This window comes from Epinephelus fuscoguttatus, linkage group LG7 (genome assembly GCF_011397635.1).
Source record: "Epinephelus fuscoguttatus linkage group LG7, E.fuscoguttatus.final_Chr_v1".
NCBI classification, from domain to species: Eukaryota; Metazoa; Chordata; class Actinopteri; order Perciformes; family Serranidae; genus Epinephelus; species Epinephelus fuscoguttatus.
In genome coordinates this window covers 9529634-9673812 of record NC_064758.1, presented here as the reverse complement: position 1 = coordinate 9673812, position 144179 = coordinate 9529634, and the positions used below count along the sequence as shown (strand labels likewise).

The window sequence follows — 144179 nt, the reverse complement described above, 5'->3', positions numbered from 1 at the left end:
TCACAGGATCCTAAGCAGTGGCACAGAGGGAGGGGTGAGCTCTGCTCTCATTCATCCCTACCTGAATTCTCCTGCCGGTGTTGTGGATCAAACCAGCGGCAACAGAAAGTGTCACGCTGAAATTAATTAGTGCAAAATAGGTGGTGTTGGAAGCTTGCTGACAAAGTGACTGCTTGTGGGTGGTGCAGTGTACTCCAGTTGCAGCCAGATTAGTTTGTGGAAAATGGGTATGAAGAGGAGAGCAGCTCTATACAGAGCCAAAATCCTGTTGTCACATCTAGACTAGCCTCTGGTCCATTAGCCTCTGTAACTAAATGCAACCTCTCATTGAACATTTCACTTATCAGTTTTTCAAAAAAGATAGGTGTTCCTTGAATTTACTTCAGCCTTAACAAGTGAATCCAATGGCTTGAGGGTGGTGTAACCAACCCCTTACCTTCAGATCAGCACTCTGTTCATCATTAAATCATGTTGCCTCATCTTCTCTAAGGGGAGGCTGGGTATGGTTGTAAGAAAGGAATGGTTGTAACAGCACCATTTACACCAGAAAGGGATGCCCGAGAGTTTACTGAACAATTTAAAAGGTTTAGGTTAAAGATTTAAGACTTTTTTATGCGCCCAACAGATATGTTTCTTTCAAATTTTGTTTCACATTTGTTCAAATCCATGCTAAGGAGCACGATGTCCAAGATAATCCATCCATCAACAGGTGTGACATATCAAGATGCTGTTTAAACAGCATTATTACTATAAAGGTGTGCCTTAGGGTGGTCACTTAAAAGAAACTTTAAAATGTGCAGTTTGATCAAACAGCACAATGCCACAGATGTCACAAGTTTTGAAGGAGCGTACCATTGACATTCTGACTGCAGGAATGTCCACCAGAGCTGTTGCCTGTGGACTGAATGTTCATTTCACCACTATAAGACATCTCAAATGTCGTTTCTGTGAATTTGGCCGTTCATCCAACCATCCTTTCAAATGCAGACCATGTGTAACCACACCAGCTCAGGACCTCCACATCCAGTGTCTTCATTTTGAAAGATCATCTGAGAGCAGCCACCCAAACAGCTGTTGCAACAATTTATTTGCACAACTGTAGAATTTCTGCACAACCTTCAACAACCATTTTCAGGAAGCTCATCTGCATGCTCATCATCCTCATCAGTGTCTGGACCTGACAGCAGTTCGTCACAGTGATGGACTTGCTTGATTGTAAGACTGGTTGGATGTAATGCCAAAGTCAGGGAAATGACATTGAAGATGTCTTATGGTAGTGAAATGAACATTTAGTCCATGGGCAACAGCTCTCCTGGACATTCCTATATTGAGATATCTGAGTCACTGTGTTGTGTGATCAAACCGCACATTACAGAATGGCCTTTTATTGTGATCATCCCAAGGTACGCTTGTGTAGCAGTGACGCTAATCAGCATCTTGATATGGCACAGCTGTCAGATAGATGGATCTTGTCTGTCACTGTCACTGTCGCCAACGGTGCACTGCTGAAATTGAAAGTTCAGCGAGTTATAGGTGCTGAGACAAAAAGTGTTACCACTATACCTGGTCTCCCCTACTTCTTTTGTGCTTGTTGATCCTCTGCTATCTTTTGCCTCCTCCCTGTGGTGAAGGAGTGACTGCTTTATTATTTACAGATATCCCTTTGCGTGCCAGTATTGCTCTGAGCTGTTGTTTGAGTAGGTATGGCCTTCCTGTTGACAAGTCTCGGGTCGTCTTCTGACGTGTCTCACAGAGCTGCCAGCTTTTGCATTGCTCTTTTCGTTCACACCATGTTCTGAGGATGTGTGAAAATCTCAGGAGGGTGACTGTCTCACCAACAAAACCAGCCCACATGCACGCACTTTGATCACGTGTCCTGTCCATGTGTAGTCAAATAGCAACTTGGACGTGTCTGCATGCTTTACTGTATAAAGTGCAGTCACATGATCAGCTGTGTGGAGGCAGCTTGGAGGGCTAAGCTACCTGATAAAACGGCCCCTGAGCGTAGATTAGTAGCCGGCCTCTCTGCAGTATTAAAGTGGTGGACATTGTCGTCACCTTAAGAACTGAAAGCTAGGATTGGATGCCAGTGATCTCAGACACAGCCTTCACGTCTGATTGTTGGATTGCCCTGAGCCCTTCAGAGCCATGTACCTAATCATTCAGCCTAAGTAACTTGTTGACGTGGGACTGTCCTCCAGCTGTCTGGGCGGGCCATCCTCTTGTCTCCCTGCTCAGATTTACTCACCAGAGGGAATAGCTATTACATCTCCTGTTATTATTTGCCATAAAAATGCGCTGAATGGCGACCAACTCGGAGGTGCTATAAAAAGCGGCAGGGTGTGAGATGGCGTCTGCACGTCATCAATCAGACACAGCGGTGAAACATTGGGCCTCTCCACTGGGTAGTGGAAATTGATTTTTCTGTAAGTCTCAACGATTAGGGTGTGAAAGAGGCTGTGAGGGGGGATGGGAGGAGAGGAGCTGGGAGGAATGGGATGAGATGGGATGGGGTCCTGTGAGAAAATGGAGGAAAAGCTAATGTTTTTATGACCACTCATAACTGTTGATCTGCCCTTTGCTTGTTTTTCTGAAATCTTAAATCAGCGTTGCTCCAGGGAGGGGGTTCTGCAGACTGTCTCAATCAGCGTCTCTCAACAGCAGGACTTCAGGGCTCAGCTTGAAACGTGAACTAAAGCATTCAATACTTGAGATCGAAGTCAATGACTGGACCTTTTTCACAGCAGACATTTTAAAGTCCTAGCAGGAAAATCACAGGTGTAATTAATAACCTTAATAAAGGGCTTCATTCCAGTTCCATTTCCAAGGTCCTTTTATTGTGTACGCTGGATCTCTGGCATGACTTACTGCAACAGCTAGTTACACCTGTACTTTTCCTGCTGTGACAAGTCAGAATGTAACAAATAGTCTATTGTGGCTTTCAGAGCTGCAACCTGCAAGAAATGTTATATTCATTTAGTGCTTGTCAGTTCACAGAAAATAAGTACTAACTTTGATATCTGTGAAAGTCATTTAAAGGATCCAGTTGGTGATATTCAGTATTTTTCTTACTGTCAACAAATCCTATAAAAAGAATAAAACCAACAATGAACTGAACCTACCCTCGGGATTATTATCAAAATTAGGGAAGGGAAAACAACAAAGTGGCACACTCCTCAAACCTCCCCTGTGGCCACCTGTAGTCAGGGTGCTTAAAATGGAAATTCCAAGCTGCGGAGATAGTTAGCTAGTCAAGTGATCTAACCAAAGAGATGAACTCTACGCTCAAACAAAAGCCCCAGGGCTAAAAAGTGTTCACACATTTACCTCACCTCATAGACAGTATATCCAGGATGAGCCCCCTTTTGTTATGCTCCACCCTCAGGCAGCCCTACAGGGTGAACAACACTCCACCACTGACCAAATCAGCCACAGAGGACACCTTCAAGACAATTCAATCCATGGGGTTTGAAACATTTCGTACAAGAACCCTCAAAAATCACTGACTCATTCAAATTTCTTGGAACACACACCAGTAACACACTCAACTGAGCCATTAACACTGACCACATTACAAAAAAAAGCCCAGGAAAGACTGTTCCTCCTTAAACAGCTCAGAAAGTTCAGAGTTAATCAAAGCGTCCTTCTTCAGTTTTAAACTGCCATCATTGAGAGGATACTCACCTCATCCATAACAGTTTGGTACAGCAGCACTGAGAGTCACACATATGAAGAAGTACAGTACATAGTCAACCAACCTCCCAAGATTATTATCTTCCCACAAACGCACAATCAGAAAATCTAATAAAGAAAAAAAAATCCCACCACCTCCTCCAGCTGATGCCTTCTAGCTGATGCTATCGGCCCCTGCCCATCAAATCATCCCGTTTCAAACACAGCTTTTTCCCACTGCAATCAAGGAGGTTAAAAAGAGGAGAAGTCACATCACGTCATACCAACACATGCAGTGCAATCTGGTCTGTGCTTGCTTAAAGGCTCAATAGCTGGTGCACTATCACAGAACATGGGGGATGATTGATTTGTTTCACTGAGGCTTCTGCAGTCAACCTTGGGTTGAAATAGTTTTGCTCAAAAAAATAAAGATAAAGGTTAGAAATATGATTCTGCAATTACTAAAAAAGTCTGTAATATATGACCATAAGCAAATTCTTTCTATATGCAAATATATTGAATATTATTGTAATTCAAATGAGGTTACCTAAAAGTTCTGTCAGGCCCAGCGCACCGTGGAGGCTAAAGAGAGCACGCCCAAAGAGCACCTGAGGGGACACCGTCCTGTTATTTCTAGTGCCATCTGCTGTAACTCTCCAACATTATCCATGTGTCATACCACGTAGCTCCCATGAGGTCAAAGAGCGTGTCCCAACCTTCTTTGAATAGCCTTGACCTTGTTATAAGTACTCTGAACACCTGTCACAGTAGTGCAGCACTAGAAATCCTACGTCAGTCTGCATATTGTTTGTGAATTGTTAATTTTATCTTCTTTTGATATAAATGATACCGCTATGTATTGAGCTTACCCACCATGCTGTACTGAAAGCAAATTCCACTGACCTCAGCCATGTGGTCCTTATTAAATGACTGATTAAATGACTGACTGACTGAATAATATAGGACATGCAAACCAGAAAAAAAAATCCCAGGCTATACCAGCAGTCCCCACGGCAGAGACATCTCTCCTCTACTGCTGGCACAGGAGCTCCTAAACATGTCCTTCCCAGGACAGGTGCAATGCAGCACACCTGGGCAGAACTACAAGAGAGGGAAAAGGGACAACAGCACAGAAACACATACAGCCATAACAACAAGTATTGTCTGAGTAGACTGATAGTCAGATGATTGTTTCTCTCTGTCAAAAACTACCTATTGCTACAAATGTGTAGGCTACTCGCTGACAACAATCCCAGACAAATGCACTGTTAACTCCTGTGTGAGTAATGATTGCTAAAGATCACAGTGCCTGGCTATTTTAGAAAATAAGTTAACTTTTATTTTTCATTTTTAGAGTTTTGACCTGCTTTTAAACATATGAGGAGTAGCAGCTAAATGGACCTGGGGTCTTATTTATACTCACACTCAAAACAAGGCCTGAAAGGGGCGTATAACACCTACAATGCAAACATTGGGATCTATTAAAAACAGATGGTGAGGTGGTGAATTGAAGCCATACTCTAGAAACTGAAGTGCACAATTTCACTTCATACCACACATTACTTATAGATTCTCCTTATCATAAACATTCAAACTAGGAGTGTTATTTGTGCTTTTGTCAGTTAACCATAACTACCACCAGGTATGAGTTTGGTTTTCATGTTGTTTTTGTCTGACACACATCATTCAGTGGTTATTCTGGGCATGGGCTTAAGGGTCCACGCGCACTTGACGCCAAAGCAGCGCAAAAAAAGACCAACATTTTTTCTTAAATTTCAGTTCATGACACCATATGGAACCAATCAAAATCACACTCATTTATTTTCCTTGACAGAATGATATATTGGTCAAATACAGTAGAAATAAGCTTTGTTACATTTGACCTCCCCTACATTGCTTTGGCTGGTCGTCTCTCCCAAAATGACCGTCAGCCAGAAAGCCAGGCTATGGTAGTTCGAAAATGAAAAACAAGCAGCAGATTGTGTACAATTGCTGCAGTGAACACGTCTGTCCTGTCAGGCAAACACAGCACACCGGAGACACCGCAGTGGCTGCTGCACACACTCTGCCTTCTCCAGTCACCTCACCCAGCACATCTTCACCACCTGCACATATGGATTGTATAAATTAGCAATGTCTGGAAATAAAGCCAGTGACAGCACTAACACAATCATTATACTCCATATCCTCATTATGACTCCTAATCATAAAGCAAAACTTAAATAAATTGTGTTCATCTATCAAACCTCTATTCTGAAATATCCCAGAGAGGGCGATACCACTGGTTATTGTGATCATTTTGGCAAGGTGTGAAGCAATCACTGTGATTGCTGTAAACATAAAATTACTGCGGTAACACTCAGTTGTTGCCATGATTCACCGTAAAGAGCCACTGATCTGCAGGCTTATGTCTTCGTATCGACATTCATGAGGTGCTTTGCACTGACCATTTATGGTTGATGTGGGCACGTAGAGATATGATGCTGATCCAGGTGTGCACAATTCCAAGATGATTTGATGCACGTTTTAAAAATAAAAAAAAATTATTGGTTCTCTTTTTAAGGTGCAACACAAAATAGTGCAGAGAATGTGATTTGAACACTACTATAGATTAATGTCAGCCATATCCTTTAAAATTACTTGTGCAGCAAAAAATGCCAAACATGCTGGTTAAAACTTCTCAGATGTTAAGATTAGCTGCTTTTCTCTGTTAAATATCTTTGTAGAGCAATTCAGACTTTGGGTTTTGGACTTTGTTGGACATCAGCAATTTTACAATGTCACACTTGGCTTTGGGAACTGCTAATTGGCATTTTTCACTATTTTCTGACATGTTCTAGAGTAAACAATAAACTAAGTTGTAGAATTAGCATATTTTCTGCCTCTGCCAGTTCTATCCACTGACGTTTATCCAGAGAGCTTTGAAAGGAGCTTTCATTTTCCACCATTTTCCTCAAGAAGTCCCGAACAGGAGAAATGAGGAGAGGAAGCAAATAAAGGCAACTTAAACCCTTCTTACATGTAATTCAGCCTTCCAAGGATCCTCGAGCCTTGAAAACTGTGATTCACAAGCTGAATGGCCTGCACGCACGCACGCACGCACGCACGCACGCACACACACACACACACACACACACACACACACACACACCCTGCGTCGAGGAGAAGTGTTGCTGTGTCCAGCCCATCCAGTTTCCTGGCCTTATCTTCAATTCATTCACCATGCATCATCCATACACATAACTGCACTGTAAGCTATGATTCAGTGCACTATTCTTATCATAGCCCAGGCACGATGATGTTCTGAGGCATGCTGGTGCAGTGACCCCCCTCGCCTGTGTCTCCAATAAGCATAACCATATCTGACAAGGCCAGAGCTATTGAAGGAGGGGGGATTCGCGCCTCCTTTAGCTAGCTTTCCACCCTTCTGTTCTCTTGGCTTATTTCCACCGGCGCTCTGTGGCCTAGACCTCCGCCTTCTTCTGCTCCTTCCTGAAATGTAGCTGATTTATTTTTCCATATTGTTTGCTCAACCGTTTGGTTTTACCCCTCTCATTTGCATCCCGGGGCGTTTAGCATCAACAGGCGGATGAGTAAACAATATGGAAAAACACATCAGCTACAGACAGACAAACTCCTGCAGTAGCTTCAGACAACAGACAGATCGCCAGAAAAAATGCTGGCATTGAACGTTTCTGCAAACCAGGGATATGTGACATTTGTACGTTCTTATGTAGCGGACATGTTAAAACTTTATGTTTCAACAACGCTGTGGTTAATGTGTGGTTAATTTAAGGCACAATAACCACTTGGTTATGGTTGGGAGAAGATCATGGTTTGGTCTAAAATAACCAGTTTGGGGGCACACACACTCTCCTGCAGGAGAAGCACTGCCACTGTTCTGGTAGGAAAAGTAGCAATGTCTTGGTAAAAACCAAATACTTTTTGTGCCACTCTTGAGGCAAGAAGGCAGCAATGTCAAAGTCAAAACAATTGCTTTTCCTGACACTATATTAGCAGGAAAAGCAGCAATGTCTCAGTAAAAAAATACCAACTTTTGTGCCACTATCCCATCAGAAAAAGCAGCAATTTCTGGAAAAAACAAAACAAAAAACAAGAACCCTTTTGTGCCACTGTCCTGAGCAAGAAAAGCAGCGATGTCTCGGTGAAAAAAAAAACAAGAAACGTGCATTTCATGCCACTATCATTGCAGAAAAGCCAGTCATGGTACAGATAAAACACCTAGTTTTCATGCCACTATTTTGGCAGGAAAAGCAGTGATGTCTCAGTAAAAACAATTGCTTTTTGTGCCATTGTGCCAGCAGGAAAAGCAGCATTAGCCCCTTGTCCACTGGAGGAACCTATCTCATTCACCTGAGATTTTGAAAAACCTTGGCGCGTTTCCACCAAAATTACCTGCTAAAAAACTTTCCCTCAACCCCAGGTTGTGTGCCAAAGAATGCTGATCAGTGGAACACACATGCAGCGTTCCACACTTCCTGGTATGGGCAGCCACTGCAAACTTTATTGTGCTTCTACAAGCTCCACTTTTATTTGTTTGTGTTTTGATTAAGAATGGGTACCGAAACCCAGTACTGAATTAGCCCTGGGGCTAAATTATCAAAGACCGCAGTATTGATAAGCGCTAGCCTAACGGTATCAGTTCTTTTGTGCCGGCGCTGAACTCCTCCACACACACACCGACGCAACACGGTAACCGCTGAACAGCTGAGCAGCCGCGGTGTAACGAAGTGAAGACAACTTGAAAATGACTCGAGCTGACGGCAGCTACACTCGTTACTGTAAGTGACATTAACCTTTAGCAAGTAAGAAGCCAATACTTTATCAATACATGTGTTCAGCAAGCATGAACATGTAGACATGTAGACAGCGATATTCAATATGCTCCGTCCACAGTCTCTCATCCGCCGACACTAATGTTATGTCTTACACAAGGACAGCATGCTAGTTCGAATTGTTGCTAATAAGCTCAAATGACAGCTGTCTGTACGTAGACTAACTTAGCTTGACACTTATCTTACAATACTTTAAAACTTAGCTGCTGGCTGAGACAAACAGCCCCTACTCTCTACACCAGCATATAGCCAAGCTGGCGGAGCCAAATACAGGACACATGCTGAATCATCTACGTCATCAAGCTAATTTGAATACATTTCCCAGAACTTTGAAGTGCAGTGGAAACGCAAACCACACAGATTACCAGGAATTATTTTACCCACTTAATAAATTCCTGGTAATAAAAGTTCCTGGAAATGTTGCTGGAAAAGGGGCTATTGTCTTAGCAAAAACGTAAACTCTTTCCATGCCACTATCCCGACAGAAAGAGCGATGATATCTTGGAAAAAAAAACAACCACTTTTAAAGCAGTTATCCCGGCAGGAAAACGTAGCAATGTCAAAGTATAGACCATCTTCCTTTATGCCACTGTCCCTGCAGTAAAAGCAGCAGTGTCTTGATAAAAAAAACAACTGCTTTTCATGCGACTATCCCACCAGAAAAGGCAGTAAAAACGACTGCTTTTTCTGTCACCACTGCCTAAAAAGTCAAACAGTGGGCTGCAATGGTCTGCAGCTTGGCAGCCATCTTGCCTAGGTGACATGCCATTCCCTTCACCTCCTGGTGACAAAGTCAGCTCATATACTACATCACTTTAGAAATATTGATATGATACTATGAAATGTACAAATGCATCTCATTCATGGTTTGCAGATACATACAATGCGCACATTGTCTTCTGGTGACTGGGCTGCAGACAAAAAGGGATTGGATCCAGCAGAGAGGAGTCGAGATATGGAGTACTGTGAAGCAATTGGATGCATGTTACAGGATATAAGCCCACCAATCATTCTCTACATTCCTGTGAGAATACTTAGGAATGCTTGGACGGTTGGATACAGGAGCACCACACACACACACACACACACACACACACACACACTTGAATGAATTTCACTTACTACCCACACACTGCGTTTTTTTGAGTCGATCTTGTGTCTACAGAAATAATGTGCATGCGCCCATTATCTCAAGAAGGGGCCGCCAGAGCGTGAGGGGCATCTTTCGCCTGACTGACTTTCATTTACAAAGTGGCGATGTTACTTTTGTGTGGGGAAATGAGATAGCACTGCAGCAGACAGTGGGCTACATTATCCCAAGCTGGGCGCACATCCTGCTCTCTCTTTTTTCCCCCTTTATCAGCGGCTTTTTCTCACATTGTTCATCAGCCCCCGAGACACAAAAAAGCCCGTCTCCCAGGATCAATTAGTCACTTCCAGGGAGTTGTGGAGCGGAGAGGGAGCTGAGGAGACAAAAGCCACGGCCATGTTGGCGTCGCAACGAGGTGATAAAGTGACATGGTCTTCCTTCCAGGCCATTAACGTGACAAGCAGTCCTTGTCCGGGGAAGGTGGACCTGACAGCAGAGTGGTGCCCCGCCAGGACATGAAGAGAGCTCTCAAAAGAGCAGTCGCTTTCTTTGACACACTTTTTTTCCCCCTCTGCGTCTTTACTCCCCTCTCTCTCTCTCCAGCTGTTTCCATTCAGTCTGCCCGCTCTCTCTCTTTGTGTCTTTTTTAAAACTCCATCTCTGTCCTCTCCCTGGAGCTTTTTTCCCTCTCAATCTCTCCCTCCATCCCCCCTCACTTTCTTAAAAGCTGTCTCTTTCTAAAGCTCCAAAGTCCTCCCCTCACCCCTCCAAATGTCTCTTCTTTCATCTTTGACTCTGCTGCTGCCTCCTCTCCCTCTCTATAGTCTTCCTCTTTTTTTTTTATCTTTCTATCTTTGAATATCACCCGTCTCTATTTTGTGTCCACCTTTTCCTCTCCAGCAACAACTCATCTGCTCTCCCTCTTCTTAAGGCAATCGAAGGTGACACTGGCAATGCAAAAACAGTGAGCTGGCACAGAGAGTCACAGCAGGACAGAGGCCCAACAAAACGCACAAGGGTAAACAGGGACTATTTTTAGGATGCTGTAGCCTGTCCTTAAGAAGCCAAAATTAATGTGGTTTCAGTGTACGACTGTAAAATCAAGATATTAGAGGACCAGGTTTGTTATGCTGGGGTTGTTAATAAGACTTGGGGTGAATGGAAGTGCGTGCTGCTGGGAGCCAGTTTTCATCATGTATACATGTCAGGTGTTACGACCTGCAATGTAGCTCCACGTAAAGAGGAGGGTAAAGTCCAGTCACTGACTGAATTAATGCATGTGAGGGACTATACCACAAGTTTTGCATGTTCTCATTTACTACACTTGACAAGTAATTACTCACTTGGCATTTTGTCCAAAGAGTGCATTCAACCTCCATCGTAGTCTGACTCACCGGCTAGACTGTGGTTATAAATCAGGCACTGGTCAACTATTTAGGCCAGCATTCACCCCCTTTGCTGCTATCTGCTTGTACCATTTTCAAAATCCCCTTATCTACGGAAACAACAACCTCAGAGATATAACCCACATGCTAAAATGGCAAGTTGTGACGAAGATTTGGATTGTGCAAGAAGGAAAGCTTGCTGTGTTCTTTCAGTGAATTGTTGTAAAGGTCTACAACAAAAACAACTTGTGAACGCACCTTGGCGAAGCCCAGACTCCATCTCGCAGGACTCTCAGGCCTGATGTTGATCCGTTTTCTGTAGTCTGAGTGGGCGGAAGTTCGCTGCATAGATCAGCCTCTCATTGGGCGGAACAAGCCACCCGCTGAAGTCCTGCCCTACCACCTCCGGTTGTGTAGCAGTTTTCAACCGTTTTCAACACGTCCTTTACTAACTTTTGCGGTGTTTGATCTTGCGGGGATGTAGCCATTTTTCTGCCATGGTTCACGTCCTGTAGGTGATATTTTTGTGGGCATGTTACACCAAAACCTGTTTCCCCCAGCAATATTTTTGCAAGCGCACCGTTGCTGTGGCACCGCTCAGAATGATTGTGATTGGTTGAAAGAAATACAAGCAGCCGGGGCGTTCTTTTCTCCAATCTCAAAGTGTGAGTCGGCCCAGCCAGACCTTTCTTTTCTTGAGAAAGGTCTGGTGAGCGAGACTAGTTTTCTGAGACGGCCAGTTGGAGATGATTTGTCACATCTTTTAACTCTGCCAGTAGCACACGCCAGTGATAGTGACTTCACTAGTTACTGATCTGTTCCACTTCACAAGAGCCTCTGTGTTATCGTAATGATGTTCTCCTAGAGCCACATACAGCCAGCAAATGTGTCCGTTGCTTTAACAGTCCAGTGAGCTCCTCCAGAGCTTAAGTCTAGTCAGGCGTCACCTCTAGGGCTCTGATTATTAAATTATTTTTGTCTTTTTTATCACTAAAAGTTTGATCACACAGTCGACATACATCTGTTGGGCCCACTGTTTTTGTGGAATTTTATTTTGCAGAGTGTTTGCCTCCCCACATGCAAATGTTTTACTTAATCAAATTCCCTGCCCCTGCAAGGGCACAGTTTCTATATCCTGGTCCCAGCGCAGCCCAAGACAGCTGTGATTGGTTTAAAGAACTGCAAACACGCACAGCAGAATCATACTGTGTGCCTGGCTACTTCCATAGCAGTATGAGCTCCATGTCATCAATATTGAGCATGACTTTAAAACAGCAAACATTTTAAAACTTGTGAACACACTAGCATTGCTCTGTAAGCATTGTCTTTTCACTATTTCAGTGATCTATTCTTCATAACTCATTTGACATCATTGCATGTGTTCTGCCCTATAAAAAATGTCATGTGGCAAAAAAAAAGAAAAAAGAACTGAGTAAAAGTGATTTTATATCCTATAAGAATTCAGATTAAACCCGCACTAACATTCTAGGAGCACCATTCAAACAAATTGTGTGTTTTGGACCCACAGTCGTGGGCGGATTATGAGACAATTGGCCGATGTGCGCAGATATGCAAAAGGCCCCACCACCTCTTCTACACAAGAACAAGACAAACAAAATTTGTGGTGCTTTTGCCTCTTTATTGTTGTTGTTGCTGGCATCACTTTGTTTTTGTGTCTCTTTGTGGGAATTTTTTGTCTCTTTGAGGTCATGTTCTTTCCCTCTGAGGTCATTTTGTGTCCTTTTTGGCTGTTTTGTGTCTCTTTGTTGTCATTTTGTGTCAATTTATGGTTGTTTTGTATCCTTTTTGTAGGTATCTTGTGTTACTTTGTGTGTTTCTCTTTGCTATTTCTTTGCATTTCATTGTGGTCTTTTTGTGTCTCTTTGTGTTCATCTTGTGTTTCTTTCTGGTTGTACCGTTACAGTAATTTAAGTGACATTTTGCAGGTGAAGGTCCCCTGACACTTTGTTGCCCTGGGCCTGTGCCCAGCAGGCCTGTCTTATAATCCATCCATGCCCACAATTGTTAGTTTTGTCCACTGAATTGTGTTGAGTTTGAGCAGCTCAAACTGTTTGGATATGAGGGTGTTTATTCATCTCTCACTGTGAGTTTGGCCACTGACTCATTTTATAATCTTTTCTGCTTGGCTGTCATTTGCTCCCCAAAGTTAAAAAAAGGGTTATCCACCCTTTTAGTGTGCTTTATGTGTGTTGCATCAATCAGAGTGAAACGTCTATGGAGATGAAGTATGTGTGTATGCATGGACAGGCTTTATTTGCGATGGCACATCACACACTTATTCCCAATTGGGAAAATTGGTTGAACAGGGGAACAAATCTTGCAACTTGTTAATTCTGCTTGGCGTGTTCACCTCAGTGAATAAAAACTCAGTTATTTCTGCTTTTATGGGATTTATTTGGCGCGTAACTATTCTACGCCTGCGGCATTGGTCTTCACAATGTGTGAAGCGAAGGGAAGGAAGAAGGAGTGACACACAAACGCTGCCCCCACCCTCTCTGTCTCCTCCTATCAACCTCACTTCCTAGAGTCCACTGCTGAGTTTGACCCTGCCACACTTCATCCTCTAAAAGAAACCCATGACATGACCTGCTAAAGGTACTGTACATTACAGCGGCCTCTTTTTGGGAATGTGGAGGTTTTCCTTGGTTTATTTTGACATCACTTGTGCTGTGGTTGAGAGGTAACCTCTGGTGTGAAAACTTAGCCTAAACCAGTGGGTTAGTAATTTGTGGAGCCAAACCATTTTTGAACATTTCAATTCAGAGTGGATCATTTAAAGGGCTTGTACACCAAATTACTAAAGGAAACATTTTATCACTTATCACAAAAGACATTTTGATACTGAGCAAACTACTGTCAATAGTTTTAAGTAGAACTATTAAAAAAAGTACCAACAGTAATTACTTTGAATCATGGACCACAAGGAGGTTCACATTTTTGGTTCAGTGAGAAATATTCTGGATGGACTCCAGTGACATTTCGCACAAACATTCATCTTCCCAAAAATAACTTTGATGATCTCCTGACTTGTGATTCCTGCCAAATTAATTAGACTGCCATTAGCTACAGCTGTGTCTTTTTAGCGCGAATTGGCATGGTAACTCTAGACTGAGGTGACCGTGGTAAACATGTTCAACTGCTACTCACCATGTTAAAGGGCAACTTCTATATTTTTCACCCCATGTTTTTGTGTCTAATTGACTAATGGGAACAGTGAATTTTGAAACTGGTCCAGAGTGAGAGGGCTGCAGCCGACAGCTGGGAAACGGGCTGATTGACTGATTTTTTTTGACAAATAACATTACACAAATGTGCATACAGTCCTAAAATTCATCAGGATATTGCAATGATGTCACATGACTTATTTCCATTGCAGTCCTTTATTCCATGTCCAGGCTAGGAGGCAGGCAGGAACAGTGAATGACATGTGTCACTAATATCCCATTTTTACACTATACACATAATACTAAAAACATACAAACATCAGTGTTATACAGTCATTAAAAAAAACAAAAAACCCCACTCAAATTCAGAAATCAGACCTTAGAACTTTGTCGAGTACTACTCAGCTATTATTACTACTCCAAAAATGGGCAGATTTACTTTCACTTGGGTTTTTTTACACTCCTTTCCGCCTGTTTAGAGGAATGTGCTTCCACCCGCTTTACTTTTTAGATAGTTTCAGGTTAGACACACTTGCCCTTGTATTTAGGCCATAAGAGTCCCAACACACTGAAAATACCTGGTTAAAATAATTTGGACCTTAGCCCCTTTAAAACTTTTATACCAAAATCAGGTTTTTAACTGTTGGAGTCCTTCAACAGGGAGCCAGTTTAACCCTTTAAAATGGTTTTGGCTAATATGTGTTCTTGGACTGAGATTAAGGACACAGCGTAACCACCCAGGTCATTTGTCAGGCTGTTCTAATTCAGTGCTTGTATGTTTTCCTCTGAAAAAATAATGTAAGTGATGAGCCAGCAATATGTGCATCACAGCCATATTTTGGAAGGCTGCGATGACGTGATCAATGCACTGACTACAACAAAGAAGGAAGTGATCCTGAGTGGTCCAGTTAGGAGGTATGTTGGGGCAGTGGATGGGTCACAATACACAAAACTTTCCCCTGAACCTTCCCCCAGGAGACCTGTGTTGGGAACCGCCTGAACATTTTCAGACGTTTCTTTTCCTAACCCTAACTACAGTAACTTTGCTTGCCTCTTTAACTTCCTGTTAATTACATTACATTATACATTAAGGATGTAACATCATTTGTGGAGCACCAGTTCATTGTAAATCCATTGTATGAGGATACATTGCATTTGGACACCATCAGTTTATATGCACTAAAAGGGTCTGATTTTGCCACTGGCAGGCTCAGATTATTATTCTAGGTCACTGACAACATTATGAAAAAGATCTCTACAGAGACACCCCTTTTTGTTAAAGAGTAAGATTCTTATGTAAATAGCAGCTTGTAACACAAAAGCATCTCAAAATAATAAATGATATGCCTTCAGCTTAGCCTTTACCCAATATCAGCCAGCAGAACGTGAGTGGTTAACTCAAAACGTCTTTCCCAGCTGAATATGAGTCAGGGATTCTTAAGTTCTCTATTGCTACAATGGATTGCCATCATTTAGTCCATATAGGGCCTGTATGAACTCCAAATAACGGAAGACTCTAGATAGACCTAACAGCTATATTAGAGAATAGCAGATATTGTTATGTGTGGAATGGTGCCAAAACCTGATAATTTTACATATTGTGTTTTTTTTGTTTAGCAGGCATCAAGTATATGTTTTACAAATTGCAAATGGGATATATGACTTGGCTGTGGCATGAAGGAAAATTTCAGTCCTAAGATTATTTTATGTGTTTTAATCCCTGTACATCTTAAATCTGACCAGACACACGACCCATTTTTGGAACCCATCGGGTTCACGTCAGGTTGTTGAACTCTCGTCATTTTTTCATGCAGAGCTAAAGTAGGTCTGATCATTGCCTTATTAAAATGTAATAATTCAATTCTTGAAGCACTGCAAACAAAGTTTCCTTTCACCTAAAATGTATTAGGATGAAGGCAGAAAGTTCATTGGCAGATGTCTCAAAATCTCAAACATCTGTATAGCTAGATAAGAAGGGGTAAGTGAAAATTTTTATTTATTTATTTATTTATTGCCATTTGAATGAACTGACCCTTTAATGAGCGATTCAGCTCAGCCTTAGCCTTATTAAGCTTTGGGTCTTGAGGCGCTGATGTCAAGCTGTTCAGCTGCAGTAGGGATGAACACATACTGTAGATGCCGACACTTTCTGACACTTTTCCTCCAAACTGCTCCACAGGGCAGCCCAAGCCTGTGTAAGCTGCTTACATTTGTAGCTGTTCATTGGCTGCTGTAAAAAACCCTTTATTGTTGGTATTATGAAACTCCTGAGAACTTCATGCTTTTCACTGACAGCAAATTCACAGCTAAAGGTGGTCGCCACTCCGGCACAATACTGCATACAACAGCACTGATGGCAAATTCCTCTGCTAACTTCTTTTACACCATTACCCAACACAGTGCATACACACACACGCACACACATATATATATACACTCTGTCTCCTCCGCCCCCTTTACGCTGCCGTGACAGCTTTGTCACAAAGATGAATTCATCGTCAGCACTGCAGCCAAAACAAGTAATTTGATTGCCCCGACCACAAATTAAGTTAGTGTGATTCAATTTTCGATTTGGGCTTCTCCTGCAGCCATACATCAAGGGAGACATATTTCATTACACAGCGAAACCACAGGCAAGCAGGCAGTGGTGGCCCACTCCCTCCATAGGAAGACATCATAGGAGCATTATGGCATTTACTCAATACTGCCGCTGGTCCAGTAAGGCCGGCGGTGGCAATGGTGCCATCGGTGGGCTTGTTATCCACAGGGCAACACGGCTGCGTACTGTACAGCCAACATATTTAGCCTGTTAAGATAGCTGCAAGCCAAGCTGTGACAATGTGCTGGCAGGCCTGGCTGCACAAGATTCATATGGTGCAGAGTTCCAGGTTTACATTTCACCTGAAGGTGCCAGCTGATGTCACTGACAAGCTCCTCCCTCACCTTTAGCAGGTATGCTAATAAGCAGAATCACCTGAAGACCTGCACACTCATGCTTTACAGGAAGCGTTCTTCTTCCTTGTTGGGATTCTGATACAATCACACCATCCCCTAGTTTCTCACCCTCCTCTTCCTTTCCTCCTCCTTAAGGTTTCTTCCCGTGTTCTTGTCTACTAAATGGGTTTGAAGACAAAGTGCTCAATCAGTGACTGCTACCACCTCCTCCTCCTTCCCTCTCCTTCCCCGCCTCACAATGGAGCCAAGAGCTTTCTAATTAAACCGCAGGCTGTTCTTCTGGGTAACCAGAGTTTGAAAGCTGTGAAGTGAATATGCACCACTTGGCCATTAATTCAAATGAATATCACTGAGTGCTGCTGAAACGTGCCCCTAGTTTAGCTTTTTTTTTTAAACGTTATCGACAGCAGATTTTGTCCCGGTGCAGATTGTTGTTGTACTTTACAAATTACCTTGCTGTTATATTCATGAAGTACAAGAGAAAAATGTCACTGAAGTAATGGGCCGTGATCAAATGCTCAGCCAGATTAGAACTGAAAGCATTTGATGATTGTGGTATTGTCCAATATAAAAAATTGCTCAGTGAGAAATGGCGTTGATGTAGGGTGTAACGGGAACTTTCTTGGCACAGAACTTTGCCTTGTGTAGCTCAGCCCTTTTTAATTTCATTTGCAACTTGCAGCTGTCAAAAAGAACTGTGACTGACTTTTGTTTTTCTCTTCTGTTACTGCAATGTGACCGGCAAGTCAACCTGATGATTTACAATGACTACATTCACATGCAAAAACATTCAGATTTTTGCCCTTGTTCCAAAAAAACTGGGTAACATGGGTAATTAAAATACATATTCCACTAATATTCATGTTTACATGCAGCTGTGCATATTTCATGATAAACATGTCATTTATCAGGTCAAAATATGGCAAAGTAGGGCGACTTTTCGACTGGTAGTGGACTAGATTTACTGTGGAATCACATCCTCCCTTTCATCCCTTCAACCACCTTCTTGTAAAGGTCATCGTTATGAAAAAAAACAACAACAACCAAACAAACCTGTTGATATCCAAGTCTTTCATAATTTTTTAAAGTAGGTGCATTGCTTCTTCTGACTGAAAATATGGGCTGTTCTTTTGGTCATGCATCATTAGCCCAGCCTTGCAAACTTTTAATTGGTTTATTTGTATACAGCGTCTCCATAACACACAGGGCTAACCATAAGAGGCCGTGTGTTGCAAACTGTGGTAAAAAACACAATTGAGACGAAGATTCTGAATGCGCTGTATACATGCCCAAAGAATGATATTAAAAAATGTTACATTTGGAGTATGACCCTTTCGGAATATACAAATGGAACATACTGTTTACATGAGTAGTGTCCAATTCAGAATATTGTCCTTTTTGGAATAATAGTGGAACGTTAGTGTGCTTTGAAAGATGCTTTTTGTGGTGCATTACAGCTGCAACTGTCTGCAGATACAATATGGTGAAGCCATGTTTACGTGTGCATTTAAAACTGAAGTTTCTCTTGTAATGTACGTATGTTTAGGCTGACAATACATCTGTATGTGAATATTATGTAGCCAAATCCATTGAAGTGTTTGACATATATAGACAGAATCTCATTTCTTTTTGCCAATGATGAGAGTTTTGTGGCCTCTTTACCTTTCACTTGATAAGCACCTCAAACTTTGCTGCCATAGTTCATTGTTTGAAAATTATGGATCCTACCAAGATTTTGTGCAAATTCTTGCCCCAGGTGAAGGATTTTAAGTAACTTAAGGTCTTGCTTGCAGGTACAAGAGACCATGAGAATGGAGTAACAACTTAAGTTAGAGGTATTTTACTAGATCATTAAGTTAAAGTAGGAGCTGAAGCTGAACCTCTCCTAGTCAATCAACATTCCAAACTTCTCCTGTGTTCATGAGCTTCTGCAAGTGACCACAAATTTTATGTGCAGCTCGGGGCATTTAAAATGAATTTTCTTCACTGGGTGGGTTCTGAGCTCTTACAAACTGTCTTGGGTGTGTTTCAGCTGCATTTTTCAGTCGTACTTGTCACCTGCATTTGAAGGATAGATATGCTTCAGTTTATAAGTGCTGTGTTTCTGGACTAGTCTCGTTAAAATTAGTGAGGGAACTGTATTTTTCACAGAAGGCTAAAGTTGGTCGGAACATGGCTTTAGGGACATTATATTAGAGATGAGCTGAGGTGCTCAGATACCAGCAAGATCTTGCTGCTAGCTGAAGCAGTTCAGGTATCTGAAGGTGGCTCCATAGTACATCTCTCTCTGTAAGTATTCTGGAAATGTCCACCCAGGTGTTAAAGTGCAGGTGCAAGCAGAACTCACTGGAGGAATCCATACGTCCCATCTGACCTGGAAACATTTCAGGACGTCTCAGGAGGACCTACTTAGACCCGTGCAAGCTGCTGAAAATGTATGAATAGCTCATTTTGATGGAGTGCAGGTAAATGTCATCGGCTAAGAGAGTTCATTAGCCAATTAAAGTTGTAAATACATATAGAGTTGGTAGACTTTATCTCTTTTGCCCTTCTGGGAAATTAAATGGGGAATAAATTACTACTGTGGTCTCTCCCTACAGGGATGCTGCTAGCAAGTCTGTGCCCAATGGAAACTGCTCTCTTGGGGCCCTGAAATAGTGCATATCTATAATCCTTGGTAACCCCATTCACATATAGGGCCCCTGGAAATGGGTAAAACATGTCCCCTGGAGAACATTTGCATGTTGGGTGGATATAAAGATATCACAAATTGTTACTTGAAAGAAAATCCAAAATGGCACAGCAGTTTGGAAGGAGCTTAACATTGCCCTAAAAGAAAAGCATCCTTCTCTTTGTCTGCTGAGTCTATCAATTCACATTTTCCCTTTTTGCCCTCCACAATTGAAATGATCCCTCACGGCGTTGTGTCTTCAAGGCTGGCTGCTCAGGTATAGTGGAGATATGCTGCCTGTCTTGTGACGCAGGTTTCATTTGTGCTCCGTGCAGGATGGATAAGCACTCCAGAGAGAAAGTGAGAGAAGGAGGAGGGAGAGGGAAGCAGTGACAGAAACGCCCACCAAGCATGGACTGTTTTCTGGCAAATGAGAATCTGTTGTGTCTCCCGCTTCATCCAGATGCCAAGGCTGTGGGATTCCAAATTACGGCTGTAAATTTTGCACAACTGCTTCATGCTTGATTATCCCTGATCTGAGTTTTCGCTCTCCCTTTTTCATTGCTGCTCCTTGTGCCTCCTTTCATTTTGTCTGTTTTTCTTTCTTTCTCTTGCTGCTTTTCTATCTACTTTTGTGTAGTCTTAATGTTTTTCTCTTTAAAAAGTGTAATTATTCAAATGGGACTGTCAGTAGAATTACATTGATTACTCACGCTCAGGATGTAATTATTCTTTAAATGCATGTCCACTCTCAATTTTTAAAATAACAGAGTATGTCTTTTCTTTCTTCCCTCGCCTACATCTCTGCTTGTGTAGTTTCTTGCCTCCATCTTTTTTTGCAAACTCTGAATGGACTGTCCAGTTCATTCATCGCCTCTGACGGGGGGCGAAAGTCAGACATTTTCTCGCTAAGTCACCAACTCGAAATTCTCATCTGTGTCTAGACGGCGGCGAGATCTTGTAGCTTGCTTCCTCATTTGGTCATAATGCTTTAATATTTCATGCAGTTCAAGGCCTTCTTTGTAATGTGCAGGCACAGCACTTTTCTGGACAGTATTTGAATTATGTGCCTGCTGGCCATTCTCTGATTCAAGCAGGAAGCAGTCGTTTCCATGAAAAGAAATAGGGGTCACTTGTCATAATGGTGGAACACTTCTTTGCTAAATGGATGCTAAGATTAGCTCTTCTGTAAGAGGGTGAGTCATTATTATCACCATGCAAAGTAAAGGAAGCAGCCATTCGACATTTAAGTGGACAGCGCTGTGATTCCAGCAACAATAGAGCAGGAGCTCCAGAGGGAGGTGAAATGGACATGCATGGCAAATGTCAGGATGGCGAAATTTTCCACAGCAAAGTCCAATTAATTTTTTTCTCCTTCTTTTTTTTCTGCTAGATGCATTGCCTGCTACTCCATAAAATGTTAATGTGCGCTGCTGAGAGCGAGACAACATGAGGGGAAGCTGCAGAGACAAGACTGCTGTTCCAGGACCATGGAGTTACTTTGCCTCCAACTGCTTGACAAGCAAACACAAACTTCCTCCTGTGGCTGTGTGCCTGGCTGGCTGCCACACTACAGTTTAACTCCATGGCTGAAAATAAACAAAAATAATTACAGTAGGCTAAAAGTACACTTTTGGAGAAAGGTGTTTGTTTTAGTGTCATAACCCTCATATATCTACTCGTGTAAAATTCCCACTTTTAAAAGTACATGTTCGCCCAAACCATAACAACATAGAGTGCTGCAGGGAAGACATTTATTTGTAGGCCAGCCTGGAAGTTAGCATCACCCTGGTTCCCTCTCCACAAAGACTTTTCCAGTGGATTTTGAATTATTGCAGAAAATAAGATCTGTGGCAACCAAAAGTTTTTGATGCTGGCGGGATAATCTTCACCTGTGAACACCACTTTTATGATTTCTGAAGTGTAAATCTAATCACCACAAGTGAAAAACTAACCTTGGGCTATAAACAAACTACATTGTGGTTGCATGACTTCAGTGTCGCCACCATAACAAGGCTGTAAAGTTGTGTTCAGTGTGATGACGTTCTGTAGTCTCATTTAGCCCCTTGTTGACTACGGCCTTTTTTAAAGACATGTAAAAACCTCAAAATTCACGAGTGGGATGTTTACTGACATATTTCATGTTGTGGAATAAAACGTGAAAGTCATTAACCTTGTGTTAACCGACCTTAACAGACCTTATTTCAGGCATCTGACCAAAAACCCATTCAAAAAACTTACTGACTCTAAGACGAGAGAACCAGGAGTGCTAAAATGCAAACTCATTTCTGGGTTTTAGGGTTCATTACTGCACAACTCTATTGCCATCCCTTGAGCCACACTGCCAGCGAGGCTAAATATTCAGCAGCATTTCATCTTTTCTATGGAGCACTGTAGGTGTCAGGAGACTTTTTTTAATTAAAATAATTTATGTGTACAAATTATCAATTTGTGCTGTTGAATTGCTGGTGGAATACACCAACAGCAGTCACTCCATAAGGGAATAAGCTAGCATTACTATTAACAAGCTAATCAGCTGCCATGCCGTTAGTCTAGCTAGTTTACGTCTGGCTAATATTACAATTTTATTTTACAGACCACACTGGCTAGGGATTTTGCAGTGTTGTAATATGAGTTTAAAAAAAAAAGGTTACCATGGATATGTTTCAGTAGGAAATTGATAACTTAAAAAGACATATCGTTACTTGACACTGAGCTGTGCCCCTTTCACTGCTGAACGGAGTTGGTAAAAATCTTTTTTTTTCCTGGGCAACAAAGCCACACATTATAAAAATTGAGGGAAATTCTGTGATAGTAGAAATACAAAAACTGAAAAGTGACCTAAATTATAAGAGCTCTTAAATGTCGTTACCAGGGGCAATGGAAACAACTTTTGGTCTTGATGTCATTACCCTACTCAAAAACTTCTTGAACTATCTGGAAACAATTTCTAAGTTGGTAACTTGTATCTTGTAACTTGTGTTCTTTCATATGAATACCAAGGACAACAATAAAATCCAAATATAAAAACATCAGTTTGTATGTTGGCAGGCAGAGAGGGATCACCACATATGCATATTAAGTTTATGGTTCTGTCTTGTTTCTGTTTGGTGCGATTTGAGATGTTACAAATACCCCTTGCTTAAACTTTGTAAAAATTAAATGTCTCCAATCAAGTTTCAATATCACTGCATTTCAGGTCTAGGCTACGATCATAAACCAAACATAATGGTTGAAAAATATGTTGATTTTCAGCCATGACAGTGGTACAATATTATTATAATATCAGTAGTCAACTTACGATTCAAAGACAGTGAAGACTTTGAAAGAATGAGAAATTAGTTATTAGGTGGCCTTGAGCACTGGTCACCAAAGTTTGAGTCAAAAGACTTAACCGCCACACAATGCCACAAACATAGGTACACGCACTACACAACGAATACAACGACAGCATTATTTCACAAAGCTATCAAATGGAACACAACTGAATGATCAACAAAACTAGACAGATTTATATTCAGAGACAATAAAAGTTAAGACAGTATCAGGAAAATGCTGTAGATGAAAAAAACCCTTTCAAACCTCAAAATAAGTCTTGGCAGAAAAACTTTGACAGGTATGAGGCATCAGTCACCATAGCCCATGCGCAGAATGGATTTCATGGTTCTGTCTTGTTTCTTTCTTGGTTTAGTTTAAAATGCTACAGGTGTATCTTTTTTATAATTGTCCCCAGTCTCTCACAGTTTTCAAAAACTAAAATTCTAGAAGTTGTTTTTATGTATAGGCCTTTTTCAAAAAGTTATAATGTCATATTTTGGAGGATGGTTGGTTATACACGTCCTTAGTTTGTTTCTATTGACAGTTTTCATCCGAACTACTGGAGCTACTTCTCATTCCTATGTAAACTGCTCACAGTAAGGTCTGTGGATTATCCACAGTAACCAACACACTGCCTCTAGAGAGATATGCTGCTGTTGAATTTTTAAAATGCAATTTAACTTCGTTTTTCAATGCTGTGAGCAAAATTAATAAGATTCCATTCATTTCTATTGTACTGGCATGGTGGGAGAAACCTCAGGTATAGATATTTTAAAACCTGGAAGAATGAAACCAGCGAGATATCATTAAAGATTAGGGAGAAAATAGGATTTTTAGAAGTGGGGTGAACCCACTCTTTAAAGGATAACTTCGGTATTTTTCAACCTGGGCCCTATTTCTCCATGTGTATGTGTGCGTATGATTCATAGGTACAACTCATTCTAAAATTGGTTCAATATTGAGGGAAGCGGATGCAGCTGGCAGCCGCGAAATGAGCTAAATCAGTAACAGGGGCAAATGCGTCCCGTATAAGTCTGGGGTCCATGCCACTGGTCCAACAGCCCATTGGTTCGACGTCCCATTAGTCCAACTGTCCGCGGTGCTGAACGGCTCGCAGCGGGCGTATGGTGCGCCGTGACCAGCTCTGGGTCAGCTGGGAAAGGCTTGAGGCGGAGCAGGCTCACGGCTTATGTGTTTGTCACTTTCTTTTTCATTTTAACCCACACCATGATCTTTTCCTGACCCTAACCAAGTGGTTTTTGTGCCTAAACCTAACCAGACCTTAACCACAGGGCATCATGATGATTTCAGAACAGACTTCGGAACAATGAGTTTAATATGGTCAGAACAGTGGGATGCCGAACCAATGGGCAGTTCCCTAAGTTTGCGCATTAAAAGTGCTTTTTTTGCCACTGACCAGTTCAGATCGCCAGTGCTATCTCTGTAAATAGCATACTAAGAGTTTCAAACATTGTTTATATAACATTACCTCCACTGTGTCTGTAGCTCTCTCTACTCGTGGGACAGCCGTTTTCTTGAGGAAGAGGTGTTTCGGGATTTGATGTCTTCTCTTCTTCGGCTGGCAGTAGTCATCTTGGGAGAAATGAGCACTGCAGACCTGATGGTCTGCAAGGCGCAGTGTCTGGACAGGAGTGTTAGCATCCATTTGTAGCACAACTAGCCACACCTTCAGCATCTCGCCATCCAACAAAGGCAGCCTATGAAAGCTGTACGGGGTGTTGTGCGACATCCTGTTCTTGCAATTTGGATAAGCACATACACGAACCATTGTTTTCAATCGATGCAGTAAAACTCTCAATTGTACTCCGGGACAACCAGTGCCACTCTGAGCGGCACTCAGCATGGCTCCTCTGTTTTCTTCCAGCAACAAGCAAAGCTCTCACGAGATGATGTCACAGCCCAGAGGAAGTGAAGGGTAAGGGAAACGCTTAGTATGCTATCTACAGAGATAGCACTGGCGATTTGAACCGGTCAGTGGCGAAAAAAAGCACTTTTAATGCGCAAACTTATATGGGACGCATTTGCCCCTGTTACTGTTTTAGCTCATTTCGCGGCTGCCGGTTGCATCTGCCTCCCTCAATACTGAACCAATTTTAGAACGAGTTGTACCTATGAATCATACGCACACATACACATCGGGGAAATAGGGCCCAGGTTGAAAAATACTGAAGTTATCCTTTAATGTTACAATAACATGTTCAGTTGCAAATGTACTTGGAAGTTTTTCTTTCACCACTGTTTTGAGTACAGGGTTTAGCTTTGCAGATCAGAGGATACTGAGTGCATTGCTGCAGGGTGTTGAGCAGCACAGTGCAGATTCCCTCCTTCCTTATTTTATGATATTAATATTTGACTACAACAAACTAGAGTTGTGGGTTTGGCAGCTTTTATTCAACTCATGTCAACCCAAAAAGATGATCCAAGAGGCTTCTCACTCTGTGCTTCTCCCTCTCCCCCTCTCTGTCTCTCTCAAAGTGCAGTTTCAGGAGCTCAGATTAAATTACTGCCTATCATTTCAACAGCTCTTACATAGACAGATAGCTTTTAAATTGCTGTAGAAAATCAGAAAGATCATCAAAAGTGTTCCCTGTAATTCACACTTTTACTGGAGAGATGATTCAGTGTAGCCAATAAATTTTGCTTGTTACAAGAACTCTGAAGGAGTGAGAGCTTACCTGCTGGCTACTCCCACTGTGGAGGAAATATGGTCTTGTCTTTGGCTGAAGGATATTAAAATTGAATGTCTGTGCGACAGAGGCGACTTTAGCATACTGAGTGACTTGTGGAAAAGTGATGGCACGAGCATTGTTATTTCCACTCAATACAGCCATCTTAAAGGATAATTCTGTCTTATTACACCTTGGCTCTTGAAAGCAGAAGTTCATTCTTGACCTTGGAAATGGTAGACAAAAAAGATGACAAAATAATTTTAACTCGAAGTCTACATACTCAGTGGTGTAGTGGTAGCTGATGAGGTGGATGTACTACGAGGTACATGGGTAGGTTATCAAGGAGATAGTGGGTATACTTTCCTAGATATTCCAATGGATTTTTGGCTGATGGGTGGGTACACTGTAAACCATCATAAAAAGCAACACATTGGTCATGGACTTTCCAGATATGATGTGCAAGGTGCCCTGAATGCATTGGTTGTCTACGTTCAAGTTCTACCTGTTACATGCATTGTGTTTTTTCAAAATACACTTCCGTTTTCACAGGTCTCCTTCAAAATACACATACTACATTGGTACAACATGCGAATAGACTTTTTTTTTTCCTTCAGCAACAAACAAACATGGTTATGTTTTGACAACACACATGTGATTGGGTTTAGGAAAAAAGAACAGGGTTTGGCTTTACAATCTTATGGTAAGCGAATGCTGCGCTCCTGTCGGTGGTTGTTGGACCCATCCACCACCCCTCCTGCCATTATCATATCATATCATTAATATCCCACGGCATTTTCTCCCAGATGCCGATGGGTGCTGTTAAACTATAGCAGCGACCAGCTGTGTATCATGCCAACGTGAAAGGACAGCTTTTTTCTTCAGTGTCTGACGCTGGAAGTCAATGCCCAAGAGCAAGATTTTGATGACTTCAGAGTGAGACTGAGTTGGAAAAAGAAGTGCGTATGACCCGTATACCTGCATATGCCCTCCACTATGCCATTGCAAGTACTGCCTTTTCACCATGTCTCACCATATTCGTCTGAGACATGTTCGTGACAGCTAAACAATCTTCTTTTGCTCATGAAGACCATGGTAACAGCTTAAATGCAGGTAAAATGATTGTTCATTCTTACTGTATGAACCTCTCATTTCATAGCCTAGTTTTCAGGGCAATGTTTCTTTATAAAACAGTCTGTATGATTTCTTACAAAAATGTGCATACAGTGATTTGTATGATATCTAATTAATTAGCACCTCCCAGTTAGGTTAGGTTTAAGAAAAGAATTATGGCTGGGCATTGTCATTTTATGTAGGTCTATTTAATGTTAAGTTACATACTTAATGTAAAGTTACATAGGTTAGGTTTATGAATAGAAAAATGTTTCATACTGAATGTAATGTTACAGCGTACCTTACAATAACTTAAAGTTCACTTGGTTTTACACCAGACAAAAACACTGGTCTCCTGGGGGAAAGTCCTGTGTCTGTTTGACCCATCGACCTCATGATTATGTGGGTTATATATGAATTCTGGTGCACAGTCTGATTAGTGACATATGTTCCCAGATCTCAGCAATTACTTTGGTGATTACAATGTGTGTACAATAACTGATAGGAATGATGGCCAAAGCTATTAAAAAAAAAAAGACCCAGGCTGTAATAAACCGGATTTATCCTTTACCATTCTGACACTTAACAATAAGTCCACAGTCATGCAAATACCATTCGTTTAAAGACGTCACAACTTCTAAATCCTCTGCAGAGAAAGTTCATTGATAGCTTTTGCAGCCGCAACTTCACCATGCAAGCCTCTTTTCTCGCCTGCCCTACATTCTGCAGCCATATTGTTTGCATTCAAAGGCAGTGCCCACACAGCTGGAGGATAAGCCAAGTCTCTCAGCAGATAAAGTACGGCGCCATTGGCTGCTGCACCCTCTTTTCATTTCCCTCTGTCTACTGGGGTGTCAGAGGCTCCTGGCCACAGCTGGAAGATGAATAGTGCTGCACCACTCCACTTTGTCATGGTGTCCAAGAAGGCTCTAAATGGCATTGAGAGACTCTCAGGCTCTCACAAATGGGATCTCTGCAGCTCTGTGTAACCTTGTATGTACGGAACAGCCTGAATCTTTAAAGTTGTCTGATAAAAACATTCCCAAGAGACTTCAAATCTCTTGTGGGTACTGTTGCATGCTTAGAGTACAGGTATTTTCAGGCCACGTTTGTATGTAACATACCGAGCTTAATTCACTTTCATTTCATTTGACTTTTAAGATTGCTCAGTAAAGGATATAGTAATCAAGGGCAAATAAACTGCAACACCACTATCCAGAACTCAGTCTTGCATTAAGTTTTGTGTATGTGTGTGATGATATACTAGGTGTGTGCTGTATTTGTGTATGTACATGTGCACGGCTGCATGTGTGCACAAATAAAGCCTTGCCTTGAATTGCCTTGCAGTACACGGGCTGGAGAGACACAGATAACAAAAATCTACCAGCACTGCTTCCTCTCTGTTTAGTTTGGTTGTTCCTACACCAGGGGCAACAACACCTACCTGCTCTGTCTTACTGTTCTCATGGAAACGCATCAAAGGAGCTGAAAGACAGAAACTGAGAGGGGTGGGGAGGGGGGGACAAGCCTGAGATACTTTGTTACTGTACTGTTGCACTCTTTATTGTCCCTGTTGCTTTTTTCGGTGGTGACAGTGAGCCCTGTCACACATCTCCTTCCCCTTCTGTAAGAGGTGAAGACCAAAGCGGAGCATAGTATGAAGGTGCTGTAGCGCTTGTGTTGAAATTCAAGGCACCCAAGTCACCCATTCAACCAGCACAAACTGCGCACTTTTGTCGGTTTCACTGTACGTCTATACATATTTCAGTGGTTTGAAGGTATTCCTCCATGTTGAGTTTTCCTCATGTGATGAAAGCAGGGCTGACACATAAGAGAGCCCAGGGCCTGGAGAGTCTGGGACCAAGATTAAACCAGAGACGCCCGTAGGCCTACAGGCAGTGATTACAACAGCTCCCATTAAAGGCAGCCTTGATGGAAATCCAAAGCGGCATGTCTCTATGGGGAGGAGGCGGGCAGAGGATGCGTTCACGGGCGCCTTGTAGACATAAGTCATAAGTAAATGTTCTAGCGTTGAGCGTCAGTGATAGTGGGGCATATACAGTAGCAACTACTGCTGTCTGTCACAACAGCTCCTCCACACCAAACAGCATACAAGAACAAGACTGCAGCTGGTAGAACGAAGCGTTAAGTATAAATTATGATCACCTTTTAGGTTGAGGTTGTACAGTACAAACAAAGCCTAATGTTTCCAACGTTTGCAAGAGTAATGTTGATGTCAAGGGATGGGAATAAAGATTTTTATTGATACCAATGCCATTATCAAATCTAATTACTGGTCTAATTCTTCATTGAATACCTTATTGATTCCTGATCAATTTTCTGTGTGGAAAGGAAATAGGTCTACACAGGTTTTACACAGGATGTGTGATTTGGTTATAGGTCTGCATTGTGAAATAGATCTGGCAACTAAAGCTTGCTCTAGGAATCACGTGGATAAGAGAGCGAGCATATGATGTTTGTTTGATCATGAGGACCTGTGTTACTCTACAATTCTCTGGTTTATCAGTGAAGTGTAAGATTTGCTTTCAAAAGCTGATTTATAGCTGTGTGTAGGCTCTATGCAGAGCCCATGCCATAGACTATGTAAGCAGGCTATGCTGTTGTCAGCATTTATACTTGTGCAGAGATGTGTCTGTGTCATTCTGCAATTAAACCTACAAAATGCTAGCTGGCATTTGGGTTTCTATGCCACTGTGTTGAGTTTCTGTCAAGTTCAGTTAAGTTTGACTGATTCAACTAACACACATAAAACATGGCTTAATAGCGGCAACAGACCTATGGACAAAATGTGGCTCCATTATAACTCATAAGATTCACAGACAAAACAAAACTTATTTTTGCTAGACACATTTTCCCCCACAAATACAACACGCTAACATTATTAGCATAACCCTATTAAATTTTATATTGCATAAATTTGCCTGGCAGCTAGTGGACTTTTTCTCTTCTCATATGAAGCCAGGAACAACAGCAACATTTAACAAAGACAATGTTATAAAATTTGTCACCATTATAACTCACAAGGTTCACCGACAAAACAACCTGGCAATCCTGCGGTTTGTCCTCCTCACATTTCTTCCATCCTTCTACATGCTGACATGGGACGTATCCCGCCTCTCATTGGTTGATGCTCTTTGTCAGTCATGTCACACTTCTCCAGTTTTTCAGCATGCCAGATATCCAGTCCCAGTCACAGACGAGGAGGCGACTTGCTCGTAGGCTTGTTCACACATGAGGACTCGTCGTGGCAGACTATCTGCCGACTCGCCTCCGACCCAAGGGGCCTCTCAAGATCCTCTGCGATGTCAAAATCGCGGTGAAAATCGTGTAATGTGAACTAGGCTTTATAAGCACGTTTCACCACATATACAACATGCAAACGTTGTTTGCAGAACCCTGTAGTTCAGTTCAGTTCAATTCAGTTCAATTCATTATTATTGTCCTTTCCTATATAAAGCAGCATACAGTGAATGAAATGTCACTACTCACAAGTCCAGGTGCAGTAAAGAGAATCTAGCAAACAAGACACTCAACACGGATAGGACAACGTTCAAGTGCAGTAAAGTCCATTGAATACATTAGCCTCGCGTCCAGAGCACTTTCCACTATTTGTAAGAGGCAAGGTTATAACACACAAAAATTAAAATGCTACTTTATGGGTCTTCACAATTTATTGTTTCTTATCTGTGAAATAAAAGTAAATTAAAGCTTTGTTCTGGCAGAGGGAAATGGTTTAAAAAAAAAAACAGGAGGTCTGCGTCGTCATGATGTGTAGTTGCATTTCTGAGGAGGTGTACGTCAGACTATGGCGTAGGCACAGGATACACATCTACGCAGAACCTACGCCATAGGTATGGCTTAATTTGATGCAGAATTAGCCTATAAACCCACTTAAGGGCCCATTTTTGCTCAATGTTAGATATGGAGACGGAGACAGATGAAGCCTTCTGTCTGTACTCTGCGTTCATTTCCTTTGTGCACGTTTCCTGAAAGCTTACAGATACCGATGAAACGGAGCAGTCAAATTGGAGATCATGGAGGCAGTGTAGCGCAATGTAGAAATTAATATAGATGAAGAAATTAAAATAATGGCTTAACGGAATACATCGGTAATATAGGAAAATTATTCTCTGTTCACATGTCGGGATGTATATAATGGCTGCACAGACCACCTAGACTACAATGCTGCCTCCATTTTAAGGTACAATAATACAACCTCCTCCAATGTCACCTCGTTTGTTGTTATATGAAACTTTTGTATCTGCCTTCTAGTGCCATCTATTGGCTCTATGCCATCATAAAGGACAAACGGAAGTATAAGGGCAGGTGCCTTTACAACGTTTGAAATGGATGCATCTATTGTATTGTATTGTGTAGGTTTGATGCAGGTTGAATGCAGCAGGTCCACATTACGTATATCTGGTGTATGAAATGACATCCAGTCAATGACTTTCTTCCTCTTCCTGTTCATCTTCATCTTCCTCTTTCTCTTCCCCGTCTTGCTGTTCTTATACTGATAGAACTGGAGTTACATTTGGTAACTACTATTTTCTTTTGTGACTTTTTTTTTTGCTGTGGCTGCAAAGAATCTATTCTGGCCCGCAACAACAGAACCTTACTAGTGGAAACACCATGCTGGTGTGCTGGTGTTTTCATCTTTGAAACTAGCATTTTACAGACATTACAAGCAGTACTGTCATCTTTCTTTGATTCCCATCCCTATTGATGTCTGGATACTTTGCCTCCAGTGATATGATACCAAACCAAGAGTTGTCTGTCATAAGCAGCTGTAGCTGTATATGGCCTGGTGAGTTTAAAGTGAGGCTATGCAACTTCTAAAAGATGAAATAACACAATCTTCCTGGTACAAATGAAAAGCTGAACTTGTATGCAATAGAAAAACACACTTGTTTGATTCAACACACTGTAGCTTTACTTGGTCTGCTATGGTAGGTAGCTCATGGTGGCTTGTTTGCTTTATGGGAGAGAATAAAAAATAAACTCACTTGTTTCCAGTTATATGAGTGCCAGTTCGTGAACCTCAAGTATTTTTCTGAACAGTTCTTTACTATACTGATTAGCATTTACTACTTTATCTTACTGTACCATGCATACAGTATTGCTACGAGTTATGGGTAATGATCTGAGCAAAGTCTGGTGAAGTCTCCACCAAAGGGGACTCTTTATAACTCAGCAGGCAGCTCATTTCTGGCATGTCGACTTGGTCCGAGTCATCCCTTTCTGATTTGATGATCAGTGGATTTTAACAGCCCTCTGTGCTTGAGGATTTCTTGGGAATACACCTATCAAATTTGCAAATCCAGACATGCAGCCCTAATTCCAGTGTCACCGGTTATAAACTCATAGACATTAATGTGTGCTTCCTATAGGTCAGCCCAGTATCCCAAGGAATTACATCCAAATAGGATGATTCTGCACCTCTCCTAACCCTTACCATGCCCCAACTGCACTATAGTGAGCAACAAAACAAGAACTTGAAGAGTGTTGGCAGTGGGAAAAAATGCCATTGAACATAACCTTTTTTCTTTCAGAATCATTGAATATTGATGTTCTTCTCTGATGTCAGGGTTATTTCCATGAGTTTGTTTGTTTTTTTTTCACTTACTTTAATATGAGTAGTTGTTTTCTTACCTCCACCAAGGGTTATGTTTTTAGTTTGGTTTGTTTTTGTTGGTTTGTCAGCAGGATTCCAGAATAACTACAGGTCCAGTTTTCCTGAAACTTGGTAAAAGTGTTTAACATGGACCGAGTAGGAAGCCGTTAAATTTTGGAGCAGATACACAAATTATTTTTAGCTTTTGTTAACGTTGTGAGACAAGGAATTTGGCCCTAGCCAAGTATCCAGTTGAGTTTAGCAAAGGTGTGGACTTAAGTCACATGACTTGGAAAGATGTCAGTCTCGAATCACAAATTTGATGACTAAACTTGACATAACCAAAAAGACTACACAGAGATGCTAAATGAGATGCTGATTTTTTAAATGTAATGTGTTAAATTTAATATATTATTGTTAATGTATTTTTATTAGAGTTGTATGCAATTTGGTGAAGAATGCATTGTGACTTGTTTCGGACTCAAAACTCAAAGTTTAGAACTTGGGTCTTGACTTGAAACTTGACTCGGGACTTGAGTGCAAAGACTTAAGACTAACTTTCTATCTTATTCTATTCTAATTTATTGGATTTAGTTTTACCTTTATTTGTAAGCAGTCTGGTAGAGTTTATGTCTTTAATTTACCTATTAGTATTATCTTTTGCATTAATTGTTGTCCATTTTTGCCTTATAAGAAGTTCTTTGTAATTTGGTTTTTAAAAAATGGTCTACCAATAAATTGAACTTATTATGAACACTGTTAAGACTGCACTGTTAAAACACATTACGGACATATAAAAAATTTTATGCTGAATTAATCTACAGCTACAACTTTGGCAAACGAAGGAGACTTAATGAACGAAAAAAGAGGAGGCGGTCCAAGGGAGAGGAAAAATGACCCAGGGTAAAAATTCCTTTTATTGCCTGCCATAGTTGATGTTACTGGTGTATCATAGCAGCGAGGCAAATTTAGGTTGGGAGCCACAAGGTGCAAAAGCAAAATCCCTGTTCATCACTGACATTTCCAGCAGAATTAACTCTGACAGAAAAACTTTTCGCATGCACCCGTGTGAATCCTCTCCTCCCAGTGCTGGTGGGAGAGGCCCAGTACAAGAACAATAGATCCTTGGCAGCGTGCCTAGTTTAGCCTTTGAAAGTCTTTGACTGAACAGTTCCTCTCAGCACTGACGATATGCTGTATGAGGATGCGAAGGCTTGATCCAGACTATAGAGGAAAGTGCTCCATCAAGAGGAGGTCCTTCAGTTTGTCTGGCAGCTAGTTCATTAATTCCACTTAGTATGAAGAGAAAGAGGAAGGAGCTGCACATCCATGACTGAAAAAGAGAGAAAATATTTTTCTGGAATTCATTACACCATGCTGTGTTCAACAAAAAGAAACACAAACAGAAAAAGGTTTGGACATGACATCGATATCCATCAGAGACTGTTTTGCTCCACAGGGCTACAATTTGAGCCATGTTCCTCGGCAGAGCTTTTTGGCGGCAGTGAGAATATATATATATTTGAGGTAGTTTAGATGTGTACGCCTGAATGATATACAGAAAACCAGGACCATAACATGACTTTTCAGCTCAATCATCTGCAGCAGCACAAAGAACCATTTATACAGCGAGGCTACAGAGAAATCCAGACATGTTTTTTCACCATCAGTTATTTTTAGGCATACTATCACCACAAGTGGTACTTAGCAAAATGCTGGCAAAGTTTCTAGTGGGATTGAAAGTCCCACCTAGGAGGATTTAATTAGCGCTTTGAATGAATAACATTTCACCCATTTCTCTCTCTGTCCTTGGTAATCAGTTCTGGGCCATTAATGAGAGGATGACTATCGACTGGCGGAGCAGGCTGCTGATAATTGAATGTGTAGAGGCCATTAAACATTCCTAATCAAAAACAAACACTCCAAAGCCACAGTTCCTGCAGAACAATAAGATGCAACAACAATGAAAGCATGTTTGTTGGAAACTAAAAAAAAAGAAATGAAAACAAGCTCTGTATCTATCCTCGTCTACAGGGCTGGTCTTTGTTTTTTTATTGGGCTATCAGCGCCAACAGTTTGAGAATTTGACAGGCCAGAAAATAGGCTGAATTTCTTGGGGCATGGCACCATATTGAATTTCCCAAGTTTGTGTTTTGATCCAAACAGCTGAGAGGGGACAGACAAGAAAAACACTTTGTAATTGAAATGTTCTCAGAGGCTCCATTCCACATGCAAACAGGTCAGTAAATCACTAGTAGTGGCTATAGTGTAGTGTTGGAAACCACTGCCCTCCTATTGACTTGGCACTATTGATCTGACTCCAGCATCACTGCAACTCATATGAAGTTGGTAGTTCAATATTACTGGTTAACAGACCCAACCCTGTATGGCCTCTGCTTGAGCCTTGTACAGTGATGTATGTGTAATAATGTAGTTTATGTTGAGTTGAAATGGAACCTGTGAAATTAACTGTAGTGTATGTTCTTGTGATTTTAACGGTCCAGTGTGTAGGATTTAGGGGCATACATTGGCAGAAATGGAATATAATATAATAAGTATGTTTTTTTGTGTATAATCACCTGAAAATAAGAAATGTTGTGTTATTGTTATCTTAGATTGAGCCGTTTATATTTTCTACATAGAGAGCGGATCCTCGGCCACAGACTGCTATATTCCTACAGTAGCCCAGAACAGACAAACTAAACACTGGCTCTAAATAGGGCCATTTGCATTTGTCCCATCAGCCCCTATAGTAAGCAACCCCTCCATGATGAGCCCAACATGTAATGTGGGAGGTGAAGGTAAAGAGCTCCAGGATAGCTGATTAGCTCAGGTCTGCCAGGTGTCCACAGCGTTATATTCTCTCACCATACATGAGAAGCAAGACACAGACAATATAACCTGCACCTAACTCGCTGTCCTCTGTAATACTGTCGAGGGTCTTCTCATGTAGATGTTGGCCAAACTAGTTTAGTGACACCGTGTGTTCAACTCTAAAATCTAGTATATCACAACAAAACAAAACGAAGGCACCACTTTGTGGAGCTATTTGGCTTTTCAGTAATACCACAAATCTGGCTGTTGCAAACTACATCAGAAAAACTCTGTTTTTTTAGTGTGAAACTGCTTTATTGTGTTTTTCCTTTGTCATTCACCAGATCAATTTGTATTGGAGAGGAAGAGACCTATATGGATAATTCACCTCCTGGTATAAACCTCCTGTACGTCTGGATCTTAAGTTATCAGAGAAAAAGGTGAGCAAACATTAGGGCGTGTGTCCACATAGCATTTTGTTCTCAGCATTGTCTTGCAATTGTTACCAATGAGGAGAGAGTGTATGGGGTTGCACGCAGCTGCCTGGAGAAAAACTGTTGCAGCCAGCATTGTTTTTTTTTTTTAGAGTGCTCCGCCTTTTTTGTGGTGTTCCTCCTACTTTTCAGAAAGGTGCTGGTGATGTCACTGCTGCTTCTTTAGCTAGGCAAAAGAAAAGCTCTTTTTCTTGGAACAGATTGGCCAGCAGACACTTGATGTTGCTGGTGAGCGTTTTCCTATCACCGTTAGCTTTGTAAGCATGTTGTTAAGTGTGTATCATCAGCTCTCTATTAATGTAGTTGGTGTCAAGATATTATTGTCATAAAAACATACCCACACACAGCAGGTCGTAAAAAAAAAAAAGCACTGGGAGCGCTTTTTTTTTTATTAGGTGCTGGGATCAAGCGCTCCCCAGTGCCCTGCGACCACTTTTCTGCTTAAGAAAAACGTTAAGTGGACAGAAGCCCTTAGCAGGTGCTGGGTTAGCAGCTCATCTGTGACAAGCTGAACAGCATCGATTTGTGGCATGAAACTGCTTTATTCAGTGTTTTTACCAGTTCTAATCATCTGGGCTCTTTGTTTGGAGAGGAAGAGACTTCTGTGGAAAGCTAAAAACCTCCTGGACAATGAACACTGAAGGAATCCTAACTGGGAGCTTATGCTTGGCACATGTTTCAGCTGGTTGCAATTTGTTATCCTCACTGCTAGATGCCATTGAATCCTACAAACTGCTCCTTTAATGTCTTTAAGTGTTCTTTCCTGTCATGTTTGTGCTAATCCCAGAGATGGCCTATTAGTATATGGGCATATCGATCAAACAGTTTGGATACTGTGACATTGTTTTGTTGATGAGCTGAGAGTCCCCACAGTTGTCAGACAGCTGTTACATAACTTTATATTGTTGTTAACCATCATGTCTAATTGATTCATCACATGTATAATTGATAATCCAGTGTTTATTATTGTTATTCCCACATTACTCATGCTACAATAAATATTTTGGTGCGTGCAAATTTTATACGCTAATCTTTAAAGATCAATTAGGTTTTTATGGTGTGCTGAGAAGGTTATTGGTACGTACAGACACGTCAATGCTGCAGCAGATGGTGCTTTCCTGATGTTAACCAGTGGTTGTCCATAGGAAGAAGCTATGAACACAGGAAAGTCTTCAGTGCGAATCATTATGAGGAGCACGTTGCATCTTCAGTAATTGCGTGAGGGACCTTGCTGTTGCACTCGAATTTGTTTGTGTTGTTCTTTCAAGGTCCGCTGCGCCTCAAAAGGACAGACGCTCCTTTGCCTTTCTGCGGCGGCTTGTCAACATGACTCTCTGTCCAGCGGAGCAGAGAAAGGGGTCCAGTCCATGTCCCGTCTGACTGGCATGTCGCTCACATTCTCCGGATGGAAGGAGTGAGAGGGGAGTTAAGCTTGTAAAAACCAAGCAGACACCCGTGTGGAACATGGAGAGATATTTCAGAGGCTAACGGCTGCAGCGACCATCCGCAGGTCAAGCCTGTATAATACTGGTGGGGTTCTGAGGGCTCACCTGCTTTTGGAATTTTGATCAGTTTTAGATACGGAAACACAGCTGGAAGCCTTTTATGTATATGCAGGTGTTACACAGTGAGCACTGCAAAAGATCATGACACTTATTTTAGTCAATTTCTTGTTCTTTTTTAATTTAAATAACCTGAGCTTAGGTTTACAAATCTGGATATTAAAAAAAACAGTTTATTTTAGAATTTAGCATAATTATGCTGAGTTTTATGTAGAAGTTTTGTTCATACTGTTGCTGAATCTTACTGTGTGTTCACAAAGAATGCAAGGTGAATTTTAGAGACAGCGTGATTGCATACAAAGTCAATGGAGAAATATGATGAGACATTAAATGTTTCAACTTGAATGAAAACCCTGTGCCCGAGGCTTTGTCGATCTGCAACAGAAACGTGCAAATGAGAGGGAAGAGGTGAGAGACTGGAGGGAAATGGCAGGGAGAACCAGTTTCAGTTTAGTTCTGAGTTCAGTTAGAGGATGAGCTGTGCACAAACACACAGTGACATAAACACAGCCAGTGCATCTGTTTTTACCCAGTTTACATTGGCAGTTCGGGGCGAATCAACTCGGACTGCGCAAATGTTCCAATGGTCAAATTGTATTAAGCAAAAATCCACTTTGCTGTTTGTCTGAATACACCCTCAGATATTTAAAGTTGCTTGAGGCAGCACAGTGGTGCAGTGGTTAGCACTGTTGCCTCACAGCAAGAGGTTCCTGATTCGAACCCAGGGAGTTCCTTCCCTTCTGTGTGGAGTTTTCTGGCTGGTTTTCTGTTTTCTGGCTTCCTCTCACAGTCCAAAGACATGCAGGTTAACTGGTGACTCTAAATTGCCCGTAGGTGTGAATGGTTGTCTGTCTCTATATGTGTCAGCCCTGTGATAGCTGGGCAACCTGTCAGAGATGTAGGAGATACTCAAGCAAAAACCGTTGGTTTGAGTATTGAAAACTCATTTCCTGTTGACTTGTAAAGCATCTCTGAAAAGCATGTAGCTTAATGCTAATTCTTTGCAGAGGATGATGACAGCAACAGTGGAGTGTTTTAGTTGCTCTAAATGGCCTTAGTGATGGAGGCAACATTGAAGGGGGGACCAAATCTGCTGGGGGGTCTTTTCCTATTAGCCTATATTCTATAATATTTAGCAGAAGCAAGTACAGCTTTACAGTACTACCTTACAAAGGGAATCCACAGTAACTACAATTTTTGTTTGAAATTGAGCTTTAAATTAAACCTTTGAATGTCTGTTTTATGTTGTGACAACATTTCCTGGTTAAGTCTTGATCTGTTGTAGAGAAAACAGAGAGTAAAAATTGCAAAATACTAAATACAAAACTACAAAATAGTAGTTAGTAAGTGTATCACGTTGAATGGTATTTGTGAGAAATAGGATGATGTCAACAATAGAAAATCAATGATGTGACAATGATTATAGCACGATGAAGAGGATGTCAAGTAATCTTAATTTGTTCTTTACTTATGAAGGGACTGTTCTTTACTTATCAGGGGAGGAGGGTGGCTGGTTGATTTTTTTATTTTATTATTTATTTTATTTCATTCCCCCCTATGTTAATCACTGATTGATGCTGTTTTTGAAGTATGAATAAGTCAATAAGTAATTTATTCCATTGAAATATCATTGATGTATTATAGAAAAGTGATTTATCTTTTTATAAATGACAAAAGGCACATCTGCCTCATTTTCGCTGTGGTATCGTGATACTACTCAGAACTGTGATATTTTCACTGGTATCGTACCGTGGGTCCCAATTTTGGTACCATGACAACACTAATCTGGACGGGGTTCATCTGCAAAAACTAATGAAAAACTAAACAATGGTATTCTGCACTCGGTATTCGGCCAAGCGTTTAATTTTATTCGGCTTCGGCCACACATTTTCATTTCGGTGCATCCCTAACTGGTTCTGTTGCTAATGCTAATGACACTGGTTGCTACGAGTGCCCCCAAGATGGTGACTTCTGGTTCGATGATGTAACATGAAAACCCTCTATAGAGCAACCGCTTCTGCTGGGTTACGGCAACACAACTGTCGTTGTGTTTCTTTGAGCCACTTGAGGTTAGTTTAACTGCCCAAAACTAACCTCAAGTGGCTCAAAGAAACACAACGACAGTGGTTCACTGGTAACCACACATTATGCCTAACGACTGTTGCTCACCAGTGGCCCCACTCACTCCTAACGACTGTCGTTCACTAGTGTGACTCACCTGACCCAAACAATGGTCCAGTGAAACTCCACTAACGAAGTATTGTCTTATGAGGGTGGTGGGTGTACACCTCCACAGAGGTTAAAAACCTGAGTCTTACTCCACTGTTTGTCAGACTAGTGAGGACTAGTCAGACCGATGCGTTGAGAACTGATGAAGCCGCTTGGATAAGAGGCGAAACGTCTTCTAGACAAAATCAAAGTCCAGTTGCCTACGATTTAATTGTTGCCAAAAAAGTTGCCTGTTGTAGCGTAGCAGTTTTTTTTATTCATATTTTCATTTATCAGTACATTAGGTGAGGGGAAGGGGCATTTTAAGCATATTATAATATTGAGCAATATTATAATTATTTGGCTCTGGCAGATGCATCTGGTCCAACTCCACTTTGGACAGATTTCTAGCGTCTGAGAAGTGCCGATCCAATAACAACTGTTTATCTTATATAAGGTGTGTTTGAGAAGAAGAAGGTAAAAGGAGTGCCATTTAGACATTTTTGAAAACAACCAAGATGACTGAAGCTGATGTGGAACTTTCTGTTGAAGCATCGATATATAATGATGGTATGCATGATGTTTTTTGGCTTAACTGAGAACAATCAATTACATAAAAAAGATGAGTTTGCCGTAATTTCGATCAGATTGGCAAAAGTTTAATAGACCAACTCATTTGCTACTCGTTTGTTCATCTTTTTTTTCTGTTTTACACCAGGTCTGGCCCTTATGTGCTGAGACTGACTGGTGCTACTGTGATGTGACTGACAACAACAGGCGGATCAAGTCACTGGTCGCTCATTACTGTGTCATATGTTAATACCATCCCTTGGAAATGACTAATGAATGAATCAAAGATTCCAGACTAATTTGCACTTGCAGTTTGGTCTGGTGATGTCAGGCCTTTAAGCAGGGATAAGACTTTTATCTCTGATTTTTGCAAAAATATGACTGCTTTTGTCACTGGCATGGTTATCTTATTACCCTTTGGTAATTGGTTGAGAATGACAAGAAAAATAGCAAATGAAAGCTGTGTGGATCCTTCTTCACACAGCTTCCACTGAGCCAACTTCAGCAAAACTATCAGTGTTTGAATATTAATTGTGAGCATACAGAGGCACAGTGAAGAAATACATAATGCTGCAGGAGTGGGTTGATATGTTTCTATGGCATTTTGATCTTTTTTTCACTATAAAGTCAACAATGGAAATACAACAGCTGTGAATCTAAGCAGAAAACAGCTGTGGTTCTCCGCAAATGATTTCCACAAACTTATCAGAGTCACCTTTCAAACATACTGGTGGTGAGTGCTTGTTACTCAAAGTAATACTCCATAGAAAATCTTTGAAGTTCCTAAAATCAAACTTTAAAGTGATGACTAAGCAGCAGTTACAGCAGTGGCAGTAACTGCCCACAGTTTCAGTATATTGCAGAAGAAAGGACCATTTGAACAGATGCTTTGAGGCTCCATGCTCAGCTCCAGCATGTAAGAAAAGCCTGTAAACAGCCGGTGACTGGAAAATGTGAATTGGAGTTGTGGGTCCACATTACTGTGGCCTGTCATGGTTTGATATAAGCTAACAAATCACATTCCTGAAATGCCTGCATATCCTAATGCTCATGCTCATATGTTTGGGGTGTCCTAATTTGCTTTTCTTTCCCCCCAATGATTTGACAAATGTTGCAAATTAACTGTAACAAATTCCCCACCTGTTCCAGTAAAACCGTGTTTATGTGAAAACTAGTGAACAGGCATAATTAACAAAAACAACAAATTAGCTGCAATATGCAAAGGTGGCTTGTGGACAGTGGAAATATGAACAAGATTTGTACTTTGAGTTTAAATTCTACGTTTCTAGATTTGGGTCCAAACAACTGTATCCATGCTGATGTGCCCTTGAACAAGACACTGAATCCATCCAGATATATGACTGATATTTTGTAGTTGACCCAGCGTCCCTCTCTGGAGTCCATATATCTAATCTTAAGCTACAACCACACACATACACTTATCAGCTCTGCCTACAACAGCAAATGTTTCTGCTTACCTGTCAGCTGTGGAAACAGTCGGCATTTCATGTTCTATAATACACAGCAGCTGAGCAACGGCTTTGTGGTGGAAAAGAGGAGAAATAAATATTGTATGACCAAAACAACTAATAAAATACAACATTTTGGGTTATGTGGAAACATGTAGCTTCTGGTCTTCATATGTAATACACTCCTCTTCTCTCTCTACCATCCCCTGCTTTGCTATTTATCTCTTTAAATTATGAAGTACCTCCAACCTTGTAAGTGAACAGTCCACCTTTTGATCATTTTTATAATGTTATATGGTACATTAAACTCACTCAGGGACAACAGGTTAAAATTAGCAATGCGCTCTAACTGGTACAGTACATTTATTTTCAACCCATTTGCCAGAATAAATGTTGACATTGAATATTTCTGCAAACCATATGTTACATTATTATGTCATTATAAAGCTAGGAATCTCTGTTTATTTGTGTGTGTGTGTGTGTGTGTGTGTGTGTATGTATGTGTGTCTCCTTTGCATATTATAAATCCCATTCATCTGGTCTAATTCAAACTTGGCAGGTGTGTTGCTGGTGACCCAAGGATGTGCAGTGTCCAGTGTGATGTGGTTTGGGTTTAATATAAACATGACAAACTTTGAATTAACAAGATAACAGCACTTGCATAAGCTTTCACAATCTTGAAACCTAATTTTATGTACTTGGTAATATTTTTAATCATTCAGATTTGGCTGGGTGGTTAATAACATTTTTCCGTGGTGTGATAAACTCAGAATACATATTAATTTTTGCTATTTTTGCTCATTGTTTGTTGGTTTTGCTCAGAGGCCTGCGGCCTGGCAGGTGTCTTGCCTAGGTGTCACCCCATCCATCATTCCCTTCACCCCCAGATAAAAAAGTCAGCTATGCCACTTTAGAAACACTGCAGGAATTCACAGTTAACATTTAAAGAGTATGAAACACCAGATTTTTTTCTGGCAACTGGGTTGTTGTTGTACACTGTCACTGCTGTAAATACACCAATAAAAACAATGAAGGAAAAAAAAGTTCCAAGTGTCACGACACATACTACTCAAGGCTTGTCCGTCATCTGCTCTGCCTTGGATTGCACCTGATTTGTACTTTGGACAAAAGCACCTGAAAAAATAATAAATGAAAATGTAATCAGGTCACAGAAACACTTGGTCCTCTGCTCTGTTGTTCATGTTGGTATTGTTTGTTGTCTTTTAATTTACATGTGAAGGTTTTCAGTCCCTTGTTGTCACATGAGAACTCCCTCTGAACTGATGTCAGCAAACTTCCGTCTTTATTGTTCCATCTGTTCTGAGTGCTGCTGCTTGAAACAACCTCACTTTGTAGTGTTTCCTCATACAAATTAGCTTTGGCTTCAACAGTCTGTTATGACATCTTCATTATGATGTCTGCATATAGCCTAGGTATGTTCTACTCATTTTGCTCACCAAATTTAAAAGTATAGACAGATCATTTCAAATGCCATCCCTAATTGTGACACATGTCAAAATTGCTGGCCCTACAGGCTCACACACATAATACAATTTCACAAACAAGGCTTTTTTCAAAGTAGACATTTTGACTTAGTAGGAAAGGCACAGGTGTCACTAATAACACTAACACACCAATAAATCATGACAGTGTGACAATGACCCAGCATGAACAGTACCAGGACTACAACTGAAGCAGCTAAGTGGAATTCAGTCATTATTTATTTTATTATTTTTACCTTTTGTTAGTGTGGCATGTCAAAATTCAAAAGTGTAACTAAATTGCATTATAACCAAAATGCTTCAACAAACAAGCAGACTGATAAAATAGCACAGCATGAGTTAATAAGCAAGCCGTTCATCGATGGAACAACTGTGTAGGCAGCCAATCACACAAGTGAACAGCACAGTGCACAAAGCTTTATTAAAAGAGCATAGCATGCAAACCAATATCTTTTACTTAAAGCTGGGGTATGCCATTACCTGGAAAGGGGAAAAAAGCATAATTTCTAAATGCACCACCCTCCTGCTGTTTCCCCCTCTTTGTCCTAATCCCCTCCCACCTGACAATCAGGCATCGTTCCATATAGTTACAGAGTGTCTCCCATACATTGTTTTAATTAATATTACTTTTTTGCAAAGCTATTTACCTCTATTCATCAGAATACAAATGAGACTAGAATTAGCTAGCTACCACACCCTGTGGTCCCTCTGCCTCACTTCCTGCCTCTTTAGACCGCTTTGCCAGTGGGAGGGCAGACCATGGTTTCATGGACGTGCCTTTGGTCAACGGCTGTAGTATGTTGAATTCATCAGTTACAGTGATCTGGTGGCCAGTGGCAGCACTGAATCTAACCTGTGTAACTGCAACAACAGAGCTAAGGAGTCTCTCCCAGTCCAGCCCATTCCTATGGCGTGGGCTTGATTTGGGTTGTTGTGGCTGCTGACTGGTAATCTGTCTCTGGGGCTGCTGCCTCCCCCTGTGGCTAGGCTGCCTATTGCATTGGGAAGTGAGGCAGAGGACACACTGTGACTTGAGGTTCTACCTAGATACATAAACATAAAGATGAACCTGAAGTGACTGCAGCCATGGATCTTGGCTCCAGTTAGCAGAAGGCTAAACTACTGTATTAGCAACTGTATCTCTCCATCCGTGAAACATTGCTCATATTGACATATGTTTTATTGGATATAAGACTTTTTTTGATAAGTCAGTCTTCCTTTTTAGGCTGCTTTGTAGTATAGGCAGTTGTTGCCAATGCTGGAATACCAACTTTGTCTACAGAATTTTCCACCATCTTATTAGGATTTTCACTACAGGGATGTGCGTGTGCATCTGAAATTGTAGAACAGCCAATCGGAACACCTCCTCTTTGAAATGACCTGTGATTGGCCAAAGTCTCCTGTCACAGACTAGATCTTCTAAAGCCCGCAAACAGAGCAGACACAGGGTTCTAGTGATAAGAGACGACACTAAATTGCATCATACTCAGAGCTGAATGGCCACCATTTTGGGCTGATTAATAATGTAGATATGTAAAATATGCTGCCTGTACTTATGAGAGGGGATTAATCTGTTTAACACTGCTGGTAAACAACGACCATGGTTGTCATTTAATCTAAAGGTTTTCCCTTCTCTTTCTTTAACTGCTTGTAACCACACTAGTTACATACTGCTCTGTCTTTGCAATCAATGCAACAATACCTTGTAAACCAATCCTGCTTTATTCATAGCCAGGAATATTTTGTAAAAAAAATAAATAAAAATAAAACAAAAATCAGAAATAAATGTATTCATTTCAAACTACAAAAAAGAGAGAGTGAAAGAAATTAAGTCATAAAAAAACTATCACCAGAGAGATTCATGAACATATACAGTGATAATTTACACCTGTTAGAGTCATCACATAGAAATAAAAAGACCATTAAAAGAACTTATGAGATAAGGGTGTTACATGAATTCATACTGAATGCTTGAAACTGAACTACTGGTGGCTGATTTTCAGAATTTTTCTGTTGTTCTTTTGGTTTTGAGATCAGTAAGTGAAGCTGTTCTCCACTCCCTTTCCATGCTAAATTATTATTATTAGATAACAAAGGGGTCCGGTGTATGAAACACAGTAAAGGCCAATTTGGTACAATACTGTATAGGTGAATTTATTGGAGTGTCTCCAGAGACCGAAAATACAAGCTTAACATGCTGACATGAAGAAAAAACACCCACATACAATCAGACAGGCTTCAAGACATCATTTAGACAGGCTGTCTACAGCAGCAGAGCAAAATGCTTTTACAACACATAGATACCATATTTTTTCCAAATAGTAGCCCGGGCGTTTATTTCACAAAATCGATTTTGACCCCAGGCGTTTAAAAGAAAACCAGGGGCTATTTGCTCAAGGCTTTTTTTTTTTTTTTTTTTTGCACCGACCTGCACCAGGCCGTTATTTGGTTACAGTTCCTGTCCAGTATGTTTTTTAGTGCAAAAATACTGTATAATGTAGGGGTGAGTTCACGTACAAAAATCTCTAAGCATTTAGAGTGGGTCAATTTTTTCGTGTACACGGGTTTCACCGCTGGGTGGTGCTATTGCATTATACCAGTAAAGCCCCAGTTATCCGAATACCAACCGAACGGGCCATTTAACCAACAGTTACAGGCCGCCACACCGAAATATCGCCATCCCGATGGTCCGCCATCCCAAATTCTGGTCCCTGAGTCCTGACAGTAAGCTATGGCGAGCCTGTAGAAGCTGTATTCCCCATGCATGTCAGCGATTTTCACCGGGGACGCACGTGAGTAATTCAGGCTGACATTACCTATTTTTCAGCGAACTCTTAATTTTATTAAAAGGCATGGCATATAGGTCTACAGTAACTTATTGTTGTTGTTGTTGTTGTTGTTGTTATCATTATTATTGGGTCTTATAAAAGTGGCTTACAGTGAGTACCGGGCCATCAAATCACAGCATCCGCGGTGAGAGGACACGGAATTGTGTGCGCTTTTACGCACGCGGGTCAAGGCGATCACGGATATTTGATGTGGGAAAGATGTAGCCAGATGTATTACCTGTTTTAGATGGCTGTCTGTTCGTCCGAGTCATGTGCACCACTTCACCACTGACCCGTGCGTAAAAGCGCAAACAGTCCCTGAAGGAGGGACAGCCATGAGGCAATGAATGAGGAAATAATCGCCCGGGCGTTTAATTGGACACAAAATGGGGTAAAACCCCCAGCGGCTATTAGGTGCCCGACTATTTGGAAATATACGGTAACTCACATAACTCATAACTCGCGGAGGAGCGAAGTGGCGAACAATTTGATTCAATAACAGTCGTATTCACTAACACTCATAATAACTGATGAGCATATTATTGACCTATTTAAGTGCAATACAATGAAAACAACCAGCCAATGCGCCTCGAGTAAGATAACTACAGAACCTCTCTCTTTTTTTTTCTCCCTATTCCAAGGTATGGCAGCTGCCGTACCTCGCCATACCTAAATGACGCCTATGATCTTATAGATGGACTTGATTAAATTTTGTTTACTAAAAATCACCAAGCTCTCATGGTATTTTATAGGTGCAAAAGATACATATAATTCATACTGTTCAATCAAAGTTTTGATAGGCTATTTTATTTTGTAATGCAGTCCATTTTATGGTTTGAAGAGATCGGAGCTGGAGATGATTATTTCAGTACCAACTGATGGCGTGTTTGTGTGTATCTTCACCCAGTAAATTTTGCTGATTCTGTTATTGACTGAACCAAGAAGAGGTTACAGGCAATTGACAGCTGTATTTTGGACTGAAAAAAAAAATCTCATACATAGGGTCTCTTTTAGGCAACAACACATTCATATTCTGACTTTTACCTGAACAGAAGTTTACACTAAAGCCTGTAGTTTATTGAAGGACTTCGGTGAAATATATGTAGCCTGTATTCCATCTTTTTGTTAATAATTAGCGTTGGGATTGCTGGGAAACCTATGGAAGGTCAGCTCTGGATTCTTACTCTTATAATTTGAGCCATTAATTGAAGGAAACTGCTTGTGACATCATTGATGCTATATGCTTTTACTTTGATATTGACCACACTGTATGCGTGCCCTCTTGTAGTTGTTGTGCAAAAAGAAAATAGTATCATCTCTCTCGTTATTGTAACCTCTTTGGCCAGAAGGAGATGCAGAAGTCTAGCTTTTTCTCAGTCCAATTGAATTACAATATGCTCAAAGGTTTGTGTGGAATTTTTGCTCAATGAAGCCAAAATAAAACTTCCTACCCCAGCTTTAGGTAGAACAGCCACACATCAGTGTAAAAATATTCCATACAGTTGTTTATTACATATCCAACAGTTCCAGAGCAACATTATTAGTTTTGGGTCGTATTTTCACCTGATCAGTGTAATCCGATATTCACTCTCCTTATGGCTGTTTTGGTCTCCACCAGTACCTCAGAATAATGTCTGTTTTTCTATCAGCTAATTAATGCTAACCAGATCCATTCTGCAAATCTGTGGGTTCATTATGAGATATGATGTTAATATAAAATTGACTGTAGCTACTTTAAGTACAGAAGTTTATGCAGTAAAAATGACTCTTTTAAAAGTAACAAAAGCACAGAGACTCTGATTTCAGGTGATTATAAACTAATGAAAACATAGTTATGAATATTACATACCATTTCTTCCAACAGATGCCCCTAAATCCTATACACTGTACCATTAAAGTCATTTATTATATTGTTGGATTTCTACTTTTAAATATTTAATACTTTTGTGTAGTTGAATCTATAGCCGTGCTATTTTACAAATTGATCTTGGCATTCTGTTAACTAAAACTGTCCGATAAATGTACCAAGAAGAATAAAGTAGAGTAGTATAAAATGGAAATAGGCTACTCAAGTTACGTACCCAACAGCCTAATTATAATTGATTACTTGAGCAAATATAGCCCACTTATTTACTTTCCACCACTTCCATAAACACTAACAGTGGCAAAGTGGCTGACAATTAACAGTATAACATAATAACAAAATTAAATGTTGAGCACAGCCCTTTTAAAGTGCACACACTGCCATTACTATTATTACAATCCACACATGCCCAAATGCAATTACAAACAAGTCTGTATATTATTGGTAAACATGAAAATAAATATGATGGGTAAAAAATAAACTAGCAGAATTTTTACGACCCTGTCACTCACAGTGATGGATTATGATTAATTACACTGCAACCCCCTGCTGGGACGTCGCTGTGACTGACTGAAACATGGTTCTCGACTATAGCCGGCTGAGCCAGGCTGCAGACGAGAGGAGAAAACAAATCTCAGCAGCCGAATTCTCTCTGTAGTTCTGCCACCATCGCCCAGGTAGAGGAAGCTGCTGCAGCTGGTTACAGTAATGCAGTAGAGATCAGCAGGTCTTAGGCCATAAGGTGGAAAATTGGCAAAGTATCTCTTTAATACTCAACAAATGCACAGTCTGTGCAGTGTGAGGCCCAGTCATTTTTCATATATTACAGTGATGATGTGACAGGCCTCGGCCCGGGCCTATACGTCATCATAAAAGCCATTCAGTGAAAGGCTGATAGCACAGCAGCGCACAGGGGGAACTTCTCCATCTGCTAATAAAGTGCACATTCACTGGTCATGGAATTTAGTGTATGTGTGTGTGAGGGGGGGTTGAGTTATAGTAATGGTCCTCAAGTGGCAAGGGAGACTTAAATGGTGCTCTTTCAGAAGATAGACTAGCATCTGTAAGCCTTTGCCTCACACACACACACACACACACACACACACACACACACTGGAGGAAGCATGCGCCCCTGTGTGTGCACACTTGAGACTCCATATGATATTAGGCAGTATATAAAAATGTAACTTCTCCTCTAAAGAGCTCCAAGGCACAGCACATGTTTTACCACCAGTTCTGTGAAGGAACAGACCTCACATTTTCCCAGAATGCCAGTGTGCTAAATGTTAACCGTAGTCCTCAGACCATGCAGCCCTCAAGGGCGTTTTCTACCTATGAAAGAGGGCATCAAAAAAATGGAGAAAAGTAACATGTCAGAATGTGGGGGAGGCTGGGGCTGCTTTGTGTCTCCCTGTGGGCTGAGATGGGACATGTTACTGTGTATAAATAAGCATCATCATCTACAGTTTGGGATTTATGGCCTGGGAGCTCAAAGTTTTTTACTCACTTTGCAGGAGGAATTGGGGCACTGTGTGTATGTGTATGTGAGAGAGTGTGTGTGGGAGAAAGAGAGGGAGAGAGAAAGAGAGAGAGCAGATGGAAACATTGTAACTCAAGGCAACTCAGGGTGCAGCAGCAGCAGCGGCGGGAGCAGCAGCAGCGTTTCTTTCCATGGATTGAAGGGAGGAAATCCTCTTCTCCGGCGTCGCCTGCATGCAAATGGAGCCGAGCGGGACAGGATAAGGCTGGGTTAACACACTCATCTGTAACCAACACTTGACTTTGCGAGGAGGGGGAGCTTTTTCCTCGAGGCACCACCACTGTCGAATTTCCCAGAGCCTTCACAAAGGCTCATACAGGTGACAAGTGTGTCCAACTTCGCCGCACCGCCCGCACTGACGCGCTCGGAGTGCGTTTTGTCCAACGGCGGTGCGCTGCGTGAGACCCGCCGCTCTTGTTTTGACGTGACATTTCGCTTGAGCTGCAGCGCATATGTGTCCACATATGACGCATTTGCGCCTTCAGCTGTTTTTTCCAAAGCCGGGGTCTGGACGCTGGAGTGTTGCGTTTTTTCGGACAAGTTTTCCCGTTCTGATTGGTATGTTCGTCATGTCCGCCTGGGTTAACTTGCGCGTTTCTCTGTAGAGTCACACAGAGCCGCGCTCGGTGCAGAAGTTGGTTGGGAATAATAATAACAACAGTGCGGAGCGCAGAGGAGGAAAAAAGAAGAGGTGACAGCGGTGTTCAGGGGGATGGTGAGCGGCTGAATTTACTACCAGCATCATCATCAGCATCTCCGTGTGATGGGACTAGCTGCTGCTCACTCCTCTTCATCTACATACTAACAGTTTTTGCAGAAGCCTTTCAGCTCCTGAAACCACAGCTGCGTAAACTTGGCCAGATCTGGTGACATTGTACCCTCTGTCTGCGTGTGTGTGCGTGTGTGTGTGTGTGTGTGTGTGTGTGCGCTGAGCAGCCTGGATGGATATGCGGCTCACCGAGGGAATTTGAAAGGCAAGGGGGGATTACTATCAGTCCCTCTCCTATTATAACCTCAAAATGGATGCCGACGACAGGCTGTGGAGACGCCACTGGATTAGCCACTCTCCCGCTGATCTGCTTGACATCTGAGCGGCACGAACGTTCAAAGTTTGGATAATCTAAAAGGCTGAAGGTGCAGGATGCAGTCTGGAGTGAAGACGCTCTCCGCAGGTGGAGGTGCGTCACTCTGCTGCCTGCTGCTCCTCTGGCTCATCTACTCCCATCTGCTCAGAGAGGGTAAGGACACTTCGAGCTTGTTTATCACTTTGTCAGCAGCACCATTGTCTCTGAGGGCTTCTTATTGGGATGCAGCTGCACATGGTGTGGTCAGATCCTGTGATCCGGAGGAAAAATGCCTATAATGTCCAATAAAACCTCCCTGCAGGGACTTGTAATGTGTCTGTGCTCACCACCAGTCAATTTATGGTGACCTTGTTGCACCTCGTGGCATATTTGTAATAAGATTTTGTATCTCTATAATAATATTCCTGTAGTGAGTGTATGATATTGAACCGCTAGTGTACAGTGACAATACTGGACATGACACAATATTTATTTTGTATTGTCGCACTATAATATTAGAGCCTGTAATATTACATAGTCACTATATTCTCACAATAATATATAACCTTTTTGTTAAACTAACCGCATGGTTTCCTTTATTCTGATGCAGGCTCTTTGCAGCCTTGTGGAATAAGAATTTTGTGAAGCCAGAACTGAGCTTCAGGTGAAAAAGCAGTTTGCTTGTTTCAGTTCCCGGGGCAGACAGGAGAAGGCCTGACTCCTGCCTTCAAAGCTTTTATAATTTCACTCAGGTTAAGGCTATATCCACCCATGCCATGCTTTCCTCTTGAATAATACATCCACTGGTGCAATTACACCTTCACCCCGACACAGAATAGAAAGCAAAAGGATGTTCCCCTGCACTTCATTGGCTGCTGTCCATGACAAAACATTTTGGATTCCGGTGCCGTCACAGGCACAGAGAGCAGGCTTAAAGCATTGGAACTTGTTGGGAGATGTTGAACACTAAGTTTGCAGATTAGATCTTTTAATCAAGCATTGGCCAGCAGCATAATTACCGCTGTGGAGGAGGGATAGTGCCTACATCAATGTCTTTGGCAGCTTGCCGGGAACAAAAGTAGACACTGATGTGAAAAATGAACTGCCTGTGCACTGAAATGTGCTCCCTTTGCTTCTAATGTGCTGTGTTTTCTCCCAAAATGCTGCTTTCACCAGCCTCTTATTGCCGCCCCTTAACTGTCTCTCAAGCCTCTGCATATTATCTGAGGAGCTACAGCAGCCCTCCTCTTCCCCTCAGCCATTTATTATTGACTCAATTTCATCTGAAAATGATCTCATTAGAGTGTTATTGTACAAAATTGTTCAATCAATCTCTTGTGAACTTTACTACCCTTGATATTCCTAGAGTAAATAGAATCTGCTGGATTTGGCCTAGTTAAAACCTCTGGATTTGAATTGAGCTTTGACACTCTCTGTATGTCGCTCACTCCTCTTTTCAGCTCTGAGCTGAATTTAAAGAATGAGGCGTGTAGTATTTTTTTAATCCATACTTGTAATCTTCAAATCCCACTAAAATCCTCCTTTGAAACTGGCAGCTTTGACCATAGTGCTGTTGTAAAAGTTCTATCACTCCCACCTCCATGGCCCTTGAGGGCCCCGGAAGCGGCGACAAGTGTGGGTTGAACTGGTGGGCAGAGAGGTGAAGCCTTGTGGTGGTGAGAGGCTGCGTAGCCTCCACCCTCTCCATAGCTCATCTGTCATGGCGGCCAGGACAGGAAATCAAAGTGCAGCAGCCCTGTCCGTGCACGCCATTGGGCCAGCGCCCGCCACGATGAATGGCCTGTCAGCCGCTCTCAACGTTGCCAGTTTATTCAACGATAAATTTGGAAATGTCTGGATTTCCTCACTGGACCACATTCCGGTTCAGTGGTGCAGTCAGAGAGAGGTGGCAACTCCTTCTTGCTTTGTCAACCACATTGCTTTGGGTTGTGATGTGTGATGTGTGTGTGTGTGTGTGTGTGTGTGTGTGTGTGTGTGTGTGTGTGAAGAGGAGGAGGGGGTGGAGCATTTTTATCCACATTTGTAAGTTGGAGGTTAACGGACAGTTGGCCTTTGCTGTAAGTCAGCTCAAGGAATTTAAATGCCAAGAATAAATTTAACTTGAAGTGGGAACATAAAAATTCCTCCTTCCTGAATAATGTAATCAAATGAGGACATTTTGCATCTTAGACGTGGCAGTCCTCAAGATCTTTGAGCATCTTTGATACGGTCGGCGCTCATTGCTGTGGTGTACAGAAGGATAAACCCCCCACCCCCCACCCCCCACCCCCCTTTTTTTTTTTTTAAAAATTTCCTGTTTATGAAGTTCCACTAAAGCTACATACCACTGGACAAAAACCCCCACTAACAACCACTAACATCTTGCTTTTGTCTTTGGTGCAAAAGGTTACCATTGGCATCGATTCCTAAGACAAATGACTCTACAGAAGTCACGGGTATTTATTGGCTTAAACTCCGATCAGCTTCGATTGGCAGTGATGGAAACACGGAAACATCTACTGGCGTTGGAAAGGAATCTATGGCCTATTTTTAGTGAGGTTTCCCACTTTTAAAAACCCACATATATAATGGCTTGGGTGGTATGAAGGTATTATTGTATACTGAGGTATTTGTAAATGGTACCGTCATATACCATATACCCTGGTAAAATGTTGGGAAGGTAAGACATATTAAAAAAGAGACATCCTAAGCCTATTATACATTTGTTTAGTTTAGTTTAGTAATCTTTATTTCGAACATGCAAACAAATGAATAAATAAATAGCAGAAGAAAACAAAACAAAAACAGTATTTGTAACAAGAACAAGTGTAAAGCCACTGAATTAGAAAAATAATCTATAAATAAATAAATAATAATAATACAAAAGCGAACAATTTACAATACAAACAAAAAACAAAAAAAGAAACAGAGATGCACTAATGCTAATGTATATTAACATTGGATCACATGATCAATCAATCAATCAATCAATCAATCAATTTTGTTTATAAAGCCCAATATCACAAATCACAATTTGCCTCACGGGGCTTTACAGCATACGACATCCCTCTGTCCTTTGGACCCTCACAGCGGATAAGGAAAAACTCCCCCCAAAAAACCCTTTAACGGGGGAAAAAACGGTAGAAACCTCAGGAAGAGCAACTGAGGAGGGATCCCTCTTCCAAGATGGACAGACGTGCAATAGATGTCGTACAGAACAGATCAGCATAACAAATTAACAGTAATCCGTATGACACAATGAGACAGATAAAGAGAGAGAGAGAGAGAGAGAGAGATGCAGGACAGACGGTAATGACAGTAGCTTACAGCAACATTAATGAAAGTAATAATATTATAGTTATAGTTCTGGCTACTGTGGTACAATATGTTGAAAGTATATATTAATATCTGACAGTATACATATGTGACAATAATCATATGTGTATAATAACAGTAGAAGTATGATTAATGACTAATGATGGCAGCAGCAGCAGGAGGCATCTGGCAGGACCACGGCAGCAGCACAACCACACACGTCACACTATCCAGGCACCGCTGCAATATGAGTTAACCTGAGAGACAGTGGAGCACAAAGGCTCCGGAGAAGAAGCCGAGTTAGTGACATCCAGAATGGCCGAGTAAGCAAGATGCAGTAATAGGATACGAGAGAGAGAGAGAGAGAGAGAGAGAGAGAGACAAGGAGAGAAGGTGCCCGGTGTATTATAGGGGCAGACTAGGCCTAACTGTGCGTTCCCACCAAAAGATTCATGAGCGTCATAAGTAGCCAGCAGCCATTCATTTTCAATGAACACTCGCGGCGAAGAGCGTCACTCACGTCGGCTGCAGCGAGCGACCGCGAGCAGCACGATGCCAGCGACCTGAGCGTCAAGCTGAAGTTGAGAGAAGCTGAACTTTATGCAAATGAGCAGCACCGCCGCCGAAGCAGCAGCGAGCAGCAGCCAGTTGCAGATCGTGAATATTCTCAAGGCGGGACAGTGAAAGAAAGAAAGAAAGAATGAGATCTTCTGCAGCGCAGCTTGAAAGCCCCGGCCCTTGGCAGCCTTCTGCAAGCCCTGCCAGAGCTGCCAGGCAGCGCGATGCCAGCGACCTGAGCGACCGCTGGCGATTTTGAATCTTTTGGTGTGAATGCACAGAAAGTCAGCCTAACTAGAGGCTGGTACAAAGCAAGCCTGAGCCAGCCCTAACTATAAGCTTTATCAAAGAGGAAAGTCTTAAGTCTAGTCTTAGACGGTGTCTGCCTCCTGAACTGTAACAGGAAGATGATTGTACAGGAGAGGAGCCTGATAGCTGAAGGCTCTGGCTCCTGATCTACTTTTGGAGACTTTAGGGACCACGAGTAACCCTGCGTTCTCAGAGCGCAGAGTTCTGGTGGGATAATAAGGCACTATGAGCTCTCGAAGATATGACGGAGCTTGACCATTTAGAGCTTTATAAGTTAACAGTAGAATTTTAAATTCAATTCTGGATTTTACAGGGAGCCAGTGCAGAGAAGCTAAAACAGGAGAAATATGATCTCATTTCTTAGTTCCTGTTAGTACACGTGCTGCTGCATTCTGAATTAGCTGGAGAGTTTTTAAGGACTTACTAGAGCTACCTGATAACAGAGAGTTACAGTAATCCAGCCTTGAGGTAACAAAAGCATGGACCAATTTTTCTACATCTTTTCGGGTCAGGATAGGCCTAATTTTCGCAATATTACGCAGATAAAAAAATGCAGTATGCGAGGTTTGTTTTAAATGAGAATTAAAAGACAAATCTTGATCAAATATTACTCCGAGGTTTCTTACGGTAGTGCTAGAGGCCAGAGCAATGCCATCTAGAGAAACTATGTCATCAGATAAAGAGTTTCTGAGTTGTTTGGGGCCAAGAACAATAACTTCAGTTTTGTCTGAATTTAACATCAGGAAATTGGTGCTCATCCAGGTTTTTATGTCTTTAAGGCAATTATGAAGTTTAGTTAATTGATTACTTTCTTCTGGCTTTATAGATAAATACAACTGAGTATCATCCACATAACAATGGAAATTTGCAGAGTGATTTCTAATGATGTTACCTAAAGGAAGCATATATAGAGTGAATAGGATTGGTCCGAGCACAGAACCTTGCGGAACTCCAAAACAAACTTTAGTACGTAAGAATGATTCATTATGAACATGAACAAACTGAATACAATCAGATAAATAAGATTTAAACCAGTTTAGTGCAGAACCTTTTAGGCCAATTAAGTGTTCCAGTCTCTGCAGTAGAATTTGATGGTCAATTGTGTCAAACACCGCACTAAGATCTAATAAAACAAGTACAGAGTCGAGTCCTTTGTCAGAAGCAATCAGGAGGTCATTTGTAATTTTAACTAGTGCTGTCTCAGTGCTATGATGCACTCTAAATCCTGACTGAAATTCATTCATTCATTCATTCATTCATTCATTCATTCATCTTCTAACCGCTTCATCCTCTTGAGGGTCGCGGGGGGGCTGGAGCCTATCCCAGCTGACATCGGGCGAGAGGCAGGGTACACCCTGGACAGGTCGCCAGACTATCACAGGACTGACACATAGAGACAGACAACCATTCACGCTCACACTCACACCTACGGACAATTTAGAGTTTTCAGTTAACCTAGTCCCCAGTCTGCATGTCTTTGGACTGTGGGAGGAAGCCGGAGTGCCCGGAGAGAACCCACGCTGACACGGGGAGAACATGCAAACTCCGCACAGAAGGGCTCCCACGCCCGGGATCGAACCGGCAACCCTCTTGCTGAGAGGCGAGAGTGCTAACCACCACACCTCCGTGCTGCCCCTGACTGAAATTCCTCAAATAAATTATTATCATGGAGAAAATCACACAGCTGGTCTGCGACTACTTTCTCAAGGATCTTTGACATAAAGGGAAGATTAGATATTGGTCTAGAGTTGGCTAACACCTCTGGATCCAGGGTGGGCTTTTTTAGTAGAGGTTTAATTACAGCTACCTTAAAAGACTGTGGTACATAGCCTGTTAATAAGGATATATTGATCATATCTAATATATGAGTGTTAACTAAAGGTAAGACCTCCTTAAGTAGCCTAGTTGGGATGGGGTCTAAGAGACACGTTGATGATTGAAGATGAGGAAATCACTGCGGCCAGTTCTTGTAGAGAAATTGGGGAGACGCAATCTAAATATTTATTAGGTCTTACAGCTGTGTTTGAGGTTAGATAGGTACTATCTGAGGGCAGGAGGTCATGAATTTTGCCTCTAATAGTTAGAATTTTGTCATTAAAAAACTCATAAAATCATTACTGCTAAGGGCTAAAGGAATACAAGGCTCAATAGAGCTTTGACTCTCAGTCAGCCTGGCTACAGTGCTGAAAAGAAACCTGGGGTTGTTCTTGTTTTCTTCTATTAATGCTGAGTAATAGTTTGCTCTGGCATTGTGGAGGCCCTCTTATAAGTTTTGAGACTGTCTGTCCAGATTAAACGAGATTCTTCCAGTTTGGTTAATCGCCAATTCCTTTCAAATTTTCGCGATATTTGTTTTAACTTAGGGGTTTGAGAGTTATACCAAGGAGCGAATTTTCTTTGCTTTGTTAACTTCTTTTTAAGAGGAGCTACAGAGTCAAGTGTTGTTCGAGTGATCAATTAGGGAGAGGTTAAAGTCGGTTGCGGGAAACCTCTGTTACTGAAGGACATGGTATTGAATTTAACGACGGAGTAATCATTTCCTTAAATTTTGCGACAGCACTGATCTGATAAACATCTAGTATAGTAACTGTTGCTGAGTGGCGTGTAATCGAGTAAAAAGAAATCAGAAGTAATCAAATAATGATCCAATAGCGAGGGATTCTGTGGAAAGACTGTTAGGTTATCAATTTCAATTCCATACGTCAGAACTAGATCGAGGGTATGGTTAAAACAGTGAGTGGGTACATGTACACCCTGACTGAAGCCAATGGAGTCTAATAATGAGATGAACGCGGTAGTCAGGGAGTCATTATCAACGTCGACATGAACGTTAAAATCGCCTACAATAATAACTTTATCTGATTTAAGAACTGGAACTGGAACTAAACTGGATAAAAACTCTAAAAGTGGCTGCGAGATTTTCCAGGTCGGATGTAAAAGACTAAGAAGGAGGCTTTCAAATGAATTATAATCTAGTTTAGGTTTAGGGCTGATTAACAGACTAAAGTTAAAAATGGCTGCAACTCCCCCTCCTCGGCCGCTGCCTCGACATATTCATCTTGACACAGCCAGGATTCAGTGAGACTGAGTAAATCAATATGATTATCTGATATTAATTCGTTTACTAACACTGCTTTAGACTGTGAATTAGCAACAGGTAATTATCACCCTCTGCAGTTCCCCCCAGCTCAACACAGCTTTTTAGCCTCTTTTAGCTCTTTGTTTTGGTTTTCAAGCCCATAAACTTTTCTCCCACCAATCTCATTTCAAGCAGCCACAGGCAGCTCTTTTTTTAATAGCATAAAATCACTCTGCTTAACCACTACATTATACCTGCCTAACACCAAAAGGCAGACAGACAAAGTTAGCAACTAGCATGTGAGGACAGTTGAGCATCTGCAGGCTAAAAAGCCAGATACCGTAAAACTTCAATTAACAGCCTAGTCCCAGTTAAATGCACTTTAACTAGCCTGGTGTACTTAAACATTTTGACAAATAAACACCTGTCTCAATTAGATGCCTGGTCTGGTTGCCAAGTAGTTATTTTTTATAGAAGTTCATTGGATGTATAAAACGGGATTGTTGACTACCCACTCGAGTGAACATAAATAGATAGATCGTGCATACAAATATAGATGCTTTGTCAGTATGGAGATACTATACATCATTAACTCGCTTCAGTTCATTTTACTGAAATCATGAGCACCAGAGAAGACCCTGTGTCATTCAGATTTACCGGCACAGTGAAAAAACAAGCGTTGACTCCCCTCTTCTTAAGCTGTCATTAAGTCAGAATATGTGTCCATTCCTTGATTATCTGGTAAATTATTTATACACCTTTAGCCCATAAAGGTCCATCAAAAAAGAATCAAAAGTGTTTTTCATAAAAATGTATCCAAGTTATGAATAATGTTTTAACAGAAAAAAAAGTGGTATTGTATTGGTAAACCAGATGCAGTTATCCTCAGGTGCCATGAAACAAGTATTACACATAACTGATATGTTATTCAAAGTCTAATTTTTTATACAAGTAATGTTCATACTAGTTCAAATAAACAGTTTGATCGTATTTCCCCATCTTTGCTGAGCAACACTTTTGTGTTAAAGGAATTGAAGGCCTGTCCCAAATGTAAGCCTGTTGGGTTCAGTGATTTAAGAGAATAATAGCCTGGGTTTCTAATTGAAGTTTTACGGTATTTTCTCGAGGGTTGGTAGAGACCAAAAAGAAGCTTAAAGGAGAGTGAATGCTGGACTTACATTAATCAAATTGCCCGGAGAATGACTCCAAATAAATGCTAATGTTGCTGTATGTCTGCTGAATGTGTACTGTAAATAGATGATTATTTATTGACATGTGTGTTACAATGAATGTCTAAATGAAAATTTAAGTTGTTGTGTATTCAGTGAGCTCTGCTGCCCCCGAGTGGCCAAAAATATATCTCTGCAGCTTTAATTTTCTGGTGGTTGGCACTCTTTTGTTTCCCTGCTCAGCTCCGATGCTAACTACCTAGCCTTTTCTCAGTTTTTTTTCAAATAACCTAGAAATCCTAAACTTCACTTCCTCTTTGGTAAATCAGACTTTTATTTATAATGTTGGAAATGACAAATATCATAAATATAACAAGATAAGTTAGACGAACCAAACGACTTGATTAATTCACAGAGCTGGATTCTAAATATGATGTCACATTTATGCAACAGACAGCAATGCTGTTTTTTTACAGCACATGTCACATGTCATAATTAACATGTCACTTTGATTTGTTTGAATAATTCAATCAGTGCTCCTGAACACAAATATCAGTGTCCTGAAGCTGAGAAGCAGGGACAACAATATATCCAGTCTTCCTGCTCTGCAATAGGAGCTGTCAATGGCAATGACAGCACACATTTTATGTGCTACGTCTTCAGGCTCTGTCACTAAATTTTCAAGTGAGTCACCAGGGCTTTACAATCAGTACAGAGCTCCACTGATGACGGACTCACACAGTCAGTCAGCTCTTTGCGTTGTGGACCCTGTCATGTGTCTCAGATGTCTCTTGTCCAAATCTCATTCACAAATCAGACTGATTTTATCCTGGTAAATGATTCCAGATATTATCTAGTTTTTTTTTCCTCTCCAATTTTCATCAAATCAGCTCCTGTGTGGGAGACAGCCAGTCTTCATGGGGCACCAGAATGATGAATTTAAAAAATCTTTGGTTGGTATTCTCTTTTAACTCAGGGAGCAGGGCCTATCCATCCAAGCATTAAACTAATCAGAGTAGTAGAGAATTACTGACTTTTTGAAGTGAAAAGGATGATTTCCATTCCAGTCTTCTTCAAGGCGGCATTAAGCATGCAAAAGGAGACCCGCTTTGATTATGACCTTGGCTGTAAATTCTAAGCAAATCATCGAGGCCTGCTTCTATAGGCGGCGGAGCTGTAAAAGTATGAGCATCTTTATGGAACAAAATGAAAAGAATTTTTACAGCTAAATCAATTTGGCAGCACACAAAGCTCATATTTCATAGCTCCCTGAATATGAATTCTTTCTAGCCTTCAGCTTTGACCTCCCTTGTGGTTGAGTGTAGTGCACCGCTCAGTGTATTTCTGCATTGTTATTTTCTCTGCAGAAAGCTCTGGGCTTGAAACTGCTCCATCATTGGCAGAGTGGTGTAAATGATTTGAGTTATGTTCCTTCAGTCTTGTGTCCTGCTCTATTTTCTGCCTGATGCCATGAACGTATTTTCTGAAAAGACAGTGCTTGAATATTAAAGCCACATCTCATGCAATCACGCATTACTGTACAGTAAGTTCAGGGTCATAATAGTCTTCTGATGCTCACCATTTTCTCTGGGATTGCATTAAAGAATGAGGGCGTCCTAGAGGGCTATGAAATCTGAAGTGAGTCACCGTGGCTTTACTGTCCTCTCTGCATTGTATTCAGCAGAGCTACTGTTTGTATTTGCAAGGCATATTGTACATTCACTCTTTATGCCTCAAGCCTGTATTCATCCACAACCAATTGTCTGAGTGTACTCTACGTTGTAATATCTCTGCAGCACAGGCTGTGCTGCATAGCTGCAACAGAAATCTATCAGAAGCCACCTCCATCATGTGTACTGTACAAGACATGTCGCGGACCAGACCTAAATTACAGTGTCAGTCCTAGCTCTGGCTGTATGTAAGGGGAATATTTTCTATTTTAAAGCAGCCCTTGGCAATGTCACACAATGGCAGCGCTGAATGTTAGAGAGTGGTAACTGTTTTAAAAAAAATTGAACTGGAAGTCCAGTAAATTGACATTAGCAAACTAAACAGCATGCTCCTGCTTTCCAGTGAGAAAGGAAACAATCTAACACTGTTGAGTCCAGCTCCCTCCCGAGGGAGCGCTATCCTACTGCTGCTTTCAGAAGTTTCAATTTGTCATTCCCCGTGGGTGTAGTAGTGTACACACCTGACACGAGAATTAAATTTGGGCAAATAGAGCACATCTCTGGCGTCTCGGTTGGTGGGGGTGCAGTGCTTTTCTCTCTTTTTTTCTGCAGCCCCACTGGGCGCTCGTGACTGCATAAAAACCATGCTCGGTGCAGCTTTAAAAATCCCCATATGTTAACACAATGCAGGTACAGGTATTTGTCGATATGAAGAGCTTTTTAGAGCAGAAAACTCCAACCTGTATTGTCGCCAAGATGTGAGCGACTCCTTAGAACAATAAATGGCGGACTGACTGTGGGCCAACACAGTGCTTATTTTACTGCTTGCAGATAAATGAGCTTCATCCTCTAATAGCATAACACACCCCTCATCTCCAGGAGTCACTCCGGCTGCTCCCACACTTCCCTTTGCCATCGTTCCTGATTCATTTCTGTCAGCTTCAGATTAAATTGCATACTTACGTACCATTACAGGTCCTCCGACTTCAGCAGAGAGTTGTTCACTTGCATAAATATTGATCGGACTGCTGTAGAGTATTCAAATGGCATTTGAAATCAAGCCGTGGTATTCCCTTTAAACCAAGCACATTAATATAAAGCACATGTTTCGCTCCACTGCTCTGCTGCCCTACTTGTTTAGCAGCAGAGGATCACGGCGGTGTCAGGAAGTGTATAGCATGGAGTCAGTCAAACATCTGCCTCTCTCACCTGGTGTCCTATTACATGCTACCTACTGCGCCGCTGCCGTCAAACGGTGTTAAGTTAATGAGATGCACTTGGCTTGTGGCTGCCTTGACTAGCATATGCTCAGTCAAATGAGATTGCTGTTTGATGTCGTCCTGAGTTGTTAATAACGGTCAGAGCTGTGAGATCAGAACGGGCATGAAGGGAAGATTAAGTGTTAGTGCTGTGGTTGAAATCAGAGCAGCTTTGGAGGGTAAATCCAGATAAACTCACTTAGATCATCTTTTTATGCTGATTAGCCTCCTCTTAAGCTAATAAAACACTGTGAATAACAGTATCATGTCCAAGTTAGTGAGGATTAACCTTGCTGAACTAATGTATGTCATGACTGAGACTAAAATGCTTACTCACTTAATCCATCAGTTAATGGTCAGAAAATTAATTGTGAATAATTTAGTCATTCAGCAAAAAATCCAAACAACGGGCCCCATGCAAAAACCCTTTTGTATTCTTATTAGGGCTGAAACAATTGATTAGTCGGTCAACAGAAGAATAATGAGGAATTATTTTGATAATTAATTGTTCATTTTTAAAGCAAATATACCAAACAGTGCCTACTGGCAACTTCTAAATTGTAAGGATTTGCTGCTTTTCGTTGTCATGTATGCCAGTAAACTGATATATCTGGGGGCTTTAAGTGTTAGTGGGACCAAAGCAATTTGATATTATCACCTTAGGCTTTAGGTAACTGCGAAGGGCAATTTTCACAATTTTCTGATATTTTCAAGGTCAAGCAAATTAACTATGAATTCAGAAAATAACAAATTGATAATAAAAAATATCCTCCAGCTGCTGCTCTAATTCTCACTTTAAATCTTTTACTCTTTTCTGTGATGGTTTATAAGAGAGTTCCAGTCAGCTTCAGAAAATTCTTTTAACTGTCCTCAATTGCTCATTTTAACTTGATGAATATCACCTGTTCGTAAGTCAATGCACATGTAATATTTAATTTCACATCAACATTTTTTTTGTGTGACGCAGTATATGAGCTGCCTTTGTCATCTGGAGTTGGAGGTTATGGTGGATCGCAGCACACCTAGACGAGACCTCTGCCAAGCTGCAGACCACTGTTTGAGGCCAACTAACAACAAAACCTTTATCAAGTCATCGCTTTGTTTCATGTGGCTTTTTAGCCTCCCGAAATGGTTGGTTTTTTTAAGGCCCAGCCTTTTTTTTCCTATTTGGCTCATGCCACAAAAAGTGAATGTCTTTTATCGCGACCTTGCTGCGTTTCCTGCCCTGTTAATGCCACAAAAAACAGCTGTGTTTTTATCCAGACAGTGCATTTCCCGCCTTAATATTGCTATGAAAAGGGGTTGGTTTTTATGAGACAATGCTGCATTTCCAAGTGGTTTTTGTACCTGAACCTAACCACACATTAACCACAGTGTTTTAGATATGTAAAGTTTGTACTTATCTGCTCTGTAATTATGTACAAATGTGATGTATCCGTGGTTTGCATAAAACGTACAATGCCACCATTTTTTCCTGGTGATTGTGTATCATATTTGACACCTCTTTTTAACAAATTGGCAGGCATGAACATCACATCGTGGTGAACAGATTTTTTATTTTTACATTTAGTTTATCTTTAAATTTTTTCTGTAGCAAGTTTAAACTCCAAATTCCTTCTGATTAAAGCATTGTAACATTTAAATCATACAAGTGTTTTCCCCCTGCAGAGCAAGGAAGACTATCAGTACACAACTCATACAAGATGGTCTGAACTACACACACATCTTGTTCTTTCCTAAGAGAAAATGTTCTAAATCAGGGCAAATTGGTAAAGGCAGCACATTCTCTATAATTGCTCGTGCCACTTAGGAACAAATCTGTGTGTACAAGTGCATCTTACACGAGGCCCACTCTCTGGTTTCAGCTTGTCAGATGTGACCATATGCTGTTTTTTGCAGCAAATTTGATATTTTGGAGTTTTGGACTGTTGCTCAGACAAAACAAACAACTTTTCACCATTTGACATTTGCTGCTCTCCTACCTGAGCTACAGGCAGATGGAGGGTCATTGATTAATCTTAGCGTTTGTGGTCCGATTTTGGCTTCTCCTATCCACATTTGAAAGTGTCTTCAAGCAAAAACGCTGAACTCCAGATTGAGCCTTGTATGTCTCCATCAACATGGTTATACAAGTATGTATGTGTTTGAATGGAAGGCTTTGTGAAGAACTATAAGAAAGTCTATTTTAGATCGATTCATCCATAATCACTAATGATAATGATATTTGCAGATGTGAACATGAGACTTTCAGAAGAGAAAGTAATAAATCTGAGCAGTATGAGATGTCTGTATGGATTTAAGATTTGTGGTGGCATAGGGATTTTGTCAGTGCTCATTACATTTCAAAATTTGGTAACTGCAGCCACCACAAAATTAATTTTGACTGATTACCTGTGCCATGAATATTCATTACATCTCACACAATGTTTTAAATCTTTCATAAAAGATCAGTCGAATTCATATCTGATTTGATGCACATTAATATGATTGTCATGCTCTCTAAATTGGCGCTTTGTTGGCAGCCCCATTTTCATCCTTGAGAACGGCACTTCTATCAAGAAAAGAACATACAATGCAATGAAGATAATCACTCAGACTTATTATTGTACGCCAGTGTAGTGATTAGAGTCTGATTGACTCTCTCAGGGAAAACTGGTAAGATTCGATGCCAGGGTGTTTGAGCCAAGCCAGCACAGAATGGCTCTGTGCTATAGCTGTGTCTTTACGGGGAAATAATACCAAATACAATACATATTGTCATGAATAATTAACTGAAGTAGCTTTACAAGCAGTGGAATTTTTAATAAATATGGTTGGAAACTGTAGTTTGCAGAAGCGCACTTTGCAATAAAACCTCACTTCTATCTTTAGCAGCCTGCAAGTAATTACAATCTATAAAGGAAGATTGTTTTAATATGGAAATGGAATTCTTGTCATAGTTCATTCAGTGCAGGCTGTCATATAATTTTACGGCAGATTCCCTGAGGAGAAGCAGAGCCTTTCTCACAGTTCCCAATCTGGTTTCAGTTGGATGGGAGCAGTACGGGGCTGTGTCTCATGTGTTTGTCTGTTAAATCTGATACAGGTATTTTATCAGTAAGGACTAACTAATGATGTATCTGCACGGTCTTAATGTAAGACACAAGAAAAAAGATGAGATAGAAAAAATTAAGGTTTTATTGATAAGTACATCTAAGCAACAGATTGCAATGTTAACAGAAAAGATGATGATGAGCAGTTGTCTGTATTCGTTGTACGTTTCCAGTGTTCAGCCACTCTAATGTTTTTAGAGTTTAATACCCTCATCATGCTCACCAGTTCTCAGTCCTACAATGACGCACATTGAATCAGGGCAACACTGAAAGTGAGTGTGGACTCCTGGCAGCCTATTTCAGGCAGAGATACTAAGATATTTGTGCTCCTGTACTTTGGTGATCTGCAGTGTGTCTGATCAAAGAGCTGATATGTAGAGCACAGCCTCACGTCTTTGCTCTAAGCTGTGTGTGTTTGAACCCTTGTGCGTCTGCGCTGCCACTTTGCACTTGTGTAGTGTTGTGATTCAGTGATAAGGTCATCAGGCTGCCAGTCAGCGCTGAGAGCCAGTCGCTGCGCTCTGTATCGGCTTCCTGTAGCCTGCTAGATGTCTGACAGGATCCAGAGCCTGGACAGCAACGTGGCGCCATCCTTCACTCGGCAAGCTCCTCGCCGCCGCCGCAGCCGTATGCGCAGTTCATCATGTGAAATAGAGACGAGGGCAAGTGTCTTCACGTCGCTGAGTGACAGAAACCCCCTGTCACATGAATTAACTCCTGTATGTATGATGGAGCACTGGCCGTGGCTGAGGGCACTTTACAAAGCTCCCCCTCCCCCTCTGCCTTACTGTTCTCCTCCTTCAGGCTTTTTGCATGAAGCCCATTCAACTGTTCAGTGTAGAAACATGGCAGAGAGCAGTGATATCTGATGGCACCTCTGTCCTCCAAGCACCCACTGAGTATACAGGGACTCGCCTCAGCAAAAAGAGAGTGGAGGGTGTGCTGAGTGGTGTGTAGTGGGTGGGTGATGGTGGGCAGCATGGCTGATGCTATGAAATAAAATGTGTATAGCAGTTCTTTGTAAAGGTGATTGTATTTTATGGCTCCCAAGACTGATATAGGTAATAATTTTATATAAAAATACACTAGTCTTATCAGCCTAAATCAGCAGCAGCTGCCACTGAGTATTCATCCACTAATCTGTTGATGTAGATGGAGATTTGTCCTGTTAGCCTGGCAAAGGTTAACAGTATGGGTACTGACAGGAGAGAATATTTAAACAAAAGTCTTAAGCCTGGCTGGCAGGTCCTAGAGATTGCAATGTTGAGGCGGTGAGGCTGAAGAAAAGCTCATGGAGCGTTGAAATGAATTCTCTGGAGAATGTAAAGGTGTCATTTCATGCCAATCTAATCTTCTGATTTGATTGAGTTCTTGTGTGCAAATGGAATATTTGCCCCGATTGTGGTGCTTGAAGAAAGGTCAAGGATTTGCTAGTCTGATTCACCAGATGTAGACTGTGGCTGTAAGTCTGCCGTTAGCCGATTATTTAGTTCGGCATTCTCCTCCGTTTTCAAAAATCTCCTTTGCAACAGTCAGCAACCTCCGCGCTAACAACTTACACACTGAAAATGGCAAGTTTTGACATAGATTCTGATCATGCAATAAGGCATGTCTGCTTTGCTCTTTCAGTGAATTGTTGTAAAATGAATGAATAAAACAACGCGTGAGTGCACCTCCGAAAAACCCAGGCTCTGTCTTACAGGATGCTGATGCTCGATGTTGACCAGTTTTCTGACACAGCCAGTCAGAGTTGATATGCCACATCTTTTTACCCAGGCAGCGGCATGACAGTGACTTTACAAATGTACCGATCCATTCCACTTCACATGAGATTCTGTGATATCGTTATGATAATGTTCTGCAAGAACCACATACAACTAACAAGTTGGCTGTGTTTTTAACGGGTCAAGTGAGCTCCTCCTTAGCTAAAATATAGTCAGTCTTAGGACACAGATTATTAAATTATGTTTGTCTTATTTATTACTAAAAAACAATCACACAGTCAACATATGTCTGGTACTGTAGGCCTACTTTTTTGTGGCATTTTCTTTTGTGGAGAACTAGCCATTATAATGACAGGGCTCGCCTCCCCACATGCAATTGTTACACAGAAACAAGCCCCCTGCAGCACTATGGCTGCTGCATCCTGGGCAAAGCGCCGCCCAAGCAGATTGTGATTGGTTTAAAGAAATATGATGGAAAGAATACAAAGTCAGGGCATTTCTTCCCCTGTAGCAGAATAATAATGTGTACTTCTGGACCTTTCTCTAGCATGGACACAGCTGTGGCTGTGTGATGGCTCTGACTACACAAGATTAAGGATTTGCCAGCAACATTAGGATCCATCCTCTGAAATTTGACCAAACAGTGACAAGGCCACCGAATTATCAAAATGAGCGGAATCCATTACCAGTAGACTATGAATTTAGACATCAAAGTTGAATTTGTAGTTTGACATAGGTTAGGAACAGGGCTGAATTTCTGAACAAACAAAGCAGGCAGCAGGGCCAGAAAAGGTGACGCTTGATACATAGTCAATGGTTTTGTTGGATTGTTGCGTAATAACCACAGTTGTAGTACAGTATAGTTATATCATTAGTGTACAAAGAGTTGGAGTAATCGGTTGGGTTGTCATTGGAACCCAAAAGTTCATTTTTGTCCCCTAGTGGGTTGATTCAGCCATGGCCAGGAGACATTTTGACCTAATGATGTTGCCAAAAGAAAGGTCACGTGATCATCATAGCCAAACCAAACCACAATCATCATCTGGAATTTTTTTTTTTTTACAAAATGTCTTGTTCTGAGACTTAGTAGCCTCTGAAACATTTCAGCACCTACTGAGGCAATTTTATGAGTCATTTGTGTTGATCAACAACCCTTTCAACCTTTGCCATTATTACGGTCATTTCATGCTATAGAGCAGTTAGCGTCTCACTTAATGAACCTTTGAGGATGTTGGGGAGCGACTAGGAATGGCAGTGCAAAGGAGTGATGGTTGGTGAATGTGAGGGAATGACCTTACAGGAACTGCAGCACAGACTCTTCTCTAATCTACCTTCAGTGAGCTGATTTTATTTCAGTGTCAGCCTGAATGGCTTTCACTGGCAGCTTTCCATTCAATAAAGAAAAGAGGGAAGAAACTATGTTACCTTTTACAGATCATTTCAAAGGTGAAGTAACTTTCTCCAACTTTTTCTCAGCTTTATTGTTCAACCTAGAGCAGATAAGTTGATAATGTTCTTTAACTTCACATTCATTTATATTGCGATTATTAAGAAATATGCTGAGTTCAAGCAGAGTCACATTTGGTGTACTCACTCATTAATATTGTTCAGCAGGTTATTGATTCACTTTTTTAATTCTCATTTGAGACTGCAACAAGCCTCTCTTTGATTTTAAATGACAAAGGTGCTATAGAAAATGTGTCATATTGAATTTGTTCTTCCAAATGTGTTTTTGAAAGCAGCAGAAGCCCTCAAGCAATTTACTGTGATTAAAGCTTGTTTATCTATAAAACACAAGACTATTAACAGTTAATAATTCCCTCAAACGCACCAGGAAGGCCTCAATAAAAGACAATTAAAAATGTTCCCTCGGGTTTCCAAATAATTTACCCAAACAAAACTGCTACCTCAACATTAAGTGTTCAATCAGACTGTCAGTGACAAAAGGCCACACAGAGGGTTCATTTAATAAGTCCCAACATTGAAAACACAATTGTTACACCTCCTCTTCTGTTTGCTTGGGCTGCTGGAGCGTTTCCAGTGTGACTCCTCAGACATGATCATCGAAGCCATGCTCAAGCTACAGCACAGCAGCTGCATCGCAGTCTCAGAAGATAACCCAGGCGCCAGAAAAAATGTTGGCATATGTTAAACCTTGATGGTTTCATCAACACTGTGGTTAATGTGTGGTTAGGTCTTGACATGAAAACCATTAGTTTGGAGAACATCATGTTTGGGCCTAAAAAAAAAAACAATTTTGGTGGCACAATGGCGGCTGGAGACCCTGTTGTGGTCTCCAAAAAAAAAATCACCTGTGTATCATGGCAGCTGGAGATGCTGCAATTTCTATGCAAGAAGCAGTCACTTTTTATGGCAATATTGCCGGTGTAGAAACAGCAACAGGTCACTAAAAAACAACTGGTTTTGTTGTTAGTTAGTCTCAAACAGTGGCCTGCAGCGTCCAATGACAAAGTCAGCTCATATACTACTTTAGAAATGTTGATATGATACATATGAAATGTACAAATGTAACAGAGTAGTCGTTTACAAAAATAAACAATGCCAACATTTTCTCCTGGCGACTGGCTGCAGAGGACCATACATTTCTTGTGCCTGGACATTAGGTTTTAGTGCAGCATCTGCTGTGGTTGTGAAGTCCAATCTGTGAGAGGAAGACTCAGCCGCAGACGTGCTGATGACGTGGTGGTGTCTTGTTGCTGTTGCTTCTATTTCATTTTTGCTGTTCTCCTATGTCAGCAGCCCACTGCTGAGTACCTGCTGCCATTGAAGATGGCCCTAAGAGGCAATTTCCCAGCTGACAGGGTTGATGGTGAAGGACTTGAGGTGTTGTCTGCACAGATCCTGTGGGCGGGTTGGTGAGGTGTAGGCCCTGTGTTGCTCAGGCAGCAGGGCTCCCTTCTTAGCTTCCCTGGTGTAATCCAAAGGACGACCCAGTACATTTGTTGACAGTTTCCAAAACAATGTTTTAAAACAGTAAATTGCCTTTTGGAGAGGAGGCACGTTTTCTATCAGGGTTTGTTCCCTTAACCTTTTGTGTTACAAACTACAGCTTGGGGAATGAGGCTCATCTCTTTACCTTGGTGATAGCTCGACACAGGTGTACTGTATGTTGAAATGCTAAACAACTCTAGCTGCTAGACACTCATTGCTTGGTGTTACAAAATCTTAATCATCCAAACTCACTCCATATTTAAAATGAGTGTTATTCCATTTGGAATCTTGTTCATTTCATCACGCCAAATAAAAAGTTGAGTGAAAAGTTTAAAAAGTGTTATATCAACTCTTTTAACTCCCCTGACATGAAAAAGTCAAGATGATGAAGAACATTAATTCATGAATTATTTTTTTTCTCCTCCCAAGTAGTCCATTTGCAGCTAGACACCCTTGTGAATTGTAAGTTTCTCCGGTTTGTGTAATTAGTTTAGAGATCACATTCTGACAAACTTGAAACTCTAAAAAACCTGCTTAGCCACAGGTCCCTGGCCAGGGAGTCATCCATCAATTTGTAATGCCTGGAGAACTCTGAAGTAATTCTCCGAGCTTGGATAGAAGTGTAAGAATAGCACATGGACACACACACACACACACCAAGAAGATTTCTGAGCAAGGTAATCATCATTTTAAGACATTCTGTCCATTTGCCGTTTCAGCAGAGCTTAACTTGGCTTGAAAATTGGTCTGTTGTCAGACCACAGCGCCCAGCAGCCCCTGCCATATCAACCTAGTCACACATTATTTCAGCCAGTTGTCCATGTTTTATCAACTAGTTCAATAGTCATTTTTTTTTTTAAAAAAAAGAAAAAAGTAACAGTATCTTAAAATATAATGTTGTTGCCCCTGAAACAAATGTAAAATTGACTTTTTGAATATGGGACACACTGATCTCAAACACCATGTTAGGGTATTAACTAGTAACGTGAAGTTTTGGCTTTGACCAATTAGAAATGAAATATAAGCCATATACATTTATAAAATTGAAATATTATAAGATGAAATGTAAAATTGTCCATTGTCACCATTAAAAGGTCTAGTATTTAGCAGAATCTAGTGGTGACATTGCTGACTATAACCAAATGAAACTTCTCCTGTGTGCCAAGCATGTGAAAACTATGGAGGCTGACGCAAAAATGTGAAAACGTAGATGGCCCCATCAAGAGCCAGTGCTTGTTTTGTCCATTCTTGGCTACTGCAGAAAACCATAACAGACTTGGTGGAAGATGGCTGGCTCTTTAGATACAAACACAACAATTAATAGTTTCAGGCGATTATAAACTAATGAAAACATAGGTATGAACAGTACATTCCATTTCTGCCCACATATCCACTTAAATCCTACACACTGGACCTTTAATGATCATAGCAGTGCTTTGAGCAAAATGCTAACAGCATGCTAACATGCTCATAATGACATAGCTAGCATGCTGATGCTAAGTGAGCATACTGTTTACCATGTTCACCATCTTTTACCATACCATACCAACTTTATTTATAAAGCACTTTAAAAACCCAGTGGACCAAAGTGCTGTACACAATTAAACATAAAGTGTACAATAGGCATAGGACATTAAATATACATAAAACAAAGCATAATAAAAACAATAAAGATAAAAACATAAAGTGCAATAAAATAACACAATATAAAACCAGTAAAACACTTTAAGGCACAGCACATAAGTAAAATTAGTCAATAAAATGAGTAATAGCAAATTAAAAGACATCAATTTATGCGGGATCAAAGGCCATGGAGAACAGGTGGGTTTTAAGGCGCTTTTTAAAAACATGCAGTGATGGAACTTGTCTGATGTCGAGAGGCAGGTCATTCCGTAGTTTTGGTGCTACAACTGAGAAAGCAAGGTCCCCTCTGAGCCTGCTTGTCATTTTGGGAACTTTCAGGAGCAGCTGGTCAGCTGACCTGAGAGGGCGTGTAGGAGTGTATGGCTCTAGCAACTCAGAGAGGTATAGTGGGGCGAGGCCATTAAGAGACTTAAAAACAAATTAAAGAATTTTAAAGTGGATCCTAAAACGTATGGGCAGCCAGTGTAATGCGGTTAAAATAGGGGAATTGTGCTCACGTTTGTTTGTGCCACTTAAAAGGCATGCGGCGGCATTTTGCACCATCTGGAGGCGGGTGACGGCGGATGCACTAACCCCTATATATAAAGCGTTGGAATAGTCTAGCCGACTAGTTACAAAGGCGTGGATTATCATTTCTAAGTGTTGCCTTGAGAGAAAAGGTTTTATTTTTGCTAGCTGCCTCAGTTGAAAGAAACTCGACTTCACAACTGCCCTAATCTGACTGTCGAGATTAAGCCCAGGATCCATTATTACCCCAAGGTTTTTGATGGTTGGTTTAGTATATTGAGCCAATGAACCCAAATCAACGGGTGGGGTCCTAACAGTACCATTAAAGACCATCACCTCTTTGTTTTCATTAAAGTTTAAAAAGTTTAGTGCCATCCAGGCCTTTAAGTCATTAAGACACTTAAAAAGTGGTCCCAAGGAAGGTGCATTTTTCTTTTTAAGGGGCAAGTAAATCTGGCAGTCATCTGCATAGCAGTGGAAAGATATACCGTGTTTGCGTAAAATGGACCCCAGTGGGAGCAAATATAGTGAGAACAGAAGAGGGCCTAAGTCCGAACCTTGTGGTACCCCACATGGGAGGGATGCACAAGAGGACGTGAAGTCACCAATGCTGACACTGAAGGTTCGGTCTGCTAAGTAGGATCGAAACCACTCCAGTGCTGAACCCCACCCAGTGTTCTAGACGAGATATTAAAATTTTGTGGTCCACTCTATCAAACGCAGCCGTTAAATCTAAAAGCACAAGAATGACATTGTCACCAGAGTCAGTAGCTAAAAATATGTCGTTAAAAACTCTCAGTAGGGCTGATTCTGTGCTGTGGAGATTTTTAAAACCAGATTGGAAGGTTTCAAGAATATTGTGCTTTTCCAGAAATGCCATTAATTGACTATAAACTGTTTTCTCAAGGATTTTTGAAAGAAATGGCAGTTTAGAGATAGGCCTGAAGTTTGCAGGGATTGTGGGATTTTAGCACGTTGGCATGCCAACATTTGCTCATCTGCACTAAACCCAGAATGCAGCTGAAGCTGATGGGAATGTCATTAGTTTTGCAGATATTGATCATGAACCAAAGTATTTCACAAAATTAAATTTAGATCAGATGATGGGGCTAGACAAAAGGACAGGTCATCAGCAAAACATTAATGATTCATCCTGAGGGGGCCATGAATGTCTGTACCAAAATTTAGGGCAAATTCAATAGCTGTTGAGACATTTCAATCAAGGTCGTCAGGATTACATTCAGATATGATGTATTCAGATGATTATATCAAGAGACCCCCTGACCTTTCTTCTAGCCCCATAAGGTCAAAATTTCTACTTGGACACAACACATCTGAAAAGCCATAAAGTTTTCCATGCACACTGAGTACATTTACATGCACGCTAATATTCCAATATTTTTCAGAATATGACAATGACATGAGGTACTTAACGTAGTTAACGAAGCAACAAAGTTACGGGGGTTAGGTTTAGGTATGTAAATTTACTGGTGTAGGAAAAGGAACATGGTGACAACGTACCTCAAAATGAGTCAAAGTTCAGTCAGAGTTCACTCAGTTCCGAACACCAGTCCCCTTCGGGAAAGTTCTGCATTTTGTGATCCATCTACCACCCCAACATGATTCCTTACAGGGACTGCTTCTTTTTTTACTTTCATCAGAGCATTGGTCATGTGGTAGCAGCCCTGCCAAATATATGGGCTATACACGAATCACTGGCTCATGATTACGTAGGGTATGCAATTTTGTTATTTTTTTGTAGGAAAACATATGTGCATAAGAACAGTGGTGGTTATAGGAAAGAAAGAGGGAGGCTGTGTTTGCCTGGTCCTACCAGTCCACCACTGGTGGAAACCTTTTAAAAATTCCTGTTTTGATGCATTACAAGCAAAATGGCACAAGTAGCTCTCGGGCACCTTAATTGGCGTATGCACGGCTGCACTTAAACAGAAATATTAGCAGAATATTCATTTTCATTATCCCTGTAAACATCTCAGTAGGAATATTGTCTTTGTCAGCATAAGGTCAAAAACAGGATATTTTTTGCATGTAAGCATAGTTGCCTCTTAGATAATGACATCTTTTCCCTTTGGACTCCCTGTGAGCTTTCTTCTCACAACACACTGAGATTCACTGAGTGTCATCTGTGCACACAGGATATCTTAAACAAGTTCTCCAAACAACATGTTAAGTATGTCTCGTGTCTCATTCAGTGCCCCTATTCGTAGGATAACATGGTCTGTCAGTGCCTTCCAAAATGCATATGACATTGGAAAGTGCTGTATGAATCATTTTTCTAATCTGCCATCATTCACATCACAACATAGGTTGTTTCTGATATTTGTATAAATGCCCAATGTTGTTTTTCTGTTGAAGACAGTCTCATTATCTTATTATGTAATTGTCTAAAAATTGCTGAGTGTTTTCATGCTCTCAGTTAGAAAAACTCTATTGATTGTATTCCTTACACAATCAGTATGTTTTTCTTTTCAGCACTTTCATATCCTGGAGCTTTTGACTTGCAGGCTTGTTAACTTTTAGTTATGACTAGCAAAATAGAAAATGTCCTTCTAACAGATTCTTGGAAGGAACTTTGTTTTCCACATGATCACTATAAGACACTTTTATCAACAGAGCAGCCAGCCATACTGTATTAAATCTGACGAAGCACTGTAGCCTTCTGCTTTTAAAGCTTTGAAATCAGTTTCTCATTTTCCTATTTGAGTCTTTAAATGAGAGTATCAAACTGTTGAGTGCTACATAACCAAAAAAAGGGCCCTGTGTCAAGGCCGCCTGGTGTTTGTACCTTTGAAGACCAGTTGCTCCTCAGTAATATGTTCATTATAGTCTCATTATGCTAATGTCATGTACTTTGTTCCTTGCTGCTGTGTTCGGCAGGCCAGTTGGCGGTGGGAACCTGCGAGATAGTGATGCTCAACAGAGACAGCAGTGTTCCCAGACGGACCATTGCTAGGCAGACAGCCCGCTGCGCCTGCCGGAGAGGCCAGATTGCCGGGACCACCAGGGCGAGGCCGGCATGTGTAGACGGTGAGTTGAATGACCTTTCTAGCCAAGGGGAGGACAATTGTTCCATTGAGGGCAGAATTTACTGATTTTAGTTGGAGTGTGTCAAAACAAGAGGCCCAATTGTTAGAGGAATGTAGTGAAAGCTGTGCCTAATAACTGTTTACCCCTCCCGTCACTACCGCTGTAGTTCCCTTGAGCAAGGCGCTGAAACAGCATGCCCAAGTGTATGAATGTGTAGCAGGGTACGCTGGAAAGGAGGGACAGTCTGTGAATAGATAAATGTTGAATTAATTGAAAATGGTTTCTCAGCTGGTCCTGAGGAACATTAGAAACAGTTAATTTTGACTGTAATTTAATTCACTGGAGGTTATCCCATTTATTGAAGTACAGTCATTAATATTCCCATCATAGTCTCTCCGCTGTCTCACCTGTAGTAACCTTATGATTTATTACTGAATTAACAACAATATTCTGGCAGTGGGTCAAAACCCTCTGTTTGTCTACATGAGGTCCACTGAATGAATCCCTGCCGTCCACCACTTTATTACTTGCACAGCATTGTTGTGTATAAACTGGAATTACTCTCTGAGCATTTGTTTATGTGAAGTAAGATTTGACTTTAATGTGCACTAAGTGAACACTGGGTGAATGCAGTACATACACTGCTACATGTAGCTTCACACTACTGTCAGGGAAACATATAATCTTGGTCCCCACTGCTGTTATTTTCTCCCTGATTTCACATCATATTTCTGCTGAAACATGTCCGGTTGTGAAGATTTTGGTCTAGAAGTGTATGTTCACATGCAGATAGAACCCTCAGTGTTTTTTTGTATTCAGACAAGAGAGAGAAGGGAGAGACAGGAAAAAGAAGTTCATCAGGTGTGCTTAGATACTTTTTCTGTGAAAATATGGTGTGTTCGAGGTGTGGTCGTTATTGCAGAATCAAGTTAGAAAACTTAATTTTAAACATTAAAGCATGTAAAAATGTTTTAGTAAAAACCCAAAATACATGCATGAACCTGAAAATGAGAACAATAGGCACCCTGTAAGTCTGTAACAGAATCTCTAAACATTTTTCACAGCAGACATTTTGACATAAAAGGAACATCATGAAAAATCATAATAGGAAATGAACAGGTGTAACTATTAACATTATTGATGGATCCATCCCATAATGTATCCCATTCCAGTGAACCAGCATGCACAATACCAGGGCCCTACACCTGGCACACCTGAATGAAGTGTAGTCATTATTAATGTTCAGTCAGAGACACTTAGATTTGGAATTGACCATTTATAGTCTGCTAATCCCACTAAATAAACACTACATGGAGAATAAATCATAATTAAATTGATTTCATGAAACACAACATAGGGAGGAGGTTGGGGTGCTGGATGGAGCTGCAGCAGGATGTATTTTTGGCATGGTTGTCACAGTAGTGATAAGTGTCTTGTTATAATGTCTGTGCTGTACACCTGCATGAATATGATTGGATGTTACTAGCTACACAGCTGTAAATGAGCCAGTCGTTGTAAAGCATACTGAAAACACCTGGTGCCAATTAGCCAACATAGGCGCAACTTCAGCGCTCTGCCTGAACTAATGCTATGCTTCATTAATTACACCCATGCACTTCCTCCTGTGATATATTAAAATGTCAGATGTCACAATATCATAAACATGTCTATTGTGACAGGACCTTGTTTTCTGTTCTAACTGGGGTTACAGTTCAGCTGGGACACCATCATGATATCAGTGATATCGTGACATGCGTTCATGTCATGACTATGCACAGTGGCAACAAACATGACTGACAGTGAAAGTAGCATTGCCAAAGGCTCCACTGTGGAAGAATTAGTTTCATAGAGGGGAGCAACTTTGGTAGTGCGGTAGTGGTTTGGCTACAAAAGGTTAGATCTACAACAGATCATGTAAAATGTACAGTAAGCAGGTAGAACACCAAAAGGAGGACAACATGACAAATTTATTTCACACTGATGCATCAGGTGTGGTACAGTAAGAGCCAGAAATCATTGGACCCTAAACCTACAACGAAACACTGGGACAACCTGGCATAACTGAACCATTGACAAGTTGCTTTAAATGTATACTATACAGGAATTGTCAGTGACTGTTTATTAACGCAATACTCACACTTGGCCCCTCCGCCCTCCGCTGCTGCAAGCTACTGTACTATTGTAGGAACATTACATTTGTTGTCGTGGAAAAGCTGATACTTTAGCCAAGCTAACCACTGGCGCCTACCTGTCAGAAAAGAAGAAAAGAACCCAACTCCATGTCACTCTTCATCCCCATCCTCTCTTTCAGTGATCTTCAGCATAAGTGAAAGTCAACCCCAAATTCACTATCATTTTGGAACCAGGTTTTGCATTTCACCTTGGTATATGTGCATTTTTTTTCAGTGCCTTGTCCCTGATTTTCTTAGCCTCTTCTTGGATGCATGCTGCTTACAGTCTGACACCAAGTAGCTACGTTTTTATAAGTCCTGATGTCACCTGCATGCTGTTATTCGCTAGGGGCTACATGGCTGAGGAATGTCCCAAACTCAGCAAAAGAAGAGGAAAATAAAGCTAAAGACCATCTTGTGATGGGATCATTTCAGCCATGATAAAGGGATCCGGGACAAATGTCAGTCCGGGGGTGTAAAGTGGAGGCGCAATGGCCCCTTACTTACCTTCTACCCTTTTTGCTTGGACTGCACCCATCTTTGAACACTGCCTTTATTTTGATCTCAACTGCACACCTGTAAAGTTACATGACAGCACCTTGCACAGTTGTGACACTTGATAAAATCTGACCACATACAGATGGACAGACAGACATATAAACACCTGGCAAATTATTATTCTGTGGTAGTTCCTGCCACAAAAGGTGCCATCAAGACTACACACACACACACACACACACACACAAATGAAAACTTTACCAGCCACAGGACCTTTGTCGCCACCACCGCCACTGTGTACATGCACATCACGTCCTGTGCATGGGGCATCAAATGCTGGAGGGGGCACCAAAACAACTAATGATCATCAATCATAATGATGAACTATTTAAGATGAAGCACAACTACAATAGGCACCATTAGACCATTATAGTCAGTATGATATACATAATTGCTCGAAATAATAAAATGAATTATGCGTCAGGGTCATTAAGTAAACAACCAAGCAAGCAAGGCTGAACCGAAGTGATGCGTTATGTTTATCTGTCCTCTGCTTCATTCAGTACTGGGGACAGCAGTTCAGGCAGACAGGTCAAAAAGTGACAAATCAGCATTCCGAGTAAGTTATTATTTCTTTAAAAATTGCATGCAAAACAATTACGCTTAGGGCACCCAAATCTCAAGCATTGTCCCTGGTTGTTGCACATGGTAATAAAAATACAGGCACAGGGCAGAGTCTAGAGATAAATACATTGCCACACACTTCTAGTGGGTCAGTGATGACTGAGACGGATACGTTTTGTGTGAGCCTATGGATATATTTTTTTTTTTCATAAAATCCTGCATAGTCTTTAATGAGATCGTAAATATACAATAAAGCTAGTAATGAAATATTTGTCAGACTTAATCATATTGTCATAAACATTATTATCAATGAAATACCTTGATTTAAGGACTGGTAGTCCTTAATAATTAATCCCCATCCTAGACACTCAATTAAAGTCAGCAACCGAAAATAAAGGTCCAATTGAAGAGAATGTATGGGCTTCCTTCTTTCTCCATTAAAAGCAACTGCCGATGTAATTTGGTTGTTTAACCAGCCAATCGATAATCACTTTGCGTGTCTCCCTTTTTGATGCCTTTTAGACTGTTTGACTCCCAACTATGTGATTGTCTGTCTGCACTAGAGCTCCTCCAGTCAGCCAGTGTGACATCAACAAATCAGTAATAGCTTTGTGCCTGTTTGGTTGTCTTCATGTTAAATTTTCCGCCTCCTGTGGTGTTTTTAATATGCTGCAACTGAATAAAGATCTCTTGTAATGGAGAAAGTGTGGTGTTCATCCACTTTGTAAGATAAGATTTTATACTTTTATAGCCCTCTCTGTGTTATTGGACAGTATCTAGATGAGGGTGATAAGATTGATAAGACACAGTCCATCTGTGATGCTGATTGGATCTCAGTATATCACAATCACATGCATCAGATGCATCATTACTTCCATCACACAATGACTCATGTCAGCCTTAATCTAATAGCCCTGACATGAGTCCCACAGCCTGTGTCACGCTCCCCACACTGTTTTTAACCACCACTCCCTCTCTGCAGACGCCTCTCCGTAACACTCAACAGATGCTAATTAACTTACAGAGAGCTATGATTACAGCAGCAGGAAATTGATTATTACGGGCTTCCCGCCGCACCACACCCTACACTCCATTAATAGCCAGTGCATTAAAGATGCAACCTGTTGCTCGCAGGCTCGTTTAAAGGCTTTCTGCTGACAGCTGGAAATGGTGTCCATCATCACGAGGCTTTAAAGTAGAATTTCTGCATATTGCTTGAGAATGCAGTGGGTGTAATGCCGCCACTGTTTGGACATCCTCACTGGCCTTTAGTTCAGGGTATATTCAGTTACACTCACTTTTGATGTGAATGCCCATAAATGCCACTTTGCCCTTCCAAGCACATAAACCAATTTACTGACTTATAGACATGTTTATTCATTTGTGTCTCTTGCTGAAGCTTTGGCTTACTCCAGTTTTTTCCACTGAGCTGTTATTAACACAGCAAGGGCTCACTGTCCTCTGGGTCAGTTTAATATGACTTATTCACAGCAGCAGCAGCAGTGGATCACTGCCTTTTTGAGATGTGTGGTAATAGAATAGTGACCGTTAATGAAAGTTGAGAAATCAAAGGCCAGGAACTCAGTCCTGATATCAGGAGTTTACATGAACTTTTTTAATAATCTGATAGCCAGTGTTGTCAAGTAAGATTGGACTGGTGTCAGAACTTTCAAAGCGGTTTGAAATTAAGCCAAACACTGGACCAGACTGGTATACCAAATTTTCTGTGGTGTCACACTTGGCTCAGCAACCGCTCCTGAGTGAAAGTTCCAACAGAAAACAAGTGTCTGACTATAGCGCATAACATTGGAGCTCTCATTCCACACTGAATCTGTTAAATATGCACTTCTGTTACTTCATGCAAAAAAAACACATAAATATTATCAGACTGGAGACATAACCACTTCGATGGCTGAGCAGCCTGCTTCTCCCTATGTTTGTAATGTTACTTTTTAAAACAGAAAAGGCAACAGGAAATGACATGCAATATTGCCAACAGCAAGGAGCCTTGCTTTTTATTAAAGATCGTCATTTACTAGAAACTTCCAGCTTCCTGGTGATCTCCTTCCAGCCAGCTGATGCCTTATTTTGTTTTTTGTAGTGAAAAATGAAGGCGTCTTATAGATAATTCCTCAATTCAACTTTGCTTTCAAAGCCAGCAACAGTAATTAAGTTTTAATAAAGCGCAGTTTTAGTTTTGAGACTAACTGTCTCATGGTGTCACCTCAAAAAACCCATGAACATTCTAGTAAAGAAACAATGTGTGGCCCATGCACGCAGATGGCACTGGGGACGGATTTATAGTAATTCTCGGTTAATAACACTGCACAGCTGATGCATTGATAACCCCATGTTCATGCTACGACTAATGGTGCGTTCAGTTGTACTTGTAAAATGGAGTTTTGGAGTCGGAAAAGCTTTGAAATCTAGCATCTACAAGCATAAACGCCAGGGTTTTCGTTTCATTTCATTAACTGTCCATTTTTTTTATGAATTCCATGTTCCATGTCCCAGTTTTAAACCGGGAGGCGCTCAGTTCGGAGGTTACTTTTTTTGGAGCTCCGAGTTCCAACTTCCAATGTAAATGGAACGCACCATAAGGCACGATTCTCGACCTTGGGGTCCTAAGAGGAGCTGGTAGCTGTGCCTGTGCCTGTAGTGGTAACCATAGTGATCATATATAACTTTCTAATGACTGAGCTGGTGATTTCATTTCACATTTCATGCTATGTAGGCTATACTTACTTATTTGTATTTATGTGAATCTGTTATCTGTTATCAGTGTTTATACTTCCGTTTTCATACACATTGTTACGTTTATAATCATTTACATGAAGGCACGAGTGTGAATCATTTCAATTTTATTTTATTATTAATTTTTGCTCATAGGTTCTTTGCTTTTTTTGTCAGAATACAGTTAAAGTTTCTGTGCTGAGATTCTTCATCCTGCTGAGATCAACAAATGTTTAAATAAAACATATGCAGAAGGCATGAAGTTTTGGTGTGTGATTGACATACCAGACAAATAACAGTTGGATCATGTATGGCTAGTGTTGATCAGGTAGGTGTTTGTTTATCAATGTTCATTCAGTCAGAAAACTCACGATTCTAATGTTTATTGCAGCTTCAGTATATATATATATATATGTATACATATGTATACATATATATATCTGTATTTACACAAAATAACTAATGGAGTTGGAATCATTTGCCGACAGCTTGGTCCCCCCCAGTTCAAAAATCCCATCTGCGCCCCTGGTGTGGCCGCTCTCCCCCCTCCCACCTCTACTGAAATCTGACCTCCCTCATGTAGTTGACACAGTCCTCAGCTCGGCAGGAAACTGCACGTGGCCTGTCAGACACTAGTGACTCCATTAGTCCATTGATAAACATATTATGTTAATCACGTTGTCATATCGCTTATTACTAATGCTGTACAGTATGAGTTGGATTTAGCACCGTAACACTGTCTGCACAAATTGCTGATGTAGGTTACTTTTGAATTTGTCAGAATATTTCATCATGACAAACGCCAGTCCAGCAGGTTTGCATAAAATCAAACCAATTTAAGCTCGTCTACCAGGCTGGAGCAGCAAAACTGAACATCTACCCAACTCTATAGTCAAGACCATCTAAAACGAGACCAAGTCATGTCCAAGATCAAGCCAGTGCAAATCCCACACTGCTTAAAACACTTATGATAAAATGTGGAACATACAGAACCTAGGCACTCCTCAAAATGATCTAAAAGATCCACATTCCCATTAGATTCCTCTTAATGCTCCTCTTTTATTGTCCGCTGTATGTATGTGTGTATGTATAGGTGCACCATGAGAAATATGTTGATAAAATATTCAAACAGCAAAGTAGAGGTGGAAGTAATGCATGGTAATGTTCTTTTGTTTTCTATGAGCAAACAAATATGAACAAGTAAAGAAATAAAATCTGCTTAACCATTTTTATTTAATGCTCTTTTTGCACAGGCGATTTAAAGGAAAATCCTGCTGTTGGGGTCTTGACCAGTCTTGAAATAATATCCAGAGTCCTCTCTGTCTAAGGCCGAGACAAGACTAAGTGAAAATACAGTTGAGTCCAAGACGAGATGAGACCTTCAAAAATTGGTCTTGAGACCGATCTCATGTACAACAACTCTGCTGACACCATCAGATGTTTACAACATACATAAAACCTGGTTTGCTTTTCAGCAACTTGATATTAATTCCTCTTTTCTGTGAGTCATATTATTATACTATCACCTTATTCTGGTCCGAGTTTCAAGCGTTATTTGTCATTTCAGTGCTTTGCTTCTCCTAGAGAAAATGAAGTATTTCTGTCCTCGAAAGCAAAACAAAAAAAAACAAATCTGTGGAATATTGTTGGTGTTGCCTTGATCTCCACAGAACTACAAAGTAATGTACAGTCACTCTGATGTGGGCAAGACACATAAAAGAGAAATCTCTTCTCAGCAGTGTCTGACTGACAGAGTCAGTGGCAATCGAGGTGTTACGCACCATTTCTGTAATGCAGAATTTATAGAATTTTAGTTATGTAACTCTTGTTTTAGGTGATTTGAAAAAAGGAAGAAAGATTGATGCGTATGATGGCAGTGTTGCGGCTTTGTTCTGGGTGTTTCTGGTGTGTGCTGGCTGTATTTACATTGTCACTATTTACTAAAAGCCAAATAATCTAAAAAAGCAGACCAGATAGAGAGTTGCTTGAGCATGGATTTGTCAGCTCTCACAGGTGAGTGTCAGTGTTTGACCTGATTTTTTTGGCCCCTCCCTCACCTTCTTAAGGCTGGTAGGAGTCTGTATTTGCATGGAAAAGACCCAGAGGCAATGAACTAATCTTGGAAAGTAATGCTGTTGGAGGAACACTTGTGTCTTTTTGGCAATAATGACGTGCTTTTCTAAAGTTGTGATTCACAGGTGAAACAATGCCAGCGACAATAAAAACTTCACAATCTGTTCTGCACAGTCCATCTTTGTTTGCAGCAGTGCGATGAAGGCTGATAATGACGTCAGACCTTTTTTTGGATGTGAAAGCAGTTTGAGATACTGTAACTGTAACATTGCTAAATAGGAGCCAAGTGCAGAGAGGGAGAAGCAAACACACAAACAAGGGGCTTCTGTTGGAGTGGGCGTGTAAAAATAAACTAAACTTGCTGCAGAAATTTGGCAACTAAACTTAAATGCAAAAGAACTGACAGGAACAACCAGGATGCTGATCAATATATACTATATATGTATATAGTGAGTTTAAGCTTAACAGTCTAGGCAATATGCTGATGCTGATCAGATAAGACAGCTTATTGGCCATCACTCCCCACGAGTGAGATTGTGGCCTGCCAGCACAAATGTTGAAGAACACCCAAGACAGCTGCAGAATCAGCACCATGGACAGCGGTCAAGTCAGATTTATTTAAAGTCATTTTCTCTGAGACTTTAGATGTGTCCCAGTTCTATACTACATACTCCTGCAAATAAATCTAACTGGGCTGTTCACACTGGGAAAAGTGACACAATTAAGTATACTCAAACATGTCACTACCATACACACTATAAGATAATGGATGTAGCCACCCATTGGATTGTGGACTCCTGTTTGACAAGTGGATGGAGATAATCCTAATGCTAGCTGCTAGCTTGGTTAGCATGGTTTATTTACAGTTATGATTAACTGTGATACTGCTAATGCTTTTTGCTAATTTGTGCTTGCCAAAAACAGACTTGTAACTATTAAAACAGAATGTACCTACCAGAAAAACTAAACATCCCACTCCTTAGAGCAGCAATACCCAAATTGATTTGCCCAGGGGCCACTTCTGCAAAATGGCAGGAGGCCAGGGACCAGTTAATAAGCGAACCAACCCTGGCATGGATAAACAAGCTTATTTTGATACTTTTTAAATGCACTCTGACACCTTGTTTTAATCCAAAGTACAAAAAAAATACAAGTCTGATTCAGTTCATCAGCATTCTCGGAACCCATCAGCTGTATTCGTTGTCTGACTTCCGGCAGACGGCGATACAGCCTCTGGGGGCAGACCCCCGATTTTTTGGCATTCTGGTTTGATTTGGGCAGAGGAGGCGACTAGTTCATCAGCAACTACCTGGCACCCTACTGCGGGCCAGATTTGGCCCATGTGTATGCCTGAAAAGGTTTTTTAGTACAACTAAGATGTTTTTTAGATGACCAAAACATTACAATTAAGATTCATTAATTGAAAACACACTGAAATAGCTACGCCTGTACTCTGTGAATCTGGGGTTACACTATGTGTTACCTGACCAACATTGTTATCATGGTAGGGACTTGTAGACTCGTGGCATCCACCTGTCACTCAAAGCGGCCCCGCCCTTAACTACGCATAACTTTAAGCCTTGATAACATTTAAACAGGTGAGTTATTTAAAAATTCACCCCTGTAGAGTTGACATGAACTGAGACCAAAACAGTTTTTTGCACCAGGCCGCAAACATGTTTATTTCTGCTGTAAAGTTGGGCATTTTAACATGGGGTCTATGAGGACTGATTTGCTCTTGAAGCAAGCCTCAGGTGGCCATTTAAGGAACTAGTTTTTCAGCACTTCCATGTGGGCTTCATTTTTCTATCCCGGAGGTTGCTCCATGAACATCTTGAAAAACACAGAAAGTATGAAACGAGCCCTTTGCACTCTATGTAACAGTGGCCACTGCGGCCACAGGTGGCAATTACAGGTTAATGACAAATTCTAAAATGTAGTGTAACTGTAGCACAAGTATGGAAGAGTCATATAGTCAGCAGACTAGCTCAGTTATACCAGTTGAACAGTCATAACATGCTTGTTTGGTTGTTTAGTTTGTTTAGCTACTGCTCATACCAAACCAAGGCTGTAGCAGTAATGTGCTGGACTAAGAAGCATGTTGTTGCTTATGAATTGACCTTCTTTATCTGTAAGAGGACTAATGTTCTACATCTTTGAAAAGTTGCAGTCTTGCTTTATGGGGTTGCACAAAACACTTTCTTTGTATTTGTTAGGTTTCCAAACTTTACATTGACACTAATGTGTCAGTAACAGCTTATAGTAACCATTGTTAGTAAATGGTAAATTAATAGTCAATCTTATTTTACCATTAACAAACAATGAAATGATAATAAAAATTGCTTACTAATTATTATTTATGCTATAATTTATGTTTAACAGTTTATTGTTGCACATATAACATATTATATACTATATTAGTGTTTATTAATAGTTATTAATTGGTTTGTAAACATCATTTGGACACTATTAGAAAGTACAGTAGCAAATGATGATTATACCTTGTTAAATGCTTAATAACTACTGTGTAGTGCATTTATAAACATTATTTGGGTGGTCGTCAAAAGGTTGCAATGTTTATAGCTAAACTACGTAGGATTTATCAACCGTTTAACAAAGTATTATAATCATCAGTTGCTACTTTATTATAGCATCCAAACAATGTTAATAGATATTTTATGCACCAATTATTAACCATTCACAAACATCTAATAAAGTGTTTAAAATGTTAGAATGTGTGCACCACTGAACTTTTGAAACAACATAAATTATAGCATTACTAATAATTAGTGATAGTGAGTTATGCCCTTGTTTGTTAACAGTTAAACTACTATTGATTAAAGTTGAGTTAACTTAATTATTAATGATGGTCATTAATGTCTTATATACTGGCTGCAAACTGCTATGAAGGTTAGTAGCTCAACTAAACTTTGGAGTTTTAGTTATGTGATTTGGGAGTGAGAGTTTATTTTGCCGTCAGCTGCTGCTCCTAGTTGACCTTTCTGAATTCTAAATTAAACAAGTGGGCAATAATGGATCTGCATGTTCATGCATCTGTTTATTCATTCGTCACATGCAGTATCTCAGGTGCCACAGCCTGGATTTTTAATGAAATTCAGAGAAATTACACGTCTAAATGCAGGTTTCAAGCATTTCCACTGCCAGTTACTGTGATTGGCATGTTGGTGGTGGTAGGGATTACAAGTCAGAACTGAAAGTTTAATAAACATCCTCTCTTACCCTGACTGATGTGGATTTTAGTGCATAACGGTCCTTGCATTACAAACTTACTTCAAAGACCATCAGTTTACTGTATGTCAAATTGGATTTTGCACCATTTTGAATTCTACCCCAGCAGCAAGGAGCAGAGGCCAGTGAACATGATCGTGAGTTTTGTTTTCTGTTAACAGAATGGTGCTTTTCCTCACACAGTACACTGATCAAACCAGACACTGATGTTTGACCATGTTTGCAGTCGACCTTTCAGTGTATCAGCCAACTTTATGCAGCGATTAAAGAATTCATCTGCAGAGTTATAATCAACAGTAAAAGCTCATGGATTTGAATCTCTTTGCTGTTTCCTGTAATGAATAGAAACCAAAATCCAAGGCTTACGTATGATGTAGCCGTTGGGACAACAGTGTGCAGCTGGTGGCTTAAAGTAGACAATCGGACAAATATTTTTTATCTCCCCTGCCATTCTGATAGTATTCACACTTCCATAATGACATACCAACAAGCTTACCTAAGCCCCGCGGCAAAGAGTTTTTTATATGTGACTCACCTAAGAATTGATCTGCTGATTGGCCCAGATGGCGGCTGCATCCTTCTTGCAGCATGACAAGTTTACTCTGTTATTCCTTATTTGTTTTAATTCACTGAGCAATTTCTCTCTGTGCGACAAGTGCAGTGTATTTTTCTACAAAATAACTTCTTTTGTTAGTCTTTTTCAGGACACATTTCAAGCTTTTATGCCCTCTTTTTGTGCTGCTGTGTGTCACTGTTGTGCAGGTTTAGTCTGCACACTGTACACAGGAGGATTATGTGCTTTTCCTTGCTTGTCTCCCTGCTCTCACTCTAATCTCCTCCCGACTCTCTCTCCCTGCTCCCTCTCCTCTTCTCTGCCTGGCCCGTTGTTGCCATGCCACCACATCACACTGTAATGGTATGAAGCTTGATGGCCACCATGATAAGAGTCTGCAGGCTGCAAGTAGACAGGTTTATATGCTGGCTGCAAGCTTCTGCTTTCACACTTAGTGAAATGATTATTGACACTAAATGAGCCAAAAAAGTGATGCTGAAAGGAGATTAAGCACAAGGAAAGCTTTCTTCAGGTTTATAATGCAGGCTCACAATTGAGAAGATTTGTTGTATTCTTTATTTACCTCAGCTGCAGAGAGAAGCATGCCTTCATGTGAAAGAGGGAAAAATGCATTCAATTGTATTTCCTTTTTTTCTTTTTCTCATTTTTGTTGTTGATGCTCATGTTATTGATTAAGTCAGTATAATATGCATTTCACAGCACTAATTTTGTACCGGAGTGTTGCAATATCAGCCTTTGGTGCAGACAATTCCTGTTGCTTCTCTGTCAGCTCTACTAAATTTGTGCTAAATGTAGGCTTTTGCATCTATTTTGCAAGTCTTGGTGATGCTTTTTGTGGTTTTGCTTTGAATGGTGGTAGCGGGAGGCTGTGAGTCACTCATCTAGATGTGAAAATCAACTCATCAGTCTTCCTGCCAGCTTCTGCTACCTAGCTGCTAGCTAGCCAGGTCAGCATCAGTAAAGACTGAGGAAAGATGGCAAAGATGTGAACCAGCTGAAAAAGCACCTTGTACATCATTGTACGGATGTTGGATAGTAAGGCAGCAAACTCTAGCAGTTATTACAGGAGCAGAGGGGGAAGTGGCGAGACGTAGCATAACACACGTTTAAGTCTGCGTAATGTTGTACACATGTTGAAGAAGCCCATTTAGGGTTGGCAGGAGGGTTTTGGTAGATGGGTCAAACAAACACAGGACTTTCACCCAGGAGGCCAGTATTTGCATCACGGAGTCAACGTTGACTACTTTTATTAACAACATAGCCTGTGCTTGTGATGTGTGTGAAGTGTCCTATATTAAGTAACAAATATGATGTTATGTTAGTGACAAGAGTGCCAAACCGTAATGTGTTTTCCCCAAATATAATGATGTAGTTTCTGTTGCCTCAACCTAACCAGGTAGTTTTGGAGGGAAATTGTAACAGGACATGTTTAAAACTGCAACTGTTAGAATGGTGATATATGTCACTTTGCAGCCACTCTTTCCATTATCACTTTGTCTCCCCAACACCATCTTATTGCCTTTCACTATCCATTAAGTGACTCATTTTGTACAATTTTGTACAGTTGTGGTGACAGATTCTCTCTCCACCTCTCTACACTTGTATCTTAAGTGTAATTCATTAGCCTAAAGAGAGACACAATTCACAATAAACAAAGTTAAAGGTGAATTTGACTGATATCATTATTGCTTCTTTTATTAATTTCAGATTTTCGATGGCTATCACAATAATATTGCTATCATGAACTGTTCTTGTCCACAATAATTGTGAAGTGAAAATCTGATATCGTGCCAGAGATACAGAGTTGGCTTACATTGTCAGCGGCTTAACAGCAATTACAAAAAAACTGTGAAGGAAAAGCTTTTGGAAATGTTTAGTGATCATTCATTATTTGAACACCAGCTTTTACTTAAGAATGTGCAGCACAGCAAAACCACAAAATGGCTTCTCAGTTCCCCAACAGTGGAGCCAGAATTTTTCCCATCAAAGCTGACAACAGCAAAACAAAGCAATTCTATATTTCTGATGAAAGTGCAAGTGTTTTCAAACCCTCAAAATGCTGCAAACAGACAAATTAATCGGAAGAATCAATATCTCTGGTGAGGAATGTGTTTTCCTCAGAGCAACATTTGTAAATCAGCAGGAAAATGAACATGAAATATCCTGTTAGAATTCTCTCATTACTAACAAACCTTACTGCTTTATAACTGAATCGCACCCACTGATCTAATGTTAGAACATCAGTTCTGGATTGAGGTTGTTCATATGAATATACTGCCAGATGGGTTTTACTACTGCATATCTGGCTAACTTCCTGGTTTGATGACATCTTGCTGAACCAGCCAGAAATACAAAAAAGAAAAAAGACAGCCATTTTGAAAAGAAGCCCCCAAAAATACAACAGAAAAATCTCAGTAATTCAACAGCTTGCTCAACAAAACACACAGTTAGTCATGAAGCATGGAGCCATTTGTGGCCTGGCTGCTGGCTGCGTTTAAAATGTGTTTAATGTTGGATTTTTCTGTTGTCATAATTACAAGTGGAAAACCATCAGGCCTCTGGTAGCAGGTTGCGCTGCGTACTGTAGAGGACAGAGGGCTGAAAATCTGGCCGCTACAAATTGATTCATTATTGAGGCTTAATTAACATCAGCCAGAAAGCCTGTAAAAACCTGTTACAGTAATTCTGGTGTCCGGCTAAGCTAGTTAGCTCTAATCTTGTTGGATACTCAGCAAAAGAAGCATTAGTATTAGTGCGATTATTAAATTACCAGAAGAACCACACTGTTTATTGTTATGGTGATTATCGTCTTTTGAACATACTCTTGATGTCTTTCCTGTGTCTCTGAAACTGTCTCTTTTTGTTTGTTGTACCTCATCTAAATGCATTTTACATGAGCTGCCTGTGGCTTTAGTAAAAATTTGATGTTATTTTTTACTTCTGCAGAGGCAGAATTTCATCAGACGAACATTGCGTCTGGTTTAGGACTCACTGTTGTGCCTCCTGCCCTGCTCTGAGTCTCGTCTGGCAGTGCTGTGTTTTGCTGGGCAGGGCAGGGCTTGGCACTGTGCACGGGGGGACAGATGGTCTTACGTGTGATCTTGTTGGAGGTCCAGAACCATACCCCAGCAGGGACCCTGCCAGCTGACAAGCCTGGCCCGACGTCCACCCTATGGTCCCTGGGTGGGACTCTGACTGTGCCGGCAACAGGACGGGCCACCCAGGTGTCAGCCAGACAGACAGACTCTCTCTCTCTTCTCTAACCACCACAGCCAGCTGTTTCTCCTCTGCTGCTGCTGCTGCTGCTGCTGCTGCTGCACACCGCCACCATCACAAACAGGAACACATTACACAACAGGCCTGAAATCATGTTCAAACATAGGACAGAAACCTGTCATAGTAAACCACAATAATTCTCAGCCATTCTCATAATAGCAGCATGTAATAGATAGTGTAAGATGAAACATAACAGCAGACACATATTTCAGACAGCTTGAGCTCAGAGGCTTAAAGTCTGCTCAGGATACTGTTGATGTGTGTGTGGGTGGTTGTACCATATAAGCTTTTTAATGCGTCCACAATTGCCCGTGCCAGCATATTGTACAGATAGGTTTGATGGATTGAGACAGACTGAAGCCCAACTGCAGCAGTGCCGTTTCTGTAGCTGCTTGTGTTATTCATGATGTCGTTGTTGATGAAGTTATCACGGCGACGCTCTAATCCCAAGCAACCCCGTGCGACCGCTCCACAGCTTACGGCACCAGGAAATTCATCAAGTCATCATAGATCAAGTCACACTGTCGTGGATGGCATTGAAAAAGTAACAAGGGCAAGCTATCGAGTGCCTGGATACTGTGGCAGCAGCTGAAAAATGCATTTATTTTAGCCAACCTCCGCGACTCTGGGCTGGCTGGGCTGATGCACTCCACGGTTAGTCAGCACTCCCGCCGCTTTGCCAGCTCAGCTTTTATTCCGTGCCCTGGAAATTGAGTTTTGCTGGCCCTGTAATGTACTCAAAACTACATCTGCAACCGACTGATAAATCTACGCTTTGTTGTGCCTGACGGATGGCTGTGAAAATGAAAATTCACCACGGCATGTTGCTGTGTCAAGAGGAAGGTCACTGTAGATTTTCTCCTGCTCACTGAGGAACCTCTGCTCAGGGTGAAGCCCAGATGACCATTTTGTCTCAGTATTAATATTTTCATAGGCCTGTTCGGTTCAGTGAGATGACAGGTTTCTGGATTGTTTTGTTTCACTGCTGTGTCTCCCAGCAGACTGAAAAAAACCCAGCTCCTCTTCCAGTGTGTCAACAATATCTATTATTTGCAGAGAGAATGGCTTTACATCTACAGAGTGGTAATTGTGTAATGTGTGTGTGTGGTTACATACATGAGGGTGCTGTTCAGGCAGCTTGATAAATACCACAAGATGACAGATCTTTATTGCAGAGCAGTAGTCTGGGTATGACACTCCAAAGACCAATTTTAGACTGTTAACAAGGCCTGGACCTGGAATACCTCACAGCAAAATGTCACAAGGCCTCCCCCTTCCACACCTCCTTACTCTCCCGCTCCGTCTCTGTTCCGCCCTCAGCTCTCCAGTGGACATTCAATGAATTGTAGTTCCTCTCTTTCAATTTGCCGACCATGTTACCTCGTTCCACAATGTGCCGCCCCGAGGGGATCACAGGGAGGCAGGAGCAGCGGCCTTGGCCAGGTCCACAGAGAGCTGATAACCTTTCAGTGTTGCTTTAGCGCGCTGTGTAAAGAACAATCAGAGCTTATCAGCATCGACTACAGGCGAATGCTAATTCAATGTCATGCAGACAGACTGCAGAGGGAGAATGAGAACATCACTTGGCTTTGACTCTGACGTCTCCAGGAGACAATTAACTTTAAGGAGACTGAAACTTGTTGGCTTTTTATTGTCTTTCTAATCTGTAATCCACCTCGCTAATCAAGGTATTGAAATGTTACTGACTCCTGCTATGTATTAATTTTCCATACTTTATTCTTGTCCTCAAAAAGAAATTGTACCTCTGACAGTAGGCTACATGTAAAAGAAAATACATTTAAAAATACAGTCACAGTATAAAGTCCCAACAAAATGAAAATACACTGATGTCATCTTGCAATGGGATCACTCCAGCTGTGACACAGCAATCTGTGATTTAAAGGGGATGTTAGTCAGGGGCATGAAGTAGGGCCCTTCCCTACTGGCCCCCTCACTCAGACCACAACAATTTTGAAAGTCAGCCTTAATTTTGAGCTAAACTACACAACTATGGAGTTTTGTGACTGCATCTTGCGCAGTTGTTAAACTTATGATGTTGTCAAAATCTTTCCACAGACAAACAGACAGACATATGAACACCTAGCAAAATAATCGTTTGATAGAGAACATACTGACCTTTTAGCATTATCTGAAAAATACTGAATTATTTTTTTTGATTGTTTATATGAATAATTATTTATATGAATTATTTCAACCTGCGGCCCCTTGCTGCGAGTGATAACCTCTCATTTGTCATTACCAAAAGCTAAGGGAGAAAAAGGTTTTGATAGACTGATGAAAATGTCTGACCCTTCTACATTTCCTGGTTTTGAAATCTGGCCGAGTTGAATTTGTAATTGAATAGCCCTGCAGTACAATTTGCCTGGCCATGATGGTAAAAGTAAACTACTTGCTGTATTGCCCGTTGAGTGCAAGATTGAGAACAAATTGTACACTGTAGCTTCAGGAAAAGAAATCCAACAGTATTAAGTTGCAAAATTGTACAAATTACTTTTAACCTAGAACCTTTTACCTAGAATTACATAAAAAAAATCCTTTCAGGAGGAATATTAAGTGTAACAAAATGTCAAAAGGAAAAAGCAATCTTTCTGTGCAGCTGCAGTGAAAGCTAGCATTAGCAGGAGAGTAATTTATGGACCGCCAGCTGGTCCGTAAAGGTTACTACCACAGGCAATTCAGACATGGTAGTTCAACAAGAACCTAATTAAAACACTACAGGCCTGTAGACACATCAAGATATGGAGATGCTTTCCTGTCTGGTGAGCATAAAACAGACAGTTTTGTTGTTTGTTCCAAAAAATGTTGACATTTTGAAGTCTCTCTCTGACTCTGTGAATCTGTCTGTCTAATTTGCCTCTTTGCCCTCTTGTCTTTCGCCCTCTCAGCGCGAATTGTGCGGAGCCGTCAGTGGTGTGAGATGGCTCCCTGTCTGGAGGGGGAGGTCTGCAGCCTCCTGTTTAACCGATCCGGCTGGACCTGCACCAGGGGCAGTGGTCGCATCAAGACCGTCACGGTAATTTACAAGACATGACATTAATATACGCCATATGCACTTAACAGCATAACACCGACATTTTCAGCCTGGGTAAACCCTGTGAGCTGATAAGTGTTATGTGAAGCCAGAGCTCAGGGCTAGAGGCTACACACAGCTCCAAGGGTTCAAAGACTGCATTAATGCTGGATCTCAAATTGTAGGAAACTTATTCTGAACACAACTATCCACTATTTAACTTTTGGACTGCCTGCTGTAACAAATCAAAGAAACCAGACTTCTGGGTACATTTCTTCATTTCACTTCATCTCTCTTGGACTCACCACATCAATAATATTGTAACGAAAGTTGGCAGAGGCACAAACAGTACGAGAAAGTGTTTTGAAGATGTTATGAACATGGTCATCATTGGTTCCAATATTGCTCTGTTGTTTGCTCTGCAGCCAATAAGAAGGTTATATAAAAGCTGCTAGATCAGCTCTGCACTGCCAATATCTCACTGGCATTGAACAAACTCTAACTAAACTATTCTGGCAACAAAACTTTAACTAAACGCCAACTAACTGCTTTTTATCAGGAAAAATACTTCATTAGGTGATCCTGTGTTCTTCTGGGACCAGCTTAAACACTTGATAATATACTTGCATCTTACTTGTAATACTAGAAAGACTCAATAACAGTATCTCCTTCCAAACCGAAAATAAATGATTTTTAACTATTCTGTAGAAAACTTCTCCAATTTGGTGCTGTTACCAACTTGCCTTGGTTACATTGCTAATACAATACAAAAAGCTTAAAATTAGGCAATATGTGCAGATGTGATGAAACTTTGTAACCTGATTGCCAGAATAAATGTTGGCATTGTATGTTTCTACAAATCATGAATATGTTACATTTGCATGTTATTATGTAGGGGATACACTGAAACTTTACACTTCAACATCACTGTGATTAGCATATTTAGGTTCATTCATTCATTCATTCATTCATCTTCTAACCGCTTCATCCTCTTGAGGGTCGCGGGGGGGCTGGAGGCAGGGTACACCCTGTTTGCCGGACTATCACGCTCACGCTCACATTCACACCTATGGACAATTTAGAGTTACCAATTAACCTAGTCCCCAATCTGCATGTCTTTGGACTGTGGGAGGAAGCCGGAGTGCCTGGAGAGAACCCACGCTGACACGGGGAGAACATGCAAACTCCGCACAGAAGGGCTCCCACGCCCGGGATCGAACCGGGAACCCTCTTGCTGTGAGGCGACAGTGCTAACCACCATACCACTGTGCCACCCCCCATATTTAGGTTAAGGTACAAAAAAACATTTGATCATGATTAGGAAAAAAATGTGTTTTGACGTAAAATACCCGGTTTTATAGGTACTGTACAATCCCCACTGGAAAATCAGCGATGTCTTGATAAAATAACAACTGCTTCGCAGGATACAATCCAGGCAGGAAGTGCACCAATGTCTTTGTAAAAAAACAACTTATTTTTGTGGCACTATTCCTACCAGAAAAACAGCAACAGGTTTCTACAAAACACCCCCGTTTGGTGCCCGAAAAGCCATTCGAAAAACAGTGACAGGTCGCTACAAAAGACCCCCGTTTGGTGCCCAAAAAGCTGCTGGAAAAACAGTGACAGATTGCTACAAAACATCCCCATGTGGTGCTTGAAAAGCTGCTGGCAAAACAATGACGGGTCGCTACAAAACACCCATGTTTGGTGCTTAAAAATCAACTGAAACATAGCGATGGGGCACCACAAAGAAAATCTTGTTTGATGCTTAAAATGCCACTGGTAATACAGTGACAGGTCGCTACAAAACACCCATGTTTGGTGCCTTAAAAGCAGCTAAAAAACAGTGACTAGATGCTAAAAAACACCCCCATTTGGTGCCTGAAAAACTGCTGGAAAAACAGCGACATGTTGATGCTAAACACCTGTTTGGTGCATTAAAAGCTGCTGAAAAACAGCAACGGGTTTGGTGCCTATGTAATGGAGTTAATATACAGTATGTATGATCCCACTTGCCATGGCTCACACTGCTTTATTTTAATTTCTCTGAAACTGATTTATTTTATGGTCAGTGAACACAACACCCGTGCAGACTAGGGTTGTGTACCCCTGAAGATAGCAACACTTTGGCTGCTCTATCTCCCTGGTGTTATCAGCTCCGTAATTATTTTGTATTAATTATCTTAACTTTATATCTAAGGGGATGTGTATGTTACCTTTTGTAAGACTGGAGCTCCCAATTGGTTGAGCACGTCCTACCGTAAAAGTTGACAGTGTTTTTAATTATTTGTGTGTAACGTGGTTAGCATAACTCAGGGTTTAGCTAACTTGCACTCCTTTTTTATTTGATATTCCCAGTGTGAGAGCACGTGTATGAATGGGGCCAAGACTGACTGTAACAATATTTCCTCTGCCAGGTACGCTTTTTGTGTATTTTATGTTCATTGTAAAAACTAAGAACACTTTGGCTGCGCTGTCTCCCTGTGTGAGAGCACGTGTATGAATGAGGCCAAGACTGACTGTGAAAATATTTCCTCTGCCAGATGTGGGAATAAACGGCGGGTGCCAACAGTGCTTCATGACTGATTTTTCTCGTGATTGTACACAACACAAGAGAGAGTACACAACCGCTACACCTACAAAAGCCACTGGTAAAAAAAAAGATCACTACAAAACACCCCCATTTGATGCCTAAAAGTCAGCTGGAAAAAAAGCAGCGACTTTGGTTTTGTTGTGTCTGTTTATGAGCCCAGAGAACACTAGCAACCATATATAATGCTGATGGGGATCATATATACATATAACAACAATAAAAGGCTGAAAGAAAACATCTGCTGGGACATGACTCGAGGCCACGAGTGCATCATGCTTAAATATTTTAACCGAGCGGTTCAGCAGCAGTTATCTGTCCCCTTTGATTCAATGTTGATTCACCCAACAATCAAACAAACCCGTGTGGGCAATTATCAGAGGTTTTACCTCGAACACGTACTGTGAAAACTAATACTGGGAAAATGTGGATTCAAATATGAATATGAACAGTTGATTAAATCATTTGCTCAAACAAGACATCAGACATTTCAGGTGTCAGCATCCTGCTGAGAAAAATAATGGCTGACAACAGTCTATGACCTCCCCCTGACTTTGTGAGAGATTTAAATGAATACAAAACATGATAAATTTTTAAAGCCTTCAATATGGTGTCATCTGGTCCTCTGTAGGCTCCTCTCACAGTGCGACGTGCATCCAATGCCTCAGAGCTGCCAATGCTGCAGTGCTCGCTGAGGCTTTGCTCTGTGATTAACTCTTATGCGATTCAGCAGTGAAACAATAAACAGGAAAGACAAAGCCAGCACACCTCACAAGTCTGGCTGAGGGTTAACTTGATCTTTTAGGGGAGTTGTTGTGTTGTGTCATTATAAAGGAATTATCATTATGAATGTTTTAAAGCCGTGAGGGAAAAAAAAACTGCGAGGGCGCCTACAGAGTGGCCAACAATAATTACTCTCCGAGCGCTGCTGCTTGTCTGGTCAACGGCTGAGTCGCTATGGATACAGGTCTCAATTTCACACCATGCAACTTTATGCTCAGTTGAAATTGAGGAGTACTCTGTTTATTCTGTGCAGACTAGTTTTCTCACCAGGTGACCATCTCCCACCAATTAAACCGTGTTTGAACTGCCTGTTAAATTCCCTTCACAGTTTCACCTGCCAGGTCTCCTATCCCTGACTCTGAGGCTGTAGCCATGGAGTTAACATGTGGGGGGACCAGATCTCCTTCAACCCCACCCTTGGAGAAAAATTTGAAACTAATTTTGTATTATATTATTTATAATAAGCAAGTACAGCTAAACAGTATACTATGCGAATATGCAAGAAATAAAAGCTACTATTGTCTGCATAAATTACACAAAAAATGAGACAGACATCACATGAGTGATCTGATAAATATAACATAATAAAGACATTAATGCTAGTTCATTACACCTGTGAGCACCATTGATGGTTGCTGGGTGACCGTGTGTCTAATTAACTGCAGGCATTTTTACTTTTACGTCCACTGTACAAAAATGAAGCCAAAATATCCCTAATACAGCCGCTGCCATCTTGCACTGGTGACATCATTTGGAGCCAGTTTATACAGTAGCAGTCTGCAGTTTTAAGGTCTTGCCCATACACCCTTCTGACCAATCATGAGCAGCGCTATTGGCACGCACAGCTGTCAATCATGACATCAGTCCTCCTTTTTATAGCATCAAATAACTAATTAAAACCAAACTTATAAGAAAAACAAGCATTTGAACATGCATCAGTACGATAAGAAGTACCAAACGACGAAACTTTCTTCTTTCTTCTTTGGGGAAATGTATTTGCCAATGTCCCATCTGCTAACATAAAGGTGGGCCGGGTTTATGACCTTTACTGCAGCCAGGCACCAGGGGGTGCTCGAAATGTTTTGGCTTCACTTTTGGGGAGCTGTCATGTCATCCAACTTTATATACAGTCAATGGTTGCAGTGCAGAATCATATATTGACATATACGTTACCTTTTCATGCTTTACCTGACTATTAGTACGGTGTTACAATAATAACTTTCCCACCAACAACTTAACATTAAGAGATCCTAAATTTTTGTAAAGCTGGTGAGTGAAATATGTTTAAAAGGTATGAGCTGTTTCCTAGCTAAGGCACAGATTGTATGCTATCTTGCGTTCCAACAAAGGATGTCCCGATCTGGTCTCAAAGATTGGTATTGGGGGCGATCAAGGCCCTTTTTAACAATCGGGATCAGCTATACTGAGTTAAATAGAGGATCCAATATTTGTTTGAGGACAGCTGTCACACAAGTGTTTATACTTACCAAGCTGTCATGCAAAGACTTTCTCTCCACCACTCCACTGAGCTCCCATGTGTGTGTAAGAGCAGGGGCCTAGCGACCCACAACAAAACACCACATGCCATAACCGACAGCAAAAGTGCAGTATGAGACTGTTTATTTATGTTTTGGTTTTTTTGTTGTTTTTTTCCCCAAAATTATAGCACTCATTTCATTTCAGCTCATTGTGAGAGAATCTTGTGTTTATGGCGCGTGGTGTTTCACTGCGGGCGGAGGAGAGAGAGACAGCTGTGCAGAACTTCAGCCGCACTCACTACGCCACTGCAAAATGCACCAAAAGCTGTACAGATGACGAAACAATCAGTGGAACACAGTTAATTCAGGTAACTCATGCAAAGTCTGCACCAAGGCAACAAACACTGGAAAACAGTCTCTTAAAGGGACTAAAAAATTCCCTCGAGAGGCCAAGAAGATTTAAGAGAGGGTTTGTTATTTTATACCTGTTTACTTTTTTGTGAAAAATAAATAAACAGTGATTAAGTGTGCACTGCGCAGCTGTATTATCTAGGAAATAGAAGTATCGAATGGGACTCGATATATCGGCAGATACCCTATATTAAATGGCTTGGACCGGGATCGAGGGCAAAAAAGAACTTGATAGGGACATCCCTGGTTCCAACAGGAATTTAGCGAATCACTGTGAGAATAAGGTCAAATGAATGAAACAGAGAGACAGAACTGTAGTACTCGTAAAAGTATAATCGTAATATTTATACTTTTTATCAATACATTAGCATATCCGCCCCCCCCCAAGAGTATACAGAGTATAATTGCTGCCCTGCCTGGCTTTACTAGTATTTGTATGTATGTTTGTGTTCAGTAGTTGGCACTGCACAAGTCCAGCTTTTTTTGACTTCAGCTTGGATTTTCTCGGTTGAGGGATGTAACTTACAGAGACAGAGCGAGTGGGACAGCACAATACAGCATGTTGATGTCAGCGAGGGATGACAGCACGGACAGAGCAGGAGAGACTGCTGTCCTCATCGTCAGGTACACAAGGCCGAAGGTCAACCTGCGACTGGATCTCTTGATTCTCTCTTTCCTTTATCTCCCTCACTTGCTGTCTCTTTATATCTCTGCGCTCCTCCGCCTCCTCCGTCCAGCAGCCCTGGGCAGCTGCGGCAGATTTCACGCACGCATTCCCATCGTGCTGTAATCTACCCTGACAGCACACTCAGGTTGGTGTTTTGCTTTTGTACATACATTTACAAAGAAATGCAGATTACGCGTTCCACTGCATATTCTCAATTAGCTGAGTTTTATTGCAGAAGTTAATCACAAGTGATGCTGGTGGTTTTTTGAGGGGGCAGGGATAGGGAGGATTTGGCAGCAGAAGAGAAGAGGTATCCAGAGGTATTTGTTGTAAGACCTGAAATGGGAGGAAAGCACATTCTGGAAGATAAATGAAAATGAGAAATCTATAAAGAGGATTGATCAGACTGGAGTGTGGAGAGAAGGATGAAGAGGGAGAGAGAGAGAGAGAGAGGGAACAGGGTGGAGGGCCAGGCTGCCACTCGGCCACTGGCCAAGCTCTGTCTGTCCACATCTGTGTGCAAGAATCTGAGTGCAGAGAGGGAGTTTCAGTTGTGAGAGAATCTGTCTTCACATGTTCATAATCACATTACATAGGAGCACTCAGTGTGACAACGTGGGTTTCTGAAAGCTGATAATGGCTGCACTCATTATTCATGCTGGGGTGCGTGGGCCAGACGTAGGTGGAGTTAGCCACTGAAATAAAGTGACAAATGTACCTGATGGTGGCAGATCATGCATCTCATAAAACATGCTAATATCAGTCAAACATAGGGTCGGGGATCGTTAGTATTTTATCACGTCTAAATCCAGTATCGAATCTGCTTATCTAGCCTGTTAAAGCTTCTACAATTGACAGGTAACTAAAGTTAAAAATGACTTAAAGATTCAATTCAGATGTGTATTTTTTGGGGTGAGAGAAACACTTCAGTTTTGAGTGGCAGCCTAATTAATGCTCACAACCTTTAGCTACAACCTGTCAATGAGATAAGCAGGAGAGGATATGAAACGTTGACTAAATGAATATGACACATTCAAAAAAATAAAAAATAAATGATGTCGCCTGCTGATGTTTACGGCTTATTTTCATAAGCTAATTCAGATCTATAAAGTTCATTTGTTTGAAATTAAATGATATATATTTGAAAGTTTACCTGGGAACTTGATGTTTGTGTAATCAGTTATTTAAGACGTGGAAGGAGATGAAAAGATTTGCTTGCACATTTTATAACAGCATCACTTAATTGAGCAGCTGTGTAAAAAACATTCTGTATCTTCCACTATAAGGCTTCTCTGTTGCCATCTGTTATTTTCCAGATGTAGCATGCTTTTATTTCGTTCATGTTTATGCACCAGTTTTTGCAGTATCTTGACTGCTACTGTATGTTGGAGTTGGTTAACTAGCATACAACATTTCTATATCGAGTGCTACTGGAATTAATACAAGTGGATAATTTTGCCCTGATAGTGGGGAGCCCTGGGAATAGAGGTGTTGATCTATGTGCCCATCACTTTGGTCCAGAGAGTCAAATGTCTCTTTGACTAACACTTTAACACTGGTCCATACATCTTGAAAACTAACGGCTGAGTTTCCATGAAATGTGCTGGGAATATTCATGTTCCTTTTATGATACAATAATAAAGTTTATTTGAATAGCACTTATCAAACCCAGCGTTACAAAGTGCTTTACACATAAAAGCACAACAATAAAACACACAGTTACTGTTTGACTAAGCAGGCAGTAACATCTATTACTTCACACAGAAATTTAGAGGGCATTATATCGACAGGGCTTGAGGAGCATTTTAGGTGTGCCATGCTGATCATGAGCTCATGTAAGGAGACTGGCATGAAACTCGATAAAACAGCACAGTGAAGGCAGGGGGCATCAATAAAAGGAGGCAGTAGTTTTTAATTCTTAACCTGCCGATTTTATCATTAAAAAAATGTTAAAAATTTAACTGTCATAATATTTTCTGTATGTTAATTTAACTGTTCTCTGTAACATGGGGAAATTTTAACATTTTTTGGTTGGACGGTTCAAATACACCCACTTGTTTTTCATACCTCTCCCTGCACTACATACTATTTGTTATTTTTGTTATGTTGTCTATTTTAATTTGTGCAAATTTAAAAACAAAAACTCTCCTCACTAGAGGACTTACATTGGTTAAAATGTACAGGATTTACAAGACAGTCCATGGTGTTAAAAAGAGCTCTGAGACTGTGCTTACTGGTATGAATGAAACAGAGAAATAGTTGGCCCTTGTATTCCTAAACTGTTTTGCAAAAGAAATCATCAGCTATTTCATTTGCTGGGAATTTACCTGAAGTCTTGTCTACCTCCACTTCTGTTCCTCCTTTAAGATGAATTCTGTCTCGATGTTGACCCCCTGACCTTTCCTCTAGTGCCACTATCAGTCCAAAATGTGGATGAGAAATACTAAAATCTAAAAGGCAGTCTGCTGCCATTAGATATACTGAGCACATGTATTCTCCACAGAGAAAGAACCCTTTGCATTTCAGACACTTCATGAGCCACTCTCAGGTTGGCTGATACTGAACAGATAAGACAACTGTAAAGCTGGTTTCCATCTTCAGTCTGACATTGTGTCAGATAACTAATTTCCATGGGGGAGGGATTTGATTTTCCACAAACAATCACTGGAGACCAATGTACCCACCTGAATCTAACACCAGCTGAAGTCGACACTGATGCGTAGCCATGCCAGCATATTGGTTTTAGGAGCGGAGTAGAGCTAAGCAAAAATAAAGTATAATGGCAAGAAGACATGTCGATTTAGGACAGCCTCAATAGCAGTGTCTATCTTGTCTTCATACAACGGTTAGTTCTGCTTAATTGATTAGATTGGACAAGTGGCATTCCATGAGTGCTGATAAAAAGTACAACACCACTGGGACTTTAACTATGCATGTATCATTCCAGTTTACAGGCACTATAAACCATTAATTACATAAACCGTCAAATAGCCAACAGTTGTTGAAGCAAACTTTGTGCCTCAAATAAAAACATATTTTAACAAATAAAATCTAGATTGGCAGGAGCCTCACAGCAGCGGTTAATGACACTGAGATGTTAATCTCACAATAAACCAAAACGGCTTGATTTCGTCATTAAACCTGGTAATAACTTTTGGGTGATGTTACCCTTGTAACAGTTAGCCCTATCACTGTGGGTGTATGCCTCTGTGCCAGGCCAGACACTGTTGCCACAGCAATGGTGTCATGACCAGGGAAGGTCGATACTCTGCACACAGCTCTTTTACCTGTTTTAAATTGTCAAATCTGCAGTTAAGTTACTGTGATTGGCTGAATTGATTTTAATTATTGCAACTGCAACATCCTGGAGGGACTGGGATGAGGGCTTTGCATATTATAGAGTATACAGTAAAAATGCAGTAAATATTAATAAAACTGCAATATATTACAATAATGTATTGATATGAGCCTAATGAGCCTTGCTGGCTCATGGGGGAATGTTGGGTCTCTATAAATTAAAGAGCGCAGTTCTGACCTGCTCTATATGAAAAGTGTCATGAGATAACTTTAGTTGTGAATTGGTGCTATATAAATAAACTTGACTGAATAAAAACACCAACCTGATATATTAATGAAGTAGTATGCCAGGTTAACTGCACCACACACACACAGACTGTAGACACATACCCTGCACCTGCAACTCCTTCTAAACACAGCCCCCTCAGCCCTGTCTCCACAGCCCGCCCTCCTGTGTGCGCAGCTCACGGTGGCACTGCCAGGTCACACACTCCAGCCTAACCTGCTAATGGAGTTTGCATATGCAGCTCGCTCTCCACTGCCAGCTAGCCATTAATATGAATCACTCTCTGGAGGCCTCCCCAAACAAGCTGGCAATTTGTCTTCACTAGTGAGCCACTGAAAGGTCTACATATGATATTCTCCGAGGTGGAAAGCACAATCGGGGGGGGTATGAGGTTGGTTTCATACACTTGACGGAGGGCACGGTGGTGTGTGTGTGTGTGTGTGTGTATATGCATGGAGGGCGGAAATGGCTGTAAGGTGGAAAATTGGTAAGACAGACATACTGAATTCAGGACAGTAAAATGATTTTTCTCCTTTCAGGCGAGCAAGAGGGTTGTGAGATTGCATCACTTGCTCCCTGCTTGGTAAGAGCTCTGTGGAGAGCACTACTGAGCTCTATTATCAGCCTTTGCTAATCGAGTGATGGGCTCAAATTGAAACTATGCATAGAAATTCTTCCTCAGTTGCAGGATAATTCCAGACTATTCCCCCAAATGTTACGTTCTGGGCTTCAAATGTTACCTCACATGCTAGAGGGAGCTTAAATAATGAAATGTAAGCACTTGAAACCCTGATTTGATCATATTCAGACTGCGGTTTCATGTGTACTCTGTCCCTCAGACAATACTCAACAGTAGCTGGGAAAAAAATCTCCCTACACCCACACAACAAATGCCTCTGCCGAGCTTGTGTGTGGCCTGGAGAGGAACAGAGCAGTTGCAGTTGGGCGTTTTTGCCAAACGAAGAAGAGTTGCAAAATGAACAGCACACACACAGACATACACACACAGCACGACCCAGTAGGTCAGAGAAGCTTGCATCATGTTTTTTAGCATTTTCTTTTTTTCTCTCTCTCTGCTCTGGTGGCCTTCCTCCAGCTATGTGCTCTTTGTTCCAGCGTCAGCCAGGGCAAAAAGCTCGTGGAGTGTGTGTAGTCCTGCCAGTGCTGCTGTAAACATGAAGACATCATAACCAGTTATCTCTGCAGGCCTTTTGAAAGGATGCCATATGACACATAATCTTGATTTGTACAGGAAAAAAGAAGTAAAAGGTGAAACTGTGTGAGAAATAGAGAAAAGAAAAACAGGTGATTGAACTGAGAATGATACGAATCTGATGCAGATGGGCAGAACAAACAGAAAAAGTGGATTCATGGCACCACATCAATACAAATGTTCCTGTCCAGTTATGAAGGAGTTATGAAATTATCACCTCTTATGAAAGAGGTGAGAAAATTACATGGACAGATGAAGCAGCTCCACAGTGCCGTTATGTAACACTCGCTAGCATCTCACTTATAAAGGCTTCAATGTCTACGACAACCAACCAGGCAGCCAAGTCATGTGTCGCCATGGTCACTGCTGTGCTGGCAACCCATCTGACCAGAGACAGACTTCTAATGAGCTTGCTTCTCAAAGGCAACGCAACACACTCAGGCTCTGTCAGCAACACAACTGTTTGTGTGCGGCTCCTTGAGATGGATTGTTGATTAGCTGGTGAGGTCAGAGAGTGTAGATGACAGATTTCTGGTGGGCTTGGTATCATTAGTGTAAAAGGATGGAAAAGGATGTGGTGTCCAAGTAAGAATAACAGAAAGCAATAAGGTTTCAAATTGAGTCTCAGGTGCACTGCCAAAAATGTCCTAGTATGTCATCTGTCTCTATCTGTCCAACGTTGCGGTGACATCATTTCACATTTTCTCCAACTGAAATTAATTTTTTTTCCTACAATTTCCTTGAACTGATAAAAAAAAAGAAATTCTTCTGCACTTGGTGTCATGTTCCTTCATTACCGTGAACAAACACACTGTAGTATATTTTGAGTTCATCACATGTACACCACCCCTACATCTGTAAATGCTCACGCCAGCACTAAACATGTATTAACATTATAACATCCATGTTGTTTCCACATTACAACTCAAAGCTCATGAACACACCTAAATCTGAAGAACAACCTCCCAACTCAATAAATGGGACTGTCAGTGGAGCATGTAACTGCAACATATGTATTTGTGGGCTGTTAATAAAGATCTGCATGTTCAGTAGGAACCAATAGGCTTGGGGCCAAATTCCACAGACAGGAAGTCAGAAAGTATTGAGAGACGGATTAACCCATTGACGGTTTTGGTCTTAAGCCTATTTCATAAAAATGTCATCACCTTCTCAGAGAACCCGAAGAGTAAGAAGAACAACAGAAGAACACACTGTTTCTGTTAAACAAAAGAAGAATGTTTTAGGCTTTTTACTGAGGCTTGAATTCCTGCTTTTTCAAAATGCTACCAAAATAAAACAGATGCGTACACTCACCCAATTCTCATACATATTGCTTACTTGCTGCTGATGCAACACAACCAGTTAGACCAAATACAACATTAGTCAAACAGAAACATAGAGGTGCCTTTGCTCTACTGATTTATTATCTTAAGAGCTGCTCTGTCTCTGAAAAAATGTTCGTATGTTATATTTAAACCACTAATCCACATGTAGTGATTCATATATGCTTCATGTTGTGCCACAAGATCTCATTTTGCATTTTGTGCAGACTGATGTTCAAGAACAGCACTGGCAACAACCTTTGACCATCGTTGGCTCTGTGCTAATGGAAAATGATCATCCTGCAGTCCGCACTGAAGAAAATGTTTTCAAAAGACAAACAGGTTCAGCTGAAAAGCTTGAATGCTGCTGATGGTTACAGGTCACACCAACATCCAATCTTTTGTCTATGGATGTGATTTCATTTTTACAGACTTTTGATTCTACTAATTCTGCCTCTATCTAAACAGCTCATCCCACTGATAACATGTAATGACATTATCATACGAGGGCCTTAAGCTGTCTTTCAGCTGGATGTGGAGTTGCATTAGTGTGTATGTGACTTTGCTCCTATCTTTTATATGATATAGTGTATTTTTGTTCTTGTACAACTCTTGTATTTGTCACCAAGCTGCCTTCTGATCCTCTTGCAAACACATTTGTATTCTCAATGGGATGCCATCTTTAGATAAAGGTGGTCTATAATAGTGAAATCCCTTTCATTAGTTGCTGCAGTGCTGTGACCAGCAGCATTCATTAGGACTAAATAAAATGCCTAACCAGAGACGTAAATAGGTTGTTTCTTGAATAGTAACGTCTTGTACAGAAGGCTCTGAAAGAGACGTACAGTAAAAATGGGCCCCAAGTAAAAGGATGTGTTATCAATGGTATTGTTTCTAAAGCAGCGGGAAGATATTAGCAAGGAAATCAGAACTGGATGTCATTAGAGAAATGTTTGCATCTTCAAAATGCATTGAAAAACCAGGCCAGAGCATTTTCAGATATTAGATATGCATGCTGTGCACCGTGTCCTTCAATGCTCTGCTGGCTTTCAGTCTCATTTATAGTTGAAATTATTAAATTCTGTGCACCAGCAAGTAAATTCTAACAATCGTGCAGAGCTAATAGAATCTTTTTCAGCAGTGCTGGGTGGAAAGAAGCAGAGTTTTACCTTTACTGGAGGTTTATTTTTTGTAGCAGTATGAGCCAAGAGAGATGCAAATCTGCAATTAACTGAGACAACTGTTTTTAATTCATTCTTAATTTATTGACTTGAATGCACCACCATGCTTTCTTTGGTGCATATATCAGACAAAAGAGCATAGGTCCAGCTTTTATGTTTTACTGGCTCACCTCCAGGCTTTCACTCACATTCCTGTTTGTGAACTGATGGCACTCCTGTCATATTGTATCTGACAGCCACTCTCTGGATCCTTGGGGATAACATATTGTGGCCTGGCCACTTTGCCTTTGGATGTACATTTATAAAATGACTGACATTCAAACAACACACGTGCCCCGCAGTACACAGAGGTTACACGCGATAAGCAAATATACTCTTTATTTCTGTTTCATTTACAGATCTTCTATTTATCAAGCCGAAAAGAAAAATGTGCTCCTTTGGTTTCAGCTCATCTGTTTGTCGGATGCTGTGGCATGATCATCAGTCTTGTGGAGATAGCTTGTGGACTGATGCAGTAAATATATTGAAATAGGTTGGATTGATAGAGATGTTCAGAAAAGAGAGAAACCCACCTTTCCATTTCCCTTTTTCATTTGTGTTATCGTAGGTGTTTTGTTATGGAACATACGTACATACTGCAGGAAGCTTCATGATCACATTTACAGTATCTCATGTTTCCTCTGATGTTCACTTACAAGGCATAAAAAAACCAACACATTGTTTTCCCCTTGGACTGCCATCATCTATTAAAACAGCTCTTTTTTCAGCCTGCCTTTGCCTGGCGCATGTTGCCCCCCTCTCCTCTTTCTCTGAGACCCAGTGAACGTGGTCCCTTCTGCTGTCACTTTCAGCGCACTTTACCCCGCTCCCCTATTTGAAGTTCTGTCATTGCCAGGCTTTGAACTGCCATGTGAGTTTTACCCTGCACAATGCTTGTCTCCAGAGCTTCGTCTGGTGTGAAATTGTCAGAGCAATAGGCCACATTTCAACACGGGGGTTTTTGTACCCTTTGTAATGCAGAAAGCCTGTCAATGGACTGGACACATTCAAGCATGCTCGACAACATCCTGTTTTATTGTTTAGTGCTGCTACCTATGATGCAGCCATCCACAATTTATCATTTTTGTCCCATTTAAGATGACAATGTCACCCTAAAAACAAAACCTGTTTCCAGTGATTTAAAGGTGTACTATGCAGGATTGTTAGTTGTTGTTTGTGAACACAATTACCAACAAAAGTGAAAGTAAAAATCAACCCTAAATTAACCCCCAGACTTCTCATTTGGTGTTTTGCTCTGCTGTATTTGCATTTTTTCAGCCCTGTGTCCCTTGGATGTCTGCTGCTTATGGTCTGGCACCTCGTTACTTTTTTTATAAAACCATGACCTCAAGAAACAATTAGTATATACAGGCAGAGAGCAGAGTTTCTGCAGAAAAATACACCACCAACACTTATAGTTGGTCATAGGTGATGAGTAAGAGGGATTACTTCTGTTTAAGTCTATAAATATCACTGTTTTTTTGGGGGGGGGGGGTGTTTCAGGAAAACACTGCAAAGTGTAATTTAAAGTAAAAAAATAAATAAATATAATAATGTAAAAATATTTTTAATTTTATGCTACATACACTACGTCAAATGTAATATGACATTATGTTCTTTTAACTCTACATTAAGTATTCGATAAACAAAACATATGATTTATTCATAAAATATGATGTATTTTTATTGACTTAATCTCAAAGCAGGGTATAAACATTTGAAAATAACCTTCACTTTGTCCAGCTACAATATTAAAATGCAGTTCACATCTTAATTTACCAGTAGTAATAATTTCACAATATCATATACTTGTTATTATATTCGCAGATGCTTTTGACACCCAGCTGTCTGTAGCTAAAAATGCTATTTACAACCAGGTGTAAATTCCTGGCATCCTAGCAATGTCAAAATATGATGTTAACAAGAACAGGTCTACTCAGCTTTTCTGCTATAGTTTACATACAAAGCAGCACAGTGCATTCAGCAGCTTTATACATCCTAAAAAATTCAAATAGTCTACTCAGTCTAAAAATATTAAGTCAATGTTGACTTGCGCAAGACCCGAAGCCCAGTCTCTTGCAACAAAGTCCTGTGCTTGAGCCATCCACCCACCACATCTCACTCCTTTCATGGACTGTGTAGCTCTTAATACTACGTCACATGACTTTCTGGCAGTACTTTTGTGAGTTATTTTCTGCTAAATTGTTCACTTTAACTTTATCTGAGATTGGCTAGAACTAATCCTTACCATGGCCTCTTTGCCTTAATTCTAACCACTTCTGACAAGTACTAGCAAATTACAGCATGCAGTGGGATCCATAATAATGCGTCATGGGTGTAAATAGCTGAAGGACGCTGTTTAATTATTCTCACCCAGGTGCAAGTAGACAATAATATCACAATATGCACAATGAGTATTTGTATTTTGTACTTGTATTTGTGTTTGAATGTGTTTTTTCCCCTTTCCTTTCCAGGCGTCCTTTGCTTTCCATTCATTTCTTTCAGAATGAAAATCAATACACAGGCTCTCGACAGGCTCTTGATTTGTGTTCTCTATCACAGTGTCTGTGATCAAGTCCTCATTCATTTTTGTCAAAGTTACACTATTGTTTTAAGGTAATTCACCACTTTTCAAATGAATATTAATGCACCTAAACTGCATTATCATACAGCAGTATTGTAGCTTTTACAAGAAGAATGTAGACTTGATGTTCAATGTAATGACCATAAGCCTCAAGCCAGTTTCAACAGCCTGCTTATTGATTTTCATACTGTACAGAAATGAGTATAAACTATTGATTGCCTGGAACAACAGCATCCAAACATGGACAGCAAAAATGTGAAGTATACATGATTCATAGTTAAAGCTGCACTACATACATATTTTTCTACCACCAATGGATCAAATAGCTATGTGTAATTTGAAAGGGTTCACCCAAAAATGCAGTTTCCCTCAGCTATTGGCACTTTAGCCACCTTCAGCTACCTGTTTTGGTTTTCAGGCCTCCAAATTCTGCTCTCAATCTCATTTTAAACGGCGGGCAGCTGTTTTCCGCAAAACATCTGTGATAAAATCACTGTACCTGCCCAGCTACAAATTACATACAGACAAAATTAACAGGTAGCTGGTCAAGGTAGTGGAGCATTTAGCAGCTTAACAGCAGGATATTGACCTCACACATTGGTGGAGACCAAAACAGAGCTAAAAGAGAGAGAGCATTGGACTTACATTTACATAACACAACTAAATGAGCAGTAGTTTGCTCAAAAAAATTGGCCTTAATGCAGCATGTCTTTTTGTCTGCATGTATTGTACATTATCTGTGTGCATTCAACTTTTGCTTTTAATGTGTGGACAGTAGTTTTTTCTCAGTATATGATGTATTTTATTGTATGTATGGAATCAATGTATACATAGCCTACCTTTGTTTTGTTCTTGGGCAGGTCGACACTGAAAAAGAGATTTTTATTTCAGTTGGTTTTTATCTGGTTAAATAAAAGGGTAAATAAAGGAAACTGAATAAAAATATCCTTAACAGCTTTGACAGCTCGGCGTTTACAGCTTGTTTCAAAGCCCCGTAGTGTAAAAAAAAAAAAAAATCAGTGAATGCAATGAAATTGTTGAAACTTTCAAAAACACTGCATATTTTTTTAATGCAGGATTTGATCTTGTGATGGACTAATATTACATTATTATATTTCTACTTTTACTACAGTTATCTGAATTTTGGTCAATAGATGTTTGCTTTATCTGTAGCTGCCCAGCCAACAAACATAAGCCAATATTTTACTAATGTTGGTTTTGTTCCTCTGAGATAGCTCTTGGTCCGATGCTCTGATGCTTTTGTACATCAGGCTCATACTCTGGCCATGAAGCATCCACTCAAGGTCTTCAGTTGGCTATAGCTGTGCTTGTTAGCCTACTAACAACAGCAGTTGTAGTGTCTGGTAATGACTGGGACCTCTATGAGTCTCCAGTTGATGAAACCAACTAAGCCCTGTGCAGGAGTCCACTTGTTAGGAGAGACCCCGGGGAAAGATTTTTAGTTACTGCAGTGATGGCACAGCGCCTGTCTCCATAATAGCTGGGTGGACTGCTGGTGAGAATTTTGCGGCTTGAAGTGCCACCAAATACACACTCTCTGCTTTGTTTCCCCCTGAGCACTGAGCAAACATGCTGTCTGCTGTATACCTGCAGTGGCTTTCCCTCCTGGCTACAAAGGTTTCTGGGAGTTGTAATGCTACCTTGGCTGAGGATTTTATTTGTTTAGTAATGCGAGGAATACTGTATCTTCAAAATACTTTGATCCTAAAATATGCTGCGTTGATGATAAGGAAGGAAGTTAATTGAATCCCTTAATATTTTTGCCAATCTCTGCTGGCACTCTCTCAAAGATCCAGGCTGTGCACCTCATTTGAACTGTGAAACTTTATCATTTATGCACAGTGCTCAATGTTTACAAGTGGCGATGAAACGAGGGCACCCCGAGCTCAGAGACTAGGTCCAAATGTTTCAATTTCACCACAACATAAGCAATTAGAGAGGCGCTTAATAGTGTGCTCCCCGGTTTCTCTCTCTCTCTCTCTTTATCTGTGGATCTCCTTTATCCCTCGTGCCAGCGGGAGATGAATATGTCTTCGATGTCCTTGGATTCCTGTCTTGTAAACACCATAGGCGGTGAGCACTGTTTACCAGTGTGCATGGCAGGCAAACAGCCGGCTCCGTCTCCTGCACAGTTCGTCCCGTGGGGGCAAACTCACCTTGTTACCCTTTTAATTAGTAGGAGCAGTTAATAGTGCCGGCCACTTCTGCCGCCTCAGCACTCTGCTCTGACTTCAAGAATCCCTCCAATCGATAGGAGGAGTCCGACTGAGACAGGGTAGCCGAGGGAGAGGTGGGGGTCCTATTGAGAGAGCAGCTCAGGTACATTCATGATGTTTTTGGGAGAGAAATCAAACAACATACTATTTTCTTTGAAGGAACCCTTGGGGCGAGTGTATCAGTATCTATTCTTTCTTTTTTTTCTCCTTGTACATTTGAAGGGATAACAAGGTCTCTGGGTTCCTCATGCACATTCCCTCTCCCGGTTTCTCCTCTCCCACATTTCCTCCCCTTAAAAATGAATGTAATCAAAAAGCTAAGGGTTTGCTCACCAGTTTCTGTTGTGCCCTTATAAGCTTTTATCCCTTCCAACCGCTTGCCCCCCATGCTCATTTCTTTTCTTGTTTTGATTTAAAGATGCAGTGGAAGTACTTAGCATTTAGATGACATGCTGCCGGAGAGGTGTGATGGATCAGCGCCTCTTCAGAGGACTGAATTTCATCGACAGTGCCTGGGCTGTTCGGCCGTTCGGGCAGACAGAGCGACAGATCGCAGGACGACAGGCCGGGCGGGCAGCAGAATACCAAGTCCACTTCGCTGCTGCAGATAGCCTGGCACAGCCGAGAGGAGAGCAGCGGCTGCTGGGAATGCCAATGCACTGCCCAGACAGCCGTCTCGCCTTGGCTCCTCTGATTGGCTAAACAGACCATTAGCTTCCTGATTATGATTAGCCGAGTCATTATCTACACAAAAGTGGCTCATTCACCAATATTAAGAAGGCAAGGGAGCTGTTTTCTTCCTCCGGTCAAGGGGAAAACAGCGTGTTTTCATGTGTTCTCCTAAAGATGGATGTAGGAGGCAAGAAGTTGTTGTTCACAGAGAAACAAAGTGGAACACTGTTTATCACCCTGCCCTACAGCTAATGTGATAAAAATTTTCTATCTGTGTGATGCCATAGATGGAAGAAAGGAAAGGTCTCTCAATCGTTAACGCGGATGATGAGGTGGCCATTACTCGCTCGTATTTTCTGGTCGAGGAGAGAAGTGGCGTCCTCAGAGGTCATAAAAACTGGGAGAGAACAAAATAACCTTCAGCTTCCATCGTCTTGCCTTAGATATAATTGGAAGACATGCCATCTGTGCTTTTAAATGGACATATGCTGCTCTGCGTCTAAGGCCAATGTGCTGAGGGAAAGTTGAATAAAACGTTAGTGAAGGCTGGCCCTCTGTTCCTCCGATTCTGACCTTCTACTTTTCTTTTCCAGCCTTTGCCCAAGGAGCCATCGTAGGATGCAGAGAAAACAGCAAGTATGTGAGTTTTTTAATGATGTATTCTATTCTAATTTGCATATGGAGTGTACAACCCAGCTTCCGTTCACCGTGACATACAAGCAACCAAAGACATTTGGGTTTTTGCATCTTTTTGAAAGCAGAAATAATAACTCTTAAGGGAAACTTGATGAACAGCAGAGTCCATGCCTTGATTCAAAGTTATACAAAGGTTCAGTGTAGCTCAGACCCTGAATGAATCAGCCATTGGTGAGTATTCATTATGTATTTTTTTAGTGCTGCTCTCACCACTGAGCTTAGATAAAGATCATCCAGGACTTGGTGAAGATACAATGGAATCTCCCATTTCTCAGGATGCAGTCACTTTGATGCTGCAAAAAAGGGAAATCAAAGGGTTTTATTGGAAGTTTTGAAATTCATAATGAGGGAAACTAAAAAGCCCCACTGTGGTTACATCAAAGGAAAAGGCTACTTCAAGTGTCCAGGCTTCCTTTTAGGACAAAGGTAGAAAACTGATAATGAATGGAAGGATGTTCTTGACAAAAGCAATAACCAAAAGAAAAAGCTACATTTTATAAATCCTTTTCTAAACGCCCTGGTAAGAGACTCCTAAGACTTGGCTGCATGCCTTACATTCCTCCAAGCGGATATTAAAAGTCGGCAGGTAAACTAGAGTTGGGAGCAGGCTAGCCTGACTCCTCTGGCAGGTTAACTTTACTTCTGCAAACATTTTTATTTTCTCTAAAAGACTAGGAAATCTAAAGATTAAACTAAATTCCTCTCCCAAGAACATTGACCAAGCATCTGCAGAGCTTTTATATTCTGCAAAACCACAGGCATTTGGAATCTGCATGGTTTATGTCTCCTAGCCAATATTCTAAGATTGATTTTCCCTCTTCCACTGAGAAAACAAAATGAATCACGCACAATTACCAAGGACAGGGAGAAAAGGGGAATTGGGGGCGTCATAAATATTTATTTGCCAGCCCTGGGAATTTGTGCAATTCTGTGTGGATTTGCCAACTCATATTTAAGTGTCTGAATGATTTATATGGGCAGTCCTGGGTGTCACATTTGTCCACTGTCACCGTGAATCATTTATGTATTAACATTTATGGATTTATCCATATAACATATTCATGGCAGAGTTCTATTATCATTCAAATGGGTTTCTTGATCAAATGATTGGCTAAATTAAGTCATTAGCTACAGAGTTTCACTGGAGGTGAAATGTATTCCATGTGGAGAGGAATATATTAGTACATACAAGTATAGACCAATCCCTTTACAGAATCAATCATGAAATTTGCTTTGTTAAGGCTCAAATAAAGCCTCTTTCAGACACCTGATACATAAAATTTCTGCATTTATGTATCTGTTTGAGTAATGGCTTTTTGTCAATCAAACATGTCCGTTATGAAAATGTTCAGCATTATTCAGATCCTTATGGAAAGGCCATCATGCACGCCCCATGTTTGGCACCTCAGCTGCAACGGGCACAACAACAAACAGCAATGAGTTCAAAAGTAATATCAAGGAGGAAAAGTGTTTTTTTTGTTTTCATTACAGACCATCATGAGTGTTAGGGATGCTCAGCATCTTCTCACAGTGAGGACCCTTATAGTATTTGTCATCGGTTCCTTCATTTATTAAAGTTCACATTACAAGAGGTGAAATGTGCCAAAAGTAGAACTCTGCTTCCTTTTTTAAAATATCCAACGGTGCATGAGCAGTGTATGATAAGACATTAATTTGGGGCTCTCATTTAATTCTTAATTTGCTCACATGCTGTATGTGAAGAGTTTTGTTTGAGCCGGCTCAAATGAAAATTGAAAATACAGGGAGGGGGTGCTGGACTTATTAATACTGTGTTATTGTTTTTTTCTGGTCCTGCATCATGAGGGTAAAAAAAAACAATAATATCCTCAACAGCTTTAAATTGGCTCATTCAGTGTTTTGTGGTTTATTGAACTGAATTTATTTTTGATATTAAAAATCAGATGAGGAAGCACTTATTGAATCTGACAGTAGTCTGACACAAAACAGGTGGTTCTGTTGTACAAGTATGCAATCAGTGGTTACCAAAAGGGAAATAAACTCCCCCAGAAAGTTGACGCACTCTGCTTCACTGTGGTACAACAAATAAAAAAGCATTTATTAAAGTGGATTTTGTTTTCTTTGCGTTCAGGAAATACTAATAAAGTGATTTAATACATTTATTACCTCTCTCTCTCGCATGAAAACTGAATGTTTCGGAAAACTTCAACCCCCAAAATGACAATTTGCATATCAGTAAGTCACCCCGTGTTACACTGAATTTGTGAAGAAAGCTTTGTTTTTCTCATATGCCTCCACAGTGAACAGAGAATCTAAAGTTGAAGTCATACAGTAGGGGTCCACTAACTATAACAGAACTGTATCAGAACATTTACAAACTATGAGTTCTCATGCAGTGTAATCCAAGTCTCATTTGTCCACTCATATACTCAGTCCTTTTTTCAAACAGACAGCCCTTTCTGACAGGGAACTGAAATAAAAGCAAAACTTATTGATGCTCTCTTCAAAGTCAGACTTTATTCACAAATATAGTAATTTTACCTTGCTAAACACGAGACCTGCTGGTCTACCACTGCCGCAATCTGTAGTTTATTTATGTTATTTTCTGACTTTGGTGAATCTGAGCTAACCTTTAAAAACACCAAAGTAACACAATAACACAAACTAAGTAACCGACAGAGGTAGTAGACCAGCAGCTCCTGCATTCAGTTGGGTAAAATTGCTGTTTTTCTCACTGGAGTCTGGCTTTGAAGAGGGTATAGATAACTTTCACTGTCATTTTAGCTATCCATCAGAGAGACATGTCTGACAGTAAGGTAATGTAATGTGTATGGGAAGTACATACGTACATATGACTGAACAAATGAGACTTGGATTATATTGCATGAGGTGTGTGATAGTTTTTAAACATATATTTTTTTACAGTTTTGCTTACTTCAGTTCATCAAGAATTTTCACATTTCAATAGATATACAAATGGTCATCTGGGGATGGTAAGAATTCCATTAATCACTGTGAACATATAACCGTATTTTGTGTCGCAGTTGCCTTTGTGTTCATGTGGTGGTATTGAATTCAGAGTTGTCTTACATAAAATGTTACGGAAATGTTAACTACGTCTGACCTGCTTTCCAGCGGGACTTTTACATAAAAGTGACTCTGGGCCTTATTCAGATATTAGACATGGAAAATTGTTGGCACAATTATGTAACAGGTTTGTTTCAGCTTGAAGCTCATGAAACAACTGTGTGTTGTAATTCTTTTCTTATCCGTTCTTCCATAGGTTCATAGACATCCACACTACAAACGGAACTGAGGCCAGTCACTTCACCAAAACATTGTGTCCATTCACCAACGAGACTTAACAACAGGTTTGAAAAAAAATAAAAAATAATAATCCAGAGCTTCTCCAAGCACCACAGTGAAAGACTCTCAGCACACTTCTGAGAACTCTGAGAAGTCTCAAGTGAGCAGCATGGTACACCGTCGGCATTGAATCTTCATAGAACAAAATCCCTGTGAGGAACATTTATCAACAGGGCAGTGGAATATTCATTGAAGTACATTACCGTTTTTCCTTTTGTCCTTGTTATCCAACATCGGGTCTGCAGGGGAAGGCTCCTTGAAGGTTTTTTTGTACCTTTGTGGCTTGATTTAGACTTGTCAGAAGGTCTTTCAGAAGTCGGCCCCTTCATCTTCTTTACTATCCCCGTTATGAAGCTGTCCAAGGGTTATACTCCAGCCAAGTTTCTTTAATGACAGCTCACTGCTAAGGACTCGTGACTTTACGGAGTGTCCACTGGATTCTTCTCTCATTTGGTTGGGTGAAACTTTACGTCTCCAAAATCTCTGCATACACAGGACAGACGTTGTAAAAAAAAAAAAAAACAACCAGACAAAAAAAAACAAAAAAAAACGCATGAAAGTCTTTTGGAATGTCACAGGAGACGTCAGAGATGAGTTGACTGTCTTTACTCAATGACTGAAGGTCATGATGATGAAATGCGGACAATTTGGACAACTTAGCTTATAACTTATGTTTTTTATGTGGTGCCAACATAGACTAGAAGAGTAGTTTTTGTCAATGAACCTCACACATCTTGTACACACCACTGGGAGCATTTAGCAGATGTGGACCCCTGGCTCATTTTAATGGTCTATACTGTGTGTGTGTGTGTGTGTGTGTGTGTGTGTGTGTGCGTGTGTGTGTGTGTGTGCGCATGTTTGCATCTCTCCATGTGTGCATACAGTATGTGTGTGTATGCTTGTGTGCTTGTGTGTGAGTGTGTGCACATCCAGAGATACACTGTGAAATAAGTCATATCCGATGCATTATTCATACTCTTGTATATTTTTGGGACACGCCCAGACCAGAGCTCACCATCTGGCAAGAGAAGCATTTGTGATTTTACAGATGTTGGATCTCATTTGAATCTTCTCGGATGAATCCTGGGTTTGCCTTTTCTTTTCTTTCGTGTCTTTTCTTTAGTGCATAGAGATATTTATATTGGGGGAAATATTATTGAAACTGGGGACAGATCTGCAGTGTGTCACATAAGTTAAATTCTGTAATTAAAATCAATTCATGCGTGATTAAATGTATTCAAAATCCTTGTCTAAATCAACTATATTTTGATATGAAATGTTTTGGCCAGCTGGACGTGCTATTTGCTGATTTCAGATGCTTGATATATTTGAAACTATGTATATATATATATATATATATTCAATCAATGTATTTTATGTTCTGTGGGTCTCATTCCAAGAGGAGGTAAAGAAAAGGAGGAGCACAAGAGGCATTCTTTCAAGAGAAGTACAAAAGGTGGACACAATAATACGAACACCAGTAAGATATTTCAAAACCACAGAATAAAATGAAACACAACCCAAATACCACAACGTAACAATAATAACCTAATTGCTGCAGGGTGATTGCAATAGATCGCATAATATTGTACAGGTGTTCCTGTTATTGCGTCTACCCCCTGTTTTTTCATTTCTTTGTACTAAAGAATCCTGTACATCTCCATCTTAATGTATGCATTTGAGGATATAAAGAGAGCATCCGCTCCTGGGAGCTGCGGAGTGTGTATTTGGTGTGTGTGTGTGTGTGTGTGTGAGTGTTTGACGGGTCAACAGTGGTCTCTGTAGTGAGAAAATACCAATTTCCACCTGATCCCATACTTTTGATTTCATGCTGCCTTTATTCATCGCTTCTTTGGTTCGCACTCACCGTAAATAAATTGTCCCTTTGATTTGAGTCACTGTCAATGCAGGAACTGACACCGCAGTTGCACTCAGTGGGGCAGTGGCAGAGTAGATTTTGATTTTAGCAAAAATCTAAATAAGAACAAAAACAACAAATATCTAGACCTCTACTTGTAAATTGGTCTAAAAATGTCAGCATCTGACAGTGGTTGTGCATTTTCACCAGCACATATCGTCAGACTATGTTCTCCAAGTCCTAGCACTGAGCCGCTGACTCTCAAGCTCTGCTGCATGGTGATGGAGGGGTTATCTAGGGCCCCGAGCTGAGGGAGAGTCCTGATATTGTCAGGGCCTTAAATGCCTTTTGTGGTCCTCAAATGTCTATATATAAATATTTCATACTTTTATTTCACACTGTCCCTGTTTTGAAAGAAAACTACAATACTACAGTCCAATTATTTCCCAAACAGGGACACGGCAACAGTATCTGAGACAAATGGGAACAATAAAAAGGACAAAGTTTTTCTGTGAAGACTAAATGAAACTGCGTAACACTTTCTATGAAGCCTTTGTGTATGATGTATTATAATGCAGTCTACTGCATAATGCATTATAACAGCAGAATATTACATTGCAGAAGTTGACGCATGCCCTCATGTGAGGGAGAGTGCACCATACACGCAAAGTAATGATATGAGGTCTATTTTGTCAGGTTTTCGTACTTAAATTACATACAAAATTTCCATCAAACATAAACTATATTAGAGTAAATTAGATAACATCTATGTGCTATAGTTACATAAATTTTTATAGTCTATTAATTTGATTTGACAGACTATGAAAATCTATGTCACTATGGTGCATAGATGTTATCTAATTTAATCCAATGAAGTTTATGTAGATACTGTTAAATTCAGTCTATTTCATATATGTCTAATTATTTGAATTAAGTTTATGGAAATTACCATTAAATTACCATTTGTGAATTTCAAATATGTTGAATTAATTAAATTAGGTTTAACTTATTATTGTTAATAAAGTCTGTGTATTTCAAATATGTTGATGAGCATCAGTATATTTGAAATACACAGAATTTATTAACAGTAATTACAGTAAGCAAACATTAAACATTATTTTAACTATGTTGGGAGCCTTTTGTAGTTATCACAAACCAGCAGTTTTAAGTGTAGAAATTGTAAATTAATCTACATGGGAGCATACAATTCAGTATATATGGAAAGTTATGTTTATGATAATAAATTAATGATGAATACATTTTTATTTTGGTTTACAACTATGCCGCTTTCAAAGAAATCCCTCCTGAAATCAATAACTGATGATAAAATCAACACAACCAAGTAAACCCTAATGACTCTCAGAACTATCTATTTTCTTCCTGCATTTAATACCAAGTTACAGACCTCTTCCCAGGAAACCTTGAAGAAATCATTAATAATAGGCCCGTAAAATAAAGCGCCACCATGCTTTCTGTTGCCATTATTCTGTGTTCTTCTCCTTGACAGTGTCTGTACATAATAGAATATAATAGAAATGAGTAATATTTGCTGTAAGAAAGGTGAAAATGGTGAAAATAGCCCAACATGCAGCATCATCAAGAATATTATGTGCTCCAGTTGGCTGCAGAGACTCTGAGACGTGTGGTTTCTGCGGTTGCTGCCGAGCCAGTGTTCCCACTCAACTCCCACTCACTCAGAGATGTTCTTTCAACGAGGCCCTGCTGCTGCTCCCTTCCTTTTTCAATGTCTGTCTTGCTGTCTCAGGGTTTTGAATGTGGGTTACTGTCAGGATCAACAAATGGTACGAAGGTGGTATCCGGCCCCCTGCCATCTTTGGTGCTGCACTGTAGCTATGTTTGCAGAAACCCTTACTTTACCAGAAGTAGACAATGAGCTGTCCTGAAGATGTTATGGTAAACTATAGCTGCACTCTATGTACTCTGATTGTAGGAAGAACCATAATGTTCGTCAGACCTTATTATCTCTAATGCAAATATGGCACTTTAGTCTAAGCTGTTGTGATACTTGACCTTATTATTATGATCATTCTTATGATGCCTTATGACCTTTGTTAGTTATAGGTTGTAAAGGCATATAGAAAGTCTTATGATGCACTCTAAATGTTATAACATATTAGTGTAGGCTGTACACTGTAGGTATCAGACACTGCCCAGCAAACATCATGACATCGAATGACCATTGTTTCAACATCCAATCAAGACGTCCCACAATGGTTCAAAAATAGTCCCAAAGTGAAAGTTGTACAGACGTCTGTGACATTACCTGGCGATCAGCCGGCCCCCTTTCCTGAGCGCCCTGGCAATATCGAAATATGACGCTGTCGCAGCAGAACAATAAAGCAATGTTGACCAACACAGGACTCATAGCCCAGTCAGATGAGTGGAAGCTCTGTACTGTATCCATTCATCCACCACAACTCTCTGCTGAGGTGGACTTTGTTGCTCTTTATACTGTGTCACCTGAGTATTTGGCAGTAATCCCTAAAGTTTACTTCCCCCATGTGCAATCAAAGACAGCTTAGATAAAGACTTCTGGCTCTTACAAACACCACAGGCCTAAAATGATGAGACAGGAACATTATTTACATGTGTATAGATATACATGTTTGGATATGGAGTGGACATCACGGTGTGGCCATCGGTTCACAACCATTTCACAGTCAAACAAATCAATTGTTAATAAATGGTGTTAAAAAACATATATGCATTTGTTTTTTCATAGCACTATTATGATCAGTAGGTCCTTGTTTGTAAGAGAGAATCTGACTGGACCATTATTGCACGTGAAAATAGCGTCACCATCTTGCTGCCTGCCTCATAACCGCCTTTGGCATCCTACCGGGACCATTTTTGGCCAGGGACACAATGTCTGACCAGTGTTTGCTGGTTACGGGCTTCATGTAAATTTTTACCAGAGAAAAACCTCCCCACACAGATTATTCCCAGAGTACTAGAAGAGAAAATATGATTACAATTGCCAATTAGCATTTGCAATTGGAAATGTGTCCAGTAACTGATGAATAAAAGAGTGTATGGAAATGTATTTGAGTTGTGGATGGACACAAACAGAGTAAATGGTTGTGTGGGAGAATAAGAGGGTCTACAAGTCAACACTTATGTATGAGAACTATCTTTCTGAGCTACACATCTCAGGTTTATCAAGAAGCTTCAGTTTGTGTCAGTGTCAATCCCAGATAGCAACAACCATCATGCAACATAATAACACCTGACGCTCGATCAGTTCCAGTCTTACAGGCCGCTTTTCTGTTTTCAAAAAGTAATTGTGTCTGAAGTGTTGCAGCACTGTAGGCCTTTGTCATTGTACTTCTGTTTTGCCACTGAGTCCTCCACATCCACAATAGATCCCTGACCGAGCCTAATGAGACACAAACACACCCCCGAGGCTCAGACTGACTTGCTAAACACAGCGTTGTCGAACAGCGCCGCAGTGTAGCGAATTAGCATTTATGCCCACATAAAAATCCATTTACTGATCCATTAGCTTAGCATAGTGCTAATGAGTTGCTGTTGATGACTCGCGAGGGACTTCAGTTAGCAAGCAAATCGTCATTAAAGGGAGACATGAACAGGGCAACAGCTTCATACATGTAAAGAGTACATGGCCTAGGCTGTAGAATACTAGAAAACTAAAACTTACCCCTCTTAACTCTTTTCGACATTTTCTTTCATCTCTTCTAAAATGCTGCCCAGACACCTGCACGTTCTGTCTTGTGGGAAATGGAAGTGCTGCTGTCACATGAAATCTGTTGTACCATCCCTCAAACTAACAATGGAGGTGGCTGCACTCAACAATTACAACCTGTCCCAGATAAGCAGAGCAGCACTGGCTGCAGAAAACACTTCATCCTTGGTAAGTGAAAAGTAGAATATATAATCAAAGGTATCAGTGAACTGAGCCCTAAGCTGCTGCTCGTATCGACCGAAGAGATTTCAGGAGTGATTTCTTACTTTTATTTTCTTGGTCCTTGCTCTCTATTATTACAACAGACACTTCAGTGTCAAATTCAGATCTGCTTAGGTGAAGGTATGTGCAGTGCAGCACCACGCCATACCCGCTTGACACCAATGAATGTAAAGAGCAGACATGCAGCTGAATTAAATGTCATTCACACCACTGAGTGATTTCCTACGAGGAGGGAAGCAGGCGGAATAATATCAGCGTCATCTGAAAATGTCTCCTTGCTGCCAAAGCCTCTTAGTCCAGGGCCCTTTGTGGTGCTTCCACACTGAAGGGGAGTCAGCTCCGGGGGGAAGATGAAGGTATAAAATGGTCGTTTTGCTAGAGCAACACAAGCTAATTTATCATTCTCCAGGGGTCAGGCGACGCTCCCTTGGTTGTGAATTTTAATGTTGTTTTTTATGGGTCTTAATAAACTCTATTTTGCTGCGAGCGTTTATGCAGAAGAGCACAACATCCTTCACTCGGCTCATTTAGTGAGTCAAGGAGAGAGGGGCCGGAGCCAAATTTAACCAATGAAGTCATCATTTTCTAACACTAATAGGACACGGTGAGGTGAAATATTGAAGGTATTGGAAAAGTTACGGGAGTCATTCACATGTTTCCTGAAGATCCACGCTGCACAGCCATGTTCAAATTGTCTAACCCAGAAAATTGTAGGCTACTAATTATTGCTCAGAAGTAATATTTAAACAGTGATGTCATGCCATTATACTGTAGAAGCATTAGGCAAAAAGACATTTCTCACAAATGCAATGTGAAAATGCCTTGTGGTGATTGTTGCTGATTGGTGCTGCACAGTATAAATGTGCGTGCATATGCATGTGCACGTGTTTACAGGAGCTACAGGAAAACTGTTCAGATGTACCTATATCACATGTCAGACACAATTTCTAGTATTTTACTCTGAATGGTGTTGAACGTCCAGTTGTCTCTTTGCTGAAGCCACTGACGTTCTCTGAGGAAATCATAACATTACATCCACTTGTTGTCCGCTCCATCATTACCTGCCATAAAACTCTACCGCAAATGTCTCCCATGTTTGGTTGACCTTTGAGCTAACCCTGACCTTAACACTTTGATCTGATGTGATGATGCTATCACATCAGATTGGAGGAAACAATTAAAATTTGCACATTTTAATTTCAAATAGTCATCCTATTAAATGTTGTTCAAAATTTAAATGTTCAGAGCGCCCATTATTTATGGTAAAATTGCAGACTCTTTTTTGTCCTACCTCTAAATACGGGGTGCTGCAGCACCCTCAGCACCCACCTTTCTATACCCATGAATCTACATACAACCTTTCATCAAAAAAAAAAAAAAAGTGAATAAGGCCCAATGACTTTCCCTCTACATAGTGCCAGTTTCCACTCCACACAACAAAAACCTATTCAGACAAAGAATATCTAAAGGGTTAATGTTAACTACATAATGCATCAACTAATCAGACCCCAAAGTTGATGTTAATGCTAGCTGTTGTGGCTAGCCCCGTTCTGTTACTAACATATGGCATATCAGTTACATTACCATCTTCACTGTATCCCAGCTGCTGAGCAATCTCAAGCCATATATTGTCCTTTATGTGGTTGTTGTTGTGATAGTTGTCGTGGTGTTATTCGTATAGTATGAGGTGTTCCGAAACCAAATTAACAACCCCATTTTGACAGCAAGCAAGCTATGACCTGGAGGTGTGACATCAGCTGGAACACAGGATTTCATTGGCCAAACATATTTCTGCAGGCATAAATCTGCTGAAATCGAGGTAGGATTTAGTTTTTAGATTACATTGCTATCTTAGCAATCACATACCAGAAGAAGAACTGGTGTTAGTGCATCTACACAGAATTAATGGTAAATTGTCTTTAAGTGCCAGGCCGCCTCTTGGACCGTCCTGAAAAAGCAAAGTCAGGGGTCACGTATTGCCATTGACCTATTTACACAGCAGGAAATTCACTATGATGAAGGTATGGATCTCCACACAGGCCTACTGACTTGTTTATCGAATTTTAAAAGGTTGAGTGGCACCATTTAACACTGGGGTCAATTCATCACATGATTGCTTCCTGCCACATCTGTCTCACTGAACCCCAGCCCTGCATGCGGACAATTAACAGACCTACTGCTGAGGACTCCGTTGTTTACTTGAACGCTTTTTGCCTTTGGACTCAACAGCAGCTAGTGGTTTCTGGTACCCACACAAAGAGAACATCCAGATCACAGAGGACACTGTGTACTCGGGTGAGGAAATGAACAAATGTACGTTTTATTGCAACAACACAGAGAGGCTTAAAGTCAAGTGCAAAGCCTCATTGGATATTTGATGTCAGCAAAAACATAGGAAACTGTTTTCAAGGACAGCTTTCAGTCAAATGTATTTCTGAAGATGAAATGAAACACAATGAGTGAGGATATCAACAGCACTGGAGCTGCAGCATGTTAATTATGTAACTGTGTTATCCATTTACAGTAAGAAGAGGAGAGTAAAACAATCTTGGACTATAAGGCTTGTTGACCAGTGGACAAACATAAATGTCAATGTGTGTATGTTGCATTAGTTGACAGTCTGCAGCGATTAATGATTGCATTGAATAAAGGAATATCAAATATAAAATGTGATTTATCAAACTAATTTACATTTTTAATGAGCTTATTATAATATAATTATTTTAGAATTAATGTACAACAAATATTTTTTAAATTAACATATAAAAAAATTCTTATGTACCCCCTGCAGTACTCCAAAGTACCTCTAGGGGTACTTTGATGTACCCCTGTACCCCCACTTGAAAAACACTGGATCAAATGAGCTCTATGCGAAAGTCAGGGCGTATGAGTTGTCTAGACACGGTTTACAGCATGGAGATGGCTCAGTCAGGGGCTAACAGCTAACAGTGCTAACTCCAATAACAGTTCTAAAACAGCAACAGTGCTAACAGAGCAAACTGTGTTGACCAGGGGGCAACCACAGGTTGGGTGCTACATTTCACAGGCATCATGTCCAGTGGCGGCTCCTGCCAAATTTCTTAGGGGGGCAATTGTTGTGATGATGGCTGAGGTGACCCGCTCAGTAGGTAAATTTGAATTAATTTGGCTCTGCAATGACTGAACAATCCACTGTGGTCATCAACAGACTAATTTTCATCAGTTTGCCCACACAAATACCTTTGAATATGAACAGAGACCTGTTCTACCATTAATCAAATAAAATTGAGTAAGGTATTCACTGAGTCATTGTCAGTCTTTATCAGAAAACATTATAGCTAAGTGGAAATTCATTTTGTGTTCTGATTAAAGAAATAAATGTGTACCCTACAACTTAATACAATGCACATCACGTAGTATCACTGCTCTTTGACCTGACCTGAACAGTTTTTGTTGTTGTTTTTCAGTTTCAGTTATATATTGGGGGGACATTTTGAGCACTGGGGGGGACGTGTCCCCCTCAATATATATGGTGATTACTGCCCTGTCATGCATGCATAATTAGGCCTCAGTTGTCTGGGTGAAGTGCGCTGGTCTTGACATACAAAGTTTGATGGAGTGTCAGCTGGACAATATGGAGATATTTGCATCTTGAAAGCCGGACTACAAATGTGGATAGACAGGGAGAAACACATACAAGCCTAAGATGTGGTAAGATATGATATTCCTCACTATATGAAGTGGCTGACAACAAGACCTGTATAATGGATTGTAAAGAAATTCATTAGGTTTTTATTTTGTAGACAATTGAAATATATTTATAGCGTGATGGGATGACAGCACATAGAGAAGAACAGGTGTGAATTTGGACGCACTATGTGTTGTTCCTTTTTAACCTATATGGTTAAAAAGCCTCTTGGATCAGCTGGAAATGTTAGCCATGTTGATCTTGAATGTGACCACTGCGCAGTGGTGCTGCCCCATGTGATGTCGGAATAATCGGAAAAATGAGTTTCTGACCGTAAAGCAATGTTTCAGTGGAAACGGTTGATGATGTGTTTTTTAAACATTTTGAGTTATAAAATACAACACATCTTCTTTGTAATGTCCATGTTGTCTCCACATTAGGACTTAAACGCTCATGAACGCACAATGAAGTAATACGACTTTCGTATGACGAAAACACGTTGGGGCAAGCCCTCCCGGAACCCACAGAGATTGCATTGGAATGCTTGTATTTAGAAAAAAAGCCTTTTACATGAAAGTCTATGAGAGTGAATCGGGGTGGTTTCCAGCCAGGCTGATATCACCCCAAAGGGTCGGAACGCAACTTCACACTGCGTCTGATTGGATATTCAGAGGCAGGACGAGCTGTTTCAAGTGAAAATGATCAGAATAATCAATATATTGTGTGTATATATGACAATAATGATGATGATAATCATACATTTATTATCATCATCGTTCTTTTCTTTTGTAGCTCAAGGAGGGGTGGCGCCCTATCGCCCTCTATTGGCCAGCCACCCCTCATGTCCCAATATCAGCGATAACCACCATGTGAGCACAGTGCAAAGCAGCAGCAATGAGCTAGCCAGTATACACACATGCACGCATGACCAGACCAGCTTACCACAATAAATCACAGAGAAGCTCAGATTACAGCACACAGAGGTAGCGTTACTTTACTCTCTGCTCAGGACACCATTACTCCACAATATCTTGTATAGAGCTCGTAAGTTGCGTGTTGCGTGTTTCCATTTCCGGTACATGATATGACATAATGTATTTCAATGGCTAGATGACAATTATTTTCTGGTCCCATTTGAATTGTGCCATGAATTTCACATATGTTCTTTGTGAATTTTTAATACATTTTTTTGTGCAAAGAAAGCTACAATTTAGCAGGAAGAAGTCTGATACTGTTAGGTTTTATGTGAGAGCGCTTTGTGGACTACAGCACTTCGCTGCTCTCAATGTGTATGATATATGTCACCACTCGCACTCGGAACATGGCTGTGTCTCTGGTACACTTCACCGCCTCGAAAGAAAATCGAAAGAAAGAACAGCCGTTCTCGTTGTAGTGGTGACATTTGGGTAGGAAACACACCGGCATCTTGATCTGATGGCTCCATAGATCGTGGCAGAAGATGCAGCAGCAGCACTGTGAGTTGAGAAGTGGAGGGAAAGTGTGATGATGTGACGTCACATAGGCAATATGTAGTCTTTCTCATTACATTGTTTCCACAGCCTTTAACTGAAGAATCATACAACAAGCTGTCAAACTCTTAACATGAAAACATATTATTTAGACCCACACAAAACATTTGTGTAATCCAAGGCATTTAATGACTGGGACCAGAAAATAATAATTTTCTAGATTTTCTATAATTTTCTAGAGGTCCGATGGGGGTCTACCGGAAGGGGTGTGACTTACGAGCTCTATAGCAAATAATAGTTTGCTGCTATATAAATGCGCTGAATGTTCCATACAGAATCTTTACAACCTTTAATCAACCTTTTTTTTTTTACCATTAAATAACTACTTATAGCTTACAGTGTTGACCTGCTGTGATTTAAAAAAAAAAAGTCCTGTTTGTTGTGTGAACCAGTAGAAAGCAATTAATAATAAAAATCTTTATTGTTCATGTAATTATGTCAGTAAATATGGCTGAATAACCTGAAGCTGTCTATCCATTCAGAATTGTGCCTCAGTCCCATGACGGGTGATTAAGCAGGATCCATATTTGATCACCAGGACAAACTCCCTTTTCCATGCCTCCAACCAAAGAAATGAGATATCCTCAACTGTGAAATATGTAAAAGTAGAAAAAAAAAGTCTGTCATTGCAGGCAGTCTGTCATTGCCAGTCTTGATTAGCTCAAACTCTGCTGAGCTCAGTGTACTGTCTCGGCCCTCCTGACTCGAAGACGAGGTCCTCTGGGTTTTAGCTGTGACAGATTGAGGGTGTCAGGAGGGACTCCCAAGGGTGTGTGTTTGTGTGGGAGTGTGCTCACTCGTGCATGTGTGTGGTACCCGTTTAAGTGTGTGTACATGCATTTGCTTTTGTGCATCAGTGCATAATCTAATGTGTGTTCATTTGTGTGTATATGCTTGCTGCCCACATACTGTAAGGGTGTGTGCATGCTTGTGCTGTATTCCATGTACGTGAGTGTAAGCGTGCGTGTACATGTGGTTGGAGGCTGAGTGTACCCGGGCCAAGATCTCGTCTGTGAATCACATGTCTCCCATCAGTCTGACAGCATTAAGCCGAGCCCAATCAATACCCTGAGGGCCTCCAATCCCTGCAACTGAACGACACAGAGAGACACAGACACACCAAAGGGTGACTGAGAAAGGGTGAGAGGGGGAGACAAAGAGAGTGTGATGGAGAAATGACTTGTAAAGTGATGGATGAGAGCACTGAGTCCAAGGCTATGTTCACATTGCAGCTTAAGTGTCCCTTGTCTCATTTATGTCCTCACATTTGACTCACTCAGTCTGATGTTTTCTGAATGGCAAACAATATGCCACCAAATTGTTCATTTCCATCCTGACTGTATGAATGTGTCTCTTGCCTAACAATCAGATCCTGAAGAATGCAACCCATGTACAACTTGTATTAAAATGCTCATCAGCCATTTGAGCTGAACACAACACTTTGATTGTTGGCGGCACCGGAGATTTTTTAATTTGAAAGTCAATTTTGCCTTTGACGGAATTATGATTTATGGTGTAAGTATTACACAAAAATAATAACAATCACAGTTTTTCTTTTGTTTTTTTTTTGGTGACTGTGGGTGGGTGAGGTGGTGGGGGGGCACTCTGATAGGACTCTGCCTAATCCAAGTGCAGACAGAAGGCAGACAAATGCAGAAATAGACAACGGAAAAGCTGATGATGATAAAGAGTCGGCAGAGAAAGCTCAAAAACGGACTGCACACTACCTGCTCAGCACCCAACAGCAAGCAGACATAGTTTGCAACTTGCTGGTGAAGATGCACTCTAAATAAAAATGGTGCTAAACAGAACCCAAAAGTTTTTCTTTGACTTGTAATCATAGGGGAACCTGTTTTGGTTCTATGTGGCACCCATTTCTTAAAGATGTGTTATCCTCTGGACATAAACTATAGGCTGTTTTAATGTAGTGTTTTTATTCTTTCCCCACTAAACTAAACTAAGAGGTTCTCTATGAAGAACCAGTAGAGAACCTCTAAAGAATATATATTATAAAATGTTGAAGAACTATACAGGGGCAGTAAAGTTCTTTGTTTGGCAGAGGTACTGTATAGCACCTCAACCTAAGCCAAAGAACAACTGAGGAACCAGCATTTTTCTATGTGTACTGGAGCATTTAGCAGCTGAATAGCCTTATTTGCCTTCGAGTTGGTAGAGACCAAAAACAGAGCAAAAAGAGAGGCTCTAAATACATACTAATAAATATGTAAATATTTAAGTTTCAAGTTTGCCATGTTATCTTCAAAGCTGATAATACGTCAGTGTTGCAAGTGGCCAAAAAATCAATTTAAGTTTTAAAAATGTTGCGCTCACAGCACCTTGGCTAACTCTTTAGCATTAATAACTGGCCATAGACACAGTTCATATAGATGTATCGATCTTTGAGAATCAAAGATCAAACAAACAACAAGCTGATTTGAATGGTATGTAGGAGAATAATTAGACAATATGTGCTTAAAACTATGATGTTAAATGTAAACTTGAGTCTCCCACAAAGTACAGCTACTAAAAATTAAAAGGAACAGATACAATGACACGTTTATCAGTTCATGTTGGTTTGTGAAAAAGTTACAATTAATTGACATAAACAGTCAAAAAGTAGAGCCATCAGTGTGAAATGAATCTTTGCCAGATAGATAGATAGATAGATAGATAGATAGATAGATAGATAGATAGATAGATAGATAGATAGAAGGACAGACAGACAGAGACAGACAGATAGACAGATAGACAGATAGATAGATAGATAGATAGATAGATAGATAGATAGATAGATAGATAGATAGATAGATAGATAGATAGATAGATAGATAGATAGAGAGGAAGGAAAGGAAGAGAGGCAGACAGATCAAGCATGGTTTGCTTTGTGTCCCCTGGGGGCCCATGTCCAGATGGCTCATTGGAAAGTATCCTCCCCCCTCATCCACAAGAGTCCTGTCTCTCATGCAACACAGAGAGCTTGTTATTCCTCACTGTTCCTCCGTACCATGGTCTGTGGTCTACAGTCTGCAGGACCCATCATGTATTTCATGCATTCGTGGCAGTTGCTGTGTTTCTTATTAAGTCCCTGATCCCAACCAGAAGAGCAACTAAGGAACTTTGGTGTGTTGATAAGTGAAATCTCGTGTTTGAGCACAAATGTCAGCCCTAATAAAAACTTAATGAAACATATTACTCTCTGCAAGTGTTTGCAAGTCTCTGCAAATGATAAGGGGGAATATTCATCGTTGGTTCACAAATGGCTGAATAATTTTTTCATATCAGGAGGTGCACGCTTGGGATGAAAATTTAAATACTCTCCGTTCTTCGATTCTAAAAAAAAAAAAAAGTCCCAGTCAGCAGTGTTGCTTTTCATTCGGGTTTTTAATGTGTACCTCTTTGGCATGCAAATCAATGAGTTAGCAAAGCGGTGATTGGAATTCCACACATGTGGGCATTTGATCGGAATTTGCACCAAGATCCATGGGGCAAGTCGATCAAGGGTAATTCACTATGAAATATCCAGAGTTACGCTCCGGCGGGCGCATCTGGCCCCCGCCATTCATTTTGTTTAGCCATTCCAATGTGGCAATCAAAATGAATTAGCATGACAATTTTATTTCTGAAAAGGCTTAGGGTGGCCCATTTTTATTGATGAATTTCAATAAGGACTTGACAAAAGGTCCTTTGAAATTGACTGCCCACCCTACCCCCACCCCCCCTCCCGCTTCCACTTGACCTTCAGGTATCTGTGTCTCTTCTGTGTATGAATGTGGACACCATAAGTGTCCATATCAGCCGTAATCATTTTATATCACCGTCCAGAGCTGTATTAGTCAGGACTTCAGAAGGTAAGCACCCGAGATGATGAAAAGGATCTGAAAAGATGGTGATAACAGTCATAAATCTCCCAGTGTGTTGTGTTACAAAGCCACACTGCTGGTTCAAATGTGTTCCTCAATTTAGTGTGGCTTTAATATATCGTAATTTGGATGATTAATGGTAAGTTTTTAACTGTATTGAAGGTGATATAAAAATATAAAATATCACTTCTAGTTATAGTGTAGCATTTAATATTGTAGTGGTACTGTATGGATAAGCTACAATGTGTGACAAAATTTGAGCCAAAAGAGATTATACGTATGATACTCGAAGTCCAGATTTTCAAAAAGTTTATACTGGATCCACAAATAGACCGCAAAAACATATATACTTCCTGTTCTTTTGTTTTTTGTTTTGTTTTTTTGGGTCAGAAATTTGCTGCTCTTGTGTTTACCTGTAAGGCCCACTGAGATGTTGTAATAAATGTGATTTGATTTGACACCTATTAGAATTTGGGGGTCTCAAAGAATCAATTAAAGGAGATCATTTTTAAGAGTAATTTCATTTTCAGCTGCAAAACTTTCTGTGTTTTGTGTGGGAGAACAAGGGATTAAGTGAATGAATTTCAAATGAATTTCCATGCTGTAACTAGTGCTGAAATGATTATCACAATTATTATACTCAGTAGGTGATCTGGTAATTTTGAACATGGGGTACAGACCCCCCACCCCATCCAATGTCTAACTTGCATTATGATTCAGTGCCATTTCATTGGAGATGTACCTTGTATGACTTCATGTGACCAGTGAATTAATTGATTGCAATCAAGTATTTTACTTTTCTTTTGTCCCCTCAGTTTGGATTTGAGTGGGTATGTTTGCTCAAAATATGCTCTGTGCTTTGTCTCTTTTTAGAGCCAGTCTGTGTTTACAACATGCCATGTAACATGCCACCTATGCATCTGACTGTTGTCTCTGGTCTTTCTCCCGTGTGTTTATCTCACTCACTTGAAGCAGAGTCCTGCACTGGGTCGGGTACCCGCAAAAACAGCTGATTTGCGGGTGGTTTTTAAAAAAACATTTTTTCCTGGGTTCGGATCTGGGTGGAAAAAATAACATGCGGGTCGGATCGCGGGTTTTAGATAAACACATCAGTCATTAGTTCGGTAAACTACCAATAACTATCTTGGTCATTATTTGGTTCAGCTGTTTACACGCATTTCACCATCTAATAACACAATTTGTGATTGGACGACAGAATCAACATGGCTGCCACTGTCTAACAAGCGCCGCTTCCAAAACAGTAAATAATTATTTAGGTATTTGAGAAATAAGTGGATAAAACGTACAACTATCACTTTATAATGTTTCTGAAGTGTTTCCCTGATGGATTACTTCTCTCCTCGATGGATTCTAAAAACACGTGACGGCTCGTAACTGCTGAACGTCGCTCTGGACAGAAAGTAAGTCTATTATTGGGCTACACATTTAAAGTTCCTTTACATAGATTAAAAGTTTAAAAGCATTAAACGTAACAAACGAGTGCTTTTACACTCGTATGGGAGAAGAACACAGAGGGTTGATGATGGAGCTGAAGTCAGGTTTTTATTGTGAGAGCTGCTTCATTCAGGTCGTTGTTTACTTACTGGCACCTTAATGTGGCGATATGCTGTTCAATATTCAGCCAATATGACCCAAAATGATTCTTTTAAATCCAGCTTATGGGTCGGGCTGCGGGTCGTGTTTCAACGGGTCGGACCGGGTTGGGGTACTAATTGGCCTGATGCGCGGGTTTGCGGTTCGGGTGCGGGTTTGTACGTCGCCGGGTCGGGTCGGGACGGATTTTGAAAACTGGACCCGTGCAGGACTCTGACTTGAGGTGCAAAGCTTATCAGAATGCACTGATTTGATTGGCTGAGTAACACCACGTGAGATGATTTAACCCATGCAACTGTTGGCTAAACCAGTGCTACAAATGCTGTTTCGTTAAAAATATAAATGCTTTGTCAAAATGTAATGATTCTCTAATCTCTAACATATCAGTTATAGGTCTGGGTCCGGTCCTGGGAGAGAGAGATGTCAGGTTAACAAGGGGGATGTATTGTGGTCATTTTGTTTACAATGGGGATGGCTTCCCCGCTCAAATCACCTCCTGATTATATCAGTACAATTCATCATGTGAAGGACATGAGTGCATGTTCCAAATTTCATGGCAATCTATCTAATAGTTGTTGAGGCATTTTTCTCAAGACCCTTTACTGTATCCAAAATTGCTGGTGGTACTAGGGAAACATCAGGGGATCACTTATGTTATTAGGGTATAGCATCTGGAAACCATCACTGTCTAGCTTTAAGTAGATGTTGAGACATTTCACTGGATAAGTGAAAATTTTGACCTGCTGTTGGTGCTAGATGAACCAAGGTCATACAAATTCACCGTCTGAGTATGATGATGATTGTTGTAGCAAATTTCATGTCGATCCTTTCAGTAATTGTTGAGATATTTCATTCTGGATATTCTCAGAATCCCTCTACTCAACTGTAATCCATCAGACTAAAACACAAATCACAGTTGAGTGCATACGCGTGGAAGTCATTGTTCCCCAGAATTACAAGCAGGACTTTTCAGAAGTACTGCATTAGCCTGATCTCCACTGTGAGAGTTTTTGTGGGTTGGCCAAATCCTCTGTCACTTATTATGAATCATAAACTGCTTGACTCCACCACCTCCATCACAGTGTTCCCCAGCGGAGCAGCTCCTCAAACACCCCTGGAAGCATTACAGTCGGCAAAATGTACACCCACATCTTGCATCACCACAGCTTGATGGCCATTATTTATGTTGTCTCCTGCTAGGAGCTGTCAACAGCATAACTGCAGGCCTGCTGCTACAGGTTGTTAGGGTTTTCCAGAGATAAAGTGAAGGGGTTCTGAAGCCCTGGGATCCTTAGCACGACCACCATCTCTGCTATCATCAAAGAGCAGCTGGTGTTTGATCTGGCCTGGATCAAAAGGTGAAGGACAGAACTGTCCTGCGGTGCTACAAGAGACCTAGGAAAGTCATGCAGGGAAAAAGAGAGAGACTGTAGAGAGGGAATGCTGTAGCGCTGAGCAGAGGCTGGTATAATTGAGACCAAGGGGAGTCCATCTTGGGTCCTGGGGGGATTTCCCAACGGCGTCATCTGTGTTTCTTCAAAGGCAAAAGCTACATGTCACTCTGCTCACAGATCTTTATCATCCTCAACCCTTGAATCCAATAGAGATACAAGTAGGATCACATCATTATCATAGGGAAGTAAAGAAGACTTGAGGGGCAGAAACTCTAACAAGTTGGCAACGGCCTCTCATTGGTTTTCCACACGAGGGTTCATAACCGACTTCTGAGTAGAATGTATTTTACCCTTTTTTTCAATCTCAACCCTGTTTGTGTCCAACTGGCTTTGTTCTATTGATGTTCGATGGCCAAGGAAGTAGCTTTTGGCCCTAATCATTTGAAAGCACATCATCTCCCCCCCCAAAGGCGCATTCTCATTAGCTTCAAAAGTGCATCAAAGAAAACAAAGTCAAGAGCATGTGAAAGAAAGGAAGGAAGAGAGAAAGAAAAAGACAGAGGGAGAGAGATCTGGTTTGCCTCACCATTCATCATCATCCATCTGTCTTAAAGGCTTGGCTCAGATCCCTCATAGTGGAATATGTTGATGAGGAAGAAAGAAAGAATGGTAGCAAGGGAGATGGAAGGAAGGAAGGAGTGATTAGCAGAGTGAAAGGAGGAAAGGAGGAGGGGCACTGGATGAAAGAGAGAGAAAGGAAATTAAGCGAGAGGAATAGAGGACAGATGGATGAAGAAAGAGGGTAAGTAAGAGACAGACAATGTTCTCCATCAGATCAATGCTGCGTGTTGGAGGCCGCAGTGGCAGCCCTGAATGCAGAGACGCTGTCTACAGTCAATTAGACGAGCTGCTTCACCTCCTCCTGTCAGACGCTGGTTAAAGCCGCCAGCAGTCGTGGCAGGTCTTCCTCTTCCTCCAGACTCAGACAAGCTTCCCATTGCTTTGTGTTTGTGGCTATATGAGGTAATGTGATGTGTGTGTGATTCAAGATGTTCAGGTGTGAGCACAGAAATGTCTGCTGTTCAAGTCTGTGCATGCTGTTTGTCTGTCAGTGATGGGAGAGTTACTTGAAAACATTAATGAAGAGCAGTGCACAGCCACTTCCCTGAGCTTTTCTTTGGGAAGCTTTGGGGGGGGGGGGGGGTTAGACTTAGGAAAAGAATTGTGGTTGGGCATCGTCATGTTATGTCCTTAATGTAACATGGCAACGTAACTGACAATGCACCTGATAACATAACATGACAGGATAACGTGGCAATTTAAGTGACATGAAGTAACGTGAAGAGACGTTATCACAGTTTCCTGGGTCAAAGTCCTGTGTTTGTTTGAACTGCCCACCTCTGCACTTTGCAACGTTATACTACATGACCTGACTTCCCTCTTTGCTTCCCTCATATGATGAATGACCGCATGCAACACATAGGTCATTCACAGCTTAATGGCAAAAGATTACGTGGGTTATATACGGATTATAGTGCATTCATTTTCACAAGTACATGTTCAAACATTGAAGAGAACAGCCTCTAATAATTAAGACACATCTTTGGATATACCAAAAGCTGTATTCCTTTCCGTATACACTTTGTTCGGTAATGTGTTGTATCCCAACACTGATGTCTTTGTATTGTTCAGCAAATGCTAAAAAAATCTGTCTTCCATTGTTTTTTTGTCATTATCTTGTTTGTATTTTGTGGAATTTAAAGTCTATCCACTCATCAGTTAATTTTATGTGTCCACCTATTCAAAAATGTCCTTGAAAGTCACATTTAGTCAATACTACCAGTGTATTCTGCTTCATTGTGGCCCCCTTGTCTGCATTTAACACAGACAGAATGCACTTACCTCATTGGCATGTTTCGCTTGTTTTAAATGCTTACTGAGTGGATTTCTGCAGTGTGTAGCTTGTAAACACAGCTTGCAAAGTGACCCATCTCTCTCCAGCTCAACAAGACGCGAAGGTCACGGCCTCCTGAATGCAGCTGCCAGAATTCAGCGGCGACTGTGCCTCCGAAACCTGAGGGAGCTGCTGGGGAAGGACGTACCTGAACGAGCCTGAGTGATGAGGTGATACAGATAGTAACAGTTAGTATGCAATGCAGTGTTTTTATGGTGTTGCCTGATGCCAGCCACGATGCAGCGGATCTGATCTGCAGGTTCATACAAAGAAGGAAAGAGAGAGTACGGCACAATTTATTCAATGGGGAAAATATCATAACTGTCATATGTATTGACCAAACTAATTTCTAAAGAGATTTGTAGAATGAGGACAACCGTATATATTACCACTTGAAGAAAGTGCAATTCAAGATTAGATACTTGATTGCATATTAGGATTCTTGCAGCCTGTTTTCCCTCAATGTGTGTGACTATGTGTGCATGCAGTCTGTTTTTAGCACAGGTGGTCACCAGATAGGGCGAGTTGAGGGGAGTGCGCATGATTGATAGAGAGAATGAGTGAGTCCGACTGAGTTTGAAGGAGTACGTGCGCACCAGTAGCCTCTAATAAAGTATTAGCAGGACAAGCAATTTGCTTCATTGCCAGGCTCCTTGGCATGAAAAGAAGGACTTTTACAATAATGAGAGAAGCAGAAGAGGCAGTGGAAATGAACTCTTATCTCAACTAAAAGAGGAAAAGAGGGAGACTTAAATAGCATAATATATCAGCATAGCGCGGGGGGGGGGGGGGGGGGGGGGATAAATAGAGACAGAGAGAGAGAGAGAGGAAAGGCTGATTATTCACACGTTAGCCCTTTTTAACCTCTGGTTAGGATGAACCAATTACACTGCATAAACACCTATGGTAGCACGGCTCCTGCAGAAACAGGGAAAATCAAATATGTCTAAATTACATTTCTTTATTACATTAACAATTAAAAGGTATACGTTTAAGAAGTCAAACGCATTAATATATGAGTAAATTTAATCAGTACATGGGAAACATGAGCAGGCTGTATAAATCAGAGAATGTGGGCATCAACCTGTGATGTCATCACGATTAAAAATCAAGAGCTGCTCCACTGATGATAAATGTGAGTCAGATTTTATTCAAACCACAGAATATTTTAACAACTGCTGAATCAAAAAATGTACTGGTCTACCTCTAGGACACCCCTGGGTGCTCTGTCACCTTTCCCCATGTATTATTAATGCTTTTTGAATGCAATAAGTTGATCTATGAAGGAAGATTTTAATTTATAACATCTTTTGTGTTAATAGTTTCACAGTGCAGTGCAATTCACTGGGTGAGTACAATAGGGAGTTTTACAGACAAGAATGACAGCTAAGATTACAACAGGACTAAGAGTCTACTACAGCTACAATGTTAACATGTTGATGTTTAGCAGTTATAATTTTCACCATGTTCAGTCAATCAATTAATCATTTATTTGTCACATGAAGACATACAAGGTACAACTCCAATGAAATGCAATCCCGTCAGCCCCTTTAGCTTGTGCATTGTAATTTAGTCAATTTCTGTCTCTTCCTACATCGTAGCCTGCTGCTTTATAATTGTCCATGTTTCCAGACTGGCTGCATTGCATGTGTTTAAAGCATCCTGGATGGTTCTGGTAATCCATGGTCAACCTGGTGTCCTGGAATGTGCTCCAGACTCTGACTGGCTCCATCTCTTGCATTACTGGGGGTATTTGTTGTAGTTCATTCACGTATATATCTTGACCTCAACAAGAAGGCTGAATATCACCCAGCCCCTCAAACACGGGCAGCAACTCCGCTCTGCAGCTGCATCTGAAGGTGCACAGCAGCGATCCAGATTGCGACTCCCCCATGTGGTGCAGTGCATGCAGGAACGTGACAGCACCTCACATTCCCACTGTCTCACCAATTGGGATATAGAAAAAGAGACATGTGGCTGAATGGCACTTTCCAGGATTTAGCCAAGTTTCGGGAAAACAAAAGATATCGAAGGAGGTCATCCAGTTTATTTTCCAATGCCTGCACAATGCCTAGCAGGTTGCTAGCTTGGCTGGTGCCCATCTTTTCTACCTTTTCCTCGATATTTCCTGATGAGTGACTCACAAACACATATATACGATGTCAACACTAACCACAAAAAGCACCACCAACACTCGAGCATAAAATAAGCACAGTGTTTACCATCTTAGTTCAATGCATCAGCATGCTAATGTTTGCAAATCAGCACTAAACACAAAGTGTAGCTGAGGCTGGACTAAATTTTACTAGTTTTGCAAGTCGTTGGTCATAAACCAAAGTATTGGACAAATGAAAAATTTGACCCAGTGATGGCACCAGATGAAAAGTCAGAGGATCACCAAAGTTATCATAATTCATCCTGTCAAGAACATGAATGTATGTACCAACATTTCAAGCAAATCCATCCAAAAGTTGAGGCAATTCACTTCACCACATATACATCCTCATGGTGGCGCAAGAGGAAAAGTCAGAGGATAACCAGCATTAGTAGGATTCATCATGAATGTCTGTGCTTGAAATGTAGCCTCATACAATGGTTTGAATGATATTTTACGAAAATGCACATACAATAGTTTGTATAACATCTAATGAATTAGCGGCCCAAAAATGATGGTAGATACTTCATGTAAAGAAACACGGTGAGGCTTACCTGGATTCATAGTTCCGAACACAAATCTCCCGTGGGAAAGTCCTGTCCACAATCCCAACCAGCCTCTTTGTACGGACTACTTCCTTCTTCAGTCCCATCAGCGCATTGGTCATGTGATCACAGCCTTCCCTAATTGTGGTGTGTTACTTTTGTAGGCATATGTACAAACAGTGAATGTGTACAATCTAAAACTTCATGGAAATCCATTAAATACTTATAGATATTGATTCTTAATTCAGTGGTGCACCTCTCTAACTTGGTATTAGGTGGTTACATGGGATTCAGACATGTCTTGGTCTAAGAAATATACCCGCCCAATGTTTTTCAGGGCAAAGTTACAGCCTGTTGTTAACTCACACCACGCAAAGGCTTATCTGTGTAAGGCAAAACCCTGCAATTTGTGTAACCACATTTTATCAGTCTTGTGCTTTACATTTTGATGCAGCGAGGGACTGTGGAGTGGTGGGCGGGTTGGACCAGAACAAACACTGGAAGTGACTCAGACGAGCTGGATGGCAGCCTGCATTCAGTTACAGAGAACCACAGGCGTCCTCCAACACCCATCACACCAGGTACTGAAAGACTCGCACTGCAGGATACCAAGGAGGAGGGATGACAGCAGGAAGTTTTGTCCCGGGTGTGAGGCCAAAAATAAAATGTACTGCTGCAGCATGCTGCTACTTGTGTCGCTTTGAAAACTGTGAAGTTGCAGGTGATAGGGTGTGCAGATTGGTGTTTATTAAAAAATCCTTGCTGGTAATAATGATTAGAATCTGTATGTGCACCCACTGGTACAGCATAAGGTCGCAGTATGTTGTATTGTCACAAGATATCAGATTTTAAAAGTGATATAGATGAAAGTATTGTGGAGGTTCTTCAAAAGAGAAACTCAACTCATTTAGCCTTGAGTCTATGTGGATTCTGTTTTGTAGGAAAATTTTGGAAAGTTATGTTTTCTAAAAACCCAGATATCCTCATACCCCCAAAAATAATATTAGTTAAATTTCAGCAGAATTTTATTCTTACCAGAGAGGAAAAGCCTCGACGGCATCGGGTTCAGTGCTTCCCATCGGCAGCGATTGTTGTATTGATTAATTCCACAATGAATATGTCATCAAACAAACTTTATCATATCAGATGTGGACTGCATCGAATGGCAGATATCTGATGTTTTATTCTTCAGTCCGTCTGGGAGCCATATATCAGCCTCACACTAATACTGTACATCCCATTGGAACTTTTTTGCATCAAATACATATTTCCTTTGCAGTCAAATGAATAGAAATCTTTGAAAGTCATATTACAAAAAGATGAGAGGTATGAGCAGCCTGTGAAATTGTGTACCCATGCAATATCTCATCGAAGCTAACTTTATTGTTCATTGTCATGGCAAGGATAAATGAGAGACGCTGGCAAAGAAAGGTCATTTTTCATGTCACTCTTCCTGCCCCCTCTTTTCCTGCTTTTCTGTCTTTCTCACTCCTCCTGTCTCCCTCTTCCTTCTCCCAACTTTGCAAAGGCTTCACCATCTCTCATTTCCCCTTCATCATTCCTCCTCTACTCCTCTCCCATCTTCTCCGTCCTCCTCCTCCTCCTCCTCCTCCTTCTCTTTCTCTCATCTCTCTATCTCTGTCATCATCTCGCCCCTCCTGCTCCATCTTCTCCTCCCCCTGTTCGCCCTCCCCTCCCTCTCTTCTTTCCTTTTCTTTCTCGGCGTGAAATGTGTAGCTCATTAGTTTGCTCACCACACCGTCTCACGTCAGTCTGTCCTTCACATCTCGCTGCACTGCTAAGAAGTCATTTACGCCGCCATGTAGCTCCCCCCTCCCATCCCCCCATCTCCCCATTTCCCTCCCTGCAAACCCCACCACCACTAGCCTCCATATGGTTTCATCATCATTTTGCAGTAGCACAAGAAAAAAAAAAAGACATCCAAACTCCTCCAACCTCTCCCCGACTCTACCTCCTCCCCCAGCTCTAAACACCCTGTAAAACAGAAGAATTTGAAGGGTGAGGCTCAAGACTTGAAGGAGGAGGGAGGAGCGAAGGAATCAGGATTATCCCAGGCGTAATGATACAGCACTTTGATAGAGCAGAAAGAGGGGGAAAGGAAAGAGGGGAGAACAGGGAGGCAGAGGAGAAGGAAGGGTGGAGGAATAAAGCTTAAGCTGCTCCCGAAAATCATGTAAATGCAGAGATAATAAAGGAACTGTTTGGCATTCATGGGAGTGGGTGGCGCATCAGTGGGGAGAAATCTCAGTGAGAATGTTGACTAATGCCAGCTCGCTCCTTCTCTCTCTCTCTCTCTCTCCTGCTTCAGAGCCAGCAGGGTGTCTGGGTATTTTCTAAGAAGGCGGTGGGCAGGGAAAAGGAGGTGGGAGGGTTTCAGGATAGAGGCCTCAAAGACACTTCATCGCATGAAAGTCAGATCTGTCCTGTGATGAGTGAAAGTTGCACATGTTCCTCTTATTTTAGAAGTTTGCTGTCAGATTTACACACTAGTGGAATGTAACTAAGTACATTTGCTCACGTACTATATTAAAGTAAAATTTTGATGTACTCCCCAAGAGGCAGCCTCTGAGGATGAAAAATGCAAAAAAAAAAAAGTGCCAAAAACTGCAGTTCCTCAAATGGCCACTTGAGGCTGGCTCCAAGAGTGAGTCAGTCCCCATAGACCCCCATGTCAAAACACCCAACTTAACAGCAGAAATAAACATGTTTACAGCCTGGTACAATAAAGTTTTGGTCTCTATAACTAATTTCAACATTCATGACAACTGTACGGGGGTGAATTTCTGTATAACTCGCTCATCTAATTTAACCCATTTGTTATTAACCTGAGAGTTATGCATAATTAAGGGAATGGTTGCTTTGAGTGAAAGGTGGGTGCCATCCATTGTCAAATCATTCCATGGCAACAACGCTGATTATGTAACATAAACATGCCGTAACCCCAGATTCAAAGATTATAGATGTAGCTGTAACTGTCACTATTCCAGTGTGTTTTCTGTTCATGAAAGTTAACTGTAACATTCTGGTCGCCCAATAAAGTCTTGTTCAGTGTTTGGTTACACTGAAAGTCCCAAGGAGTTAGATTTTCAGTTTTTCTGGTAAGTACAATGGTTTTAATGGGTTTAAGCTTGTTTTTAGCTAGCAAAAATTTGTGCCATGCTAACCAAGCTCATAGCTAGTACTAGGGTTAGCTCCATCCTTTTGCCCAATATGATCACTTCTGGCTCCAAAATTCCAATGGTCAAACTTTAGCACACTCCCAAGAAAGCAGCTCAGCCTTGCTTTCAATTTGGACACTTGCAGTATTGCAGCAAAACAGTCTTTTCCCCATAGACCACCATTATAAAAGCAACACTTTGTAAAACTGTTGACAGGACACCTCAAAGTTCAACAAGGTTAATTATCATTCCTTCTATTATACATTTTTGATCCATGGAGGTTTTATATTTGTAAAACATTTCTCAAACCAAGAAATGTGATTTAAAATTTTGTAACACCATCAAAATATGAAGTCTACGAGCCAAACGTGAACTTGCAATAACAGCAGGAGAAACATTACTGGGCATATTCAGTGGGCTGCATACCATGGAAGTAAACCAGAAACTCTCCTCTTCCTGAGGTTTCTACTGTTTTTTTCCCCATTAAAGGGTTTTTTTGGGGGGAGTTTTTCCTTATCCGCTGCGAGGGTCCTAAGGACAAAGGGATGTCGTATACTGTAAAGCCCTGTGAGGCAAATTGTGATTTGTGATATTGGGCTTTATAAATAAAATAATTGACTGATAGAATTTTTTGGCAAATGCATCTAGCGAGCAGTTCCAGTGGACTGAGGGGTCCAGTATCTAGTTATTATTGCACATCTATGTACTTTAGGGCTTCAAAACTGGAGTCCACAAACCAATGAGTGACGTCACAGTGGCTGTGTCCATTCTTTTATAGTCTTTGGTACTATACCCTTTTAAGCCACTTTATACTTCGATCTTTTATTTATCTTAAAGACAAATATTCAGCAGTTTTTCTGCACTGTGTGTGACATTTAATTTGTATAATAAGATTTATGATGAGCTCATGAAATACACTGAACTCATAATCATGCATCTATGATAATAGTATTCACTTTATTTGTACAGCACCTTTCAAAACAAAATTATCAAGCACTTTACATTTAAATAAAAAACTATGCATGAAAGTAAATAAAATCTAAACAATTGAAATATAAAGAAATGTGAAATTATTTTAAATAATAACAACATATGCTATCTGTTCAGACAAAAGTACAAGGTAAAAGTGAGTTTTACGAAGAGATTCATAAGAGGATGATACCAAATAATAACAATTAAATATTTAGTTGTCAACAAAACTGTAATAACACTGTAAGAATACTGTGTTCCAAGTAAAAGTCCTGTATCAAAATTATTAGTAAAACTACATAATACAAGCATTATCAGAAAAGTGCACTTAAAGTATCAAAAACAAAAGTGTTTATAATGCAGAGTGGATCTATTATGGAAGTGTTATATTATTATATATATTACTGTAATAATATTAATAAATGTGTTACTATTGATGCATTTATGTGTAAACAGCATTTCAGTGTTGAAGCTGGTTAAGATGCTGGTTAAGATTAATGCTAATTTCTTATTTCTTAATACTGTAGATTAATCAATAGAAATGCATCACATTTTGTAAAGGTGTCACCCTGCACACCTATTTTCCAATCACATTTTTTGTTTTATTGTTTTGTTTTGTTTTACTTATATTGCTGAATAAGTGCTGTCCTTGATTGACATTTCGTTAAATCAGGTAATTCCCAGCATAGCTCCACCCAATTTACATTGGACTAGAGGACTAATCTATCAGAGTAATTGAAGATGCCTGTGTGGGTGTGCAGAGTCTTTAATTTGCAAAGTAACTAGTAATTACAGCTGTCAGATGCATTAAAAAGTACAATATTTTTAGTAGAGTAGAATTATTAATTATTATTGCTGTACAGTTACCTTAGAGTTGTACTTAATAAAGTACTTAGTTGTTTGCCAATACAGGAATAGGTTGATTTGGTCACTACGAGTGACCACTTCCACATCAAAGAAATTTAAATAAATGAATAGATAGATAGATAGATAGATAGATAGATAGATAGATAGATAGATAGATAGATAGATAGATAGATAGATAGATAGATAGATAGATAGATAGATAGATAGATAGATAGATAGATGCAGCTTGAAGTAATACTTTGAATGCAGGACCTCAAGAGTATTTTTATCTGGTGGTATTGTGAAGTGGTACTTTAAGTTCAGTAAAAGATGTGAATATGTCTTCCCTCCTCTGGTGACACATTGATATAACTTCCAGCAACAACTGCCTCCATGACGGACATGACTGGCAGCACAAACACCATCAGTGATTTTTGGTGACAATGTGTCACAAAGTCACAAGATTACATTTCCCATACAGCCTGTGTTATTGTTGTTGTTACTGTTCGTGCTAAATCCTCTCTGAGACTGAATCATTTCTGGGATTGGACTGAAGTGTCTGACACCAGCAATCACACCAAGTCAACCTTTATTTTTCCTTCAACACTATATTTATAACTTTCTGTTTACCTTCCACATCATTTCCCCAACATCACCAAGGTATATCATTAAAAAAAAGACATAAAAAGTACAAATAAAAACAACAACCAATAGAAAAGAAAACAGCCATACGCATATTTCAGTACTGGCCCTCTACAAATTCCCCAAAAGTGTTCATTTTTATAGATCAAACCAATGTCTAAATAGTTAATTAATGTAGGCTAT

At 40.7% G+C, this 144179-nt stretch overlaps 1 protein-coding gene across 3 annotated transcripts; it reads left to right on the top strand.

The window, feature by feature from the left end:
• Positions 1–45849: 45849 nt before the first annotated feature.
• Positions 45850–117996, top strand: tafa5l (TAFA chemokine like family member 5, like). 3 transcript variants are annotated; one of them, XM_049582027.1, is made up of 5 exons: positions 45850–45978; positions 74659–74808; positions 92913–93040; positions 112391–112433; positions 115756–117996. In XM_049582027.1, exons 1-4 carry the CDS (start codon positions 45951–45953, stop codon positions 112412–112414), a joined length of 330 nt encoding a protein of 109 aa, XP_049437984.1. In that variant the 5' UTR covers positions 45850–45950; the 3' UTR covers positions 112415–112433; positions 115756–117996. The 3 variants fall into 3 exon arrangements, with proteins under 3 accessions (XP_049437984.1, XP_049437982.1, XP_049437981.1); XM_049582025.1 differs by lacking the exon at positions 45850–45978 and adding an exon at positions 49500–50656 and having other exon boundaries at positions 112391–112437; positions 115756–117995; XM_049582024.1 differs by lacking the exon at positions 45850–45978 and adding an exon at positions 49500–50656 and having other exon boundaries at positions 115756–117994.
• The last annotated feature ends 26183 nt before the right edge of the window (positions 117997–144179 follow it).

What these genes read in the sequence shown, in the direction of transcription:
- tafa5l (XM_049582025.1), top strand. Translation starts at nt 50,560, where the DNA reads ATGCAGTCTGGAGTGAAGACGCTCTCCGCAGGTGGAGGTGCGTCACTC. An exon ending in CTCCCATCTGCTCAGAGAGG is followed by an intron (nt 50,657 to 74,658) that starts GTAAGGACACTT and finishes TGTGTTCGGCAG; the next exon opens with GCCAGTTGGCGGTGGGAACC. An exon ending in GAGGCCGGCATGTGTAGACG is followed by an intron (nt 74,809 to 92,912) that starts GTGAGTTGAATG and finishes TCGCCCTCTCAG; the next exon opens with CGCGAATTGTGCGGAGCCGT.